We start from the raw sequence: 144179 nt of genomic DNA, 5'->3' as shown, positions 1-144179 counted from the left end.
TTCTCTATTTAAATTTTTTTGTTAATTCTTATTACATTTTTTATATTTAATTTTTTATGTTTATAATTAAATTTTTATATATTTTTTTTTTAAATTATAATTTTTTATTTTTTTATTTTTTATTTTATTTTTATATTTTTATTTTAAATTAAACATTTTTTAATTTCTCTATTTAATTTTTTTTATTTTTTTTATTTTGTTTTATAATTTCTCACTTTTATTTTAATCTCTATTTAATTCTGGGTTGTGACTTTATCCATCCATCCACATCCATCAATTCCTCCATCCATCCATCCATCTACCAAAAACGCACAGCTGCACCACAGCATTTGTTTTTTTTAGGTATAATTCTTTTTCCTCCAGTGTACCCTGACTGCAGAGCACCGTAGACAATGGCATTATTCATTTTGTTAATGAATATTCCATTTCCCCTAGACTACCTTGATGCCATAGTTTTTTTAAAGGATTATTCCATTTACCGATGCACGTCTCTCTGATTACCCCAGCTGTCTTCTTTAAAACAAATAGAGATAAAGCAAAGAGCTAGATCTGCATGTTGTTGCGATGTCTGATTAGGAATATAATTTTTTATGATGAGGTGGTGTGGTTTGACTTTACAATGTTTGATTAAATTGGCATTTTGTTTATTAAATAAGTAACCAACCGCACTAAGATTACACTTGTCTATACTATTTTAACCTGAAACAATGCCACATTTCACTAATTACATGTTTTTCTTGCTTGTTTGTTCTTAGGTGCACAAGAGAAGAGACCCCACATCACCCGCGGTACTGCCAATGAGAGGGCCTTTGTCCTCCTAACTCTTTTACTTGTGCATCTTAGTGCCAATGCCAAACTAGAGCTTAAGATGGCCCCAAAGAAAGTTGCTCCCAAAAAAGTGGCCAGTGAGAAGAAGCAGCTTTCCGCCAGTGGCGTGCCAACTTCATCCTTTTTCAGGAGACATTTGCCTGCCACACCAGCGTCTGGGGAGGAACCTGGGAACAGCACGCCTGCATCAACAGCACCACCCAACCTAAGCCCAAGACTATGTCTGTCAGTGAGGCAGCAACTGCAGTCATAGCGACACTGACAAGCAGTGATGGAGATTGGATTTGTCCCTTTCACAAAGTAGCACCCACTCATTTCAGGAAAGAGAGCAAAGTGGACAGCAGCCACAGCCAGCAATAGTAGATGTTCCCAAATTTGAATCAGATTAGGAGGTTGAGCTTTGTGTTGAGCAAGAATCTCCTCTTTCAGAATCAAGGGCTCCCAGATGTCCAGCAAGAAAAAGGAAGGGTACTACTCCACCATCTTCTCCAAGCACCACTTCTGATGACAATGATAGGGACATGGAGTGAATCCCAGCAGAGTCTGGAAGATGCCAGGAAAGGTAAAAGAAAAGCTCCAGAAAGCCTTAGAATCATGGATGGGGATGATGATGAGTATGACCAAGTCATTGTGGAATCTGGCACAGAGGACTCCGGCATTACTATCCAACGTGCTCTGAGGAATGTGGCACCGGCAGCACCACCAACTTCCATATTTGTAAGGCCCCAGCAGAGACTTACACCAACCCATACCTCAGTAGAAGTATGCTCTGCAGAGAGGCAATTGATACACCCACCTACCTCCAGTACTTCATCAGGCATTGGCAGTGTCCCAATAAGAAAGTACTCCTCCCCAGTTTGGAATTTTTTTAATGAGTAGCCAAAAGGAGGAGAACATTGCAATATGCTCCATTTGCCATGTGAGTGCTCGTCAAGGTAAGCCTGGTTCATATTATGGTACTGGAGGCCAAACAACCCATATGAAAGTACACCACGCAATCCAGTCGAAGGAGCACCTTAAAAAAATGGCTGAATGTGGTCGCAGTGATGATGGTGAGGAAAGCCAGGAAACATCAGCTGGAACTAGTCAAATCACGGTGGAAGGTGAGGAAGAAGAGGGTGACATCATCCTCACGGAAAGAAGCTCTGTCCCCAGCAGTGCACCAGAATCACGTGCCTCAGAGACCCTACAATGGCACAAGATGACTCAGAGTCAGATGGATACACCCCAGTATACGGTGACTGCACCACAATGCACATTGTGTCTACCACCACCTACATTTCAAAAGTTGCCTGCGTCAGTGGCCCCACAAATGAAGAATATCCAGACTACTATTAGGGGCAAGTTTAGGCAGGAGGGGCCCTAGGACCACAACCACCCAATAGCATGTTTGTATAATTAGAAGCTGGCAAAAATGTTAGCACTGGACCTCATCCCTTTTACTTTCGTGGAAGAAGTGGCATTCCCAGAGGGTGTGGCAGCCATCTGCCCAAAACAGAAGGTTTCAAGTCAGATCAATTTTGCCAGAGTTGCTGTTCCAGTGCTGAAACATGCTGTGCTGCAATCGGGTGGACAGGCTTTTCAGCAAATCTACCTGATGACAGACATGTGGACCAGTTGTCAAGCAACTGATTACATATTCATCACTGCACACTGGATCTCCTTTGTAGGGGTAAAACAAAAATTATCTACAGGTCTTGGTCCTGAAGAACTTTTTGAGAGTGCTCAGCAGCATGCAACAGTAGCCATGTGTGCTATGGAGAAATTGCACACAGCTTCAAACATATTGGAATTGTTGCCATGGACAATTGCAGTAAAATAGTCAAGGCCATGGCAGATGGTGGCTTTTTCAGGGTCCTTTGTTTGGCTCACTGCATGAATCTGGTTGTGCTAGACTTTCTTAAAAAAGAAGACATAGGGGGTCATTACAACATTGGCGGTAAAAGACGCTTACCGCCGTGCAGAATACTGCCAACACACCACCGCTGCTGCGGAATTCCGCCACGGTCATTATGACCCACAGCTCGGAATCTGCCAAAATCCAGCCACCAACACAAGTCCGCCACACCAAAGGTCAGTGATAAACTGGCGATAACAAAACCTCCACTGTCACGGCAACAGGAATACGCCCACACTATCACGACCCACGAATACACTCGGCGGTCTTTCAACCACGGTATTCCATTGGCCGTACACTCCGCCGCACTCAAAATACACACACATTTACAAAACACTACCACATTGGACAATTCCAAATACACACACCTGATACATATACACACACCACTCCCACACATCCAATACACTATAAAACACACACCCACATCACCCACAAACCCTTACGACCAGAATTGTGACAGAAAGCCAGAGAGAGACACCACCAGAAAGAACAATAGCATGCACAGGCACCCTACACCATCACTCACACAACATCAAAGCACCTCACACAACACACCTCTAAATATCACCCCACACATCACAACACACACCACCCCACACATCACCCACACCACCCCATGGCAAAGCAAAGACACCCCAGGTTCTCTGAGGAGGAACTCAGGGTCATGGTGGAGGAAATCATCTGGGTAGAGCCACAGCTATTCGGATCACAGGTGCAGCACACCACCATAGCTAGGAAGAGATTGGGCTATGGCGAAGAATCGTGGACAGGGTCAACGCAGTGGGACAGCACCCAAGAACACGGGATGACATCAGGAAGAGGTGGAATGACCTACGGGGGAAGGTGCGTTCCGTGGTCTCAAGACACCACCTTGCGGTTCAGAGGACTGGCGGCGGACCCCCACCTCCTCCCCCAGAATTCACTACATGGGAGGAGCAGATCTTGGCTATACTGCATCCTGGGGGCCTCGCAGGAGTAGCTGGAGGAATGGACTCTGGTTAGGCAAATCTTTACTACCTTATCCCCCCCACCCCACCTGCATGCGATCTCATACCCCTAACCTCACCCTCACCCCCATCACTCCAACTCCTCACATATGTCCCAATATCACAAACCACACATCCCAAACCCAAGCTCTGCATGTAACACCAAAGCAAGGACACCCATCACCAAAGCATGTCCACTGCACATACCCATACACCCCCCTAAACCATTATCACACAAGGTCCTACACAGGAATGCAAGCACTGGGGTACAGGGTTACCCACCCATTGTACACCATGGCACACACAGATGCAATAATCATGCCTCTACACCCCTGCCGAACCCCTACCCAACGTCACCGGACAGGAGGGTCCAGACATGTCCACTCTACCCACAGAAGAGGCCCACAGTGATGACAGCATCTCTGTCCAACTGGATCTAGATGACCAGCCCGGCCCATCTGGGACTTCGGGATAGTCGGTTCCCCTCACACTGGCACAGGCCACTCCAGAGCTTCCCCCCTCTGGAAACACCAGCACAGCACCCACCCAGTGGGCCCAATCCTCTGTCCCCAGGACACGTCAATCAGCAGTGTGTCCACCACTAAGGGAACCCAGGCTAACCCACCACCCCAACAACACCAGGGATCTGGGGGCAGTGGCAGTGGGTACACCGTTCAGGGGACAGGGGCCCAGGAACACAGGGGAACTGGGAGGGCTGCTGTGCGACAAGGGGAGGACAGGCCCAGGGAACCCACTCTCCACGAGGCCCTCTCCAACATCATGGGAGCCTACCACCATTCCCAGGAGATGATGGCAACGGTACTGACCAAGTTTCAGGAGACCCAGCGGCTGCAGGAGGAACAGTATTTGGGCTTCAGGGAGGAACTAAAATCCATCAATTCCACCCTGGACCCCAATGTAGGGGTGCTGAAGGAACTTGTCAACACCAGGAGGGACACTGTGGTACAACAAGGGGCCCCTGACACTAGCCTGGACGATGAACTGCCCACCACCTCCACCGGCGCTAGTGGACAGGAGGCACCGCCACAGGACCACGACACCAGCACCCCACCCACTGCAGATGGAGTACCATCCCGCAAGCGGTCCCTGAGATCCAGGACAAAGACAAAGAACAATGCCAAGACCCCCGCCAAGAAATGAGACCACCCTGATTTGTCATCCTTCTAATTTCACCATTTAACAACCCCCTCCACTATTTAGCACTTAAATAAACACCCTTAAATCACAAAACAATCTGGAGTCAGTCTGTGCTTTCACAATTGTGTATTTGCAATAACTGAGGGAAATAGCAATGTCCAGTGTATTTTCAACATACCTATGTCACACAGCTCTAGTCCATACGGAAACAAAGCAGATGTCACACAGTGGGACCCACATCTGTGAAATCGTAACTGGGGAGTGCAAAGCCACAGTCTGTCAAGTGGATAACAGTCTCCACTGGTTTTGGAGGGGGCTTTGTGCCCAGAGTGCTTCATCCTGCCAAGAATGACAACTCAGTGACCATACACTGGGTGAAAATGACAGACAGATGAGAGGCAGTAGAATTAAATCAGATGTAGGAGGCTGTGTTGTCTTCTTACCTGTGTCTCACTAGAAGTATTGGTGGATCACTGTGTTCCTGTTGTCTATGTCCTCTTCTTCTGCTTCCTCGTCTTCACTGTCCACAGGCTCCACAGCTGCCACAACACCTCCATCTGGACCCTCCTCCTGCAGAAAAGGCACCTGTCGTCACAAAGCCAAGTTGTGAAGCATACAGCAGGCCGCGATGATCTGGCACACCTTCTTTGGTGAGTAGAATAGGGAACCACCTGTCATATGGAGGCACCGGAACCTGGCCTTCAGGAGACCGAAGGTCCTCTCTATAACCCTCCTAGTTCGCCCATGGGCCTCATTGTAGCATTCCTCTGCCCTTGTCCTGGGATTCCTCACTGGGGTCAGTAGCCATGACAGGTTGGGGTAACCAGAGTCAGCTGCAAATGGCGAGGGACAACTGTTAGACACACACTAACTCATAGGGACATCCCCAGACCCAGACACCTATTCACACTGTATAGGGTCCATGTCCTGACCTAATAGCCACACACGGTGTCTCTGGAGTTGCCCCATCACATAAGGGATGCTGCTATTCCTCAGAATGTAAGGATCATGCCCTGAGCCAGGAAATTTGGCATTCACATGGGAGATGTACTGGTCGGCCAAACACATCATCTGCACATTCATCGAATGGTAACTCTTCCGGTTTCTGTACACCTGTTCACTCCTGCATGGGGGGATCAAGGCCACATGTGTCCCATCAATGGCACCTATGATGTTGGGGATATGTCCCAGGGCATAGAAGTCACCTTTCACTGTAGGCAAATCCTCCACCTGAGGGAAAACGATGTAGCTCCGCATGTGTTTCAGCAGGGCAGACAACACTCTGGACAACAGGTTGGAAAACATAGGCTGGGACATCCCTGATGCTATGGCCACTGTTGTTTGAAAAGACCCACTTGCTAGGAAATGGAGTACTGACAGCAGCTGCACTAGAGGGGGGATTCCTGTGGGACGGCGGATAGCTGACATCAGGTCTGGCTCCAACTGGGCACACAGTTCCAGGATTGTGGTACGATCAAGTCTGTAGGTGATGATCACATGTCGCTCCTCCATTGTCGACAGGTCGACCAGCGGTCTGTACACCGGAGGATGCCGCCATCTCCTCACCTGCCCCAGCGGACGTTGCCTATGGAGGAGAACAGCGAGCAGAGAGACAACCAACTCTGAGGTATGTAAACACAACTTAATCAGAAAATGTTTGCAAATCGACAGATGGCTGTATTAGGTTTAAGCAAGGCCTAGATATGTGTGACGCAGTCCAAAATAATGCCATGTGGGCCACTGAAATGGCGGCTGCCTGACCTGTACAGTGGGACAAGGGGATATGAGGTAACTGCGCTGGCGTTGTACACCGTCGCGGTAGGCGGTCGAAGACCGCGGCGCAATCCTGCATTGGTTAACATTGGACCCTATGGGTCACAGGAGCCAATGACGATGTATGCCGGCGGTGACGGTACGCACTGCCTCGGACGTGACCAAAAGTTTCTCTCCGTTCAATCACTTGATACCTGATCTTCGACAGGAGAGGACCTACACTGCAAGTGCTGCTGTGACCTCAGTCTGGAAGAGACAATGGCTCGTGTGTCTGGGGAAAGGGCCCCTGCCTTCAGCACGGAGGAGTTGGAGAAACTAGTGGATGGGGTCCTCCACCAGTACACGCTACTCTACGGTCCTCCAGACAAACAGGTGAGTACACTGTGAGCATGCTGTATGGGCAATGGCTGTTTTTAGTGGTGTGGATGAAAGATAGGGGGAAGAATGAGGCGTGCATGAAACGACGGTGAGTGCTTGTGCATCATGGCAAGGGTAGGGATGCGGGCCAATGACTGTGGCAGTGCGGACGGTTATATCTTCTCCTTTTCCCCTGTACTATTCCTGTAGGTCAGCACCCACCAGAAGAAGGATATTTGGCGTGCCATCACCAAGGAAGTCCGCACCCTGGGGGTCTACCACAGATGGAGCACCCACTGCCGGAAAAGATGGGAGGAAATTCGCCGCTGGAGCAAGAAGACGGCAGAGGCCCAGCTGGGGATGGCCTCCCAACGTGGGAGGGATGCCCGTCGCACCATGACCCCCCTGATGTTCTGGATCCTGTCAGTGGCATCCCCGGAGTTGGATGGGCGCTTGAGGGCATCACAGCAGCCACAAGGGGGTGAGCACACTCTCTTTCAGCTGATTCAGCACACATTGTAGGTATGTGGGTGGGGGAGGTGGGCTGTGGGTTCCCCTAGGCCAGTAGGCAAGGTCCCTTCTGAAGGCAGGCCCTGTGGCACCCCACCACACCTGTGTACAGAGCCAACTACACCTAGTCAGGCTCCTGTGACTTACATGTGTGCAGCAATCAGGCAGAGGCCTTGTACCCCATGTCCCTGTGATCAATTAGGGAACTCAAAGTGCATGGCGTAGTGCAGAGGGCTGCTGTGTCTGTAGTGTCCGCCAACGGTAGTGGTATTGAATGCACTCATCATGTCTTTCTTCTGTCTTCCCCCCCCCTTTTTGTGGTGTCCCTGTTCTTGAGTGCATTAGCATCATCAGGCGGAGGAGCAGTGGCACCGGAGCAGGAGGGAGCTGCATCCCACATGGCCCTGTAGGGCGACACAACGGATTCTGAATTCAACAGTGGGAAGGAGGGTGAGGGGAGCTCGACAGCGGGGACAGGAGCTGAGACCAGCGATACGGACTCCTCCTCTGATGGGAGCTCCCTTGCGGTGGTGGTCCCATCTGTGCCCCCGCATCTACAGGTACAGCTGCCACCCCCCCTACCAGCACCGCCCTCCCAGCAGCCCCTCAGCATTTGCCCCCGTGGCCGCTCACCCAGGAGGGTGGGCATCTCCTTTGCCCCAGGCACTTCAGCCCCTGCCCCTGTCACCCCTGCTGCCCTCAGTGAGGAAGCCATTGACCTCCTCAGGTCCCTCACTGATGGGCAGTCTGCCATTTTGAATGCCATCCAGGGTGTAGAGAGGCAGTTGCAACAAACCTATGCATACCTGGAGGGCATACATTCTGGCCAGGCAGCCCAACAGCGAGCTTTTCAGACTCTGGCCTCAGCACTGATGGCAGCCATTGTCCCTGTTTCTAGCCTCCCCCCTCCAACTTCCTCCACCCAGACCCAAACCCCTGTACCTCAGCCTATCCCAAGCACACCATCAGACCAGCATGCACACACGTCAACACACAAGGGAAGCTCAGGCAAACATAAGCACCACACATCCCACAAGCACTCACACAAGCATCATACACATGCAGACATACCAACATCCACTGCCTCCACTGTGTCCCCCTCCTCCTTGTCTCCCTACTCCCTCCCTGTCTCGTCTCCACTCACACCTGCATGCACTACATCGTCAGCCACTACCTCCATCACCAGCACACCCACCACCACACCCCACTCACGTGCACCCACCACCCTCACTATCATTTACACATCCCCTGTGTCCTCTCCCAGTGTGTCTGTGAGCCCACCTCCCAAGGTACACAAACGCAGCCACACACACACGCAACAGCCATCCACCTCACAACAGCCTCCAGCCCATTCACCTTCACCCAAAGTCAGCAAACGTACACCTCCTACAACCACTACCTCTTTCTCCACTCCCAAACCCCCACCATCTACCCACCCCAGTGTGCCCAAAAAACGTTTCCTGTCCAACCTTGACCTCTTTCCCTCACCTCCCCCACCCCTTCACTCTCCTAGGGCCCACCTCTCCAGGTCCCAACCCAGTGCCTCAGCCACAACATCTGCGGGAATAGTGGTGCCAGTAGTAACCGGCTTCTGGAGTGCGCCAGGCAGCAGGGCAGCCAGTGTGGCAAGGAGCCAGAGCACGGACAGTCCCCCACCTCAAAAGCAGAAAAAGTTGGCCAGTGCCCGGTGGGAGAGAGGAAAAAAATCTGCCACCAAAGCCACTCCCAGGGGTACAGTTGGGAGTGTGGAGACAGCTGCGCCAGCATCCAAGGTGGGGAAGGGGCACAGTAAAACCGGCAAGTCTGGGAAAACCTGCACGGCGGACAAGACCGCAACAAGCACCGCTGCCAAGGACACTGCCGCCATCAGCACTGCTGCCAAGGACACCGCCGCCACCTGCACCGCTGAACAGGACACCGCCGCCACCAGCACTGCGGCCAAGGACACCGCCGCCACCAGCACCGCTGAACAAGACACCGCCGTCACAAGCTCCGCTGAACAGGACACCGCCGCCACCAGCACCGCTGAACAGGACACCGCCGCAACAAGCACCGCAGGCCAGTGAGCGCCAAAGATTCCGAAGCTACTGAGGCTGCCACGAGCAGGATGAAGCACTCTGGGCACCAAGCCCCCTCCAGAACCAGTGGAGATTGACATCCACTATCTCAGTCCTTGGCAGGATGAAGCACTCTGGGCACAAAGCCCCCTCCAGAACCAGTGGAGGGATCCATCCACTACCTCAGTCCTTGGCAGGATGAAGCACTCTGGGCACAAAGCCCCCTCCAAAACCAGTGGAGACTGTTATCCACTTGAGAGACTGTGGCTTTGCACTCCCCAGGATAAATCAGTGGGCAACCCACCCACTGGAGAGACTTGAGAGACTGTGGCTTTGCACTCCCCAGGATAAAGTAGTGGGCAACCCACCCACTGGAGAGACTTGAGAGACTGTGGCTTTGCACTCCCCAAGATAAAGCAGTGGGCAAACCACCCACTGGAGAGACTTGAGAGACTGTGGCTTTGCACTCCCCAGGATACATCAATGGGCATGGAGCCCCCTCGTGGATCTGGCGTCGTGAACTCATCCGGCTGAGGTGCCCCCCTTCCCTTCCCCTTGAGGTGCCTGTTTTATTTCTATCTGATGCCCCAGCAGTGTTCTCTTCGTCTTGTTCGGGTATCCTGTGTGGGCCTCGACCATGCATTTTGGGCCCAGTGGTCCACGGACTCTGATGGTGGAATCCCTTGGACTTGTATTCTTGGTGTATATATTTGTTTATAGTGTGAATATCTTTATATATGTATATATTTTTGATTCATGTATTTGAATATATTGCAATCATTCGACGAATTTCCTTTTGTCCTTGCATTCTTCCTATGGGGTTTGGGGGGTGTAACTGTAATGTATCATGATGTATTAGTGTGTGTGTTGTCGTGGGTGACGGTGGGGGTGGGGGTGTTGCGTGTGTGTGTCACTCTCTTTTCCCTCCCCCCTCCCCTGTGTCGTATGTGCAGTACTCACCGTGTTCTTCGCCGTCGTCTTTGTTGTTCCTGGTAGAGAAGCAGGAAGATAAAGGCTGTCAGTATGTGGAGCTCGGGTTAGATGGCGTCCTGGTTCCTTGTGTGGTTTGTAGAGGTGAGCGTTTTCCCTTCCAAGACTTGTTTCCGCCGTGTTTTTGTTTGCGGTGAATCCGCCCAGGAAAAGGTGGTGGATTGGACTGTTGTAATTCTGTGGGTGGTACATTGTCCTCCGCCTGTCTGTTGGCGGTTACCGCCGCAGTGTTTGTACCGCCTTGGCGGTCGGAGTGTTAAAGTGGCTGTCTATGCTGGCGGTTTCCGCCATGGTCGTGATTCCAAAAAAAATTCCGCCGGCCTGTTGGCGGTTTTACCGCCGCTTTAACACCGACCGCCAGGGTTGTAATGACCACCATAGTCAGCAAAATACTGACCACTTGCAGGCGCATCTGTACTCATTTCAGCCATTCTTTTAAAGCCCAGAAACAGTTGTGGATTATACAGCATGGTAAGTGAGTACTGGTTAAAACCCTGATACAGAAGGTTCCAACACATAGGAGCTCAACCTATTATATATTGCAACATCTGTTTGAGCAGTACAAACAGATCAATGACTATGTAATTCAAAGAGGAGGGCATATAATTGAGAAAGCTATAACCAAGGATGTGGACAAATGGGTCCTAGCCAAATACCTCACACAAATGCTACGCCCTTTATTGTATCTGCTACAGGAGCGGCAAAAGAAGGTGTCTCAAAGGTTTGCATTTGGGGGTGTGAATGAAAACCTAGAAGCACATGCCTTGGTGGGGAGCCAAAACTGTTGCTTGACTTTTAATGCAAGACTGCAGAATGACATTATTACCTACAAGAGAGTACATCTTTGCCACTATAATTGATCCACACTACAAAAAAAGTCCTCCCACTTTCATTCCTTTTTCTGAAGGGGATGTTACACAAAACTAGAGAGGGATTGTTGAGAAAGCAGGAGAACTGGAAGAAGAATGGCTGGAACTTAGAGTCCTACTCCAAAGTTCTAGGGTGCCGCCTTTAACTTCCAGAGAGGGCAGTCTTGTTGTCTCACATCCGTCAACTTCACCAATAAGAAAACCTGCGACAACAGCAACAGACTAATGTGACCCAACCTTGGAGTGGTTTCAAGTGGCAGGTTTTAAGTCCAGTGCAGAGGCGATGGCAAAAGTGGTCGAGCAAGTGGCAGCACCAATGACCATTCAAAGGATATTCCAGGAGTATCTGGATGACTTGAAAGAGGTGTATGTGGCTCAAACCCCATTGGTGTATTTCAATGGGAAGATGCGCCAACGGCCAGAGCTCAGCAGGCTGGCAATAAAATGTCTGGATTGTCCTGTAGCCAGTGTGTCTGCTTAACGTCTGTTCAGTGCAGCTAGTGCAGTTGTTACAGTGAGAAGGACCAGTCTCATGCCTCAAAGTGTGGAGAGTTTAACCATGATCGAAATGAACCAGCATTTTATACCACCTGTTTACACCATTCCCGAAACACTACAGGAGGAGAAAGAGGAGGAATGGTCAGTGTAGGAAAGTACCCTCTTTTTAGCATGTTACCCCCAATTTCTGCCTGATGTCAGCATGTTTTTGACTGAGTCACTGGGATCCTGCTAGTCAGGACCTGAGTGCTTATGGTGTATGGCCTGCTTGTCAGTATGTTTCACTGTTTTCTAAATTGTCACTGGAGTCCTGCTAATCAGGACCCCAGTGCTCATGCTCTCTCTGTTTCTAAATTTGTCACTACATACTGGCAACCCCGTATTTCACTCCACATCGGCATACTAGACCCCCCTTATAAGTCCCTTGCATATGGTACCAAGTACCCAGGGCATTGGGGTTACAGGCGATCCCAATGGGCTGCAGCATTTCTTTTGTCACTCATAGGGAGCCCATGCAAAGGCTTCTACTGGACTGCCATTGCAGCCTGTGTGAAATAGTGCGTGTACTATTTCACAGCCATTTTCACTGCACCAGGTGACTTATAAGTCACCTATATGTCAGGTCTTCCAACCCTGAATGCTGGGTGCAAAGTACCTGTGTGTGAGGGTACCCCTGCACTAGCAGAGGTGCCCCCACGTTGTCCAGGCTCATTTTCCTGGACTTCGTGAGTGCGGGGACACCATTTTAAGTGTGCACTGGACATAGGTCAATACCTATGCACAGCTTCACAATGGTAACTCTGAATATGGCCAAGTGAGGTGTCTAACATCTGGGAATTGTGCCCCAATACAGATTCCAATATTGGTTACACAATCCCATGCACTCTGGGAGCTCCACAGTGGACCCCCAGTACTGCCATACACGCCTTCTGAGGTTTTCCAGGCAGCCCCAGTGGCTGCCACCTCAAAGACAGGCTTCTTACCTCCTGGGGCTTGAGCAGCTCAATCCCAGGACGTCAGAACAATGCAGTTCCTTCAGGAGAGGGGTGTTACACCCGCTCCCTTTGGAAATAGGCGTTACTGGCATGGCAGGGGCATCCTCCCAGAGCATCTAAAAAGTCTTTGAAGGCCACTATGGTGCACTCCTTGCATAATCCAGTCTACACAGGTTTAGGGACACCCAGTCCCTGCTCTGGCATGGAACTGGAAAAAGGAAAGAGGAGTGGCCACTCGTCTGTCCATCAGCACACCCGGGGTGGTGCCCAGAGCTCCTCCAGAGTGTACTGGGTTTTGCCATCTTGGATTCGAAGGCGGTGGGACACTCTGGGAGCATCTGACTGGCCAGGGCCAGCAGGTGACGTCAGGGACCCCTCCTGATAAATGCTTCCCTGGTTTGGTGACTAATCCCCCTCTCAGGGCTATTTAGGGTCTCTCATCTAGATGTTTCTTCAGAGTCGGATTGCAAGACTCCAGCAGGAATCCTCTGCATCCTTTACTTCATCTTCCGCCGACAGATCAGGCGCTGCCTGCTTCAGGAACTCTACAAAACTGCAACAAAGAAGCTAAGACTACTTCTGTACCATTTTATCTTCAGCTCCTGCCAGCAACTGCAACAGTTTCCAGGCCGTGCTTCCTCTGAGGACTGCCTGTCTTCAGCCTGCACCAGAAGAACCAAAGGAATCTCCCATGGTGTGACAGAGTCACTTTCCTGCTTCAGCAGGCACCTCTCCGCAGCGACAACCAGTGGCTTGGGTCACCTCTCCAGACAACAGGCCTGGATCCAGCAACGGAGGTGGTGGACTAAAGTGACTCCGACACTGCCAACGTCCAGCTGTCCAACTTTGGTTGAGGTAAGAGCTTGCCTTCCCACGCAAGACAGTACCCCAATGCACCGTGTGACTTGCAGTTTCCAAGGCTAGTGTGCGTCCTTCCATGAAGTTCTTCATGCACAGCACTACTTAGGCTCCCCACACTCCATCCTGTGATACACAGCTTCCTTAGTGGTTCCCCAGAGGTGTGGGAATCCTTTGTGTTGTGCTGCATGGGCCTCCATTCGCACCTTCTTTGTCCCAATGCTGTGGGACTCCTGTGTGTGCTGCCTGGTTTTCTGAGGGCTCTCTGAGTTGCTGGGAGCCCCCTCTTTCTCCCCTTCCTGGGTAGAGGCCACCAGGTCCCTCCTGGTCCCGGGCAGCACAATTTTCTGCCAACTGCTTTTTTTGCATGAGCCAAGGTGTGTTGGCAGAATCCAGTGACACAAACCAGACTGCATTCATCCATCCGGCGTGGGACATCTTCTACACCAACTAGGAACCCTCATCTGTCTTCTTTGGTACAATACTGACTTTGTTTTCTCTCCAGTGGTTCTTCATTTGCACCTTCATCCGTGTTAGCTAGGGCTCGTGTTCTCCCTGGGCTCTTCATCGGTTCTTGCACTTGGTCCCCTTCTTCCACAGGTCTTCAGGTCCAGGAATCCATTGTTGGTGTCTTGCAGTCTCTTCTGGTTCTTGCATTTCCTTCTATCACGACTTCTAGTGTGTTTTAGGAATCTTGCTGTGTTTTACTCCTGCTTTCCTGAGCTCTGGGATGGGGTATTTTACTTGCCTTTAGTTTTTTCTTACACTCCCAGAGCCCCTCCACACACTACACTGCCAATGTGGGAAAAAGACTTTCGCATTCCACTATTTTAGTATATGGTTTGTGTTCCCCTAGGCCTTTTGCAACCTATTGGTATTTTCACTATTTGCACTGTTTTCCTACTGTGTACTTACCTGTTTTTGGCTATTAGTGTATATATTGTGTAATTTACTTACCTTCTAAGGGAGTATAGTCGCCAAAATATTTTTGGCATTGTGTCACTAAAATAAAGTACCTTTATTTTTGTAACACTGAGTATTGTCTTTCATGTGTGTGAGTACTGTGTGACTACAGTTGTATTGCAAGAGCTTTGCATATCTCCTAGTTCAGCCTTGGCTGCTCTGCCTACAGCTACCTCTAGACAGCCTGGCTTCTAGACACTGACTACATTTAACTAATAAGGGATAATTGGACCTGGTATAAGGTGTAAGTACATTTGGTACCCACAACAAACCAGGCCAGCCTCCTACAGTCAGAATCAAGTGTGTTAGCTGACCAACTTCTGGTTCAACCACCAGAGATTGATCACAAACTCTACTTCCCAGACTGAGTATGCCAGTGCCACCATAGATTTCTCATTGAACATCTTTTTTTCTTTCTTTCTTTCCCAAGAAAACATGCTACTGAAAGATTATGTTTGTGTCTGATTCATGCTGCACAACCATTTTGTAGTCACATATAAACCAGGATTGGAGTTGAACCCAGGTGCAGTAAAGAATTCCCCACATATCCTTCAGTACATTGGAGACAATGTCTGCCTCAGTCGGATGCCATTGCCTATCCTATTTCTTTACATCACCTAGCAGGGTTGTCATAGAAGATCATTGATTAGAAGACTGCCAGTGCTAAATTTCAATTTGTTGATACCATCAAAGAGGAGATATTTTGGTTAACCACAGTGCTTGGATTGGAAGAGGTAACTACTAAGTAAGTATTGCACCAATGGGTCATAATATTTTATTGTGAATTTGTGAGTGATGACTGATGTATGAGGTGGCTGACCATAAGGGAAGGAGGGAGTTCAACAAATTTGTAAACTTGTTTCCAATGATTTGCAATAATTGTGGCCTGCTGGGTGATCAATTATTCCTGAAAGTGATTGGCCTTTCAAACTTATTGAAATATACGTGCAGGCTGCACTACTTTTTTCTGTTTCCTCAGAACAGATCAGCCATTTTAGTTACCAAATGCATATCTTGGCACAATACTCCAGTTCTGTTCTCTATTTGTTCTTCAACAGTAATCCACTTCAGAGGTCTACATTGTTCAGTTTGGGAATGGGTCGTAGTTACTCAGAATCTAGAGGAGGAGGATGAAAGGACTCAGGACAGACTACCTCAAAAGCTAGAAGAGAAAGTTATCAACTTGAAAGAGAAACCATGATGATGGCAAAGACTCTGAGATCTAGGACTCACTCAGCTCTGTGTCGGGCCTGCAAACCCGGATATGCCCCAGTAAAAAATTTCTGAGTTGATCATTTGCCTTTGCAGGGACCAATGCTTCTTTACAGAGACCAATGCCTGATTGCAGAGACCAATGCTTGTTAAGAGACCAATGTTTGTTTGGGAACATGTGTTGCACAAGACTCCAGCATCCCTATGACTTAGACTAGGTGTGGCTTCCTATGACTCAGAGTGAGTGTGACTAGATGCAGCAGGTATTTAAACCACACCTGGCCTGAGTGAATTTCTTGCTGTAAAGGTCACCGGCTGCAGAGAAGGAATCTCTGCTCCTCTGCTTTTGATCTGCACATTCAGTTCTGTACAGTATCTTAAAGGCCGCTTCTGGAAGAAGAAGAGACGAGGGAATTAACTCTTAAAAAGGCAGTAACATGCTGCACGCGATTTAAGAACATTTCTTGCTAAAACTTGATACTTGCTGACCTGAAACTTGATAAGCAAATGTTCCAAAATGTGATGCGCTTAAAAGGACACATCTTTGGTTTTTAAGGTCATTGAGATGTCTGCGGCTTGTCAATCTATAACGCTTATTGTAGTTGCTTGCATTATATCACAGAAAGGAGTTTCTATTGAACAATTATTATGAAAACAATATACTGTGAATATGTTTATTATAGCTGTCTTTAATGTGGCATTATTATTGTTGTTAGTGATACGATGTACTGTGAAAACGTTTATTATCACTGAGATCAAAGTGTCATTTGCATTATTTCAAATTGTTGCTGCTGATTCAGAACATTCTGTGCGCACTTAAACAAAGTTGAAGCGGATCTTTGCCATGCTGAAAATTATGCTGTGATATAACAATGATAAGCTGGGTGTTCATGAAGTTGAACGCTATTGATTAACCCTATGTTTTCATAGTAATACAACGTGAACCATAATCCCTGATATTATCCCTATGTTTTCAGTTTGATTTAAACAATGAATTGCATTCCTCGCAATATAGGCACAGTACAGTGATTAACCTGTGAATGGAGTTTGTTGTTATTATTATTGCCTATATAAATGTCTATGAGTCGAATGAGTCAGCATCTTGGGAAATCTCTTCAAGGTGAAACACACCAGATATCCACTGAACGTCTAGGCAGGCTTAATTGAGGAGATGAGGGACTAATCTGGGATCACAGTGGAAGAAGCTAAGACAGTATAGGAGGTTCAAGACTCTTATTTAATTATGTTTCTGAAAATTCCCAGAGAGAGGGAGAGCCACCAAAAGCAGGAAAGGATACCCAACAGGTATATCTAGCTTGCAGATCATAGTTTAACAGTAGAGTATACATGGGTTATGAGATATTACTTATTTGACTGATATGTAATTTATCATAGGAAAGACAGGCTCTTCAAGAACCATCACTAGGCGTCCGGATTCAGCTCAGCGACTCCAGTGTCCCTCTCTTTGTCTCATCCATCCCCTTTCTGCCGAGCAATTTGCAGTGCCAATCATGTGTATTTAAGTGGGAGGCACGCAACGTTTAGGTGGAATTGGGAACAAGCAGCTTGGTCATCTTTGTGTTTCTGTGGGATGAACAGGAGAGTGTTTGACACTCTGTGAACTGAAGAGAGGTGCATTCATTTGGAAGTGCTGCTGAGTATGTGTTTGCTGTATTGCTGGCTCAAAGGGAAAATGCTTCTTATGTTCTTGCTCTACCTCTGAGTCTTCTTGGTACACTCCTGACACCTCATGAAGCTTACCTTGCTTCCTGGTGTTGCCCTCTCCTTTACTCTATCATACAGCAACTGTTTCTTTTAATACACAGGCCTTCTCCTAGTCCTTTCCTGCATGAGCACAACTTGGGGAAAGCTCCAGACCGCAGCTTACCTACTGGACAGGTTTAGAGGGGCACCCAAGAGTGATGGACATTCCAAGAAGAAAGGAGATGAATCGCCAATTTGGCAACACAGTATCATTTTCCTCATATCATAATTTTTAGAACTGCATGAGATCTTCCATAATTTGTATTTTTCTAAACTAGAAGACATAACATTTAGGGTATACTATCTGTAGTCTCTCTGGGGCAGAAGGACTGTTTTCACTACATTTAACTGAAATGTGCATACTAAGCCCTTCGTTTCCTTCCACAACAGATTGAGGATGGTGTGCTGCTCAGCGCCCCAATGAATATTGTCATGGCTTCTTTTGTGCAGTGTTTGTCTTTGTCACACCTTTCACCGAATCCTCCTTACCATCTACTCATTGAGGCCCTAACCCTCTACTCCCTGGCTGTGTGCTTTATTGAGGTGTGACCTAATTTTACAGCATAAATGAATCACACACTTGCTCTATCGGATGTGGTGAAAGTGACATCAACTCACTGCATGACCTTCTAACCTTCTATCACCTGAGCAATATTCCACACTGGGCCTATCAACATCATTATTCATGCCTTGTGTGTGTGGTCCGTTAACGCTTAACCTGGTTCAACCACTCTTGAGTCTTTTAAGTTTCGTTTTATAGCTCCCTACCATTGCTCAGAAGAAATGTATAGTGCTAGCTTTTATTTTCATATTAGGTATTCTTTGTTGTGTGTCTAATGCTGTCATTGTGGTAGGCTGGTCTCAGTCTTCCTAAAGTTATGATATATGACCCACTAACTCTCCGTTTTCTTTCAATCTAGTTGAAAGTTGTGGGTAACCCTTTGATTGATCCTGCAGTTGGCATTCACATAGGTAGGAGTGGCACCTCCTGTATTCACTGTTAGTGTCCTTGCCTGCTACAACTACTGCCTACTACCTACTACTTCCTTAAGATGTCACCTTAGGAAAAACCCTGCAGTAAGAAGACCCTCTTGCTTCATCTATTCAGGTAAGAGAAGAACTATAGATTGAAGTTAACTTGTTTAGTTAGAAATTAACTCCTACTGAAAAAGATGCCTGTGTGTATTATTTTGTTTTAAGCAAAATAGGCAATGGCAGCCATCCCCTCCTATTCAATATATAGTTGCAGAGAACAATAGAGCAAGGGTATAAGTAAATAACATACACTTTTGTAGTAGATTAAAAACAGGCTATACTAAAACACGGCAGCACAAACTAAAACACCTTAATAAAGATTTGAGGTGCAAATGAAGAAAAAAAATCCCCATAGTTATTTACCAATGGAAAACCCTCCTTCTCCCCCCACAACAGGCCCACCCTTTATCCAAACAAATAATAACCCTGCCCCCAAAAAGTTCAACAAAAAGTCCAAAGTCCATCCTAACTTCCTCCAAACTCTCCACCCATAACAAGTCCTCCCACAAAAACAAAAAAAATAAAAAAGGGCCTAGAAGAGGGCACTGTCTATATGGGTCCTAAGTTGGTCCAGGCTCAGCTCAATCCTGGTGAGCCAGCACTCCATACAGTCCATCCTCCGCAAGATACAATTAAACAATGCACCGCTGGAGTCGGAGCGTGCAGCAGCAGGTGCAGACAAGGACCTTGACTTCTGGTGGCAGTGCCAGTGAAGTACTGGCTGGGAGGCTACGGGGTAGTGTGCTGCATTGCTGGATCCAGGGTCTGAGGCAGCTGTTTCAGCATCTTCTTCCACCAGGACCACCAACCACCAATATTCTGCCTGGATATTCCCCAGCCTCTGCCACAGCAGACCAGCCACTGCCTCCTGCCCAGTTGGTGGTGGTCATCCAGCAGGAGTAGCTATATCGAGAAAAAGAAGAATAAAAAAGACACATTGTAAACAATGCTCAGAACAACTACTTCTTCAAAAGTGGGTAGTGGGTGGCCCAGTAGCACTACATTGCTGGTCCCCTAGGGACATTGAAATTTGTTGTGATTATGATTATGAGAGTCACAAGGACATTATTTTATTTCTTTACCCACACATGCCTCCCATAAAAAGCACTGACTGGCCGGTTAGAAAATAATTAAGTCAGATTAACACACACCAGATGAAAAAAACAGTGATTTCATGTTTTTCTTTTAAAGGCTTTTCTAGTAACTAAACAAGCCCATTTAGTGGAAAAATAAAAATGAGTTACCTCTCATGTATGAGTAGGGCATTATGTAGAGCTTTTGCTATAGAAGAATAGAGGGATGTCACTGATCATTGATTCTTCCTGTGCCTAACCTTTGGCTTATTAAGTTACTGTATAGTGAAAGTCTAAAGAGAAAAATCTGAAGAGGTGTAAAAAAATATTTTATGGGAATACTGCACTGCACTTCTTTAGGCATGAGTGGCAAAATGCCATGGGCAGGGAGGGTGTTGATGAATGATGATGGGATACATATCTGCCTCATTTAACAAATACAGTGAGTCAAGGGATTAGAAGACAAAGTAAAATACCCCCCACTTTCAACCATTGCTTTGATAACCATAAATGATAAAATACAAAGTAAGCATTGCGATGAATGATCTTTGATTCTTTTCTCATTTCCCAACCCTACCCTAATGGACCAACTCAGTCTCCCTTTGTTGCAATGCATAAATGCATACTCGCATCAATGTGAAATTGCTTGGCACTACACGAGTGTAAAGAAATGGCTCCCTGTTGCAGTTACCCCCCACTTTTTTGCCTGATACTGATGCTGACTTGACTGAGAAGTGTGCTGGGACCCTGCTAACCAGGCCCCAGCACCAGTGTTCTTTCACCTAAAATGTACCATTGTTTCCACAATTGGCACACCCTGGCATCCAGATAAGTCCCTTGTAACTGGTACCTCTGGTACCAAGGGCCCTGATGCCAGGGAAGGTCTCTAAGGGCTGTAGCATGTATTATGCCACCCTAGAGACCCCTCACTCAGCACAGACACACTGCTTACAAGCCTGTGTGTGCTGGTGAGAACAAAATGAGTAAGTCGACATGGCACTCCCCTCAGGGTGCCATGCCAGCCTCTCACTGCCTATGCAGTATAGGTAAGACACCCCTCTAGCAGGCCTTACAGCCCTAAGGCAGGGTGCACTATACCATAGGTGAGGGTACCAGTGCATGAGCACTGTGCCCCTACAGTGTCTAAGCAAAACCTTAGACATTGTAAGTGCAGGGTAGCCATAAGAGTATATGGTCTGGGAGTCTGTTTTACACGAACTTCACAGCACCATAATGGCTACACTGAAAACTGGGAAGTTTGGTATCAAACTTCTCAGCACAATAAATGCACACTGATGCCAGTGTACATTTTATTGTAAAATACACCACAGAGGGCACCTTAGAGGTGCCCCCTGAAACTTAACCGACTGTCTGTGTAGGCTGACTAGTTCCAGCAGCCTGCCACACCAGAGACATGTTGCTGGCCCCATGGGGAGAGTGCCTTTGTCACTCTGAGGCCAGTAACAAAGCCTGCACTGGGTGGAGATGCTAACACCTCCCCCAGGCAGGAGCTGTGACACCTGGCGGTGAGCCTCAAAGGCTCATCCCTTTGTCACAGCCCAGCAGGGCACTCCAGCTTAGTGGAGTTGCCCGCCCCCTCCGGCCACGGCCCCCACTTTTGGCGGCAAGGCTGGAGGGAACAAAGAAAGCAGCAAGGAGGAGTCACTGGCCAGTCAGGACAGCCCCTAAGGTGTCCTGAGCTGAGGTGACTCTGACTTTTAGAAATCCTCCATCTTGCAGATGGAGGATTCCCCCAATAGGGTTAGGATTGTGACCCCCTCCCCTTGGGAGGAGGCACAAAGAGGGTGTACCCACCCTCAGGGCTAGTAGCCATTGGCTACTAACCCCCCAGACCTAAACACGCCCTTAAATTTAGTATTTAAGGGCTACCCTGAACCCTAGAAAATTAGATTCCTGCAACTACAAGAAGAAGGACTGCCTAGCTGAAAAACCCCTGCAGAGGAAGACCAGAAGACGACAACTGCCTTGGCTCCAGAAACTCACCGGCCTGTCTCCTGCCTTCCAAAGATCCTGCTCCAGCGACGCCTTCCAAAGGGACCAGCGACCTCGACATCCTCTGAGGACTGCCCCTGCTTCGAAAAGACAAGAAACTCCCGAGGACAGCGGACCTGCTCCAAGAAAAGCTGCAACTTTGTTTCCAGCAGCTTTAAAGAACCCTGCAAGCTCCCCGCAAGAAGCGTGAGACTTGCAACACTGCACCCGGCGACCCCGACTCGGCTGGTGGCGATCCAACACCTCCGGAGGGACCCCAGGACTACTCTAAGACTGTGAGTACAAAAACCTGTCCCCCCTGAGCCCCCACAGCGCCGCCTGCAGAGGGAATCCCGAGGCTTCCCCTGACCGCGACTCTTTGAATCCTAAGTCCCGACACCTGGGAGAGACCCTGCACCCGCAGCCCCCAGGACCGGAAGGACCGGACTTTCACTGGAGGAGTGACCCCCAGGAGTCCCTCTCCCTTGACCAAGTGGAGGTTTCCCCGAGGAACCCCCCCCTTGCCTGCCTGCAGCGCTGAAGAGATCCCTAGATCTCCCATTGACTTCCATTACAAACCCGACGCTTGTTTCTACACTGCACCCGGCCGCCCCCGCGCTGCTGAGGGTGAAATTTCTGTGTGGGCTTGTGTCCCCCCCGGTGCCCTACAAAACCCCCCTGGTCTGCCCTCCGAAGACGCGGGTACTTACCTGCAAGCAGACCGGAACCGGGGCACCCCCTTCTCTCCATTCTAGCCTATGTGTTTTGGGCACCACTTTGAACTCTGCACCTGACCGGCCCTGAGCTGCTGGTGTGGTGACTTTGGGGTTGCTCTGAACCTCCAACGGTGGGCTACCTTGGACCAAGAACTGAACCCTGTAAGTGTCTTACTTACCTGGTAAAACTAACAAATACTTACCTCCCCTAAGAACTGTGAAAATTGCACTGTGTCCACTTTTAAAACAGCTATTTGTGAATAACTTGAAAAGTATACATGCAATTTTTATGATTTAAAGTTCCTAAAGTACTTACCTGCAATACCTTTCAAATGAGCTATTACATGTAGAATTTGAACCTGTGGTTCTTAAAATAAACTAAGAAAAGATATTTTTCTATATAAAAACCTATTGGCTGGATTTGTCTCTGAGTGTGTGTACCTCATTTATTGTCTATGTGTATGTACAACAAATGCTTAACACTACTCCTTGGATAAGCCTACTGCTCGACCACACTACCACAAAATAGAGCATTAGTATTATCTATTTTTACCACTATTTTACCTCTAAGGGGAACCCTTGGACTCTGTGCATGCTATTCCTTACTTTGAAATAGCACATACAGAGCCAACTTCCTACATTGGTGGATCAGCGGTGGGATACAAGACTTTGCATTTGCTGGACTACTCAGCCAATACCAGATCACACGACAAATTCCAAAATTGTCATTAGAAATTGATTTTTGCAATTTGAAAAGTTTTCTAAATTCTTAAAAGACCTGCTAGGGCCTTGTGTTAGATCCCGTTTAGCATTTCTTTTAGAGTTTAAAAGTTTGTAAAAGTTTGAATTAGATTCTAGAACCAGTTGTAGATTCTTAAAAAGTATTCCAACTTTTAGAAGCAAAATGTCTAGCACAGATGTGACTGTGGTGGAACTCGACACCACACCTTACCTCCATCTTAAGATGAGGGAGCTAAGGTCACTCTGTAAAATAAAGAAAATAACAATGGGCCCCAAACCTACCAAAATACAGCTCCAGGAGCTTTTGGCAGAGTTTGAAAAGGCCAACCCCTCTGAGGGTGGCAACTCAGAGGAAGAGGATAGTGACTTGGAGGACAATTCCCCCCTACCAGTCCTATCTAGGGAGAACAGGGTCCCTCAAACCCTGACTCCAAAAATAATAGTCAGAGATGCTGGTTCCCTCACAGGAGAGACCAACACCTCTGAAATCACTGAGGATAACTCCAGTGAAGATGACCCCCTGTTAGCCAGGATGGTCAAAAGATTGGCTTTGGAAAAGCAGCTCCTAGCCATAGAAAGGAAAAGAAAAGAGATGGGCCTAGGTCCCATCGATGGTGGCAGCAACTTAAATAGGGTCAGAGATTCTCCTGACATCCTAAAAATCCCCAAAGGGATTGTAACAAAATATGAAGATGGTGATGACATCACCAAATGGTTCACAGCTTTTGAGAGGGCTTGTGTAACCAGAAAAGTAAACAGATCTCACTGGGGTGCTCTCCTTTGGGAAATGTTCACTGGAAAGTGTAGGGATAGACTCCTCACACTCTCTGGAAAAGATGCAGAATCTTATGACCTCATGAAGGGTACCCTGATTGAGGGCTTTGGATTCTCCACTGAGGAGTATAGAATTAGATTCAGGGGGGCTCAAAAATCCTCGAGCCAGACCTGGGTTGATTTTGTAGACTACTCAGTAAAAACACTAGATGGTTGGTTAACTGGAAATGAAGTGTGTGACTATGTTGGGCTTTATAATTTGTTTATGAAACAGTGGTGGCGCGGCGCGGGGAGCAGAAAACCAGGGGAGCCACTCGCATACACTAACCTAGTTGATGCCCCTTCCCTCAGACACTCAGGGAACCCATGCACGTAAAGCAAGGTCCACACTGGTCTCCAACGAATGCCTATATAAAATAAACAGTGAAGGATAAATCTAGGGAGGGTGCAGCCAGGAATGATATTACAAGACCAGAAGCGTTCCGTGAAGCGCATAGAGGGGTTGTGTGTATTTGTTTCAAGACTTAGATAATTAATCATCGTTTTGGTTTATCCTGTGGTTGCAAACTGAACAATTTGTATCATATTTCGAAATATAAAACCAATAAATATATTTAAAAAAAAAAAATAATTTGTTTATGAAAGAACACATTTTAAGTAACTGCTTCAATGAAAAGTTGCATCAGTATCTGGTAGACCTAGGTCCAATTTCTCCCCAAGAATTGGGAAAGAAGGCAGACCACTGGGTCAAGACTAGGGTAACCAAAACTTCCACTGGGGGTGACCAAAAGAAAGGGGTTACAAAAACTCCCCAGGAGAAAGTGGGTGACACTAGAAACAAAGAAAAAGAGTCCTCTGTAGGCCCCCAAAAACCAGAACAGGTGGGTGGGCCCCAAGACACAACCCAAAACAAAGGTGGGTACCAGGGCAAGAACTGGGATGCCACTAAGGCATGGTGCCACAACTGTAAACAGTCTGGGCACCACACCAAGGACACTTCTTGTCCCAAAAACAAACCCCAGAACAAAATTCCAGGGGTAACCAGTGTAGCCATGGGAGATGACTCATCAGATGAGGAGGTCTTCATAGCCTTCAACTGGAAAATGGGCCCAACAGGTGAGTTGGAGATTCCAGAGGGAAGTAGACACTTCCACCACCTACAGGTGAATGGAATCCCAGCCACTGCCCTGAGAGACACTTGTGCCAGTCACACTATTGTGCATGACAGGCTGGTGCTCTCAAACCAGTACATCCCAGGTGAGATGGCCAGAGTAAGAGTTAGCCCAGACAGGGTCACTAATAGGCCTGTGGCTCTTGTGCCCATAGAAGTGGGTGGAACTTTCAGCTGGAGAAGGGTGGTAGTCAGTACAGACCTCCCCCTTGATTGTCTCCTTGGAAATGACTACCCAGAGGTTAGTCAGAGCCTAAGAGAAGAACTGGTCCAGGGCCAGTCCTCTCCCAAGGATTCTGGAGTGCCTGCCTCTGCAGTAAATGCAAGTAGGCCCCAGAGGAAAAAGAAAAGGAAACAGAGTAGGAAAGGTGGACAACCTTTAGCCAAGGTTCCAGCAAGCCAAGGAGATTCTGCTCCAGTAGGGGAGAACTCCAAAAATGGCTCTGATAAAGTCCAACCTGACCCACAAGAAGTCCTGGCTAGTCAGGCAACTGTTAAGCCTGAGTGGGTGGCTCCTCAGCTAACAGAAGAAAGAGTGGAAGAAGGGTGTTTACTACAAGATGTGGTAACCCCCCACTCTAATACAGCAGACAGGCACCCTGAACCCAAAGAAGCCTGTAACTTAGCCCCTTCCCTTGTAGGTGAAGAGCTAAAGGTGTGGTTCTGGGCACTGACAGCTGTCAGTGGCCTCTGCTGGGTGTTAGCCTTTATGGCTGCACTATCCTTGGCATGGTGGTCTGACCCCATGCCAAATAACAATTTAGGCCCCCTGACCCTGTTGGTCATGGTGGGGTTACTCCAGCTCTGGGTAACCTCTTTGGGTAAGCTAGGGGTGACCCTGGCTAAGATAAGATTAGCAGAGGTGGATACCTCTGACCTCAAAATAGAGAGAATGGGTGAAGACATAAAAAGCACAGACAAGAGGCAGTTCAGACTAGGTCCTATCACTGTGGAAGTGGGTCAGTTCCCCAGAGGGAATGACCTGAACAGGAGGATGTAAGGCAGAGTAGGCCCTGCAACAAACCAGCCATTTCCTCTACTCTTCCTCGCCTGACAGACTAGGAAGACTCTTCCAGCGTTGGCTGAGTCTCCTGGCCTGTGGGCTGGGGGGGGCTTGTGTAAAGAAATGGCTCCCTGTTGCAGTTACCCCCCACTTTTTTGCCTGATACTGATGCTGACTTGACTGAGAAGTGTGCTGGGACCCTGCTAACCAGGCCCCAGCACCAGTGTTCTTTCACCTAAAATGTACCATTGTTTCCACAATTGGCACACCCTGGCATCCAGATAAGTCCCTTGTAACTGGTACCTCTGGTACCAAGGGCCCTGATGCCAGGGAAGGTCTCTAAGGGCTGTAGCATGTATTATGCCACCCTAGAGACCCCTCACTCAGCACAGACACACTGCTTACAAGCCTGTGTGTGCTGGTGAGAACAACATGAGTAAGTCGACATGGCACTCCCCTCAGGGTGCCATGCCAGCCTCTCACTGCCTATGCAGTATAGGTAAGACACCCCTCTAGCAGGCCTTACAGCCCTAAGGCAGGGTGCACTATACCATAGGTGAGGGTACCAGTGCATGAGCACTGTGCCCCTACAGTGTCTAAGCAAAACCTTAGACATTGTAAGTGCAGGGTAGCCATAAGAGTATATGGTCTGGGAGTCTGTTTTACACGAACTTCACAGCACCATGATGGCTACACTGAAAACTGGGAAGTTTGGTATCAAACTTCTCAGCACAATAAATGCACACTGATGCCAGTGTACATTTTATTGTAAAATACACCACAGAGGGCACCTTAGAGGTGCCCCCTGAAACTTAACCGACTGTCTGTGTAGGCTGACTAGTTCCAGCAGCCTGCCACACCAGAGACATGTTGCTGGCCCCATGGGGAGAGTGCCTTTGTCACTCTGAGGCCAGTAACAAAGCCTGCACTGGGTGGAGATGCTAACACCTCCCCCAGGCAGGAGCTGTGACACCTGGCGGTGAGCCTCAAAGGCTCATCCCTTTGTCACAGCCCAGCAGGGCACTCCAGCTTAGTGGAGTTGCCCGCCCCCTCCGGCCACGGCCCCCACTTTTGGCGGCAAGGCTGGAGGGAACAAAGAAAGCAGCAAGGAGGAGTCACTGGCCAGTCAGGACAGCCCCTAAGGTGTCCTGAGCTGAGGTGACTCTGACTTTTAGAAATCCTCCATCTTGCAGATGGAGGATTCCCCCAATAGGGTTAGGATTGTGACCCCCTCCCCTTGGGAGGAGGCACAAAGAGGGTGTACCCACCCTCAGGGCTAGTAGCCATTGGCTACTAACCCCCCAGACCTAAACACGCCCTTAAATTTAGTATTTAAGGGCTACCCTGAACCCTAGAAAATTAGATTCCTGCAACTACAAGAAGAAGGACTGCCTAGCTGAAAAACCCCTGCAGAGGAAGACCAGAAGACGACAACTGCCTTGGCTCCAGAAACTCACCGGCCTGTCTCCTGCCTTCCAAAGATCCTGCTCCAGCGACGCCTTCCAAAGGGACCAGCGACCTCGACATCCTCTGAGGACTGCCCCTGCTTCGAAAAGACAAGAAACTCCCGAGGACAGCGGACCTGCTCCAAGAAAAGCTGCAACTTTGTTTCCAGCAGCTTTAAAGAACCCTGCAAGCTCCCCGCAAGAAGCGTGAGACTTGCAACACTGCACCCGGCGACCCCGACTCGGCTGGTGGCGATCCAACACCTCCGGAGGGACCCCAGGACTACTCTAAGACTGTGAGTACAAAAACCTGTCCCCCCTGAGCCCCCACAGCGCCGCCTGCAGAGGGAATCCCGAGGCTTCCCCTGACCGCGACTCTTTGAATCCTAAGTCCCGACACCTGGGAGAGACCCTGCACCCGCAGCCCCCAGGACCGGAAGGACCGGACTTTCACTGGAGGAGTGACCCCCAGGAGTCCCTCTCCCTTGACCAAGTGGAGGTTTCCCCGAGGAACCCCCCCCTTGCCTGCCTGCAGCGCTGAAGAGATCCCTAGATCTCCCATTGACTTCCATTACAAACCCGACGCTTGTTTCTACACTGCACCCGGCCGCCCCCGCGCTGCTGAGGGTGAAATTTCTGTGTGGGCTTGTGTCCCCCCCGGTGCCCTACAAAACCCCCCTGGTCTGCCCTCCGAAGACGCGGGTACTTACCTGCAAGCAGACCGGAACCGGGGCACCCCCTTCTCTCCATTCTAGCCTATGTGTTTTGGGCACCACTTTGAACTCTGCACCTGACCGGCCCTGAGCTGCTGGTGTGGTGACTTTGGGGTTGCTCTGAACCCCCAACGGTGGGCTACCTTGGACCAAGAACTGAACCCTGTAAGTGTCTTACTTACCTGGTAAAACTAACAAATACTTACCTCCCCTAAGAACTGTGAAAATTGCACTGTGTCCACTTTTAAAACAGCTATTTGTGAATAACTTGAAAAGTATACATGCAATTTTTATGATTTAAAGTTCCTAAAGTACTTACCTGCAATACCTTTCAAATGAGCTATTACATGTAGAATTTGAACCTGTGGTTCTTAAAATAAACTAAGAAAAGATATTTTTCTATATAAAAACCTATTGGCTGGATTTGTCTCTGAGTGTGTGTACCTCATTTATTGTCTATGTGTATGTACAACAAATGCTTAACACTACTCCTTGGATAAGCCTACTGCTCGACCACACTACCACAAAATAGAGCATTAGTATTATCTATTTTTACCACTATTTTACCTCTAAGGGGAACCCTTGGACTCTGTGCATGCTATTCCTTACTTTGAAATAGCACATACAGAGCCAACTTCCTACAACGAGCAACACAGATAAAAGTCACAGTGAATGCTAACTCACTGATATCACTAATTCACTATGAAGACAGGAGGACAGAGGTGTCTACATTGCAATGGGTTCTTAAATAATCAGCTGACGCAAATGCCTATGAATACGATGATGTAACTCCGAGCATCTGCCTAGCTTTAACTGGATCACATACTTAATAATATTGTTAACATAAACTAATTGTAATTTACCTCTGAGTGCAAGCCGCATGCTATTTGTAAAAAAAGATAGCATTAAAGAACACAAACACAGCAATATAATACACACCAAGTCCCGGAATCTCGATACCTAGAAGGTCAAGCAGGTCGTGCTCATGGTTGAGTATATCCACCCAGCATTGTGTCAGCTGCTGGGTGATGTGCTGGATCTGGGTGTTGGCCCTGACACTCTGGCACACCCTAGTCGAGCACAGCTGAGGGATAACTGCTGCCAGGCCTGCCCCCTGCTGCCAGCATAGGGGGGAGGTATCACTGCACATAAAATACCAGTGCTGCCAACTCCTCCTCATAAAAGATTGCCTGGGGCTACACCCATTCGCACACAAGGTTGACAGCTGTTGGATGTCTTGGGAGCATGGCGCTGCCACGCCCTTGATCGCTGCCCTGATCAGCAATGGTGCTGGAATAAAAACTAAGAATTTAGGGTGAAGGAAGGAAGAAAGAAAATGGAAAAATAAAGAAAATACAGAAAGCCAAGAACAAACATAAAAAAAGTAAAAAAACGTAAAAATACAGGGGCAGAAAAAGAGACGCTAATAAAATATATAAAAATGAGGGGTAGATTAATTAGGAAGATAAATTGGTGGTGAAAAAACAGGCCCAGCACCACAAACAGAGTGAAAAACAACATGAGAGCACACATGCGAACCGCATGGTGCTGTTCGAGTGGGATTTTGAATGTGAGTATGTTCTTCACGTTGTGAGAATGGGCACGATGGAGAACTCTGCCGGCTCCCGGAACTCCATGCCATGTGGTGGAGTTTTTTTGCCATTTCACAGAGGTCTACGTAGCGCAACTCAGCGCACTCCACCCAGGCCTAAAATTCACACAATCTTTCTCAGCCATACGAGAATGAAGTCTGACATTTTCAGTAAAATGTACTTCCAGCAGGAGCAGGCTGTCAGTTGATTTCCTTGTTTTCTACTACAGCCTCCAAGAGTGTTCTAAAGAACAACTAGAGCGCTAAAAGTGTTACTTATGACAAAAGTGAGGCACACCTGAAGCTATCTTGAATGAGTCAAACTGGTAAAACTTGAAACATTTAATTTAGAAAGGAACAAAATGAGAGAGTGCATTTTGTCATAGAAATTATGATTAGTGCTGTAGGGGAAACAGCCTTTAAAACGAAGGCTGAATCCCCCATGCCATTAGCATGGATGCTTAACCACGCATGTGACATTACCACCATGCCATTAACACACATGCCTTTACAAAAAATATGCTTTTACCACGCATGACATTACAACAAATTTCATTGTAAAGAAATGAATGGTAAAGGTATATTCATTGTAGATTTTAAAGGTAAGTGTTCAGCATATCTATCTTTCTATCTATCTATCTATCTATCTATCTATCTATCTATCTATCTATCTATCTATCTATCTATCTATCTATCTATCCATCTATCTATCTATATATATATATATATATAAATATATATATATATATATATCTATATATATATATACATCAAAAGAAACCTGACTTATCGAGGCTCACACACGGCGGTCTTGATATGGGATCGGGAATCCCATTAATATTTAATAAATTTTCTTCACCCACTAGGACAAGAAGTCAAGACACAAGACTGACAGCTTCAAAATATATTGAAAGAAAATAGGTCTTCCTCCCAACGCGTTTCAGCCGTATCCTTGTTCACGGATGGGGGAATACTACATACAACATAAATAAATACACATACGTGGACATAAAGGAAGGACTCAAACCACCCTACAAATATATGTCCAAGTACAATAATGAGTGCCATCTTGTAACGGTTACATAGGCCATAATATCTCAGCAAGTATATATTGCAATTTAGCTAACTTTCAATATATATAGATGCCTGAAGTTATATATTCCATTACTCAATTGTCAACTACGTAACCATATGCACTGTACTTAATAATCCTATTGGATTTAATACTTCTATCAAAATTGAATGCAATAAAACCAATGAACTCCCCCAAGAAAAGAAAAACTTAGTGTCAAAAATTAATATTAAAACCAAATATTTTTACAAAATGTTTGCAAGAATATCAAAGAATTGTATCTTGACTTCTTGTCCTAGTGGGTGAAGAAAAAATACATATATATATATAGTCATCTTTAGAGTTTAGGGTGGGTATGGGTTTTTAGGTGGCAAGGGTAATTTTAGGGGATAGGGTGAATATGGGTTTTTGGGTGGCAAGGGTAATTTTGGGGCTTTGGGTAGGGGGTTTTGGGTGGCAAGGGCAATTTTATGGTTTTGGGTGGGTATGGGTTTTCGGGTGGCAAGAGTAATTTATGGTTTAGGGTAGAAATAGGTTTTTAGGTGACATCAGTAAGTTTAGGGTGGGTATGCGTTTTCGGGTAGCAAGGATAACTTTACGGTTCCGGGTGGGTATGGGTTTATTGGTGGCAAGGGTAATTTTAGGGTTTAGGGTTTGGTGTGGGTTTTTGAGTGGCAAGTGTCACGTGGGGGTTCAGGGTAGGTATGGGTTTTTGGGTGGCAAGAGTATTTTGTAAGGTTTAGAGTGGGTATGGGTTTTTGGGGGGCAAGTGTAACTTAGGGGTTTAGGGTAGGTATGGGTTTTTGAGAGGCAAGGGATATTTTAGGGTGAAGGGTTGGTATGGGTTTTGGTGGGTAAGGCCAAATTTACACTTTAGGGTGGGTATGGGTTTTTGTATGGCAAGGGTAATTTTATGGTTTAGTGTGGGTATGGGTTTTAAGGTAGCAAGGATAATTTTATAGATTAGGGTGGGTGTGGGTTTTCAGTGACCATGCACTGCTAATATCCCAGATATCACAGGACACATGGCATCTTTAAGAAAACCATTGATAATATTACTGTAACATTTGCAGTAAAATTATTGATGAGATAACTGTGCATGGTGGAGGCGCAAGTTATATTTAGCTTTAGGCATGAGTTATAGTTACTTGAAGTAACTCTAACTAAAATAGCTGAATTTCCATGGTTTTGTACATTGGAAATGTGAGACTAACTATAACATACCTGTAATCTCTGTTTTTTTAGGTGAATTTCTATGTTTTTTTTATTCTATTTCCTAACTACAACATCCCTATAACTTTTGTTTTTTTCATTGAATATATATGTATATATACATATAGGTGACTGTTGCTACTAGGTAGTTAAATGTAGGACCATGTTTACAACAAAAGCGTTTTTTGACTTGCATAAATCTTTGGTACCGTTTGACGAATCTTCGCAACGTTTTCCAGAAAAAGTGGCCCAGTGATTCTTGTTGCATGTAAAGTTTCGGGGTGATCCATCAAGCAGGATCCAAGAAAAAGGGAGGGGGGTAAAAAAACATTGTGTTTCCCATGTTAATTTCCAGATTTTCAGATACGACTGCAACCCGAACAGCTGGACAGAATTACATCAAATTTGTCAGAAAGCTAGCTTTTGGTACGCAGATCACACTTTAGCCTATTTGGTGGAAATCCGGTAGCTAGTTTTGGAGATATTAAAGGGAAAATAAATTTGTGAATCTAGGGCTCTGGATCCTTTGTGAACATATCGCGAAAATGTGTGAATTTTCACAAACTCATGCCCAAATAGAAGGATTGTAAATGGCTGGCCACAACCTGACTAGAAAGTTGTGGATGCCATTTTATGTTATAGGAGTGGGTCCCTGGGGCTGAAAATAGAAATGATAAGTGATAGTAGGAGTCAGGGTTGAGGTACCCTGATCCCAGGGGTGTGATATAGGGGTGTTTTAGGGTCAAATTATGGGTTTAAAATGTTTTTTCTTCACCATACGTGATATTAGAAAATATACTGAACTTTCCTTGTATATTCGAGGATGTTCAGGGATATTCAAGGATTTAAAAAAAACATTCACTGACTCATTTATAAATTAATTCATTCCCTTGTACAGGGACTCAGAGACTCAAGCGCCCACTCACACACCCACTCAGACACTCACACACCCACTTTGGTGAGCATGGACAAAGGCCGTGCATGGCACAGGGTTGGGTGGTTATAAGTACTTGACTGCAAGGCCTGGCCACAGGCAAGGCCCTGCAGCCAACACCCACAGCGGGGATTGGAATAACGTATAGTAAATACAATTACTTTACATGAACAACCCATAGAAATTCACTGCAAAAATCAAAGGTTAGAGGGTCATTATAGTTAGGTTCTGAATTTACTCGTACAAAACCACAGAAATTCAGCAGTTATAGTTAGAGTTATTTCAAGTAACTGTAACTTGCACACTAAGGTAACTTTAACTTGCACCTTCACCAGGCACAGCTAATTACTCCACATATTATATCATTGATGACATCTTCTATGGCACCTTTGATATTATCACTGCAACATTTGCAAAAAAATTATTGATAAGAAAACTGTGCATGGTGAGGGCCTCTCCTATCTTTTCTATTTGGCAGAGATATTCGCACATGTAAGTATACATTATAGTAATAAATGTGGGATGGACAGGTTGGAAAGGCTGGAAAATTGGGAATACTTAGACTTAAATGTATGCGTTTAGGCAGAAGTAAGGGGTTTTGAGAGAGCTAGGTAGGAGATTATGGATGGACAACAAAAACACACAAAAAGTATGTCCACTGTGTTCACAACTACCCTTCTAAAGTTATTACAGCCAAAAAGGTTGTAAAACTGTAGTAAATGTACCCCAGCTCAGCCTGTGAACAAGTACTACAATAGTGATGCTTTACATACTACAAAATGCTGTTCTCTAACCTACATGCTTTGTAACTCCTATCTTTTTGTGCAGGGATCTAAACCATGTGTGTGAAGATATTTGAACATACAGAGATACATTTGTGTAGTAAATATGGGAGAGCCTTGAGGAGTAGCTGGTAAAAGAGGAATACTTACTTCTAAATGGATGTCCATGGACAGTGGTCTGCTGCTTCTAGGCTAGGTCTGCGCTATAGAAATAATAGATAGATAGATAGATAGATAGATAGATAGATAGATAGATAGATAGATAGATAGATAGATAGATTGATAGGTAGGTAGATAGATAGATAGATAGATAGATAGATAGATAGATAGATAGATAGATAGATAGATAGATAGATAGATAGATAGATAGATAGATAGATAGATAGATAAAAAGATAGATAGATAGATAGATAGATTGATTTACATTAGCAAGGGATTGAGCAAGGAAAATGTCGATACAAGAGCCCACCCAAAAAACACAGGAAGCCCATTGCTGTTTAGAACCTACACTTCTAACATGACTTCAACAAAAAAGTCCCAAAATAGTAGTAAATGTGTTTCAGCTGAGCCTTGGCATAAGTCTAGCACCACATATAGCCTCTTACAGGTACTGCAACAGAATCTTACATAAAATAATAGAGGAAATGATGTTGATTAAATAAAATGAAACTGTTTTATAATTAAATATCAATACATGTTACATAAAAATAGTCTATTTACTCTAGGTATGATTTTTTAAATTAATTTTTTATTGTTTAAAAAAGTAATGAAATATATGTTAATAAATTAATTCTTTAATATATATTTAAGTACATGTGCTGTAAAATTGTATTTTATTTGTCCTAGGCGTTTCATAAATTCTGTTTCTGAATTTTCAGGGGGTGGAGATATGCAAACCATACGTCGTAATATAGGACTATACCACACATATTACATGTTAAGCATATTTTTTATTTTAGGGAAGCTAACATGATCTTAATCAGTTCTTTTCAAGTATGCAAGCGTTTACTGAAAAATATAATTGAAAGACTCGACAAGTGTGCGTGCCTGTCAGAAGTAAAAACACGAAAAATAATTATACATTTACGAATGTGGAATTTTAGGAAAAAAGTGTGTTTTGTGAAAAAACACATTTGGGACAGATTTACTAATTTTTCATACAATACAGTTGCCAGGTCTGCTGAGTTGTGTTGCCTAGAGACATAGCTACTAAACGTGGCCAGCTACTGCTATCATCCTCTGCACTGGCAAACCAAAAAGAGGCCTTGCATGACACAGCCTCACAGGTATGAGTGTGCGCAGTCTAGCATAGGTTTTGTATTGAAAGCATACCCGTTAGGCCTGGATGAAATGTAAATAATAATGGTGCAAATCATGTATTTTTGGACGTTTTGCCTTATGCTTGCTATGTAAAATACCAAAATTACACTGGCCCATCACTTTGCATAATTATGTGCCATTTGGGATAAGGATTTATTCTGAAATGTGCAATTTGCTTTAAATATTTAGGTGAATGCACAAGAACACCAGAACACAATTGGCTATGCTTGCTGTTATTTAATTTAAATGCATCCACTTGCCAAAAATTTACACTGGGATGCATTTTGCACCAAAACATAATGCAATACTGACAGATTTCCATTTTGTGTAATTATGCATATATTTGTTAAATTTTGCAGAAATTTCATGCAAATATGTCAAAGCAAATTAAGCAAATTTCACACACCCCTGATAACCCTCCAATACAAATTCCTTTGTCTAAACAAATATATAAGATTCCCACACACTGGATGAGTGCTGTGCACTCAGTACATGTGCAATGTGAGTTGTTTTCAGGAATTAAAACATTTCTCCATGTTAGCGTCTTCTTCACAGTGGCATCATTTTTGTAAAGTAAAGCATGTCTAGCGAGCTACCTAAATAACACTTCAGTAACACTCTTGATGCAAATTGACACAAAACTGCGCAAAGTGGTTTTTGCTCTGAGAAAAGGGCACTTTTCCAAACAAATGCATTTTGCACAGCAAAGTAACTCCGTGTGCCACTTTGTATTACTTCTTGCAGGGGTTTAGTAAGCAGGAGAGCCTTTTGAAGCTGTACTCCGCAAGGTGCAGTTAATAACGGGCAGTAACTGGAAATTTAATATTCTGATTTTCATTTCCTTTTTAGGATATTCGACAAGAATAACTCTCAGTGGTTTGACGCTCCCATTATCTAAACGCATTGTCATGCTTAGAGACCAATTAGCCACAGGATATAAAATCAGACTTAGACTAAGGACCTGATTATGAGTTTGACGGTCTTGGTACCGATGTTACTGCGACTTACGAATCCCCCACCACCAAATAGGTGGTCTGCCAGCTGAATTAAGACGTTGGTGGCCCCATTGATGAAAGCCCGCCAGTGTCCTGCTAACACCACCAGTCTGTCCCTCCTGCATCAATGGCGATCAAAGGCTACAGCGGAGGATGGCTGGAGTTCAACCCCTGTTCACATTATGATGTGGCTTACCGCCAAACCGACTCTGGCAGTAAGACCTCCATACTCGACCAGGTGGAAATAAGAGACATGAAGTAAGTGCTCACCTCATGTCCAGTTTCCACTCCTCTTACCATCACGGAGCTCCTCATCAAGGTCCTCCCTTTGCTGCAGACACTTGCCACAAAGAATATCCACACCATTGGAGTCAACTCCTGAGGTAAGCCACTCCTATATTTCTTCTTTGCTATAATGGTTGTGATCCTGTGATGTTGGACAATGTATATTTTCCATAGGGGAAATAAAGATGTGTGTATTTTCAGACTTGCTTCGTGTACATACATATGTACTTGCACTGTGGAACAATACCTACCAAAAGTAGGTTCCTAACACAACGGTCCACCCGCGCTGGAAGACCGCTGCCACGAGACCGCCAGCACAACAGAAATATCCTAATACGGCAGGCAGAAGACTGCCGGCTCAGCGATCTTCTTGGAACTGCAGCTGTGGCGGTTTGGCGGTGTGGCGGTGCAACCTTAAAACTCGTAATCAGGCCCTATGTATTGGATATGTGTATATTGGAGGATTAGGCATTTGCACTTTGCAGCAACATAGACATAGCCTTAATTGCAGTTCCACTTTAAATCTAACATGTCCGTAAAATGGACACATATGATATATAATGTTACCAGTGATAGCACAGATGTTGTCCAAGTTGATGTTATCTGTGTACGTAGATGCATGTAGATAAAAAGCTTGTGTAGTGACACACATTAACAATATCATTATAGCCATTAAATATTGCTGAAAGGCTTTAGTACCATTTTCAATATCTCACTTTTGTATAACCCTAAAAGGGTAGATAGATACATGTAGAGAAAAAGCTTGTGTAGTGACACACATTAACAATATTCTTATAGCCATTAAATATTGCTGAAAGGCTATAGTACCATTTTCAATATCTCACTTCTGTATAACCCTAAAAGGGTAGCTACATTGAGAAACAGGGATGTACTCCCACTTTCAGCAGATGTGTAAAAAGCAAAATATTTGGGGCTTTTCACACTTTTGTCTTAGCAATAGAGTGTGGTCCTAGAGATTTTCTTTGCACCTGCTCAGGAGAAGAAAATTCTCCTATTGGTGAATGCATTTTTTTTCATTTTACACTGTGCATGGCATTTATCTTTCTCCAAGTCCCATCTGAGGCAATGTTTTGTTATTCGCACTTACTGTAGGCTCTTGTACAAGATATACTGGCCTCCTGCTTGGAGAGAGAATGAGAAACTTGTTATCTAGGAGGGTGGGATGGTGCCATCCAAATGTCATTGGGGTAATTACAACCTCAAATTCACGTCAGAAGAACAGGAGCATCCCAGTGGCACCTGAAGGTTAATACAGCTGTATCTTCCTTGGTTTTCCACCATCCTCACAAACACTGGAAAAAGTGTAAATAAACTACTAGATGTAGGAGAATTAGAGCAACTTAAAACAAATGGGGTCCCGTAGTTGTGAAGAAAACGTGGGGAAGTAGGTTCAAAGGCACATTTTTGCTGGTCCATCGACCAGTCTGGAGAGAAGGCAAGGGGTGGCCTGCTTGCACACTCCACACACAGTGGGAAGAGAGTGAAGTGAAATAGTCTATATTTTTGGGAGGAGAGCCACACGTAATAACTAAATTTTAATTTCCATAGGGAAGGTTCGGATGAGATTGTGATATGTCAAGTTCCATAGGGAGAGTTGGGATGAGCTGTAGAATGCAATGGTATCAATTTTAGAATACACACAGGGAGCAATTTACTCAGAACGCTTTTACAAATTTGATGGAAACGTGTTCTGTGAGAATTTAGATAGTTTACCTGATGTAGTAGTTAATATCATATGTACAGCTTACCAATAGGTCTTCTATCTTCACGAGCTGCAAATGTAAGTAAAGTGAAGACGAGACAGCAATTTTTGCAGAACAGCAATGATAAGGTTCAAAAGTTTCAAATGGGTTTGTTTGCTAATACAAAAGAATCTGACTGTGAAGCTAATTGAAAACATAATCTCTGCAACCGTTATGTGGCAAGAGGTGGTTTGAAAACTACTTGTGGCCCAATTGTCACAGAAAGCAAACAGTACAGAAATGTGGAGCAAAAGGTAATACATCTCAATATCAGATATTATTAGGGCATAGTGAAGCATAAACTCATTGTAAGGCAGGGACAGCTAAATGGGTTTGCAGACCCCAAAGTGATAGTGCTCAGCAAACTGTAATATGCTTTAAAAATCATTTTGAAATCCAATTTTTCTGTGATCAACTTTGGCTTTCACCGGAAAGTTTCCTAAATATTGCTCGGGACAAAATCTTCTGCTATATTTTTTTTTCTCTCCTGCAAAGTATTTCTCCAGTACAAATTAGACTTGGCCTGCAGGACCAAGAATTGGTGCAAGAGGGGTTGTTCCTCAAATGTGTCTTGTTGCAGAGGCAGGCTCATCTGAACGCTCTAAGAGTCTTACTATGGCACGAAATTGTCTGAATAATCAAGCGAGACATCTCTCATGCACAAAGCCAAAACCAAGTTAAGATGGTGCAACCATGCATTGATGATCATTAATACGTACATGGGCCCAACTGCTCAGTCATACATGGGTGCCTTTCTAGGAAACCACCTAAAATAAAAGTGCTCCATGCAGGGTTTGGGTTTCTCCCTTCATATGATGCTACGCCAAATGCCACGAATCTTAAGAGTATAAGGGGTGCAGGCTGCGCCAAAACCTATTATGTATATTCCCAGCTCTACTACATTGGTGTACATTTTACCTCTGAAACCTCTTTGATGCCCATCATGTCAGGTCCTGTCACCAAGCAATTTTGTTCTGCCCGAAGGGGTCGACACCCCAAATTAAGTCTTGCTTTGCAAAATTCCTCTTAAAAGCAGATTCCTTGTTTAAACAGTCCTCAATCATCAAACATGTACCAATTCAGAATTACGCAAGATTACAACCCCTCGCTTAGCACTGATTTCCGTCTGTTCTCTTTTATGGGTCTCAGAACTTGTTTATTTTAAAAAGCACTGCATTTAGCATCTGCCCATGGACAACAAGGCTTCCAAAAGTAATTATACATTGGCCAACTCAAAGGTCTGATTTTGGGAACTGTACATCTCACACCTTGTTGGGCTCTAGCAGTTGATGTCCTCTCGCCCCCCAGTTGGGCAGTTAGCACTGTAACATTTTACATTTTCGTGGCTTTGCCAGGTCTCGCATTTTCTCCCTGAACTTCATTGACTAATGCTATACCCAATGTGTTGCTTAACACCTTTGCAAATGTCTTGTTATTTTATTTATTTTGCAATGGCTTTTATTAATTTTGCAAATACAATTACCACTATTACTAAAAAAAAATCTGGCATTTAAACGGGTTGGTACTCCCACTGTGCACATCAAAATGATTTACTTCAAAATTGCTTTTGATTTTTCACTTTAAGAAAGACAGTTATCTTAATTATCCAAAATGACACTAATCATTTGGTGGAAATAGCCAGAAAGCCATCCACTGTGGCCTTAGTGGGGTAAGAGTCTGAGCACAGGACATAACTGAAGGTTACACACTCCATTAATAGGCTACTGGGCACAGATGAAGGCCTGTCCTGCTTACGACAGGTGTCAGGGGACTGAGCATGGGGCATGGTCAAGTTCTTTTTAAATGATAGTCTATTGATGTTTAGGCTTAACTCAACTGGCAACATGGAGGTCACATGGCAGACACCACTTGAAAAGAAATGTGGTGAACTGCTGAAATTGATTTGATTGAAGGAAACAAATGCACAAGAGAGATGCATCCCAAACTCACAGAGATGGGTGCCAGAAATTCGTTGATGCATAGATTCATAAGCCTATAAGGGTCTGTGCAATGGGGCACCACCCTTTTCTGACTGCCACATGTCAGCATTCATGGAGAACAAAATGGATTCAGAGCTTCTCACTAGATTGAAGATAACCTAAAATGAGAGTAGAAGCTGATATTCTAGCCATATGCCTGAATTGGTTCTGTAAGCAAATTCTACAGAACCGTGCCTGGGTCTGGAGGATTAGATATAATTAGATATCGGGTGATGTTTACTAGAATCTTTGTGATCTAGGAATTAATCCCTAAAAGGTAGAGTGTCTACTGCAAATTTTATAGCAGGATACATGTCACAGTATGGCAAACCAGCTCTCGGGCTTGATGGAGAAGAGGATTGCCCTGATCCAGCTTAATCACAAACACTGATGTCAAAATGAAGATTGGGTGCTGCTGTGTGGCGGGCCCTGCAAGCAGGGCATGGTTGAGATGCAACTGTAAGAGTAGTAGGATCATAGAATCACAGAGAACACAGAAGGAAATTTTATGTCAAGACCGGAGGCTCCTATTATGCTTACTTTTCCTGCTTTAATATCAATAGCAGCAGCAGTCAAGAATATTAACCAATCCCAGATGGTTAGCAGAACAAGCTACCAATGGGAGATAAAGAGTTATAACAAACCAATCAGAATGCTATGCACATAAAGAAATACCCAACTTGACTGCAAGCAGCCCTCTTTTCTTGCTGCTCGCAGTCAAGATAAGTGTATCTTTATGGCTTTCTTCACATATCTAATTTCTATGGTTTAATTGTCTATTTTTAAAATGTGTTTCATCGTTACTTGGCACTTTTAAGTTCTATACTGCTTTGACTGTTCCTTTTTCCCTCAAAACCCCCCTTTTCTCTTGTACGGTCATCGCGACCGTTATCCTCAAGTTTACAGCGCAGTTCCGAGTATTCTGATAGTCTTTTCAGAACACTCCGGCGAGCCTCACCTCAACGGCCGCATTGTTTCTGTCACGCTTCATGGCTTCCCAAATACTTCATTTTAATCTGGTGCGAAGCTATTTTTAGCCTCTCCTTTCGCACCCGATGTTCTTCGTCTTTGGCTGCTCCCTGGGGGCGCGGCTTTCTTCTGCCTCTCGTGCCGGTTGGCAGGGAAGTTTTTCTTTGCATACCCTTTACTCCCTCCTATAGAATTAACCCTGTTTTCACCAGGGCAAATATTTGCTTAGTTTAAAATGGATTTTCCCCATTTTTTGAGAGAAATAAGGATGAAAATAATGATGAAAATGATATATTCTCTGAAAATTTGAATACATTTATGCAATCTTCTGTAGCAAAGGCTGTTTCTGCCTCCATGTCCCAAATTTCTAAACAGTTAGAAAATACTGTTTCATCCTGTCTAACTCAATCATAATTGGCCCTATCTGTGGGGGAAAGCAGAAAGTGCAAAGCCACGGAGGCTTCTAATGATAACCACAATAACGTTTCTGCGCTATTGGACAGTGAGTCTACCTCACACAAGTTGGAGGACGACGTTCCTCACAGGCCTCCTAATAAGGAGGGGAAAGGTTCTATGGGTACTAAGAGTAAAGCAAAATCAAAACATATACTCTCAACCCATAAAATTGTGATTAATAAAATAAAAGACACGGATGACGACATGGATGATTTAGACTCAGATAAAGACATGGATGATATCAGTAATTCTGTTTTTTGTATTGGTAATCCTGCCAAAAAGGTTAAATCAGCGTCAGGAGATCTTGACTCCTCTGCTCTTCTTGATGCTGATGCGATGCCTATGTTCGATCCCCTCTTAATTCATCATCCCAATTCCACTGAGTGGCTTCCATCGGAACATGTTGATAATTACATCTCTGCAAAACTACGCCTACCTCTTGATAAACAAGTGCGCCCTAAGCTTAAATCTGAATGCTCTAGACCTTCTCTACCTTTATACATTACTTCTACCCCTTCCATAGATACCTCCATGATAACATTTTTCTCCAAATTTGGAAATGACCCCACTAAAGGGGTTGATATTGCCTGGTCAGTCTGTCAAGACAAAGTTTTAGACATCGTGGGTCCTCTTGCCCGCATCTTTGACTTGGCAGAATCCGCACGAATAAACAAAGATTCAATTGATCCAAAAGAGCTTTCCCTTTGGATTCAACGAGTGTTCTGTCTACTGGGTAACGCAAACTCCGCGATGACTCACGAACAGCCAAAGGGACTTTTACTCAAACTGGACCCTAAGTTAGCTAATCTTGCTGTTATGGACCCAGGTCCCAAAGCTGACAGTCTGTTGTTTGGTGATTCCTTCATTAAGGAGTTAGGCAAATACTTTACTACCTTTGCGTCCCTTGATAAAGCACAACAATCGCTCAAAAAAGTCTTCAATGCTCGTGTTTTTGCCAGGGCCAGTAGAGGAAGGGATCGCTTTACCGGCCATTACGCCAGATTTCAAGGCTACAGAGGCTCCATCAATTCCCAACCACAAGAGTTCAGATCACAATTTTATCGTCAGTGAGCCAGAGGCTTTTGGGGCAGGAACCAACGTAATTCCAAGAACTATTCTCCCGCAGGTAAGCCCTTTTTCTGGCCATCTTTCCATAGGGGGTCGTCTAAAATTCTTTCTCCACTGGTGAAAGGAGCTCACGTCAGACCCTTGGGTACTCGACACAGTCAGAGGTTATTCAATAGAGTTTTACGAAACCCCTTATAAACCTTTTTTCCCTCCTCCTCTAAAATTCTCCACAGATATGGCAGATCTCATTTCTTCAGTAATCCAACCCCTTCTCCTCAAACAGGCTATTCAACCGGTTCCGCCTCATCAGGCGGGTTTCCTAAGTACCATCTTTCTGGTAATCAGGAAAAACTAAAAGATCAGACCAGTTATAAATCTCAAGCAATTCAACCAGTTCGTCGTTTATCGTCATTTCAAAATGGAGACGATTCTGCACCTCAGAGACTCTCTCCTTTTGAATGTTTGTTTAGTTTGCTAGATCTTCAAGACGCCTATCTAACGATACCCATTCATCACTCTCACAGAAAGTTTCTCCAATTTCAATGGCAACACCAGACCTATCAATTTTCTGACTTCCTTCCGGTCTTTCCTCAGCTCTTTGGTGTTTCACCAAGTTAATGAAACCAGTAGTAGCCCATCTCAGAGCAGAGGGTTTCCGGCTTATTATTTATCTAGACGATATACTTCTCATGCATCAAAATTCCATCACTCTCTGCTCTCAACTTTCTTAGACTGCTTCTCTTCTATCTGAACTAGGTTTCATCATCAACACAGATAAATCTGTCCTAACAACGTCCAAAACCATAGAATTTCTAGGATTTCGTATGAATTCCCCTCAAGGTACTCTTCAGCTCCCAGATTCAAAAATAAAATCGATCAAATTGAAAATAACCCAATCTTTACGGCAGACTTCTCCCTCCCTTCGGTCTCTTGCAAGTATTGTAGGTCTTCTTTCTGCCTCGATTCGAGCGATCTTCCCGGGTCCCCGCCATTATCGAGCTCTCCAAAGGTTAAAAATTCAACACCTATGCAAGAGTCTTGCTTATTCATATTCCATCCTCCTCTATCCAGAATCCAGTACAGAACTTCAGTGGTGGTTAGACCACCTGGAAGCCTGGAACAGAAGGACTATCTTTGCGTCAGCACCAGTTCTTGTCTTAGAATCAGATGCAAGGCTAACAGGTTGGGGTGCAAGATGTGGTCAAATATCGACTGGAGGCACATGGTCTCCTCAGGAGTATTCATTGCACATCAGTTGTTTAGAGATGCTTGCAGGCTCCTTTGCGATCAGAAGTTTTACCAGAAACAAAGTTCAATGTTCGCTCCTTCTCCGTATGGACAACCTTTCAGCCGTCAGAAACATAAATCATCTCGGGGGTACCAGATCCAAACCTTTAGCCGAATTGGCCAAAAGCTTCTGGGAATTCTGCCTCCATCGCAAAATCTCAGTTCAAGCAGAATACTTGCCAAGTTCTCTCAATTCAGTTGCAGACTGGTACTCTCGTCATCTCTTAGATTGCAGCAATTGGAAACTTCATTCTTCCATCTTCAATCTCATCTACCGCAAATGGGGTCCCTTCCAGATAGATCTCTTTGCGTCGCGTCTAAATACTCAACTTCCCCAATTCTTCAGTTGGACACCAGATCCCCAAGCTCTTGCAACCAATGCCTTTCTTCAAAACTGGTCAAATGCAATAATTTATGCCTTCCCTCCTTTCATCATGATCAACAGAGTGCTTGCACAAGTAAGTCGACAAAAAGCCACAATCATTTTAATAGTCCCATTTTGGCAGTCTCAAGTCTGGTTTCTTCCCCTCCTCAAACTATCTATAGACTTTCCGGTCCTTCTTCGCTCCTTCCCATCAATACTTCTCAATCCCCAGGGTCTTCCCCATGACCTGATCCTCAACCAATCCCTCTTTCTATCAGCCTGGAAGGTGTCATGGCTTCTTCCTCTTATCCAGGAATTTTGCTCGAAGCTTCAGCCTATATCAACAATTCCTGGGCCCCCAGTACATCTAAAGCTTACAAGTCCGCTTGGTCAATCTGGTCTAGCTGGTGTATGGGAAAATCTTGTAATCCCTTTTCAGCAGATTTAATCTTAATAGCCAATTTTCTCGCTTCTCAGGCCAGTTCTGGTAAATCTTACAGGACCATCAATTTGTATCGTTCAGCTATCTCTCTTCATCATCCTTGCATTAACGGTGAACCAGTTGGAGAACATCCTCTCATTTGCCGGTTATTAAAGGGAGTAAAATTTTCTAATCCGCCTCTACCCAAATATACTGTTTTATGGGATGTTAATCTTGTTTTACAAATGTTTTTATCCTGGTAAGATAATGAACTGTTGTCTCTCAAAATGCTCTCTGCTAAATTAACAATGTTATTGTGTTTAGTCTCTATTAAACTTTCTGATCTTAGAGCTCTAGATGTTTCTGCTCGACATTTCACCCCTACTGGTGTACTATTTAATGTTTCCAGACGTACAAAAACCAACATCTCCTCCGTGTTCTAACCTTTCTTTCCCAACCAACCTAAGTTATGTGTAGGTAACTGTCTAAAAGTTCATGAGCAAAAGACTATGGATCTCAGAACGTCTTCCACCACCCAAATCTTAATTTCCTTTAGAAAACCCTTTAAACCAGTTTCCTCACCTACCTTAGCTTGTTGGGTCAAATGGATTAGGACCCTTGCAGGAATTGGTATCTCTAAATTTGGAGCCCATTCTTCCCGAGGTGCTATGGCGTCTAAAGCCTTTTGGACTGGTTCCCGTTTGGAAGACATTCTGAGATCGGCAGATTGGTCAAATGATTCTACCTTTCATACTTTCTATTGCAAACCTGTTAATGATGCTTCTTCACTGGTGATTGATATGTTTTAACAAGCATAATAGGAGCCTCCGGTCTTGACATAAAATGTAGATTTTCCAAATAAATTATGATGGAAAGTCTTAATTTTATTAAAGGCACGGAGGCGGGTATTATCCCACCAGTCATCCACTATAATTTGTTTCTTCTTTCCCTCCCTCTAGTCTCTACAAACGCTTCAGCGACTACATCAGAATAGAATCCCATGCTCATCTTCCACCATGGGTCAGAGGTCTAATCCTCCTACGATAACTATGGACCACTACCATCTTTCTCTCCTCAAACCGGACTCTACTTTTGTTTTGGACTGGTTCCAGGAAGTGTTCTCTCTAATTTTAGCTGTTTGTATAATTGCTGGTATATTTCCATTATTTCAATCATACTAATGACTTTCTCACAGAAGAAAAGAGGGCTGCTTGCAGTCAAGTTGGGTATTTCTTGATGTGCATCGCATTCTGATTGCTTTGTTATAACTCTTTATCTCCCATTAGTAGCTTGTTCTGCTAACCATCTGGGATTGGTTAATATTCTTGACTGCTGCTGCTATTGATATTAAAGCAGGAAAAGTAAGAATAATACTCGCCTCTGTGTCTTTAATAACATTAAGACTTTCCATCATAACTTATTTGGAAATTCTACATTATGAGTCAAAATTCCTCTGCAGTGCATTTAGACATAGGTGGTAATTTCGAACATGGCGGGTTTTCCCACCGTGTTCGGGCTGGCGGTCTTTCCATCGACCGCCAGCCTCCTGGAAAACCTGCCAGCCGTATAATGGTTTCCCCGCCAGGCCGGCGGGCGGAGAAAGTGTCTCTGCCCGCCGGCCTGGCGGGGAACACGGCCGCAACATTGAGTGCGGCTCCATGAGGAGCCGCCGCCAATGTTGGTGTGCGGCAGATGCAGCAGCACCCATCGCGCATGTCACTGCCTGTAAATCGGGTAGTGACGTGCGTGACGGGTGCCTGCACGGGGGCCCCTGCACCCCCTCTGCCAGCCTTTTGCTGGAGGAATATCCCGCCAGGAAAAGGCTGGCGGCATTTGAAACATTATCTGCAGGGTAGGGCAGCTACCTTGGCAGATGGTGTTTCATCCCGCCGCCAGGCAGCCTGGTGGCAGGAGCATGGCGGTGGGTGACGGCTGCCGCTGGCGGGCGTCACTCTGTTTTTTTTATGGTGGTTCGGCCCGCCATGCCAGCTCACGGCTTCAGCCGCCACTGCCGGCATGGCGGGCCGAACCACCATGATCGTAATGAGGGCCATAGTGTCAGGAAGTGTGATTGTGGTGTCACAGTGAGCAAATATGTAAAATTTGATGTGACAACGAGAAGGTTACAGTACGATCAGTTCCACTGGAATTATGCAGCGCGGGAAGACTAAATTATGCAGCTGGAGGTAACTAAATTGTGTGGCAAGAAAAAGCACTTTCTGTGGCAGCATTATGCTGATTTTTTGCCATCTAAACACAGGTTAATACTGTCTTGGCAAACATTATGCCTTATTATTTCCAGTTTCATATCTGAATATAACCATCAGCAAATAAAAGGTGACTGGCCAGCCTTTACAAAGTGTCTGCCACTGTGAACCATTAATTTAAGGTTGAAATATTCTTTGTGGCAATCTACACACTGAGTAGGTTGTGCGAGTTCCAGGATGACAACCTGGGATTGACACACTACGTATTCAAACTTACACACTTTGCTGGGCAAACCCTCAACCCAACTTTTACAATCTTCAATAACATTGAAATCACAACAACCAAGCCGCTCTCTTGGACTGACCACATTATCTTCCAGTTCCTCATTAGCATACTCCACTCAACGAATCCAGTCCCGCAAACATGGACAAACAAAGCTGGAGCAGCATTCAGGACTTTACCTGGGCAGGCAACCTGTGCCTCAATTAGCCAACCTCCACCAATGACCTCAACAGGGACATCAAACTCCTAGCTGACTGGAACATAAAGTGCACCAACCCCCTAGCACCGCAGATACTTAACACACACAGTAAAATATGGAAGTAGGCCAGCTGGTAGACTAAGGAACTTTGCTCATTAAAACAACACTGTATATAACATGAAAGAATGTGGTTGAGAAACCACCTAGAAAACAACAAAATAACATATAGAACAGCCCTGAAAGACTATCACCAACAACTCAAAGAAACAAAAAAAGAATGCCCCAACCGATCCCATAGGTAATTGCTCCGACAGTGGAAAATAAATCTTTGAAATCGTCAAGGACTTCACCAACGGCCACCACCACCTGCATCACCCCATTGCAGGAACTATGTGACAGCCTCTCAGCAATTTCTTACCCCCAACTGAACGCCAAAATCTTCACCTTCATCCTACTCACAAACATCTAAGGAACTACCCTCATGGCCTAGGAAACTCTCGCCACAGTTGAAACACCAGTATCATGAGAACCATCTACACTCTGGTACATACAGACCCCTACCCCCACCACATCCACAACGTGGGAACCACCCCTATCAGCATAGTCCTCCTGAGCATCATGAACACTTCCACACATCAGAGATGTTATCAGGGACCTGGAAACAAGCAATGGTCAATGCTCTGCTAAAGAAACCCTTAGCCCATGCCACACACCTAACAAACTTCTGCCCAATCTCCCTTTTATTTTACCCAACCACAGAGAGGGAAGAAGCCATAAACAAGTGCTAGACTTGGCTCTTCCTGCAGGGTCATCCCCAAATGTTGTTGTCTTCACCCTCCTGTTTTCTGAACACATTTCTGTTGGGTTTTAGGACTCTACACACTTTACCACTGCTAATGAGTGCTAAAGTGCTTGTGCTTTGTCCTTTAAACATGGTAACGTTTGCTTGTACACAATTATGATATTGAGTTTACCTTTAAGTCCCTGTTAAAGTGGTACTACCTTTACCCAGGGCTTGTAAATTAAATGTTACTAGTGGGCCTGCAGCACTTATTGTGAATCTCACTGGCATGCAAACCCACAAACTCAAAACCACAACCTGAGCTTCCTCATACCTCTCCCACAAAGCTTTATAGGACATCCCCACACAACATCAGTGCCTCCTTATCGCTTCTCGAATTCTGCAGGAAGCTGATGTCCTGGCTCTTTGACTAACCTCATCAGGTGACAGCTGCCCTCCTTCTTCAAAGCACCTGGATCCCCTCACGGGTGATTAGCACGCTATACCAATATACATAACATAGCAGATGGTGGATTATGTAGCAAGTGTGGTAACCCCATAACTATGCAGAAAATTGAACAGTTGTTGAATTGCAAAAGTCCAGTGACCTTAATTATGATTACATCTACAAAAGAGAAACATTACTATGTCATTGTTAGGTGAGAGGAATAGTACTGGAATGAGGGTGGTAATTATGATGCAACTAAAAGCCCGTAAGAAGGGACAAAGTGATGTCAGGGCATTGTAAAGGGGCAATATTATGTCACTGCAAAATTTTTTACATTTTGACGTCATAATGGCATGAAGGTGTCATTGAGAGCAAGTAGGTCGCAGCAACACCTTCACTTCCGTAAGGGCTTAAAAAGGCTCAATTTTTGGAGCGGTTTGTATTTCATTTGCATTACATTTGTACTATAACGTTCCCCGTGTTTAGATTTCAGGAAGCGTGTCAGCATCACAAAAGTAGATTCGAAACATTCATCTGCACAGGCAAATCTCTACTGTAAATCTGCCCTTGGTGCTCTGTCTACAAAGGCTTCAAAAAGAAAGAAGTGAGGGCCAAACGTTGCCTAATTTGAGTGTTGTAAAATGGATCAGGGTGACATTGCAGAAGGTTATGATCACATGTCCACAATTTCGATGGTTTCCATACAGATTGTGTGTGGCCTCTGCATCCCATAAGCGACTCGAAGAGAATGAAAAGGGAGGGCAATTCGGTTGCCAGAGTTTGGTCACTGCAGCAGTGTGTCTGAAGGTTACATTTTATGATTATTATTACCGTCCAGATGGCTTTTTATGTCCTTAATAACTCTGTCCCTGAGTAAGCCATGAACCAAGGTTTGACAAACAGGGGGAAAAAATATCCGACAAGCAGAAGCTGTTTTGCACTGCAAACAGATTACGTTTGTCTCCACGGTGCTTGCTTTCGGTGTGGTCCTCAAGATATGTAGCATATACTAACTCCCCTGGATAGGACAATGGTGTAATGGCTGCAGCATCAACAGTGTTCCACCATCGGAAACAACGCCTTCCTCTGCCTTCTGGGTGAGGCAGGGAATCAAAGAGGAAGGCAGATAGTCATCTAACATTTTTGACAGGTGTCATCACCATCGTCCAAATCAGGCCCTTACTCTCAAAGATGAAATGTCTTGGGGACTAAGCGGCGCTAATTTACAATTAACAGGCACACACTTCACTGTGCAGTTTGTTGGAGTTGAAGTCACTTGATTTGTCCACTTGTGAATGGGGATTGTGATAATGCATGAATAGTGTGGACCCACAAATAAATTCACTATTAACCACTAGAGAGCTCGGGAAGTAGTGTTATGACGGTTACAAGTGGTCTTTTCCGTTTCTTTAACCTACGTGGTTTACCACAGTCTAGATGTCAGTAGTAAACTGGCTTCATTTCATCACAAAATGCCACCCACATCTGAATAAGTGGAGCATGTTAGCATTACAAGGTGCTGAGAATGTGCAATGCCTCATGTACCTAAGGAATCAGGCTTTGCAATTGCTAAACACCTTTCCACGAAGTATAAAATCATTTTGCTTAAGTTAGAAAAGTTTTAACGACTCTTTAAAAAGGGTTTGTAAACCTTTCCGAGCTGAAATAATAGGGTGCATGCAATAGTCATTTCTCTCTTCATTGTGAGCCTCAAACAAACCTATCAGTGATTTGTGGTTTGGGTGGTAACTGATTTGCCAAAGGGGAATCATGTTGGACGGGCTCGGGGGATTGGGGAAATGTGGGAGTAGGCTATCACTCATCTCCCCTGTCCCTGGTTTCGGAACTGGAAATTGCAGAGCATGGCTGCTTGTGGCATCCCTTTATTTGCTGCACTAAGATGGCATAGGAACAGAAATCTGCTATTTTAAAACAACTTTACCATCTTTACACTTCATGAAACTGGACAACGTCTTAAAAATTGCACATTTATGATACACGATTCTTTGCACACATTCATCTAGTTATATGTAACGTCTGAAGTTGTGTCTTGGCTAACTTCCTTTCTGATGTAATCAGTGAAATTAGAAATGTCGACTGCTGCAGCTTCCATCTCTAGCAATGCATTTCTCTCACACAATAGCTTTTGTTGAAAATCTGCACTATCACATTATGCAACTTGTCGTTCCTTTAAAGGGTTTATTAAAAACATGTACTTACATTTTCCTCAAATGAATGAGAAAAAAGGCAATCAATGATATTTCAGTGATGTTATTGGTGATTTCAATGTTCAAGTGATTAGTAATATCACCGGCAATGCTACTGATATTGTAATGTAAGTTGTCATATCTGCATATAACAACAATGCCTGTAGCACCGCACAGCCTCACAGCTTTTCCTGTTGGAGAATGGGATACGAGAGGGCTCCAGGTAATGGGTTTCGAGTCCAAAACTTCTGGCTCAGGCATGGGAGACTTTTTCTAACTTTTCTTCCTAGTTTCAGGCACACCAGGAAGAGGACAGCTCATATTTTTTAGATACTCAGCCGAGTTAGTATTTGTACTTATGGTGCACAAAGGAGGTGTTCTCTGGTGGAGGTGTCCATTGTATTTGGGTGGCTAGGTTGGTATGGGACATGAACCAAAAATAATCATCTCCTTTTGGGCAATCAGATTTCAGAGATGCAGGACTCCTGGTTCTGAGGTTCTTGAATCTTTGAACTACAGAAAGGTTTTTATTTTCTGGGGCAGCAAACTGAAGTGGAATATAGCAATAATTCATGGCTTCACTGATGTTACATATGTTGTGAATTGTAATCTGATACGTGATGATGCCAGATCTGCTGTCAGCACTGCATATTAAATAATGTCTGCTGCAATCATTAGTAAGACCTGTTGTCAAAGATATTAAATGAGGTTGGAAAACTACTGTACCATATGATTGTCATTTATGATGTCATATGTGACACCATGTGTGAAGTCATGAGCAGCGTTACCTCTTGTGATATCCTCCATAAGTAGTGAATTTCAGTACTTTGAGATTTAAGATCTTAAGCATAAGAACACTACAACTGCATTTATTGTGCCATTCCTGGGGCTTAACCATAATATACTTTAATACAAATATTTTTATTACTTTTTTATTTTTATTTTTGTAGTAATTATTTAAATGGTTTCCTGGAACATTGTCTGTACCCTCACTGCTCACTAAGCACAACCTGGCCGAAGAATGAGGGAGGTTTGTTGTGCTTTCCTACCGTGCCCAAGAGCAGCCTGGGAATTCATGCAACCCAACCACTCCCTTGTCCAAGGATGAAGATGAAATATTGGCCTCACCACGCCTGAACCAATGGCAGGAGGACTTCATAGCTACCTCACCCCAGCCTTACCCACAGCAGAGGGGGGTATTAGGGTGTAATAGTATTGTTGATCCTCAGCCTTACACAAGGGAAGGAGATAATTTAGGCCCAGTACATCCTCCATCCTATCCAGGAGGGGGGAGGGCATTTGCTGTTCCCTGCTTCCCAGAATGAGGAATGAGAAACAACAAGCAAGGGCCTTATTACATAAACGGCCTGATTACGGTCTCAAGACCGCCAGACTCACAATGGTGGTTGGACCGCCACAGCTTTGGCTGTCCGACCACCACACTATGACCCTGGCAGTCCGACCACCATGGGACTGCCGTCTCTGCCAGGATCTCTGATCCCAATGGGATGTCGGCGGTCTTGGTTGGGATCAGCCAGTGCAGTGCTGTAGTGAGCTCTGCCATGCTGATTACAACCTTGTTTTCCACCAGCCTTTTCATGGAAGACTGGCAGGGACCAAGCACAGGGGGTTACATGGGGGGGCCCTGAACTGCCACTGCCCAGCACCCTTGCTGTGCTGGGCATGGGCAGTGCAGACAGTGCACATTTCAAGGCTGCTGGTGCACCCTGCATGCGGCAGCATTGCTGACAGATCAATTATGAGCCAGGAACATTGCTGCTGCACCTTTCCGACTGGGCTGACGGGCGGGAACCTTGGTTGTCGCCCATCAGTCCAGTGGGAAATTTGTAATGGGCCCTTTGGAAAGACCGCCAGAGCCGAACCCCAGGAGCCCTGGAGTATTACAGAAGGACCAGCAATGCTTGTTTGCGTTATCCCAATGGGACATTCAATCATTAATGAGGGAATTACTTTGCCTCTGTGCCAGCCATATTATAGATGCAGGTGCACAATTGAGGAGACCATCAGGAGGCACTCTGGCTGTGTATCACAAAGAGGTGGAGCACAGTTAGTATCCCTACGACTATCAGAGGTGCCCTATGAGAGGTTATAAAGGGTGTTCCAAGGACAAGACTTTTGTAGACTCCCATTGTAGTAACACGACTGCTGGATTTTGGACAGCAACACCACCTGCTTCAGTATGAGGGACTGAGTCTGATCCCACACAGTGTGACAGCTGTCAGCCTAACCCTTCTTGCTAGCTAGCAGCACCTCACCACTACCAAAGGTAAGAGTGATTTGTGGCAGGGAGGAACAGATTGTACACCTTTCTCTCAGTTATACAAGTCTCTTACATACAAAGACAAACAGTTGCCGTATCTTGGTTGAATATGTATTTTATTGAAGGAACTGCGATCTATGTAAAAAAGCATGAATTGTGATTATGAGGATAATGAAACACAGTGTTATTACAGCAGTGACCAGGAAGGTGAAACACAATAAGAGTCTCACCATATTGTCACAATAGTGTCCCTAATACCCCTACCTACACTACTAGGATTCTACGTAAGAGCAAGTAGCAGTGGTAGCCCTAATCCTCCCTTCTGATCCAGGGAAGGAAGCCCAACCCCTATATTTGTATTCAAAGGTGAAGAAGAGGTCTGTTAGTCTGCTCGGAGTCCTCCCACGTAGATGAAGAGTAACCAAAGGGTTGCAACAGAAACTGCGACGACGTGCAGCATGAGATGGCAAGCTGGCGGGAATGTCCCCTCTACCCTGGTGTGGGCAGTGTGATGTTTTATAATAACATATCTGTTTTACTATGAACTCCCCTGATGTGACAACACGTATTTTTCTGTGTAGGGTAGACAATGTACTCTTTGGACCAGCAACACCCGGTAAATATTGTGTACAGCCTTGGGTTGAGCACAGGATGAGAATGTCATGCAAAGAAATGAATAACGAATTCTGTGTGGAAGGGCAACTGATAAAAGAATGAAAAATATCTCCACTAAAATGAAGCTTTGCTAAAATAATAAAAGGAGTAAACGTGAAATGTAACTAGGTGAGAGGGCACAGGCCTCAGGCCCAGGACTAAATATTATGCCAGTGTAAATGCTAAAATAACCTCACAACACCCTTCCCACAGAACGCATCTGAACCAAATTAAAAATGGTCTATTTAGAATTTCCAAAACTCAAACATCAGTTAAGGCCAAGTTTCAGGAAATCAACAATAATCCTGATATTTTTTTAAATCGCCAATATTATCAACTGTATTGACTCCAGGAAAGACTCCTCTTCGGCAGATAGTAAAGTAACCAAATCCTTGACAATGTAAGCAAGAGAGCACTCATGTTCCATTACTTCCGCCATTGCACCCGCAGAGGCGGCAATTTTCCTGTGCAATGCCAAATGTTGTAGCACCAAGAGCCACTTGATCCACAAAGGGAGGCTCTTAGGAACCTTTCTGTAGCAACTGAAATCTCAATGTGCATGTCTAGTAATGAACCCTCATCGAGAACAACAACAGACCAGCGTCCAAAGAAGGTATGCGTTGCATGGTAAGACACATTTCTGGTGCATGTTCAAATGGGCACCACAAACATCAAAAGAAGGGCTGCACGCAATTCAGAACTGGCCTGAATGACAAAGAACAGTTGTACTCCAGATCTTCCAGGTGCGGTGCTCCAAAATACTGCATCATACAGTCATGACACAGTTGGGCTGGTGGAAGCGCCATTAGTCCTCCTGGTTGAGATGGGGCAGTCATTGCTAATGAAAGTAGCAACAGCAAAATGCCACCAAAAAAAGCCAAAGTAACAGGCACTCTCTCAAAGGTTGGCTGAAGGTATTATGCAAAACATAGAGGAGAAGGTGTTGACAAAACCAGAACCAACAGCCTTTAAAAAGTGTACAATCCCATTGGTGTTAGACGTCATAAAAATGTGACCTATGAGTACACCAAAATGTCTTAGAAAGTTTGTATTTAAAAGGGGCTGTATCTCTGCGGATGACCTTTCCACTTGGAGAGCATAGGTCTCGTGGGCAGATGTAAGAGCCACATGTTTTTGAAACAAAAGCCTTTTGTCTGCTCAGCATGTCAAAATTTACATTTAAGGTAGCAATTTGATCTCTTGCGTGGGGAAACAGCAAATTTCTGCAAGATGTAACAATTTAGGAGACCAAAACTACACAAGCAATTTCAGTTCACATACTACTACAGCTGATTTTGTTCAGCATCACATTACTCCTATTAGAGGGCACCTGGAACACCGACAGGACCCCCTTCAGACAACAAGCTAAATTTGCAGCTGAAGCATTGCATACTTTGTGCAATGACAGCTGTTTACAAATCATTGAATGACTTACAGAAGTTTCACATTCACTTCCGCTAAGACCTCCTTCATGCCATTGAAACATTTGTACGTAAATGGTAGCTAGCACACATCATGGATATAACTATCTCTAAGCTTTTTTTCAAATCTGCCAACAGGAATGTGCTTCAACACGAGGTACATTGAAGTGTTGAAATGAGCAGAATAATAACTCAGTCTATTAACCAAACTGGAGATGGTATTTCCGCCACAGTGATAGGCAACTTTTTCAACTTTTCAGTGTTTAACAAAATGTATTTTGCTTCTTTCTTAGCCATTGTTTATTGCTGTCATGTCAGATTAAACGTCACAAACAATTCCCTGGAGCTGACCTGTTGCCAGGTCACTCAACCACTTTTGAGAACTTGTAAGGTCCAACTGCATAATGGACCTCAGCTGATGTAAAAATGACATGTCATTTTGAATGATGTTAATTGCAGATGAAACAATATTGGTTTGGGTGTAAATGCATGTGGAGAAAGTGTTCAAACTATTATCTACAAAGGCTAGATCTTTCTGTAAGGTCTCCTAGTCTATTTGTCTCAACTGGGTGGTGGCTTCTTTTTGTGAAAGTTTACATATTTTGTTATATATTGCATATAAGAAGTGCTTTGTGCGTGGTTTTCTAGGAACTCACAAGAAATCTTGTAAGTCTGTTTTTTTCTGACAAGAGACTAAGGTGTTCTTTTTCAACCATTGTTGACATAATTTGCCCACGCTATATGTGGTGATGATATCAGAGTGTTATGATGATATATAACGAGGATGAGGTTGGCTCGCTCTCAAACTCCTGTGGAGTTTACAAAACACGCATGACAACCATTTGTTCCACTGGCCACAATAACCACTGCTTAGTTAAATGTTCCATTGCGGACCCACCAGCTAAGCTGTTCTTCAGCGACATTTAAAATCTTTTTGCACTTGTCAAATTTATCTAGTGATGGAATACTGGGCACATTCAACTCCTTAATTTTTGCCTAGCGTAAACAACTTATTTGCTATACAGTTTCATTTAAGAATATAATTTGCAACAGAAAAAGGCATCGTCTATACAAAGCTTCCCATCCCTGTATTTGCCAATTTCTGGTTCCCGACACAGTCCTTAGGTCAATCGACTTCAACCAATATCCATAGCCTCTAGTAGCCGACTGGGAAACAAAGGGATCAGAATAGATTAATTAGGTAGCTGTTATCAAGACATTCTGAAATTCCATAGTAGGCAACTTAAAATAATAAGTCTCAGCATTTGTGACATCATGCCCAGAAAAATATGCAAACTTACTACATATGTTTTATAACTTCCCGCTGGTGGAGTTGGACAATGTTCCCATAGTGTGTAATTGCAGGCATTTCCTGAGGTGCTGGCTTTATGTATAAAATGGTGCCCGTATTGATGGTAACAGAACATTTCCCCATAATTTGCTGTTGTTTGGTAAACATCTTCACTTTGAAACACAGTATAATATTCAAACTCAGAACACACAGAATCAACAGTTTTTACATCCCAATCATTAGAACCCCCCCAGGTGTTATTATATAATTCATAAAGACTTTGAATATAAATTGTATTTGAATAATTTCTGTTGGTCTGAATATATCAAATGACACTTTTTCCCAAACAGTCTCATCAGGAATCAGTATAGCTGAAATACTCACTATGGACAAGTCTATGCAGACCTTATGTGAGGCTTAAATACCTCATCCACCAGTTCAACAATAGAGCGTTCAGGAAGATAATGACCATGTATCAGCAGAAAGAAAACAATGACAAAACCAATCCAAAGAAGGAAGGCAAGCACAGTTCACAGTACCCATAGATAATTCCATGGACGTATCTCATAATTAGTTTTAAGTCAATTGAACAGCTTACGTGCTCTTGATACAGCTGCAGTTGAAGATGCTGAAGAGTTTGAAAAAGAATAATTGATGTCGGCAAAATATCCAGAAGCAGTTTATTCAAATACTGGGGCCAGTGTTGAAGAAGGAGGACTGGCAGGTGTATCCCTTGGTGGTTCCTAGTAAACAATTCCATCCGGTTGTGTTGAATCTGAATAATATTGCTCAGAACTTTGTACATTTCCTGTCTTAGATGTAGAGACAGGTACTAATGGAAGTTCAGTTTCCACCCTCCCCAAGCTGGGGGAATTCTCATCACTGTGGTTACATTTTGGAGAGGCACATTCTGACTGATAGTGAGAACAGTTCAGGAACTGCTCAGGAGTCTTTGTGGTCTACTGTGTAGGACTGGCCACATGGTGTAACTTGACATTGTCAATTGAAACAAAGTGTGGCAGCGGTGGTAGAATGACAGGTCTGGTACTGTGTATTCCCAGGACTGGAACCAGTGCTCAATATGAAGGGCCAAATTCCTTCTTCACAGTAATCTTTTCATGCACTAGATACCCACATTTTAGATTCCAGCCGGTATACGTTGTTGGTGAATCCCTCATTACAAAGGTGGTGACACATGCAGATGAGTTTTCATCACAGAACTGTTGTAATTAGTGCAAGACAGTGACACATTCATTTATGTCAAAAGATGTGTCTGCCGCCACTGTGCCAGGGACATCAAGATCTGGGACATACATAGGTATAGGTGGAGAAGTGTGGCTCAATGGTTAGAGCGGCAGACCCTGAAGCAGAGATCTGGCTCAAGACCAGGGTTCAAGTCCCGCTTCGGCAGGTCTTGGGCTCAATTCCCCTTGACCAGATAATTCTCGCCTCGGTGCCTAATCTAATTCATGGGTCCCACTCTGCAACTCTGGGCAATAGCTTGCTTAATCTCCACAACGGCCCCAACAGCGCTTGGATGCCTGGCTTCACCCTGGGGGTGCTCAGGAGTGGGTGCCTCACAGGGAAAAGCCAGGAGGGGTTCCATAGCGGTATGAGTACAGCGCCTTGAGACCCTAACGGGTGAGTAGTGTGCTATACAAGTGCTAATTTACATAGGTATGTCAGACAGAGCCTCATATGAGATGTGCCCTCCTAAGAACCTTCTGGGCAGATTATTAAGTGCTCTCTGGACTCCATACAGGTGGTTAAGCCAACTATGACCTGAACTTAGTTCTCTACTGATAAGGATTGCTTTAAGTCTCAGATCTTCCACTCCACAACAGCATTTCCTTTGGGATGATATGGAGGCGAGAAATGTAGTTAGACCCCCATTATAGCCATGGTGTCCCTGAATGCCCTGGAGGCAAAGCAGGGCCCTGGTCTAATTTAAAGCTGCAACTGCATATGTCCCAATGAAAACATGCAAATCTTTAATAACAGTTTGAGCATCAGCTGATTGTTGTGGCCAAATCCATAGAAATCTGGAGCAAGAATCAACAGCGATAAGATGTATTTGTATGCACCATCACTGGTCCAGGTAGACACATTGTAGTGGTTTGTTGAAATTACAAGGAGTGTCTGCAGTGGGCATTTAACAGTGAACCCTCTTATTTGATGGCAGATGTCACAATAAATTACATACTGTTTGGTCTGATTCTATAGACCTGGCCACCCATAGCGATTTTGCAATAATGTAATTGTAGGCACCACCCCTCCATCGACAGAAGCAACCCCTTCATGCTCTGCTTTTATTAGATCTAATCTTTGGTCTCTGTTGGGGATCACATGATCACCCACCCCTGGTATTGATACAAATGCAACATTTTGGGCACTTAGATGGTAGGAACCTCATCTTGGAACGAGTAATTGCAGAAACAGAAGCCGTGGCTACTGCTGACTTGGCTGCTTCATCAGCCAAAGTGTTTCCTGCAACATGTATATCTACACGTTGATGGCTCATTGCATGCAATACATGGGTATTTGGTAGCGTCTCTTTTATATTTGTTACCTTCCCCCTCAGGAGCCTGTGTTTGATGATGTTCCCTTTAGAATACCTGAACCCATCCTGGCATCAGTAATGCAGATATTCATTGAATAACTGGACACATTAATACAAATCACACACAATCAGTGTTAGGAGGTCAGGTTCCATGTGTTCCAGTGCCAGGAATAGAGCCTTATGCTCTGATAATTGTGCAGTGCAGTCCCCTAAGGTCTGCATTTATGTGTTTTGGGGATGGAATTTGCCACCCCTCATGAATCTACTCACAGCTGCACAAGTGGCAGTGTGCTGTTGATGGGTAGCTAATGCTGGTTGTGCTGAACCATCAGTGTAAATAAAATCTGCATTACAAACTGCATTAATCGTCTATATACAGTGACCCATGGGCAATTTTGAACATGGCACCAGATAGGTTTTTGCTACCCTGAGGTTTTTACTCACTTTCTTCACTATGTTCCTGGCGACCCCCCACACTTGGGTTTATACACCCAACTCCCCTTGGGAAAATAACAAATATCTTCTGGTAGTGAGCAAGGGAGTGGGGCACAAAATTTCCAAACCATTGGGTGGCACTTGACACAGACTACCCCCGGCCATTAGCACACTGGAGTGCTACAAAATTCAACCCCTGCCTTGTTGGAGTTGCAAGACACTATGCACTCCAACTCTTGGGCCAAAGTGTAGAGGGAACTGAATGACCTCTACTTGGGCAAAAAGTGGGCAGTTATATTCATAGTTATACTTATGTTAGGAAACTATAACTCATGGCCTAAAGTTACTCAATGGCACGAGTTATCATTTCTTCAGATAAGTATAACTATAACTAAAACTGCTGAATTTTTATGGTTTGTATGGGTAAAGCGTCAACCTATCTGTGACATCCCTGTACCTTTTTTTCAGTGAATTTGTATGTTTCTCTTTAAGGTAAACAGTATATAATTACTGCACGTTAATACAACTACTGCACGTGTGGGACATGGTTTGGCCAATGGCTTGGCCACAGGCCAGGCTCCATGGTAAACCCCAACCCATGCACCCAACCCCATGTTGCACACAGCCTTTGTGCAGTTTAAACTTGGTTTAATATGTGGGGAAATACATTTTCCTAACTATAATTAAGCTTTAACCTTTGAAGTTTTCATTGAATTTCATTTTTTTTTTAATTTCAAATAAAAGTGTGCTTCAAATTGTACAGTCTAGTGTAGCAAGTGGAGAGTTGTTAAGAGGAGTATTGTACAGTACAGTGGAGGTCAATGCTATAAAGTCTATTGTGATAAACGAGAGTATTACAGATTTGGAATCCAGTGTAGGAGAGCAGAGTATAGTAGCATATCGTTCAGTGTAGTAAAGTGTTATATAGTCTAGTGGCATGATGCCTCATATAGTGAAGTCAAGTATCGCAGACTGAAGCAGCGAGTTGTACAGTGGAATGGCATGTCAAACATTAGAGTAGGGTGTTATAGACTGTCATAGAGTAGAGTGTTCTATAGTGGAGTTGGCTGATGTAGAATGCCATAGAGTGGAGTGTTGTAGAATATAGTGGAAGACAGTGTCGTAGAGTAGAGTGCCGTGTCATATAACAGAGTGGCATACCGTAGAGAGAAGTTGAGTTGCATGTCATTGAGTGTCATACAGTGTAGGGCAGTGGCAGCGAGTAAATAGGCAAAGAGTGGAGTAGAGTGTCATAGAGTGGCACAGAGTGTAGAACAGTGCTGTAGAGTGAAGGTGCATACAGTGGAGTAGAGTGTCGGACGGTGGAGTGGCATAGAGCATAGTACAGTACAGTGGCATAGAGTGGTATAAAGTGTAGTAGTGGAGTATAGTGGAATGAAGTACACTAGAGTGGGGTAGTGTAGAGTGGAGTAAAGTGACATAGAGTGGAGTGGCATGTTGTAGTCTATGGTGGCACAGAGTATAGTATAATGGAGGGGCATAGCACAGAGTAGAGTAAAGGGTCATAACTTTGAGTTCTGTGTTGTAAAGTGCAGTGTAGTGGGGTGTTGTACAGTATTGGAAAGTGATGTAGACTACAGTAGAGTAGAGTAGAGTGGAATACAGTCTAAATTAGTTTTGTAGCATGGAGTGGTGTATAGTACAGTACAGAGTTGTAGAGTGTGGTACAGTAGATCGGTATACGGAGTACAATGGTATTGAGTAGCATAGAGTAGAGTGGCTACAGTGGCATAGTGGAGTACAGTGGAGTACTGTGTCAGAGTAGAACAGAGTAAGTTGGGGTGCAGTGCCAAACAAAGAGTTGCATACAATGTTGTATAGTGGACTAGAGTATCAGAGATGAGTGGAGTGGAGCGTTGTACTATGGTATACAGTATAGTGCAGTGTTGTACAATGGAGTGAAGGGGGAAAGACAGGAGTAAAGTGTCGGAGAGTGGCATACGGTGTGGTAGAGTGTTGTAGAGTGGAGTTGAATAGAGTACAGTAGTGTATGAAAGAGTGGAGCTGGCTAGAGTAGATTGTTGTATTGTAGCGTAGAATGAGAAAAAGTATTTTGCAGTGAAGTAGAGTTGGGTGAGTGGTGTAACAGTGTGGAGTAAAGTACAATAAAGTGTGTAGAGTACAGTGGCATGGAATGGAGTGTACTAGTATAGAGAAGGTTGTGAACTGTTATACATTGGAGAGGGGTCTCATACAGTAGAGTGGAGTGTTGTGTCATATAGAGACGTATTGTATAGTGGAATAGCGTGTTGTACATTGGAGTGTATGAGCATAGAGTGTAGTATAGAGTTGGTCAGTGAAGTGTTTAGGATAGAGTGGAGTAATGTTGTAGAGTGCCATGAAGTGTACTAGAGGTTTACATAGTGGAGTTACATAGATTGGAGGAAAGTGTCATATCATGGAGTAGTGTAAAGTGAAGTGGCGTTCACAGTAGTGGCATAGAGTGGATGACTGTAGAGTAGACACACTAGAGTGGTGTAGAATGGAGTAACGTACAGTGGAGTGGCATTCAGTGGAATGGCGTAAAGGAGAAAAGCATATACTGGAGTAGTGTAAAGAAGAATACAGTGGAGTAGCATACACAAAAGACTTGTAGAGTGAAGTTGCCTACAGTGTAAAAGCGTAGAGTGGACTGGCATAAGGTGGAGTTTGACACAGTGTGATATAGTAGAGTGGAGTGGCATACAGTGGCATGGGGTAGAATGTAACAGCATAAAATGGAGTGGCGTATGTTCGAGTGGGGTCCAATCAAATAGCGTAGTGTGGAGTAGAGTGTAGTAGTGTACAGTGGAGTAGCATACAGTGGAATAGTATACAGTGGAGCAGCATAGAGTGGAATAGCGTAGAGTGAAGAGGCGTACCATGGAGTGGCGTAGAGTGGAGTAGGATACAGTAGATTTGCATAGAATGGGTTGAAATACATTGAAGTGGTATAGTGTAGAGTCAAGGAAACTTTTATAAACTTTTATGAGCTGGAGTGACATCTCATACAGTAGAGTGAAGTGATGTGTCATACAGTATTGGAAACTGTTGTAAAGTGGAGTAGATTGTCTTACAATGGAGTCTAAGGCCATAGAGTTGAGTGAAAATTTGTATAGTGGAATGTACATGGATAGAGTGGAGTAGAGTCTAGTAGAGTGCCATAGAGTCATGTAGAGTGGAGTTATAGAGTGAGAGGTGTAGAGTGGAGTACGTATAGTGAAGTGGCATGAAGTGAAATAGTGTAGAATGTAGTAGTGTAGACAGGAGTGACGTACAGTGGAGTGGAGTGTAATAGCATGTAGCATAGTAGCATACAGAGGAGTGGCATATAGTGTAAGAGCGTATAGTGTAGTAGTGTACAGTGGAGTGGTATACAGTGAAGTGGTTTAGGCTGGAGTGGTGTATTTTGGGGCGGGGTAGAGTGTAAAACATTCAGTGGAGAGGAGTACAGTGGAGTGGGGTAGAATGGAGTACCATACAGTAGCAGGGCAAAGATTGAAGTTGTGTACAGTGTAATAGTGTAGAATGGAGAAGAAAATAGCGGAATAGCATGGAGTGGAGTACAGAGGACTGGTATAAAGTAGAATAGTGTAGAGTGGAAGAGTGGAGTAGCATAGAGTAGGATAGCATAGAGTGGAGTGTCATACAGTGGAGTGGTGTAGACTGGAGTAGTGTACAGTGGAGTGAACTAGCATATACTGAAGTGGCGTTCAGTGATGAGGCATCCAATGGACTAGCATAGAATGGATTGGTATAGAGTGAGATGATATGCATTGGAGTGGCATTAAGTGAAGTGGTGTATAGTGGAGTGGCATACAGTAGAATAGTGTAGAGTGGAATGACATACTGTAGAGTGTTGTAGACTGGAACAGTGTATAGTGGAGTAGAATACAGTGCAGTGACATGCAGTGAAATGCTGTGGACTGGAGTGGTGTACACTTGAATAGGGTAGAATGCAATAGCATACATTGGAATTGCATACAGTGAAGTGGCATCCAATGGAACAGCATAGAATGGAGTGGGGAAGAGTAAAGTGGCATTCACTTGAGTGGCATACAGTGGAGTAGCATATAGTGGGATTGGGAAGAGTGGAATAGCGCATTATGGAGTAGAATATAGAGTGACATGGAGTGGCATACTCTGAAGAAGCATAGAGTGGAGATGCATGCAGTGTAATAGCATAGAGTAGACTAATGTGGAGTGAAGTTGTGTGCAGTGTAATAGTGTAGAGTGGAGTGTTGCACAGTGGAGTGGTGTAGAGTGTAACAGTGTATAGTGGAACAGTGTACAGCTGTACAGTGTACAGTGGCGTATAATGCAGTGGTGTAGATTGGAGTCACATGCAGTGACATGGGGTAGAATGAAATAGCATAAAATGGAGTGGCGTATGTTGGAGTGGGGTCCAATCGAATAGCATAGTCTTGAGTTCCATACCATAGAGTGTTGTAGAGTGGAGTAGTGTACAGTGGAGAGGCATACCGTGGAATAGCATAGTGTGGAGCGTCATGTAGTGGAATGGCATAAAGAAGAAACATATACTGGAGTAGGGTATAGCGGAGTGGCATACAGTAGAGTGGTATACACTAAAGACGCATATAGTGAAGTTGCATGCAGTGTAATAGCATAGAGTGGACTGGCGTAAAGTGGAGTTGTGTACAGTGTAATAGAGTAGAGAGGAGGGGCGTAGAGCGGAGTGTTGTACAATGGAGTGGCGTAGAGTTCAATAGTGTATAATGGAGTAACATATGGTGGAGTTGTGTATGATTAAGTGTTTTAGACTGGACTGGTACATAGTGACATGGGGTAGAGTGTAATAGCCTACAGTGGAGTGAGGCCCAATCCAATAGTGTACAATGAAGTGGCATAGAGTGGAGTGGCACACACTGGAGTGGCATAAAATCAAGCAGTATACATTGGAGTGACATATAGTGGAATAGAGTAGAGTTGACTGGCGTACAGTACAATGGCACAGAGCGGAATACCATATAGTGGGGTAGCATCCAGTGGACTGGTGTACAGTGGCGTGACATAGGCTGGAGTGTCATATAGTGGTGATGCATACAGTGTAATAGCATCAATTGGAGTGGTGTAGAGCGAAGTCTCACACAGCGGAGAGGCAAAGAGTGGAGTGGTGTAGAGTGGAACAGCGTTTAGGGGAGTGGCCACAGTGGTGTGTTATATGGATGTATGTAAAATTTAGCAGTAATGTAGACTATGGTGTGCAGAGTAAAGCGAAACAGTGAATTGTGCTGCCTTGCGTTTCTCCAGACTTACCAATCAACTCAGGGACATGCATGGTGGCATTGCGTTCCTTTGTAAATCTGACTTAAGTGTTGCATTGCCCATCCTTCACCTTGAGTGCCACAAGGCTACCAAGCTCCAACAACAAAACTAAGACTTAGTTATATTTTGAGCCATGGTATACTGTGATAACTTTGCAGTATACTGTGGTACCTCATGATGGCAAGCCAGTATATTATCGGGTAATGGCTGTTTTTGAAGAATGAAAAGCCAGACATATTATTTTTACTACACTTTGGCTGGGTTCAATGTTAGAGCCTTAGATATAGGTAAGTAGTAGGCCGCTACATATTATCAGTTTATTTAAGTAGTAATAGGTAGGGACATTTCTTTTTTTAAATATATATTTTAAATAAGTTTATGGCTATGTACTATGGTAGTTCCACAAAATGTGAAATTGCATGAAAGTATCACAATAACAGAAATCACTATTTAAATGCCTAATAACTTTAACAATAATTACCCTACTTAACTGCAGTACCCAAAAAGCATAATCTCTGCACCTTAATGTATAATCCTACCAAATTTTGTGTAAATCCATTCAGTTGTTTTGTGCTAAATCGGATACAATTGTCTATGGAAAATGCATTGGTGGAAAAACACATTTTAGGACACAATTTTATCTCTGCACTCCTTAGGGATTCACCATAAATATTTATATAATCTCAAAATGTGGAAAATGCTATAGGTCTGGAAAGTTTTGCAGTGATTCATCAAATGGGTGGAAAGTTATTGGGGAGCTAATATCTGAGGAATTTCTATGTTTGGGAATACTAATTATAACTACAAAGTGGCAATCAGATTTAATGTGATACCTTTCTTTTTATTTATTGTATTTGTCATGTAATTGCTTAGTGGTTTTCATATTCATGTGACCATAAATGTGTCTTTTAGTTGTCCATGTAGTAATTCCAAAACTTTACATATGCAGTCTAGTTTATTTTTTGGCCTTCTTTGCTTCTTTTAGTAGGATTGTGCTACATATGATTGCCAAAGTGGATGAAAGGCAAGTATTGCTATTGTTATATAAATGGGAATATAATTTTTTTCCTAGTCCTCTAAATAGTATTTTGTGTGGCTCACCGCTAGGGAAATTTTTCATTTTGTTGCTCGGGGTGCATAAGGAAGAATATTTTTGTGTGGCTTTTTGGGCCATTTTTATTTTGTGAGTCTGAGAACATGCAAAAAAATCTTATGTAGATTAGGATATATTCTATTCATTATGTTTTTGTTTATAAATTTCCTTTAACCACTTCTGGTTCTGTAACCATTATGTCCTCGCACATGTGCTCGGACGGAGCGCTAGTGCTCTCTCCGTGGGCTTCCCTCCCACCACCCCAAGGAAGGGATGGAAAGGGAAGCCCTTCCCCTTCCACCCCGACCACCCGTGACGTTTGATGACATCAGTGCGCGATCGCACGCTGACCTCATCAGAGGTCACCTCACCATGGCGCTGGAAGCTCAGCTTTTCTCTTCCGATCATGTGATGGGGGCCTGAGATGCTTCAAAGGGAAGGAAAGGAATTTCCTTCCCTTTGAAGTCTCTCAGAGGATTTTAGCAGCCAGATCGTGAAGCGATCTGGCTGCTGAAATGCCCACTAGACACTAGGGATTTCTTCAAATAAGGTTATTGGCATAAGGGGAGCAACCCCTTGGGCAAGGGTCGCTCCCCAGGGGGGCAATTCTTTTCAAGGCCTTGATCGGCCTATTTTTATCAGACCGATCTTCCCCTGGGCGGGTAGAAACCTCTAGGCACCAGGGATTTTTCTTTTGTTTTTTGTTTTTCAGAGGTGGGGAGTGACCCCATATGCAAGGGTTGCTCCCCTATGGGGCAAATTATATTTAGGCCATTTCTGCCCCCTTGGGGGCAGATTGGCCTATTATTATGAGGCCTATCAGCCCCCAAAGGGGGCAGAAACCACTAGACACCAGGGAGGTTTTTTTTTAAGATGGATTCACGCAAGGAGAGCGACCCCTTAGGCAAAGGTCTAGGCGCCAGGGAGAATTTTTTTTTCTTCCATTTTTTAGCGGTGGGGAGTGACCCCTTAGAAAAGGGTCGCAAATTGTATTTAGGCCATTTCTGCCCCCCTTGGAGGCAGATCGATTTTTATTAGACCAATCTGCCCGCAAGGGTGGCAGAAACCACTAGACACCAGGGATTTTTTTTTTTTATATAAACTTGCGCATAAGGGGAGCGGCCCCTTGGGCAAGGGCCGCTCACCAGGGAGGCAAAATATTTGTAGGCCTTTTCTGCCCCCCATGGGCAGATCGGCTTATAATAATTAGGCCGATAGCCCCTGGGGGGCAGAAACCCCTAGACACCAGGGATATATTTTTGTTTATGTTTACTTTTGTTTTTTCTATATGGGGCCTTAGGCAAGGGTCACTCCCCTGGGGGGCAAATTGTATTTAGACCATTTCTGCCCCCCTTTTTGTTAGGCCAATCTGCCCCCAATGGGGGCAGAGACCACTAGACACCAGGGATCTTTATTTTGTTGCATCAATTTCACGCAAGGGGAGCAACCCCTTAGGCAAGGGTCGTTCCCCTGGAGGGGGCAGATTTATTTTAGGCCATTTCTGCCCATTTTGGGGGCAGATCGGCCCATTTTCATTTTTGGGCAGATACCACAAGGCACCAGGGATTGGTGTGTGTGTTTTCTTTGGGGGGGAGTCCCTTGGGTAAGGGTCGCTCCCCAGGGGGGCACATTACTGTTGGCCATATCTGCCCCCCTTGGGGGTCAGATTGGCCTATTTTTGGAATACAAAATAAGAGGGTGGGGGTATGGCCATACCCCCACCCCAAAGAAATGGGGCCAAAGTTGTTCTGCCTACCAGTGGGCAGATGGGGCAATTACCCCTGATCCACACCCCGGGGGGCAGAAAGTCTACTAGATGCCAGGTAGTTAAAAAAATATATATATAGTGGGGTGGTGGCTACCAACCAGTATGGGACTGGTTATGCCCCCACCCCAACTGAAGGGGGTAACAGCCTTTCAATTCTCCCTCGCACCCTAAAACATCTTATCCCACGGCAAGCAAGAGGACATTTGATTATTTTGGGTTTTGGTTTTACATTTGGGCCGTGAGAGTTTGGCTAACTCTCAAAATTGTCCTACTTGGAATGGTGAGGGCTGCACTTTATGAACTTTGGGATGCTGCCATGTAAAAAAAATCCACAAGACCTAACACATCTGAAAACGAAACATCTGAGTGATTCCAGGGTGGCGTGTTTCACATGCACCCGCACCATTTTCTTACCCACAATGCCCTGCAAACCTCCAACTTTGCTGAAAATCACACATTTTTCCCACATTTTGTGATGGAACTTTCCAAAATCTGCAGGAATCCACAAAATTCCTTCCACCCAGCATTGTCTCATCTATACCGATAAAAATTCTGCTGCACTTGTCAGCCTAAAAATGTTTTTTTTCAAACTGCCCTTTTGGACCCGCTATTGTACCCCCTCAATTTTGACATGTTTTTGGCTCTTCCCTGTCACAAGCACTTGGCCACCTACACAAGTGAGGTATAATTTTTACTGGTAGACTGAGGGGAACGTTGGGTGGTATGAAATTTGTCCCGGTGAAGTGATCCCACACAGAAATGTGGGAAAAATTTGATTTATTTTAGCTAAATTTGAGGTTTGCTGAGGATTTTGGGTAAAAAAACATTAGGAGATCCACGCAAGACTCACCTTCCTAGACTCCCTCGGGTGTCTAGTTTTCAGAAATGTCTAGGTTTGGTAGGTTTCCCTAGATGGCTGCTGAGCCCAGGACCAAAAACGCAGGTGCCCACAAAAACAGGTAGTTTTGTATTTGATAATTGTGATGTGTCCAGATAGTGTTTTGGGGCATTTCCTTTCGCGGGCAGTTGGGCTACCCACAAAATTGAGGTACCATTTTTATCGGGAGACTTGGGGGAACACTGGGTGGAAATTTGTGGCTCCTCTCAGATTCCAGAACTTTCTGTCACCGAAATGTGAGAAAAATGTGTTTTTTTAGCCAAATTTTGAGGTTTGCAAAAGAGTCTGGGTAACAGGACGTGGTGAGAGCCCAACAAGCCACCCCATCTTGGATTCCCCTAGGTGTCTAGTTTAAAAAAATGTGCAGGTTTGCTAGGTTTCCCTAGGTGCCGGCTGAGCTAGAGGCCAAAATCTACAGCCTGGCACTTTTAAAAAAACATGTCAGATTTCAATGTAAAAATGTGATGTGTCCATGTTGTGTTTCCTGTCGGGAGCATTAGGCCTACCCACACAAGTGAGGTACCAATTTTATCATGAGACCTAGGGGAACACAGAATAGCAAAACAAGTGTTATTGCCCCTTGTCTTTCTCTACAGTTTTTTCCTTCCAAATGTAAGACAGTGTGTAAAAAAGACTTCTATTTGAGAAATGCCCTGTAATTCATATGCTATTATGGGCACCCCAGAATTCAGAGATGTACAAATAACCACTGCTTCTCAACACATTGTGCCCATTTTGGAAATACAAAGGCGTTCTTGATACCTATTTCTCACTTTTTCAGGGAGTGGATGTGTGAGTGACTGTGTGGGTCTGATACTGGGTAGGTGAGTAATTGCAAGGGTGTATGAGTGGATGTGTGAGTGGCTGTATCAGTGTGTAAACAGCTGATTTAGTACTGTATGGGTGAGTGAGTGGCTTTGTCAGTTGTGAGAGTGAGTGTATCTGTGTTAGTAGTTGTATGGGATGAGTATGTGGGTAGCTGCGTGTGTGTGGATGTACAAGAGTTTGTATGGGGGTATAAGTGGCTGTGAGTGGTTCTGTGGATGATGTCATCAGTGATGTCATTTGAGATGTCGTCAGTGATTTCGCTGACCATGTCATGAGTGATGTAATATGTGAGGTCTTAGGTATTGCATTATAGTGGTTCAAGTTATAGCTGAGGTAACTATAACTGCTGAATTTCTATGGTTTTGTACGTGTGAAATGGGAGCCTAACTATAATGACCCTGTAACCTTTGTTTTTTTAATTGAATGTCTGTTTTTAAAAATTCTACAGTATTTCCTAACTATAATCTCCCTGTAATCATTGTTTTTTTAGTGAAGTATTATGTTTTTTTTTTTTAAATAAAGTAATTTTAATTACTATACTTCAATCCAACCACCATTGCACAAGCCATTCGACTGCGTGCAGCAGGGGTTGGCCGCTGGGCTTGGCCTCTGGCCAAGCCCTGTCACCAACCCCTATAACCACCCAACCTATCACTGTGTACGGCCTTTGGCCATGTGCAGCAACGGTAGGCGGCAGGACCTGGCCTACGGCCAGGTGCTGAGACCAACCTCTATAACCATCCCACCCCACGCAGCACTCAGCCTTCAGCCATGAATAGTGGGCTTTGGCCGCAGGACCTGGCCCTGCAGCTAATCCCTATATGCACCCAACTCCGTACAGCAGATGGCCTTTGGCCTTTGCGCAGCAGGACTTGGATCCAGGGCCTGCGGCCAACCCCTTTAAACAACCCAACTCCACACTGCACATGGCCTTTGGCCAGGTACAGCAGTAATTGGCAGCAGGTCTGCATGCCACTCTCTCCTGACTGATTTTGGCCCTGGGGACCACAGCCTTTGGGGCCCAGCATAATTATTAACTTTTTGGGGGGTGCTCAGGCCCTCCTTCCCATGGCCAATCTTAGATCTGGGGCCCCACCCCCGGGGCCCAGCCTAATTATTACATTTGTTGGTGGGGCACATGGCGCCTCTCCCCAGTGCTGATCTTTGCCCCGGGGCCTGGCCTAATTATTCATTAATTTTTTTAGGGAGGGGGGGTTACACAGCCCCCCTTTCCAGGGCCGTTCTTGGTCCTGCGGACCCCATCCCTTGGGGCCCGGCCTAATTATTCATTTTTAGAGAATGGGGGATGCATGGCCACCCTCCCCAGAGCCAATCTTGGCCCCAGTTACCCCATCCCCTGTGGTCTGGCAATGTGTCCCCTAGTTCAGCAAGCTCCCCACCTCTGGGTGGGTGCCAGCATTGCTGAGAGCAATGTTTCCTCTGTTTCCCTGCCTTCATCTCCGTGGGTAGGGAAACAGAGGAAACCTCGGCTCGCAGTGACTGTTTGACAGCTCTCCCTCTCTGTGAGCACTAAGTCACAGCAAATAGCTAAGTACTAGGGTGGGTACCCAGGGGCATATCAAGAGCCAGCCATGGGGGGTGGTAGTCCCCAAGGCCATCAGTGACTCCCCCTCCAATATTAAATGACCCCAAGAAGGTGGTGGTCCCTGGGGCTCGTGGGTGCGCAAGGAAACCCCTATGTCTTTTAAAATGAGTCCCAGGTAGATGGCAGGCCCCGGGGCTGCGTGGGGGCAGCATGTCCCCAACATTTGATTTTTTTTAAGCCCCTGGGGTATGTGGTAGTCCCTAGGGCAGCAGGGGGAGGGCAGGCAGCCCCTTCATTATTTTGATTAAGTGCCACAGGGAGGTGGTGGTTACCGGGGCTGCAGGGGGGCTGAGTGCCCCCTGCAATATTTTGATTAAGTACCCCTTGGAGGTGATGGTCCATGGGGCTGGGGGGGGGCGGACGACCCTCCACATTCTTTACATTAAGTGCCTCCGGGTGGGATGGTGGTCCCCAGGGCAGCAAGGGAGGTGCAGCACAGCCTCACATCTGATTTCTTTGAAGCCCCAGGGAAATGGTGGTCCCCAGGGCTGCAGGGAGGCAGGCAACACCTCTCATTGTATTAAGAGCCACGGGGAGGTGGTGGTCCCAGGGCTGTGGGGGAGCTGGGTGTCCCACTGCATTCTTTACATTAAGTGCCCCAGGGAGATTGTGATCCCCAGGGCTGTGGGGGGATTGCATGGCCCACGCACATTATTTTCATTAAGTGCCCTGGGAAGGTGGTGTTCCCTGGAGCTGAAGGGGGGTTCACGCCCCCCAGAATTTGAGTTCTTTGAAACCCTAGAGAGGTGGCGGCCCCCAGGACTGCCTAATTCTTTACATTATTTGTCCCAGGGAAATAGTGGTCCCTGGGGCTCCCGGGGGCTTCAAGGCACCCCTGCACCCCTGCATTATTTTGATTGAGTGCCCCTGGAAAGTAGTGGTTCCCCGGGCTGCGGGGAAGTACGTGCCCCCCCTGCATTATTTTGATTAGGTGACCTGGTGAGCTGGTGGTGCTCGGGCTGCGGGGGACACACAGCCCCTCATATTATTTTAATTAGGTGCCCAGGGAGGTGGCAATTCTTGGGGCTACGGGAGGGATGCAGTCCTTTCATTATTTTAATTAGGTGCCCTTGGGAGGTGACGGTCCCCGGGTCTGCAGGAGGTCTCCCCCACATTACATACCATACAGCTCAAGTGAGATAGCAGTCCCCTACATAGAAAATGTAAATGCTCCCGCGACCTGGCCCCCCTGGTGGCTTGTAAAAAACAAGTGTGGTAGCTATTTTTTGTAAATGTTCCCGAATTTGTGATGTAGCCACAAAGTTGCAGGAGTAAATTTAAAAATATTTTTCTTTTTTTGCTCTGGTGGATCCCTCTGGGACCCTAGCACCAGAGCTGAGGAGGCAGGGCGACTCTAACCTGGCCCGCGTCTTTTTTGTTGTACTTTAGATGGCTGCCAACACTTCCTGATTTGAAGTACTGGCAGCCAATCAGAGCTCTGCATTTCCCTGCCCAAATTCGTAATTTTTCACGAAGTCATCGGGAAGGATCCCCGGCCCTAGGTATACAAATGTATTTTACCTTTAATAGCTCCATAATAACTGGACAGATTTACACTAAATAAGCTAAAGTGAAATATGCGTATTGAAAGCTAGCTTTCTGTCAAATGTGGTACAATTCCATCCATCGGTTCGAGCTGTAGTCATGTTCAAAAGTCCTATAGAAATTAACATGGGAAACGCATGTTTTTTTACACCCCCTTTTTCTCAGCCCCCTCTTGATGAATTACCCTGAAACTTGTCACCCACAACAAGAATAATCAACACACTTTTTTTGGAAATGTTTCATATATATATATATATATATATATATATATATATATATATAGAGAGAGAGAGAGAGAGAGAGAGACCCAATACCCGAGGGGGTTGGAGCACATGCTGGAGGAGCACGCCGGAGGAGATAATACGAATCCAAGTGAAAAAATGCACACTCACTCAGAAAGCAGTGGTTTAAGGATTTACTCCAAACACAGACGTGTTTCAGCCTTCACCACAGCCTCGATCAGTTAAAGGCTACCTATGTACACTGTGTATATAAAGATGTGAAAAGACAAAAGACAAAGAAAGGACAAATGCTTGTGAAGTTGAACACCACTATTCTGGGTGCCATGTTGGAGTGGCCAAAATACACGTAATGACAACAAGCTTCAAATTCCTGATAATGTATATAGGAATAGATTTTAAGTGTCTGTGGATGGCGGCACTCATACGCTAAATAAAATGCAATGAATAATGCTGAAAGCCCACATAACACTGGCTGATCAACCAAAAACACAATTAATATAAAGAGACAATCTCAAATACAAAAAGCCCTTGCCCATGAGTCAATGTTCTCAGCCCCCCAGTGGCCCTCATAATAAACATCTACCACTATACATCAGATAATGATGGAAATAATGTTGCTCAGCTGCGCAACCCCATCCAGAACTAGCTCAGGGAGAAAAATAAACAGAAAACATATAATAAATATACACATTGAAATGGAGACATGCACAATATTACTCGTAATGTTCTTTCAACCACCTTCATGTGTTACTACAAGAACAAACGATCCAACCCTACCAGGGTTGCTCAATGTATTTAACAGGCGGAAACCCTATTGCTAAATGTTGCAGAATGTGAAAATGTATGATCACATACAATGAAGCTCAATTAGGCAAGACCCCAAAAGTCCATAAATAATCATCCCCCTCAGTGGTGGGTGCCAAACATGTACACAGGGGAGGAAAAAACAACATAAAGGCCCTCAATACGACTCCGCCGCCTGTCAAACTCATACCACCATCAGGCCGTCTTTGCGGCCAGAACACCGCCAGCCTTATTAGGAGTTCACCGCAGGGCCAGCGGGTGGTGAACAGGGCCTTAACATTGACACCGGCCTGTAATTGAGCCAGCACCAATATGGCGGTTGGGCGGTGCAGCAGCATCCGTTGCACTTTCCACTGCCTATAATTCGGTCAGGGGAAAGCACAACGGGCTGTCCATGGGGGCCCCAGCACTTCCCGTGCAAAATGCATGGGCAGTGCAGGGGCCCCCATGGTGCCCTGGCACCTCCTTTCCGCCAGCCATGCAAAAGTTGGCAGAAAGGGGACTCATAATCCCCAGGGCAGCGCTGAGACTGCCTGACTGTTGACTGGTGGCAAACTTGAGGTGTCGGCAGTCCAACCGTCGTGCTTTTGACACATTTGTAATGTCGCGGTCAGACCACCACTCTGGCGCCGGTCTGACCGCGACCATGACCCTGGCGCTTTGGTGACTGCCAGGGTCAAAATGAGGCCCAAAGTCTCAAAAGTATACAGCAGACAACATCATACCTGTATATATTTATTTGTATTTTATATGTATTTATAGAGCACATTCCAGCCGTAGCACTGATGCGTTAAGTAAAGAGAGATGCAACTGAAAGCAGTGAGGGAGCAGGATGCCACAAGCAGCTTCACATGGGCAAGTTATAGGGCAAAGAGCCAAGTTTTAAGCTGTTTCCGGAAAGGCATGAAAGTATCCACTTTCCTGATACGAAGCAGGAGAGTATTCCACAGCTTAGCTGCTGCCACCAAAAAAAGCTCTGTCACCCCAATTTGTTTTCCTGCAGTACTGCGGCCAGGTAGAGACTGGTGGATCTTAAGTGGCTGCTAGGCGCATACCATCTTAAGGTGGAGCAAAGGTATTTAGAGCCCTGAGAATGTAATGCTTTATGAGTGATACAAAGAGCCTTAAAGAAAATACGCTTTCCAACAGCAGCCAATGCAGCCGCCTAAGACTCCTGCTGCCATCGGCCACTTGCAGGAGTTCCAGCACCAGGTGGTCTGTGATGATCAGTATAAGTTGCAGCTCCTGAAGAGAGCTTTGATTGATATTCAGCATTAAAGCATTTCAGTAATCAAGTTTAGATATGACCAAGGCAAGTATCACAGAAATCCTGAGATCCTTCTGAATGAGGGGTAGAATTTTCTGGAGGGTTTTAATCAATCAGAAACAGGTTTGTTATAGTATGGTTCAACTGTACGTCAAAGAATAAGGAACTGTCAAACACAATTTCTAAATTTCTCACCACTGGTGAAGGAGCAGGCAGGTCACTGCAAGATTGAGGCCAACATCACAAGCTCTATAATGAACTGTTAGCACCGAAGAACAAAATTTCAGTTTTCTGTCAATTCATTTTCAGCCAGTTCTGGCTCATCCACTTTTTGACCTCATTCATACAATTATGAAACCTATCTGCTACCTCCTCACAGTTCCTGTTTACCAGGATGATAAGCTGGGTATCATCAGCGTATGAGGAGACCTGAAAACCAATCGAACAGACCAACTTTGCCAGCGGGGCCACATACAGATTGAATCAGGTGAGACTGAGCGAAGATCCGCGGGGTAACCCACAAGGAAGTTGGAACGGGGCAGCTCTGAAGTCCCCACAGCTAACAATGGTGGATCTTTCACACAAAAATGACTGTAGAATGCCCAGAGCACCATCTCTTACCACAGCCTGATAAAGGCAAAGCATCATCAGTTGCGGTGAAATGGTATTGAAAGCAGCCGAAAGATCTAATAATACCAGAATGGCTTCCCCACCTTGATCCACCATCCGGCGGATAGCACCCGTGGTGGCAATGAGGGCAGATTTGGTACTGTGTGCTTTACAAAACCCGAGCTGGGATGGGTCCAAACAGCAATTTTCCTGAAGAAAGCAGGCCAATTTCGATAATAAGGTGCTTTTCTAGAATTTTAGCTGGCATGCGTAATAACGAGATAGGGCAACGTTTCTTAAGATCATTAGGGTCGCCTCCTGGTTTCTTTTTAAGAGGGACTACAATCACTTCTTTCCAGGAGGGCAGAAAAACCCCAGTACTCAGCACTGACTGGTAAGCCAATTCCAAAGCCTCGGAAACCAGGTCATGGGCCAGCCCTAACATTTTAGGGGGCAGGAATCGTCTGGGAACCTGAACCTGAAAGGGCCCACTGACTCAACCCAATAGGAAATAGCACCCAAATGGGTAGGGCTGTCCGGATGTCAAAAAGGAATACTGTATGTGGTAGATTGTAGAATGTTTGTATGGGTCTGATGTCACTTTGACATCAGATTAGAGTGTTAGGGGTGAGAGTTCTGTGTTGGATCTTTGTGGGAGAGCGGTTGGACAGGAGGAGAGCTGATATACAGAAGGTGTTTTCCTGCATTTGTGGATAGGATACTTTTAATAAAGAACCTACAAGTTATTTTCCGGGTTCCTCTCATCTTTACATTTGGCGACGAGGGTGACTACGTTGGAGTATCCTAACACAAGAACATTGAAGAGTCTACTGTATGGACATCACCAGGAATGGACATTCATAATTTGCTGTTTCCGCTACATTAAAAAACTGCCTTAACTGGAACTCTCCAGGTTCACTGGTGGGATCGTAAATTTTTCGTTTTTAAATTTTCTTTACTGCGCACGGTTACTCGCGTGCTCCTGCAGTTTAAAAGTAAACGCGCGAGTAACTGCGCGAGTCAAGTAGAACTGTGTTAAACATGGCGTGCTCATGTGCGCGTGTTGTCTTCTCTCCGGAGTATTCAGGATCGCGTGCCCCTGCGCGCATACTACCTAAAGGATCGCGCGCCCCTACGTGCGAATCCTTTCCTTTACACCGTAACTTTTCGTTTTTAAATTTTCTTTACTGCGCACGGTTACTCGCGTGCTCCTGCAGTTTAAAAGTAAACGCGCGAGTAACTGCGCGAGTCAAGTAGAACTGTGTTAAACATGGCGTGCTCATGTGCGCGTGTTGTCTTCTCTCTGGAGTATTCAGGATCGCGTGCCCCTGCGCGCATACTACCTAAAGGATCGCGCGCCCCTACGTGCGAATCCTTTCCTTTACACCGTAACTTTCTGCAGTTCTCTTACCGTGTTTCTGTGGATTTTCCTCCTGTTTCGCCTTCTTCTGAACCTCTCCTCGTCCGATGCCCAAGTCTCGAATGCTGTGAAAAAGAAAAAAAAAAAAAAGAAAATTTGTAAAACAAGCTGTGTAATGTAATGAAAACGACCTTAAAGTCTTCTGGATGCATAATGACATGGAGAAACTACTAAAGTGTTTTTTTTTCTTCTTTTACTACACATCCTGAACATATTGCAGTTTCCCTCTTTACAGTCATTGAAGCTATATTATTATATTTTTTTTTCAAAAATACAGAAGATTTTTAGAACACACACGGTATGCAGAATATTTCACCTCCACTGTTTTTCCTTACTGTACCAGGGGAACCATCTATCAAGTGGTCCAAATGGAAAAAGACGTTTCTTCATTATTCTAGAGTATGTGGAACCAATTTGTCCAATGAAAGGAAAACGGCTTTACTTATGCACTGTTTAGGTTGTGAAGGACAGGAAATATTTGAGACTTTACCAGATCCAGGAGATGAAGGTACTGATTTAAATGAATTTGAAATATTTTTAAAGAAGTTAGACCTACATTTCCTGCCCAAAGTTAGCACCATATTGGAGCGGTACCATTTTGGCATGAGAGACCAAAAACCAGGAGAAACTATTGAAGAGTATATCACAGCTTTAAGAAAACTAGCTTCTACGTGTAAATTTGGAAGCACAATCGATGAGCGAATCAGAGACCAGTTTATGCTGAGATGTTTGAGTGATAAAGCGAGACAGGAATTGTGGAGTAAGGATGACCCACCTTTGCATGAAGTTATCATGCTAGCTAAAAGCGTGGAACACACTTTAGCATGTGTTGAAGAATTAGAAAGAGGGAGAAACTTATCGATAAATAAGATTACTGCAAGGAAAGAAAATGTAAAAAAAGAAAGTGATTGTGACAAGGCAGATGATAAAGCCACTCAAGATCTATGGTCCAAATTCAAGGAAGCAAGGTGTTTTCGTTGTGGCAACAATGGGCATTATGCTTCCTATAGAAAATGTCCTGCCATAAATGTGACCTGTAGACTGTGTAACAAAAAGGGACATTTATCTAAGTGTTGTAAATCAACTAAAAGTCAAATGTCAGTGAAGGTGGTTGAGGATTGTGTACTTTCTGTCTTTTCTGATGCTCAAAAGAAAAAATACCCAAAGGATAAAGTTACCATTTTAGGAGTGAACAGTGAAGTCTTATTTGACTCAGGAGCGTGGTTAACTTTAGTATCAAGTGAGTTCTTTGACGAACATTTTAGCGAAAAAGTTGTTTTAAAGGAGCCGGATGTCATTCCGGGTGCCTACGGTGGTCAGAGTATAGATCTGAGAGGATATTTCGAATCGGAAATCACATTTAAAACAAACACTGTTTGGAAAAATCTATGTCCCTGTAAAAGGAGATAGTGTATTGAGCTGGCTGCACCAAAGGGATCTAAATATTATTCTAGATCCCAATTCTTCCACACCAGTTATGATTAAAGAAGAGTTCATTGCAAGATGTCAAAAAGTTTGTGCATTTTCTATTGAGAGTGGGAATACACAAGAGTCACAATACACAAGAAAGTACGGGGTTCTCTTAACGAGGGCGTCGCGGATATCAGCGTAGCCCTGGGTTGTATGTGTTCCTATTTGGAAGGGTAATGTCAGTGAAATGTCAGTAGGTAACTGCAGAGTGCATGCGCGGGGAGGAACAGCGGGGGGAGAAAATTCCTTTTACGGACTAGGTGGTCTCACACACTATATAGTGTCATGCTTCATCATTTGACCACCTAGACCCACCCAGGTAGGACAGTGCCACCTGGGCGGACTCAACCTCACTGTTAAAGGAACAGGAGGGAGTGCGTAAAATAAACTTGTTTCTGGAAAGATCGGGATCCAGCTAATCTACTGAAAAAATTAAAAACACCTAAGCAGACACCTATGAGGAGTAACAAATTTAATAGTGGTGTCTGACTGGTGTAGTTAAAACGGGGGTTGGGACACCTCTGTGAGGACAAGGACTCACAGGGTCACCTAACTAATAGCCAACATGTTTCTGCCCTCAGAAGTGAGCCAATGAAGGTCTCGGGGCATTCGTCAGGGCTTAGGATCCCTACGTCTCACCTTGGAGGAAATTACTCTATGTGAAAGTCAAAGAGTGTGAAATAAAAGGTCTACCTTACCCAAGGAATTACCTTGAGGCGGCCTATGGGGAATAAACAAACAATTAGAACACTAGTGGCACACGGCACTGCAAAACCAACCAACTACACACGTGTCAAAGGGATGCATTCATGCATGTAACACATATGTTCATAATAGGCAAAATACATGCGTGGAGTGACCAAGTGGGTATATCTATCTATACAAGTGGACAGTCCTACCACAGCAGGGAATTACAATTCTTACCCTTTCATAGAGGCTGCTAGCCTCTGGTATCCTGGAGGGGGAGTGTCCCCTTATAGTCAAACACTAAGGGGAGACATAGAAAGAGACGGACACAAAGATAAAGTGAGGAAGGGGAGGGAACAGGAGTAACCAGGATAGATACAGGGGAGCACTAGGGGGGTGGTTTCCACTAGGAACCCACTATCATTGCTAAAATAAAGAGATACTGCTTAATAGAAAAAGTAGTAACACGGAGTGGCTATAGATAATAGTCATAAAAACAGGTAGAAAGTAAAATTAAAATTAATGGAGGGAAGGCTTATCTGTGCTGCCTGTGACCCGTGTAGCCACTCACTACATCAAAGGGGGCGCTCGCCGTGCGCCTATATCGTCCTCTCCTTGGACCGCTTGCGACAAGTGGCTGAGGGAGAACGGTCTATTTATGGCTGTAAGAAGTTCCAGGTGCGCCCTGTTTGCGCGGTAATTAGAGTTCAATTCAAGTAAATCACCGCCGCAGGCCTTTTTATTGCGTTTCTGGCCTCGATATGGTCGCCGTTATGGCGGGCGCCCCAGCTGAGCCGGGGCACCGACATGAATGCGAGTGAGTGCTCGGGTGGGACCCAGGCCGGAAGGTTCCGGCCTGAGCGCCATAACCGGAAGCCTCGCGCTCCCGGTGGCCGCTGGGAAACGTAGTTCCCAGCGGTCCCGTGGCCCAGTGGAAAGTAAAATAAAGAATAAAAAGAAGAAAGAAGAAGGAGCCAGGAACGGAAGGGGGGGGGAAAGGAGGGGGTTTTGGTTAGACAAACAGGGTGAAAGAGAAGAGCAGAGGAACAGAGGGGTCAAAGGAAAGGAAACCGAGAAGGGGAAGGAGAAGAAGGTGAAACCAGCAGGTGGAGGAGCAAGAGGTCGGGGTCAGGAAGAGGGGGGGGCACATGGGGGAAAGGCAGGGAAGCAGGGGCAGAGGCGGAAGGATTGGAGGACTCATAGATTAGTAGAAGAACTCATTTATTGAGTGTGAACCAGGGGATCTCGTCATTAAGACCATCGGTGTCCGTGTGTAATCTCCAGACCCAACGTTGTTCGGTCTGGAGCAGTCTCTGTGTCATATTAGAGGTCGATGGAGGTAATTGCTCTATGACCGTCCAGTTTATGTCATCTGCAGAATGTTTTTTCAAAAGGAAGTGGTTAGTCAATTTAGTAGCCTCTCGTTTACAACGGATCGTACTCCTATGTTCACAGATTCTTGTGGCGACCTTTTTGAGGTCATTCCCACGTATTTGAGGTTACAGGGGCATCTGATCAAATAGATCACGTTTTTGCTGTTACTGTTGGTTAGGGATTTTTGTGCCCATGGGGTCTTAAGGTCTAGGTCTATTGTTGTTGATTTTTGAGTAAAACAACAGACACTACAGTTGCCACATGGGTAGTGTCCTCTTGGTGGTGGAAGACCCCATAGTGTGGTTTGTGTAGTGAGGGAATTGATTTTTTCTTTGGGTCTTGTGTGGACAACCATGTCCCGTATGTTTGCGGCTCTCTTAAAAGCATGTAGTGGCTGCTGAAAAGGGAAACCCCCAGATGTAAGGATTTTCCACTCCTCTTTAATGATTTTCTGAATCTTATTGGAGAGTGGGTTAAAAGTAGTTACACACACTATTTGTTCAGTGTCCGATGTCCTAGTGCGTGGTTGCAATAGTTGGTCCCTGTTATTATTGCACGCTCTTTTGTATGCTCTCTTCACCAGATGTGTAGGATAGTCCTTGGTTTGTAGCTTAATAGCCAATTTATCAGCGTGTTTACGGTAGTCTGTGAGGGTGGAGCAATTCCGTCACAGACGTAAAAATTGACCTACAGGGAGATTCTCCCTCAGGGACCTTGGGTGGAAGCTCTGAAATTGGAGCAGGTTGTTCCGGTCTGTGGGTTTATAATAAACCTCTGTGGCCAGTGCCCCATTGTTTTCATAGATTAATAAATCAAGAAATGCTAGTTGGTTGTCACCTATGGTCATGGTGAAGTTCAGGAAAGGGTTCACTGCATTCAACCAATTTGCAAAAATCATAGCCTCTTCTCTAGTTCCTGTCCAGACCAGTAGAATATCATCTATATATTGTTTCCAGAGTTTAATCTGCTGGAGGAACGGGTTGTCATCATGATTGACCACCTGTCTCTCAAAGTGATCAACATAAAGGCATGCCAGGCTAGGTGCGAAAGTGCTGCCCATAGATGTTCCTTGTATTTGCAAGAAAAAGTTATCCTCGAACTTAAAATAGTTCCTTGTGAGAGCCAAATGTGCCAGGTCCAGTATGAAGTCAGGGGGCGTACGTGACTCTCCTATATTGGCTTCCAAGAGGTCGCTGATGACCTGCAGAGTGGCCTCCTGGGGAATGTTGGTGTACAGGGATTCCACATCCAGGGTGATCAACAATTCTCTAGTTGTGTCAAAGGACACAGAGTCTAATAAGACTAACACATCCGTGGTATCTTTTAGGTAAGTTGGAATTCTTTTAACCAGTGGCTGAAGGAAGAAATCCACGAATTGAGAGAGGGGTTCTAAAACCGATCCGATACCGGATACTATAGGTCTACCTGGAGGGGGGATTTTCCCTTTATGCATTTTAGGAAGAACATAAAAATAGGGAATCCTAGGGTTAGCCTGTACCAGGAAGTCTGCATCATGTTGAGTAATCCAGTCATTCTCCATGCCTTTCATCATGAGAAAAGAAATCTCGTCTTGAATATCAGGTGTGGGGTCTCGAGATAAGCGTTTGTAATGATGGGTATTACCCAGTAGACGTTCGCACTCATCTCTATACATTTTTAGTGGAGAAATTACCGTTGCTCCCCCTTTGTCTGCTGGTTTAATGATTATCGTAGGGTCAGATGTTAGACCTTTCAGAGCTGAGAGCTCAGCCATACTCATGTTATGGTATGTTTTGTTGGTGGTCCCGGTAAGTGCGTTGACCTTTAAGGATACTGATTTCTCGAAAGCCAGGACCTCGGGGGGCATAAGTCCAGTGGTTGGGCAGAAAGTGGACTTGGGGCGTAGACCAGTGTTTTGTTCAGGAGCCTCGAAATGTTTACCCAAGAAGAAAGTTTTCAAGCAAATTTTACGGAACAAACCCGCTAGTTCTGTTCGGGTTTTAAATAAGTCAATTTTGGGCGTGGGCACAAAATGTAAGCCCTTGTTCAGTGCCTTAGTTTCAAGTTCACTAAGAACACGGTTGCTCAGATTGATAATGTTATCTGTTTGATTATCCATCAGGCTAGTTATAGTGTTTTGCTTGTCCCTGGGAGGGGTTCCCTTTGTGCAGTATTCTCTGGGGCGTCCTCTCTTGGCCTCCAGTGTACCTCTTTCCTTTTTCCCTTTCCCCTCCCGTTGACTCTGTCTAAAAAAGGCTGCGGTGGCTCAGGAAATGACCATTGTTTAGGGTGCTGGAAAAAGGGCGCCTGGTATTGAGGTGGGAGTCCATATTGGGAAGGCCAACCCCATTGTTGGTTATGGTATGGGGGGCATGGGGGTAGCATTGGTGGATGATTCCACCTTCCCCGGCGTTGCCCACGTCGTCCATGGCGTTGCCGCGTATTATCTGATGATGTACTGTCATTATCTGAGCTGGTATTCCCGCCAGATGAAGTGTCGGATATGTTGTTAGTTTTTGCTACATAATCGGATTTGGTGTAATGTACATTTTCTCGTGGGAGAACCGATCGAGATCTTTTTGGAATTTAGAGATCTTTCGCTGAGTGAGATATTCTTTATGCTCGTTCAAATTTTTGTTTACCTCCTCTAGTTTCTTTTTGAAGGAGAGAATGCTCAACCCTGATTTTAGGTTATTCTCACTCGTTTTGATCTGAATTAGAAGTGCCTCGGATAACCTTCTCGCTGTTTTTATGATAAGGATGAGCCAATCTCTGGTACACTTCCATGCTATCAAAGACCAATCTTTCTAAATTCTAGATCTTCAAGGAATATGCGTGGGGCATTGGTGACCAACAGCCCATTGGGTGCTCTATTGCTTCGGAGGTATTCAGTTAGAACGGCTCCGTGGAGAATAGTTTTGACATGAGATCATTTTTGTTCTACTAGTGTGTCCCAGTCGCCCAACTGGGACAAACTCTTGGAGAGGGTTGTATCACCAAGAAGTGAGGGGGCCGATAAAATGGCTGTCAGATCCTCATCAATGAAGGAGAGTCCTTCCGCCATATTGGGGAAGGAAGAACACTGGTGTGAGGAAGTAGAGGGGGGGAAAAAAGGAGACAAACAACCTTAGTGTTGGCGTGTGGGCCTGGAAAAAGGAGCCAAAAATTGCTCACTAGAACGGACTCTCGCAGCTAGCAGCTGCTCAACTATCATTACACATGGAGAGAGGAGGAGGGAGAAGGAGGGACAAATGTGGAGGAACACACCGTACTTAGCTCCCTATAACTCACAATACACAAGAAAGTACGGGGTTCTCTTAACGAGGGCGTCGCGGATATCAGCGTAGCCCTGGGTTGTATGTGTTCCTATTTGGAAGGGTAATGTCAGTGAAATGTCAGTAGGTAACTGCAGAGTGCATGCGCGGGGAGGAACAGCGGGGGGAGAAAATTCCTTTTACGGACTAGATGGTCTCACACACTATATAGTGTCATGCTTCATCATTTGACCACCTAGACCCACCCAGGTAGGACAGTGCCACCTGGGCAGACTCAACCTCACTGTTAAAGGAACAGGAGGGAGTGCGTAAATAAACTTGTTTCTGGAAAGATCGGGATCCAGCTAATCTACTGAAAAAATAAAAAACACCTAAGCAGACACCTGTGAGGAGTAACAAATTTAATAGTGGTGTCTGACTGGTGTAGTTAAAATGGGGGTTGGGACACCTCTGTGAGGACAAGGACTCACAGGGTCACCTAACTAATAGCCAACATGTTTCTGCCCTCAGAAGTGAGCCAATGAAGGTCTCGGGGCATTCGTCAGGGCCTAGGATCCCTACGTCTCACGTTGGAGGAAATTACTCTATGTGAAAGTCAAAGAGTGTGAAATAAAAGGTCTACCTTACCCAAGGAATTACCTTGAGGCGGCCTATGGGGGATAAACAAACAATTAGAACACTAGTGGCACACGGCACTGCAAAACCAACCAACTACACACGTGTCAAAGGGATGCATTAATGCACGTAACACATATGTTCATAATAGGCAAAATACATGCGTGGAGTGACCAAGTGGGTATATCTATCTATACAAGTGGACAGTCCTACCACAGCAGGGAATTACAATTCTTACCCTTTCATAGAGGCTGCTAGCCTCTGGTATCCAGGAGGGGGAGTGTCCCCTTATAGTCAAACACTAAGGGGAGACATAGAAAGAGACGGACACAAAGACAAAGTGAGGAAGGGGAGGGAACAGGAGTAACCAGGATAGATACAGGGGAGCACTAGGGGGGTGGTTCCCACTAGGAACCCACTATCATTGCTAAAATAAAGAGATACTGCTTAATAGAAAAAGTAGTAACACGGAGTGGCTATAGATAATAGTCATAAAAACGGGTAGAAAGTAAAATTAAAATTAATGGAGGGAAGGCTTATCTGTGCTGCCTGTGACCCGTGTAGCCACTCACTACATCAAAGGGGGCGCTCGCCGTGCGCCTATATCGTCCTCTCCTTGGACCGCTTGCGACAAGTGGCTGAGGGAGAACGGTCTATTTATGGCTGTAAGAAGTTCCAGGTGCGCCCTGTTAGCGCGGTAATTAGAGTTCAATTCAAGTAAATCACCGCCGCGGGCCTTTTTATTGCGTTTCTGGCCTCGATATGGTCGCCGTTATGGCGGGCGCCCCAGCTGAGCCGGGGCGCCGGCAAGAATGCGAGTGAGTGCTCGGGTGGGGCCCAGGCCGGAATACACAAGAGTCACCAGGATTTGTCAAAGAGTTCAGTGAAGTGTTTAGTGACAATTTGGGTTGCTTGAAAAAATAAGTTCATCATATAAAGATTAAAGAAGGTTCTGTACCAGTTGTGGCAAAAGTACGTCAAATTCCCATCTCGATGAAGGATGATGTTGAAAGAGAAATACGGAGATTGTGTAATGAAGATATAATTGAACCAGTGGAAGCATCTGAGTGGGTTTCTCCCATTGTTGTGGCACGGAAACAAACAGGAGAAATCAGGTTGTGTGTGGATTTAAGGAATTTAAATAGGTGCGTTGTCAGTGATCAATTTCCTCTGCCGAACATTACTGAGATGGTCACATTATTACATGGGTCAAAGTTTTACAGCAAGTTGGATCTAACGTCGGCCTACCATCAGGTCATGCTAGATCATGACTCTAGAGACTACACAACTTTTATCACGCCGTTTGGGACCTTCAGATATAAGAGGATGCCGTTTGGTTTGGTGTCTGCAGTGGCAGTGTTTCAACGCATCATGTACAATTTATTTGATTCAGAGCCCGGGGTAAAGTGCTTCCAAGATTACATTCTAATACATGGACGAATGGAGGCAGAACATGAGATGAGAGTCAGAAGGGTTCTTACTATTTTGAGGGAGCATGGTTTAACCCTAAAGCTTAAGAAATGTTCTTTCTGCAGAACTGAAGTTGAATATCTGGGTCACAAAATAACGTCCAAGGGAGTGTGTTCAAAGGAAAGTCTAGTAACGAACATTGTAAATCTACGCAGTCCGGAGAAGAAAGAGGAACTGTTGTCATTTCTTGGAATGGTAGAATTCCATGCCAAGTTTTTACCGAATTTGGCTTCAAAGACGGTGCACATGCGGAAGTTACTTAAGAAGGGTTGTGAATTTGTCTGGAATGAAGAGTGTAAGTAAGAATTTGAGTGTATAAAAAGGGAATTGTCAGGTGCTGAAAGTTTGAAGTCGTTTGATCCGGTAAAACAAAGTGTCATTATGACGGATGCAAGTATGAAAGGTTTAGGTGCAGTCTTGTAGCAAGAAACAGATGAGAGGGTTCTCAGACCTATAGTTTATTGTTCTAGAACTTTGCGGGGGCAGAAATCAACTATTCTACGATTGAGAAAGAAGCCTTGAGTGTATTTTGGGCTGTTCACAAGTTAAGACATTTTCTATGGGGAAAGGAATTTTTGGTCTTCACTGATCATAAACTTTTGGTGGAAGTGTTCATGAGTAAAGGTCTTGATACTATTTCCAGTAGAATCAGTAGGTGGGTTGTTGGTCTACAGGATTTTGCATTTAAAATATTTTATGTTCCAGGATCTGATAACAGGATGGCTGACTGTTAATCTAGACTTAGTACAGAGACGGAAGTGTGTATGGAAGATAGTCTGGAAAGTGAAATAAGTTTGTGTATTATAACGGAAGGAATTGTAAGTCTAGAACAATGGGTGAGTGCGGTTGTAGAGGATGATGTTTTGCAACGGGTATGCAAAAAAGTCAATGAGGGATGGAGTAATGCCAAATGTGAGAAGGAACTAGAAGGATTTGGAAATGTGAAAGAGGAGCTATCTGTAGATGGTGGTGTACTGTTGCGAGGTTCCAGATTGGTAGTTCCTGCTAGATTGAGGGAGAAGATAATGGATTTAGGACATGAAGGGCACCAGGGAATGAGCAAAACCAAAGCCAGAATTCGTCTCAATTACTGGTGGCCAGGCATGGATCTCATGATTAAAAGGAAAATTTGAGATTGTCCAGAATGTTGCAATAGTGACAAAGTCTATAGAACCAGAGTACCACCTATGGGAGTTAGAGAATTGTCACACAAACCATGGGAGGTCGTGGCTCTTGACGTGGTGGGACCCATTCATGTGAGGGGAGGATGTAACTATATGTTGATGTTAGTCGATCAATTTTCTAGATGGCCTAAAGTATGCATTAGCTGTAGTATGGAAACGAAAAAAATACTTGATTTTCTGAGCGAGATTTTCAATCGTGAAGGTTATCCTAATGCTATTGTGACGGATAATGGTCCACAGTTTGTGTCAAGAGAAATTTAATTTTTTCTTAAAGAAAGAGGAATTAGACATGATAAATGTTCCCTATATCATCCTGAAGGAAATGGAATAGTCGAGAGATTTAACAAATGTGTAAAGGAGTGTATACAATTGGAGGTTGCGGCAAACAGGAATTGGAAGGAGGGTCTTAAAAGTTTTCTGCGTGCGTATAGGTTCTCTCCACACACTAAAACTGGTAAAGTTCCTTTTGAATTGTTTAGAGGACGGAAAGCCAATACTTTGTTAGCACCAGGTTGGGTAAGTTGGGAGAAGAATGACTGTGTGTTGTGGGATGACATGAGAGAGAAGGATGAGCATGAAAGGAAATGTGTGCAGAGGAGAAAGGAATATTATGATGATAAGAAGAACACATGTGAAATTAATGTGAAGGTGGGGGACAAAGTTTTAATTGAGAAACCAACATTGTGCAAAAGTGGAAGTAAATTTATGGGTCCGTTTGAAGTCATAAAATTGTTTAGAAATGCTGTGAAGATCAGAGATGGAAGAGTATGGAATCTCAATAGGGTGGTGGTTTCAAAGAAAAATTCATGTATCTAAATGTTCGCATTCACTCTTTTGTAATGTTTGTTCTGTATGTTCTAAGTTTTTCTTTGGTGTAATATTTTGTCATTCTAAGGGGGAAGGTGTGTGGTAGATTGCAGAATGTTTGTATGGGTCTGATGTCACTTTGACATCAGATTAGAGTGTTAGGGGTGAGAGTTCTGTGTTGGATCTTTGTGGGAGAGCGGTTGGACAGGAGGAGAGCTGATATACAGAAGGTGTTTTCCTGCATTTGTGGATAGGATACTTTTAATAAAGAACCTACAAGTTGTTTTCCGGGTTCCTCTCATCTTTACACTGTATGATATTAATCTTCCATTTCCAAGTAACTCTCTCCCTGGGTGTCCACCCAATCCCAGCCAGACAGACTGTGAAAAATAAAAATAGAGCCCTATCTGAAGAAGGTGTAAAGCCATGTGTGCTTGAAGAAAGGTTAGAGGAACTTCTACTTGCCATGCCCAGTTGTTCTTCATTATTTTTACTGCTATTGTTTTGTTGATATTTTTATTGATGTTATAAAAGTTGTCAAGAGTGCTATAATATCTGGGGTAATTAGTAGTGCATGGAGTGGGCACGAGTTATAATTACCTTAAGACAAGAGTTATAGTTACTTGAAATAACGATATAACTGCTGAATATCTATGGTTTTGTACTGGTAAATTCAGAACCTATAACATGCCTGAACCTTTGTTTTTTTAAGTGAATTTCTATGTTTTTTAAAAATAAATTCTATTTCCTAACTATAATGTCCCTGTAATCTATGTTTTTCCAATAAATTTCTATTTTTCTTTTAGTTTCAAGAAATTTGAATTAGTATATGTTAATTCAATCACCTGTAGCCAACACCCTATAATCACCCAACCCCATGCCACACATGGTGGAAGGCAGTGCACAGTAGGGGTTGGCCGAAGGAAGCCCTGCTAGGAGGCCCTGTGTCCAACCCCCATAACCACCCAACCCTGTACCGCGCACAGACTGCAGGGTCTGTCTCTCTGGGTGTGAGAATAGGTGTGAGACGGTGTTTCTACATGTGAGAGTGCATGTGAGAGTGTCTGTTTGGGTGTTAGAGTGGGTGTGTGAGGGTCTGAGTGGGTCTGTGAGTGGATGAGTGAAAGTCTGATTGGGTTTGTGAATGGGTGCATCAGTGTCTGAGTGGGTCTGTAAGAGGGTGAGTCAGTGACTGAGTGGGTCTGTGAGTGGGTGCGTGGGGGTCTGAGTGGGTATGTGAGTTGGTGTGTGATTGTAAGAATTGTTCTGTGTGTGGGTACGTTCCCGTCAGGAAGGAGCAGGCCCATCACAGTGTGTGCCCTTGGATTCCGATGTCATGTAGGTGTTGGATGAGGATGGGGTGGGAGACCATGTCAAATGCTACATAGAGGTCAGGAGTGTGAAGGCCACCAATTTTCTTCTGTCCAGAGTCATGCAGATGTAATCCGTGACAGTGATGAGCGCAGTTGTTAGTGCTGTGGTTGGTTATGAAATCAGACTGAGTGGTGTTGAGGAGAGGGTGGTTGTAGAGGTATTTGGTGAGGTGTCTGGTGACTGTTTTCTCTAAGACCTTTTCTGGGAATGGTAACAGGGAGATTGGTTTGTAGTTAGTAAGCAATGACATGTCTGCCAATGGTTTTTTCACCAGTGGGATGATAATTACATGTTTCTAAGCATCTGGGAAGATCATGGATGAGATGGTGGCATTCAGAATAGGTGTGAAATAGGTTGTGGCCCTCTGACATAAGGGTGGTGTGGCCAAGGGTCCAATTGAGCCCCAGATTGGATGAATTTCATGGTGGTGGCACTTTTTTCTGGGTTGATGGCAGGTCATGTGGTTAACATTGGTTCTTTGGATAGGATAGTGAGGTGTTTGCGCAAGGTCTGTTGGGTCTGATTAAGCGCTGAAGTTGCTATGGTGGTGATTTTGAATTGATAAAGATTGTTTGTCAGGCCCTGTGAGGGAGTGATCGAGTTGGAGGTGGCTAATAGTAAGGTGAAATTCTTCACAATGGAAAAATGTAATTGCTTCTCTTGGTGTTAGCTTTGATGCAGTCCCCCAGAGCAGACGATTTTATGCTCCATGTAATTTTGTGGAAGCATCTCAGGATAGATTTGAACATGCTCCTGTCTGCTTTTTCCTGGCTCAGTCTCCATTTACTCTCCAGTTGTTCGCTTAGCATTTCATCAGTCTGAGTTTCTCAATGTACAAACTGGCCTGGGGTCTACATTGTGTGCATTGTTGTGTTTGAGAGGGGCCAGGGAATCGGTGCAGGAGGTGAGCAAGTTGTTGAAATTCTTGATGGTTCTGGGGAAGCTGTTGCTGTGTTTGGGGCGGGGGTGGTGAGAGGGGTGTTCCAGCCCTTGTCAGTTATACTCTTTTAGTTTCAGTGGGCTGGTCTGTCAGTGGTGTGTATGCACTGGACTGGGACAGGGATGCTGAACTTGATGAGGCCGTGTTCTGTCCAGAGAACTAGTGTGGGCTCGTTGACTAGGGTGTTGCTGCAGTTTGTGATACTAGGGTCCAGGATGTGTCAGGTGATGTGAGTAGGTCCCTTTACTCATTGAGTGAGGCCCAGGCTTACAAGATCTTAACTGAGTGCTTGTGAGTTGGAGTTAGCATGACCTTCCAAGTGGAAGTTCGGGTCTCTGGGCAGGATGTCATTGCTAGCATTTGCGGCGAGTGGTGCAACAAAATCCACAATGGTGTCAGTGGAGTGGATGCATGGTCCCAGTGGTCTGTAGATGAGTGTGCAGCTTAGGGTGAAGTTGGCTTTAACTTGGAGCTTAAACAACATGTGATCCATGTTAGAGGATGACACGTCAGTGGATGTGATGCAGCTGATGGTGTTGTGGATGATGCCAGTTCCGCCTCATAGCTTGTGAAGTCTATCTTTCCTGGCAATGTTGTACGTGGTTGGATAGCTGTGGCACTACAGCCATATGAACACTAATTAGATCACACCAAAATAAACTGACAAAACATTGAGCGCAAAAACAATAAAATGACAGTTAAAAGTAAGTAGCCAATATAAATGCTATTTCAAATAAAGTCCGACTATGAAAAACACATAAAAATGGTAATTAATTTGCATCAAAAAAGCCAAGACTTAAAGAAAGTGACACTCTACTACACAGAAAACTGTTATTGTCTTGCATGAGATATACTTACAGTCAACAGAGAACAAGCATAGAAAATGCACACTGGAAATGTACAAAGTATAATTTGAATGCATGCTACAGGTGGCCTATGAAGAGAAACAATGTAGTTCTGATCATTAGACAAGTGGGCTCTATCGTGCTTCACCGCAGCTCCCCTTTTGGCTGAGAGAGACTATGCTCAAACTAAAGTACCCACCAAATGTGACAGAAAAAAAAATCACCCACCAAATGTGACAGAAATAAGATATAAAAATATTTTACAAGACCTTTAGGAAGCAAGCACTAGTTCCAAAGACCGTACAGGGACTATTTTGAAAAGTGTCATACCAAGAATTCCTAACTCTATTAGAGAGCAACTTTGAGGTATCCCAAATATTAAAAAGACTTATAGTATGAACTGGAAAATCTACAACTAAAACCCCTGCTGCTTCTGCAAAATGGTAGGACATAAATAACCCCAAACACCGTAACTATAACATACAGTAATTAATCCTTCCTTATGTATGATAACACTGATAGCGATAGATGAATAATAATTTTTGCAAAAGACAATAGCCTGCTAAGATTGACACAAAGTAGGACGTGGACAATAGACGGCACATTTAAATCATGGCATCCACCATTCACACAAACTAACATCATGCATGGTGAGTACCACAACTCTAACATATCTTTATTGTATGCATGTCTGCCTAACAAATAAAGTGCTATATATTATGAATTACTAACTTGAAAAAATCCAAAACTTACAATTACTATCCCCCAAAAATTATAATTGACTTCGAACAAGCAATAATTTGTTTCGTTTTAAATCATACCTCCATACAGTTATAGAGGGTGGTTACTATCATTTCAACCAGAGTATATACAGTTACTAGAAATCAAGTAGGAGTGTATATCTGGTCCACATAAATGTCAGTGTATAGGGACTCAATCTGCCTATGCCACCAGGAAATGTTGACACAGTTCCTAGCTAGCTCACACTGCCCCATCTGAACCCACAAACACAACAGGGTACCAGAGGGTATTTGCAACCACGAACATGACTACTCAGATTTCCAAAGAGATCATGGAAAAAGATCTACACTTTCATTGTCACATTGTGTACCCAAGATGAGACAAAAGAAAGATGAGGAAATGTTTTTTTAAACATTTATTGCAACAATCTTGCATAAAAGACATGAGCTGGGATTACTAGGCAAACAGGACAAACAAGACAAAGCATTGTAAGTAGCATTACGAAAATTATGAAAAAGATAAACAACTCATATAAGATAATGTTATTGTGTTCCTACACGATTTAAGGCATAGTGTGAGTACCCTCTGCCAGATTAATTGGGATAGCATAACCCACCATAACCTGGGTGAGATGTACTGGGAAGCCAGGAAGCCTCTCTAGTGTAGTACAGGCTGCTGTCCTGTGCAGTATAAAGGTAAGAGTCAGCATCAGAGTCAGCAAGACTGCATTTGAGCCACTGTGTACCATGTTCCAGAATAATCCTAGAAGAAGTGCTCCTCTGCTTAATGTGCACCGATGCAGGTTTCTATAATACAAGCACTGTCCGTGTCACACTGTGTCAGAGGTGCGGACCGATGTGATGATATGTTTGCAAATGAAGAGGGCAATCATAATACTTAGGGCAGCATGTTCTGTGTGCTTAGCGTAGTGTACAGACTGGATGGCAGCAACACTTATAAGAAACATGATAAAAGTACAGTGATTTTTCAGCACATTATCACATGAGTAGAAGGTCATGTAAAAGGTCACCATCAGAAAGGAAAGGCTAAGTTAAAATGTGCCTTCTACAATGGAGGTACTGAGTGGGCCCTATCGTGCGTCACCACAACCCCCCTCTTGGCTGTGAGAGACTATGCTCAAACTAAAGTAAAACATAAAAACCAGCCGAAAGTGTGTATATAAAATAAACATATGCACTTTAATAATAAAAGCAAAACAAAGCAATATATACAAATATACCAATTAAAAAGCCCATAAAAACAAATCAAAAGCAATTTGCTTAAAAACAAGGTGCCGAATCAAAAGTCTAGGAGGCACCCGGCATATATCCATGTTCATTAAATGGGATTCAGGAAGGAACCAGTAACCACAGAAGGCAGATCCACTGTGGCCTGAGAAGCAAATTTGAATGAACAAACATGGTCAAATTCAGGCAAGTCAGCAGATGCTGAAGGTGAGACTGCCGATGGTGTTACCGCAATGTTAGAGCCAGATTCCAGAAATTCAGAAGCCAAAGCATTCATGTCAGCTGTAATTGATGGCTCATATTACACATACTGCAGCAATGGCACCCTCATGAGAGAGCACTGAAGGTGGGTCCTCAATGATCTCACATGCAATGAACCAGTTGCGTAGCCAGACACAAGTCCAGTGCACAATTGAGAGGGCGCAGCAGACAACAGAACACACACTGCACATATTGTAACTACACAGGTATCTACATGACAAAAGCAGTTCAGCTTCAATTACTGGAGCACAGACACTCCAGAGTACTGTATGATGGTTGCACAGCACAGCAGGACGTGGGGCAGCTTCATCACTATATGGCCTCGAGGTGGAACATTGAGAAGCATCAAAAATAGAACCAAAATAGAAATGGCTAGGAATAATACAGCCAGTATGACTCCAAAAACACTTGAAACAAAAGAGTGCAGAAAGAACGGTATCACCCTAAAAACAGTCTGGAATGCCCTCAGCCAGACCCAATCACTTTTAAAAAGTGCACAACTCCTGTGGAATTTGAAGCATTAAATATGTGGTGAACTAGTTCACCAAAATGCTGCAGCAAGTTAGTGTGTTACATCGATTGGACTTCAGCAGAAGATCAAAAGTCCCTCGGGTAAATGTTAAAGGAATGCCCTTCTGAAACAATAAGGCTTTCACCTTGCTCAGTTTCACACTAAAAATATGGATGGAAGGTCATACGGTCTTTTCCTTAAACATATGTGTAGGTGGAAATAACATGTTGTTACAGCAGGTCATGACACTGGAGACCATCACCACATATGAGACACCTGGTTTATGTTATTCCATGACAAAGTTGGTTGTCTGTCTAGGTGAATCAAGGAAACTGGTCCGCCTTTCAGATGACATGACAGGTTGGTCATAGATGCATTGCATGGGCTATGCAGCATTACCTCTTTATAAAGTTATGAATGGCCATAGTTTCACATTTGTTTCAACTAAGGAAGACTTTGGTTTCCCCACTCACACACATGAAACCCAAAGATATTATACTGGACTCGTGAACAAAACTATCCCCTGTACCTTCCTATCTGCCAACTTTATAATGTTTCAAACAGGATGTAAACTGAAATGTAGAGGTTGGCAGTGATATAAAGCCTTGGATTAACCTCACAGCAGAAAGTGTTTCAGCTGCAGGGTAATTATTTTAAAAGCTCAATGTTTACCGTGGTATAAGTTGCATCATTTTTCACCACCAGTCTCCGTATGCATGTTAAATTATATGTCAAAAACAACTTTGTTGTGTTCAGATACTTCCACAGTACACATTTTGATTTTAAAACCTGCATTGTCTCAATTGCATAATCAGTCTCAATTGGCTCTTTCCCTGTTGTAATAAAGACATATCATTCTGTATGATATCAAATGCAGATGACATAATATTAATCAACAAATAAAGTTGACGGCATAATCATACCATTGTCCACAACAGCCAATGCTTTTTCTAAATTTTCTCTGTCAGTCTGTCTTAACTGTTCATCAGCATCTTGATGGGAACATTTTTAATTCTCATTATATATGGCATATAGGAAGCATTTTTACGTGGTGATTAGAAGCTAACAAGAAATCTTGTAAATCCATGCCATCAGAAAGGAGAGATGGGTATTCCTTAACCTCAGTTAACATGAAATGCTGCAACCAATGCTGGCACAATTTTCCTAAGCTATAACTACCCCTGAATGTTGTAACTACAAGTACCGGGTGTCTGATCTGCTAGCTTTAAAACCCAAAGTGGAGTTAAGAAAATTTACATGACAACCATTAGTGTCAACTGGACACACTAACCACCCACATGGACCTGAAATTGAAGACCTGTGCTACCATTCTGTATCATGTCATTTAATTGCATTGCTCTTCTGTCAAGTTTGTTAAATGTCGCGGATTGTCAAAATAGGCGATGGAGGGAATGCTAGATGTATGCATTTCTTCAATTTTAGCAAGAACCTTGCAAGTTGTTTGCTGCACTGTTTTATTCAGGAAAACCATTTGTCTAGGTATAAGATAGGCTCCAAAAACAAAGCATCAATGCCCTGTACTTGCCAACAGCTTGTTCCCCAAATCAATTTCAAATCAATATTATCTTTCCAATATTTATAACACTATAGGGTCAGTTGGTATATAAATGAGGCTGAATAAATCACTTTAGATTGGGTCTAAGGGTTTGTTTCCCTGAAAAATATGTAAACCTTCTTATATGTGCTTTTGAACTATCCACCGATGGTGTTGGGCAATGTTGCCATTATTCTTAACCAAAAACTGTATGTGGAGAATTAATTATGTGCAAATAGTGATGAGCCTAATGATGATAACAAAACATTACACCATAGTAGAAATGCACTGTAGCTTTCCAATTCAGAGAGCATACTTCTCACAGTGTTCACATCCCTTAATTGGAGATAACAACAGGAACAATGATGTTGTCTACAGATATCTTGCAGACATATGATATCAGTAAAGCTTCTATAGGACCAAAAATATCAGACAGGACCTCCCACACAATTCCACCAGAAATGGGAAATACAGACACTTTCACTAGGGACAGGTCTCTTTGCGCCTTATGCAAGGAAGAATGAGGCTCTAACACATTCAGCCACCAGTTCTGGAGCACTGGGTTCTGGAAGGTAATGTCCATTCAAAATCAAGCAGAAAACTGTAGAAAATCCAATCCAAATGAAGAGGAAAAAAAAGTAAATTACAATTCAAATATAGGACCATGAAGGAATCAGGTAAGTCTTTTTTAGCCAAAGAAGAAAACCACGCACTCTTTGAAGAGCAGAGTGTAAAAAACAGGAACTAGTGGAAATTCAGCATCTGTAGACCCCAGCAGGGGAGAAGCAATATTGTATTACTTAATTCTTGTATCGGGATCTTATGCAGGGTAATAATAGGAGGCAGGTAACTATCATGGAGCCCTCATGGTCCACTGTGTAGGATCAACCACTTTGTGTAAATTGACTAAGTCAATCAAAACAAAGCATTTGTTTTTTCAACCAGTATGGGGAGGCAAAAATCACAGTTCTAGTACCTTGGAAGCGTAGGACTGACTCCGGTGCTCAGTATGATGGGACAAATTTCACCTTATCAGTCATCTTCTCTCAGATCAGATCCTCAACTTTTAGAATCCAGATAGAGTATGGTGGTTGCTCCTTCATTTCATAAGTAGTAGAAGGTTTGGTAGTTTCATTTGAGTGCTCATCTCAGAAGCCTTGCAATTCCTGTAAGATAGCAAAACATTAATTGATGTCAAAAGGCATGTTTGAAGCCACTGTGCCAGGATTATTGAGATCTAGAATGTAAACCTGGATGCCAAAGAGGACCTTGTAGGGGGTCCGGCCTCCCAAAGATTTTCAATGCCTATTATTTAAAGCTCTCTAGACTCCTTACGAGTGATGGATCCAGCTGCCACCTGAACCTAATACTCTAGCTGTTAAGGACTGCTTTAAGTCATGGTTCTTCCTTTCTACTATCATATTTCCCTCAGGATGACAGGGAGGGGAATAATGTACAGGAACACCAAGGGTTCCCATGGAAAATGCAGGTCCCTGGTCTGAGTGGAATGCAGCAACAGCATATGCCCCTACAAACACTTGCAAATCTTTAAAAACAGTTGGAGCACCAGCTGATCACTCTGACCACACACATAGAAATTTAGAAGATGAATCTACAGCTAGAAGAATGAATTTAAACACACCATCAGAATATAGAGGTCCACGATGATCTGAAAATACATATTGGAGGGATTTATTTGACACTAAAAAGGGTGTCTGTGGGGGGCGTGTAGTGGTGGAACTTTGATTTGCTGACAAATGTCACAACTGAGGACATGCTGTTTTTTCTGCTTGTACAGACAATGCCACCAATAGCATTTTTTAACTGTAGCTATCACACCACCCTGTGCAGACACCACTCCCTCATGTGGTGCAACAATTAATTCTAGCCTGTGGTCCTGGCTGGGCACCACTTGATCACCCACTCCAAGAATGAGGGCAAAGAAAATAGTTTAGGCACCCAACGGGTAGGAATATTTTTCTGGACATTTTTTAGGTAAGAGAACAACTCTGCATGAAGAAGTTACAGCAGCCACGATGTCATCATCTATTCTCATTTGATAATGAGTAATCACAGTTCCTACAGCAGTCTGGATTGCTGCTATTGCGGCTTCATCAGCCAGTGAATTCCATGCAAGGTATTCAAATACGTTGGTCACTCAGTTTTTGAATGACATGAACCTGTGGAAAGCAATCTTTGAGCTGCGTTACCTTTCCCCTAACTAGTTTATGCATGATAGTATTCCATTTGCAGTCTCTGAATCCATTCAGGCACCAATAATGTAGGTTTTCGTTGTAAGACTGGACATAGTAATATTTTTTCAGTGGTTGCAAAACACAATTCAGCATTGGAATATAAGTGTGATTTATATGAAATAGGCACTGTGTCTCCTTCAATGAAGGTGACATATGTATAAGCAGTGGATCCTGCAATGGCTCATATCAATAGACACAAGTATATAAGTTTCTAGATACAAGTATGTCAGATTGCAATGATCTGAGTATTTATGTATGTTCGATTGTCCATTGTGTACTGGAAAAATCTGGGCATATTAAATCGTACAACGTTTTAATCTGCTGTGCATAATCTTGTATGCATATTCTACTAAAGTTCAAAATCCTAAAAATGACTAGATTTTTTAAGGTGTTTGGTGGTTGTAAAAGAGCACATTTTTCTAAATAGTGTGGAGCAAGACGTTTGCCTTCATTAGACAGCTTGTATCCCAAAAACAGAACACTAAGAAAAACGTTTTTTGATTTTTAGAAATTTAAATTGTAGTCATATTTGGCAAATACCAATACTGTGCGATCTACTCTTGCTAAGTGTGTGTTCAAATTAAAGTCCATCAGATAGATGTCATCAACATAAGACAATGCTTCTGAGTCAATTTCATGTAAATCTGATGTAACTCGGACACCAAACAATCCAGGATTGTTCTTATACCCTTGAGGAAGTTGACAAAACCCACTCTGTGACCCTAGGGCTGAGAACACCATAAAAGTTCTTATTTCAGGCATTATGTTTTGACAGAAATAACCAATGGAAAAATCCAATGCTGTTTTGTATTTTTTATGGATTATATTGTTCATTTAAGCCGTACTATGTGAATTTTGTATTGCAAAAGTGTGTGTATGACTGTTTAAATTTCTGTAGTCTAAGATTATACGATAGGAATGATCTGATTTTATTACAGGAAAAAGATAATTTTTCATAGGAGACACACAGGGTTCAATTACTCTGTGGTATTCAAGTTCTGAGAGGATTTCCCTGACGGGAGCTTTTGCGTCGTGGTTGATAGGGTATTGCTGTTGCACTTGTGGACTACAGGACATAGATATCATATGGGAGAGGAAACCCTTATCCCAACCTACATGATTGCGATGTAATAGCAGGGCTTGTACAAGAGTGCAATCTTCGGCATTCGTTTGCTTCACTGCACCAGGATCACACACAGAGAATGAGGGTAGTATTACAACTTCTCCTCGGGGAACTTCCCAAACAAACTCAGGTAGCCAATCCACCTCACCCAGGAAAATGTCATAAATATATGTTCATTTTCCCCAGAAAAACACTTTAATAGTGTGTGATATATCACCCTCAATTTGTATGTCCAGTTCATAAAGTCTGCTGGGAAGGCTCACTCATCAGTCTGGTGTTTCAACTTGGAATAATTTACTAGTTGCTCTCAAAACCAGAAACTCTTGAAGATTCCGGTGAACTATTGTAACCTCTGCTGTGGCGTGAGCAGTGTTAATGCCCACGCCTTGTTCTGAAGAAGTGTTCTCAGTATCTGCAGTATATTTAACAGAAATACCTGACACTTTCTTCTTTTTGAACTGGGTTTTTGTTGTGGAAGTTTCTCTATCTTTTTTTATGATGAGGTCAGATGAGCGTTGTGAGTCAATTTTTGGTTTCACATACTCTTCATGTCTGCATTTGGGTCGTCCTCCTCTGTCAAATCTTTTTTTGGTGAGCCCTGAAAGAAACAACAAGGATGGGTAACAGCATACTGATACCTATCAGGCTGCTTAAGTGTGTCATGGTTACGTAAATTAAAACGCTTTTCAGTGGACTCCAGTTGCGGAGATCAACTCCGTGTTTTTGTTTTACCTTTATTTTTTTTATTTGTATCAGTGTTTCCTAGAGAAATCAGGTGCCTGTATGGAATTCTTTTGCTCAGATTTGCGTTTTAAGATGAGTCTAATTAGGCCTGGCTCCCAAACTATCTCTATTTATAGATGAATAGGTGTCCGCAGTAATATTAGGTAATTCACGCTCCTGGTCTGCTACAGGAACTTGTGCAAGGTGTTGGCTTACTGCCAGCACTACTGCCTCACCTTTTACGTTACTTAATGTATTTGATGACACTGTGGCAAACTTATCAATTAATTTCATCCACAAGTCCAGGTCAGGGGCTGGCCCGTATTCATTTTGAATCTGTTTTAGCACCTCAGGCAAAACAGCTATTGATGGTGTACCATGTGCTATGATATATACAGCAGCAAAGACGGGGTCCCAGGTGAGACAATCTTCAATGGGGGGAACCATACCAAGTAGTAGGCACATAGTGAGAATCCTATGTTTATCTTGGGGCCCTTATGAGGAAACACTGATTCAAGCTGACTTGATTTTTTGGCAATCCAGAACAGACTCTGTGCCTATCTGGTGGGAACCTTGTCCATAATTGCGTTAATAGTGACAGGACTAATTGCAAGCATGGATAACTGTGGCTGAACAGCTTGAAAAGTCTGCACTGAGACAGTTGCTATTGTCTGCATAACAAACTGTGTAAAACATATAAGTATATATATAGTCAAACTAGTAGTTCACCAGCATTTTATGGTCCCTATTGTGGGTATGGTCTTTAGCCAGCTAGGACAGGCCCAGTCGCCCCCATCATTGCTGAGGGAACCCAGTTTTGTGTTTTGTAGTACATGTGGAAGGGCATCTAGGAGTCAATTGTAGTGTTCCTGATATATTAATGCTATTGCTAATTGTTGATAAGGTCTGGGTTGATTAGGTGCTGCCACTTCAGTGCCTGGATGAAATGTTTGTGTATTTGCATCTATTGTAGGAAAGTCGACCCACGAGTAAAAAACTTCACATTTATATACTTTGTGGGGCTCTATCCAGGAAGGTAACTTCTCCACCTGTGAGAGGGAGTCCCTGTTGTGCTTAACTTGTTGTGACAGCATGTCTGCAATTGACCAGAATGTTAATTGAGTTCACTATTTTAAAGGATGGAATTCAGGGAGGGAACATTACAGTGGAGTGATACTTTTAAAGGTTCAAGCTTGAACAACTTTCAGATCGAGATAGAGATTTCCTATTAATCTGAGAAGAATTAATTCTTAACACCACGGACCACCTTATAAAGGTGAAAAGGTACAGGTTGGGCACATGTAACAACTACCCAGGAGACCCATATTAAAAACCTGACCTAGAACGTTTGTGGCACCATGTTATATGGTTCCTATGAATCAAGCAGAACTGTGTATCTGGTCAATATAAACATCAGTGTATAGGGACTCAGTCCGCCTATATGATCAGAAATGTAGACACGTTTACTAGCTAACTCACAGCGGCCCATATGACCCCCTAAGCACACTAGAGTACCAGATGGTATTTGCAACCCCAAACATGACTACTAAGATTCCCAAGGAAATCATGGAAATAGATTTACACTTTTATTGTCCCACTACGTACCCAAAATGAGACAAAAGAAAAAAGCGAAAATGTTTCAAACATTTATTGCAATTGTTATTATATTGGTACACTCCTATCTGTTACTACCTACACTATGAAAAACATAGTGGGAGTACCCTCTGCCAGTTCAACTGGAACAGCCTAGCCCCCCCATACTTGGCTAAGATGTACTGGGAAGCCGGTCTGATGTAATGCAAGCTATTGTCTTGTGCAGGATACAGGTCAGAGTCAGCATCAGAGTCAGCAAGGCTGCATGTCGGCCACTGTGTACAGCAATACATGATAATCCTAGTAGTAGTGCTCCTCTGCTGAAATATCGGCAAGGCAGTTTTTATAATACAAGCACCATTTGTTTCACACTTTCAGAGATGCTGCCCAATGTAATGTATCTGTAAGTGAAGAGCTGTCTCCAAGGACATCCATACTAATTAGTGCATCGCGTTCTGTGTGCCTAGACTTTGATGGAGTGTACACACTGGATGGCAGCAATGATTACAGGAAACATGCTGCATGTAAAGTGATTTCTCCGTACACTATCTCATCAGGTCAAAGGTCACCATCAGAAAAGAAATGCCAAGTTAAAATGTGCATTGTAAAAGGTAGGTACTAAGCGTGCTCCTTCGTGCTTCACCACACTACAATTGCCTCAAATAATCTACCTACTACTAAACACACTAACACAAACTTGGGGCCTGATTACGAGTTTGGCCGTCCCATTACCACCATGTTGGCAGTGCAGTCTGACCACCAACGGTCTTGCGGAGTTGACCGCTGTATTATGAGTATGGCGGTTGTGGAAGGAAAACCCCCAGTGGTCTGTCACGGTCACCCAGAAGCACAAACAGGCTTTCATAGCCTCTGTTTCTGCCGAAGTCATTATGAGGTTGCACACCGCCAATGTGACTGTGGTGGTCCAACTACTAGGGAGAAGCTGTCAGAAATGAACAGTATAAAGGGAGACACTCCCCTGCAGACAGCTTCACATGTTCGGAGCCGCCATGGAGCCCTTTACAGATGTCATGCTGCTGCTCATGCTTGCCGAAAGACAACAAAATCAATGCCGCTGTGGATGACAGCGACCATAAGTACACACACTTACCTGTTTCATTACCCTTAAAACAGCTTGCAGCACCGGCAAACACGTCATTGGGGGGATGCCATGGGCAGCAGGTACGTCTCAAACCACACACACTCACTGACATACAGCAACACAGACACCTACACACTCACAATACGCACACTTTGGCGAGCACACTCACTCTGCAACACTACACAAATTCACACAGCCACACAGCTCAGGCACAGGGCCATCGAAAGCTACACAATATAGTCACACTCAGCAACAAAAAGACACCTACAGCACATATAGAAATACAAATCATACACTCACACTCATCACTGACCAGGGACTGTCCACACATTCAACACATATATCTATTGATGTTGCATGGAATACAAACAACACCACCATGAAACATCCCTGCAATGGACACAAACATCACACACATCACACCACAATGAAAGCACAATGGAATGCACAATAGGCAGAGAGACAAAATGACAAAGTGCACCATACCAACAATACCTGCACAGTTAGGATGTGACCATCAGGAGCATGCATGGAAGGAGGGTGCATTGCGACATGTCAGGTTGAACAGGCCCCTCAAAAAACATTCACACAGGAAAAGGCCATATATGGATCTCAGGGACAAACAATACCAAAACCGATTGTCAAGCTCAGCTACACAATGGGGAAGGCCAAGTCAACAAAGCACATGCAACTCCAACGCCACGGGACAGACCTCTACATGAACAAGGGTCACACAGCTAAATGGACACATGCACACCCAAATGTTAAGCAACCTAGCACAACTTAACACACTCCATGTCCGCAATCACAAAACTCAAGAGTACACAAACCACATACACAATAGCCATATGAGGGGGACAAGTCCAACACCATACATGCCCACATTGGACAACCAAAGTCACTCAGGAACAACATCAACATAGGAAAGGACTTGCAGGACAAAGGTATTCCCAACAAAATAAACTCTCTGACTTTAATGCCAGCAGCAAATAGGACAAAACAACTTCCAAAGGCCATTGGCCAGTCTAATAAATGTCCAAATCATGGCCCAGTGTTGTGCCTTTATGTCAAAACACCCTTTCCTCGGGATCTGCACATCGCTGAACAAGGGGCCCACCTCCCGGCAACCCCAGCTCAGAATGCTGTTATAGCGCTGAGTTTTGGAGGTGCCAGGTAAGGGGAAGGGGAAGGGAAATTAGGAAGGAGAACAGCTGGGAAGGAGTTCTGAAATACAAGAATGTTAAGACAATTCACATTTAACCACATTAGAATAATAACTGCCACAATTCAAGACAAAGGCCCTCATTACAGCCCTGGTGGTAAATCCTGCTTTCCGCCATGCTGAAGACCGCCAACATACCGTTGCGGCAGTGGAATTCCGCTACGACCCACATCTCGGAATCCGCCACAATACAGACACCCACACAAGTCCACCACACCAAAGGTCAGTGATAAACTGGCGATACCAAAACCCACACCGTCACACCAACAAGAATGCGCCCATACTATCACGACCCACGAATCAACGTGGTGGTCTTTCAACCGCGGTAATCCATTGGCAGTACACACCGCCATGCTCAAAATACACACACATTTACAAAACACAACCACATTGGACAATTCGAAATACACACACGTGATACACATACACACACCACACACACACACTCACAACACTATAAAACACACAACCACATTACCCACAAACCCTTACAACCAAAATTGTGAAGAAGGCCAGAGAGAGAGATTAGCAAACACAACACCAGCATCCACAGACACACAACACCATCACTTATACAACATCCACGCACCTCAAACAACACACACCAACACACATCGCAACAGACAGCACCTCACACATCACCCACAGCACATCATGGCACCTCAAAGACACCCCAGGTTTTCTGAGGAGGAGCTCAGGGTCATGGTGGAGGAAATCATCCGGGTAGAGTCACAGCTATTCGGATCACAGGTGCAGCACATCTCCAGTGCGAGGAAGATGGTGCTATGGCAGAGAATCGTCGAAAGGGTCAACGCAGTGGGACAGCATCCAAGAACACAGGATGACATCAGGAAGAGGTGGAACGACCTATGGGGGAAGGTGCTTTCCGTGGTATCCAGACACCAGATTGCTGTACAGAGGACTGGCGGTGGACCCCTACCTCCCCCCCACAACTAACAACATGGGAGGTGCAAGTCTTGGCAATACTGCATCCTGAAGGCCTCGCAGGAGTAGCAGGAGGACTGGACTCTGGTAAGTCATATCTTAACTACTTTATCCCACCACCCCACCTGCATGCCATCACATACCCCCACCCTTGCCCTCACTCCCATCACACCATCATCTCACATATGTCCCACTATCACAAACCACTCATCTCAATACCAAGGCCCTGCATGCAACACCTATGCATGGACCACCGTCACCAAAGCATGTCCAGTACAGATACCCACACAGACCCCAAACCAACTATCACAAAAGGACAAACGCAATGATGCAAGCACAGGAGTAGAGGGTACCTCACCCAATGCACAAGATGGCACACACAGATACTAAAACTATGCATTTACACCCCAACAGGACCCATACCCAAGGTCACCGGACAGGAGGTGCCAGACATATCCAGCCCCCTGCAAAAGAGGCCCACAGTGATGACAGCAGCTCTGCACGCCTGGATCAAGATGACCAGCCCGGCCCATCAGGGACCTCGGGACAGTCGGTTCCCCTGACACAGTCCCAAACCACCACGGAACCTCCCCCCTCAGGAAACACCACCACAGCACCCACCCAGCGGGCCCATCCCTCTGTCCCCAGGACACGCCAATCAGCAGTGTGTCCACCACTACAGGGAACCCAGGCCAACCCACCAACCCAAGAAAATCAGGGACCTGGGGGTTAATGGCAGTGGACACACGGTTCAGAGGCACAGGATAACAGGGAAGCTGGGAGGACTGCTGTGCGACAGGGGGAGGACAGGCCCAGGGAACTGACACTCCACGAGGCACTCTCCAACATCAATGGATCTAACCACCATTCCCAGGAGACCATGGGCACGGTACTGACCAAGTTTCAGGAGACCCAGAGGCTGCAGGAGGAACACTACCTGGGGATCAGGGAGGACCTGAAGTCCATTAACACCACCCTGGTCACCATTGCAGGGGTGCTGACAGACCTTATCAACACCATGAGGGACACAGTGGCACACCAACGGGCCCCTGACACTAGCCTGGATGATGAACAGCCCTCCACCTCTGCCACCGCTAGTGGACAGGAGGCACTGCCACAGGACCAACAGGCCACCAGCACCCCACCCCCTGCAGAAAGAGAACCACCCTGCAAATGGTTCCTGAGATCCAGGAACAAGACAGAGAACATTGCCAAGACCCCCGCCAGGAAATAAGACCCTACTGAATGTCACCCTTCTGTCCCACTTTGTCACCCTGTCCACCTTAAACTGCCATAGCTCCACTTCCTATGCCCCATTGGACAATGCACCTGTGAGACCAAGAGACTGGACTCTGCCATAGACATTCCTCCACCATCACCCCAGCCCATTTCACACCCCCCTCCACTTATTTGCACAGAAATAAACACCCTTGAATCACCAAAAAATCGGGAGTCATTCTGTGCTTGGAAAATCTCTGGAATATAACAATGTCAATGCATTTGTTCACATACCAATGTTACACAGCTGTAGGCCAGGAGTAAACATACCAGAGGGCGCAAATGGGGACCCAGATCTGTGAAATGGAAAGCCAAAGTGCCAAGTGAGGGTCCATACACAGAGGTAAAAAGGCAGACTTATGCTAGGTCCTACAATAGTATGAGATGTGGGAAGCAGTTCCATCTTCTTACCTGTGTCTCACTGGAAGTATTTCATGATGATGTTGTTTTGGTTGTCTACATCTTCTTCTTCTGCCTCCTCTTCTTCACTGTCCAAAGGCTCCACAGCTGCCACAAGACCAGCATCAGGCCCATCCTCCTGCAGAAAAGGCACCTGGTGTCACAAAGCCAGGTTGTGCAACATACAGCAGACAACGATTATCTGGAACACCTTCTTCGGTGAGTAGTATAGGGATCCACCTGTCAGATGGAGGCACCGGAATCTGGCCTTCAGGAGGCTGAAGGTGTTCTCGATTATCCTCCTAGATCGCCCATGTGCCTCATTGTAGCGTTCCTCTGCCCTTGCCCTGGGATTCCTCACTGGGGTCTGTAGCCATGATAGGTTGGGGTAACCAGAGTCACCTGCAATTATCGAGGGACAACTGTTAGACATCCTTGAAACATTAGGGAATCTCCCATACCCAGACAACAAATGAAACTGTGTGGGGACTTTATGCTCACCTATTAGCCACACATAGTGCCTCTGGAGTTGCCCCATCACATAAGGGATGCTGCTATTCCTCAACATGTAAGCATCATGCACTGAGCCAGGATACTTGGCATTCACAATGGAGATGTACTGGTCTGCCAAACACACCATCTGCACATTTATTGAATGGTAGCTTTTGCAGTTTCTGTACACCTGTTCTTTCTTACGGGGGGGAGAAATGCCACATGTGTACCATCAATGGCACCAATGATGTTGGGGATATGTCCCAGGGCATGGAAGTCACCTTTCACTATGGGCAAATCCTCCACTTGAGGGAAAACGATGTAGCTGCGCATGTCTTTCAGCAGGGCAGACAACACTCTGGACAACACGTTAGAGAACATTGGTGGGATATCCCTGATGCCATGGCTACTGTTGTTTGAAAAAAAACACTGGCCAGGAAATGGAGTACAGACAGGACCTGCACTAGAGGGGGTGTTCCTGTGGGATGGCGGATAGCTGACATCAGGTCAGGCTCCAACTGGGCACACAGTTCCTGGATTGTTGCACGATCAAGTCTGTAAGTGATAATGATGTGTCTGTCTTCCATTGTCGATAGGTCCTCCAGGGGTCTGTACACCGGAGGATGCCACCATCTCATCACCTGCCCCAGCGGACGTGCCCTATGGAGGAGAACGGTGAGCAGAGGGTCATACAACACTTAGGTATCACAATGCTGTTTTGCAAAAATGTTACATTTTCTCTATGTGCCTTTGTCTGGTCGTATCCCTGGCCTAAATAGGTGTGACCCAGTTATTTGGCCTGCCATGTGGCCCCATGAAATGGCGTCTGCCTGACCTGTAAGGTGGGACAAGGGGAAATTAGGTAACTGCGCTGGCATTGTACACCGTCGCGGTAGGCGGTCGAAGCCCACGGCGCAATTCAGCATTGGTTATCATTGGGCCCTATGGGTTCCAGGAGCCAATGACGATGTACGCCGGCAGTGACGGTACGGACCTCCGCGGACGTGGCCGCCATTTTCTAACTGTTCCCTCTCTTGATACCTGACCTTCAACAGGAGAGGACCTACACTGCAAGTGCTGCTGTGACCTGTGCCTGGAAGCGACAATGGCTACAGTGTCTGGTGAAAGGGCCCCTGCCCTCACTTCGGAGGAGTTGGAGAAACTAGTGGATGGGGTCCTCCCCCAGTACACGCAACTGTACGGACCTCCAGACAAACAGGTGAGTACACTGTGAGTATGGTGGATGGCACATGATTGTATGGAGTGTCGTGGATGGAAAAGTGAGGGGGGTACAGGCCAGCATGTGAGGATAGTGTGTGTATGTCTGGGCCAGGGTGGGAGGTTTTTAGGCAATGTGTGAGAAGAACTGTACGGGAGAGTAACATCCATTATAACTTCACTTTTCCTCTAGGTCAGCGCCCACCAGAAGAAGGATGTTTGGCGTGCCATCGCCAAGGGAGTGTGGACCCTGGGGGTCTACCATAGACAGAGCACCCACTGCCGGAAAAGATGGGAGGACCTGCACCGCTGGAGCAAGAAGACGGTGGAGGCCCAGCTGGGGATGGCCTCCCAACGTGGAAGGGGTGCCCGTCGCACCATGACCCCCCTGATGTACTGGATCCTGGTGGTGGCATATCCGGAGTTGGATGGGTGCTTGAGGGCATCACAGCAGCCACAAGGGGGTGAGTACACTGTCATTCAGCTGACTCAGCGCGCTTGACGAGGTATCTGGGTGGGGGTGGTGGTCTGTGGGTTCCCCTAGGCCAGGGCAGACGCGCAAAGGTAGATCCATTGTTTTGCAGCCTCATTCCCACTCCAACCCCAAAGGTGGTATTTGTCCTCTACACCTAATCAGGATCCCATGGGTTCCAGCTGTGCATGAAATGGGTCTAGACAGAGTCCTCCTTGGGCATGTGCTTTTCCCCTGCACTGATAGTGCATGGCTTAGTTCATAGGGCTGCTCCCTGTGTGTTGTGTCCACCAATGGTAGTGGTGTTGCATGCACTGACCATGTGTCTCTTCTGTCTCCCCCCCCCTTTTTGTTTTGTCACCCTGTTCTTGCGTGCAAAAGCATCATCTGGTGGAGGAGCAGTGGCACCTGAGCAGGAGGGAGATGCATCCCACATGGCCCTGGAGGGTGAAGTAACAGAGTCTGAAGGCACCAGTGGGACAGAGAAAGAGGGGAGCTCCACGACGGGGACAGGAGCCTACACCAGCGACAGCGACTCCTCCTCTGATGGGAGCTTCCTTGCGGTCCCCTCAGCATGTTTCCCGTGCCCGCCCACCCAGGAGGGTGGTCATCTCCTCTGCCCCAGGCACCTCAGCCCCTGCCACAGTCAGCCCTGCTGCCCTCAGTGAGGAGGCTACTGACCTCTTGAGATCCCTCACTGTTGGGCAATTTACCATTTTGAATGCCATCCAGAGTGTTGAGAGGCATTTGCAGCAAACAAATGCATACCTGGAGGGCATTCATTCTGGCCAGGCGGCCCAACAGAGAGCATTTCAGGCTCTGGCCCCAGCACTGATGGCAGCCATTGCCTGTGTGTTCAGCCTCCCCCCCAACTTCCTCCACCCAGACCCAATCCCCTGTACCTCAGCCTATCCCAAGCACACCATCAGACCAGCATGCACACACATCAACACACAAAAGTGGCTCAGGCAAACATAAGCACAACACATCCCTCAGGCACTCACACAAGCGCCATCCCCATGCAGACACACCAACATCCACTGCCTCCACTGTGTCCCCCTCCTCCACGCCCTTCTCCTCCCTCCCTGTCTCGTCTCCACTCACCCCTGCATGCACTACATACTCAGCCACTACCTCCATCACCAGCCCGCCCATCACCACACACCGCTCATGTGCACTCACCACCCCCACTACGATTGACACATCCCCTATGTCCTCTACCAGTGTGTCTGTGAGCCCTCCTCCCAAACTACACAAACGCAGGTACACTCCCACCCAACAGCCATCCACCTTGCAACAGCCTCCTGCCCATGCACCTTCACCCAAATTCAGCAAACGTACACCTCCAACAACCACTACCTCTTCCTCCACTCCCAAACCTCCTCCATCTTCCTGTCCCAGTGTGTCAAAGAAACTTTTCCTGCCTAACATTGACCTCTTCCCTACACCTCCCCCACCCGTCCTTCCCCTAGGGCCAGGCTGTCCAGGTCCCAGCCCAGCACCTCAGCCACCAAATCCTCAAGCACAGTGGTCCCAGCAACTACGGTCTCATTGTAGGCGCCACCCATCAGGGCTGTCAGTGTGCCACCTAGCGAGGCCAAGGAGCAGGCCATTCCGCCACCTGCCAAGGTGAAGAAGGTAACCACATGCCGGAGGGAGAAGCCGCACCTACCACCAAGAAAGGGCTCCTCCAAACCAAAAGGGGACAGTGGCAAGACACCAGCAGCAACATCAAAGGTGGGGAAGGGACACAAGCCGAAGATCAGGTCAGGACAGGGCACAGTGGCTCCGGCTGAGGGACCAGAGTCACCCCTTCTGTCAACCAGAACATCAACCTGTACGGTGGACACCGCCACCTGCACCACCAACAGCACTGCCACCTGCACATCTGCTGCCTCAGCAACAGTCTCCAGCATCATCCCCAGTGGGCAGCCGTCCGAGGCTGCAGGAGACGTCCTGCTGTGTCCCTCAACAGGTGCAGACACATGCACCACCACCAGCACCTCAGCCACAGACACCGCCGCAACCACCGCCACCAGCCCCACGACGTGCTCAGACAGTGCCACCACAGCTGACTTGGCAATCATCCCCAGTGGGCAGCCGTCCGAGGCTGCAGGAGACGTCCTGGACCCTGCCCAGCGTCCATGAGGCATGACTCCCAGCACTGTTTGTACCTGCAGGTGGCAGACGAAGTCGCAGCAGGGTGGAGTGTGTTTCTGCCTCCATGGCGTATCATGCTACCTGTTCACAGGCAATCCCGTGGCACACAAACCCAGGTGAGGGAATGGGACCTGCCACACTGCATGTGAATCACTCTGGGCACAAAGCCCCCTCCAGAACCAGTGGAGATTCACATCCACTACCTCAGTCCTTGGCAGGATGAAGCACTCTGGGCACAAAGCCCCCTCCAGAACTAGTGGAGAGGTACATCCACTACCTCAGTGCTTGGCAGCATGAAGCACTCTGGGCACAAAGCCCGCTCCAGAACCAGTGGAGATTCACATACACTACCTCAGTCCTTGGCAAGATGAAGCACTCTGGGCACGAAGCCCCCTCCAGAACCAGTGGAGACTGACATCCACTTTAGAGACTGTGGCTTTGCACTCCCCAGGATACAGCAGTGGGCAAGCCACCCACTGGAAAGACTTGAGAGACTGGCTTTGCACTCCCCAGGACCAATCAGTGGGCATGGAGCCCCCTCGTGGAGCAGTGGCGTCGTCCGTTCATCCGGCTGAGGTGCCCCTCCTCCCCCTGAGGTGCCTGTTTATTTTCCATCTGATGCCCCTGCAGTGTTCTCTCCGTTTCGAGTCAGGTAACTTGTGTGGGCTTCACCCATGCATTTTGGAACACTGATCCACGAACAATGATTTGATTAATATCCGGACTTGTGTAGATGGTGTACATATTTGTATATAAGGATTTTAGAAATTGCCAGATCTGATTTTTATTGATTACACTTGTTACAATAGTTTCCTTTTGTCCCTGCGTTCTTCCATGGGGGAGGGGGTGTATATGTAATGTTGCTGCATGTATTTGTGTGTATGGTGTTGTGGGTGAGGGTGGGGGTGGGGGTGTTGCGTGTTGCATGTTGCATGTGTGTGTCCCAACCCTGTGTTGTAGGTGCAGTACTCACTGTGGTCGTCAACAGCGTCTTTCCTGCTCCTGATACAAGAGGAGGAAGACCAGCATGGGCAAGACCTGTAGTTCGGGCTAGATGGCGTCCTGGTTCCTCGTTGGGTGTCGAGAGGTGAGTGGTTTCCGTTCCAAGTCCTTCTTCCGCCGTGTTTTTGATAGCGTTGGTACCGCCCCGGAAAAGGTGGCGGATAGGCCTCTTGTAATACAGTGTGCGGAACCTTGTGTTCCGCCTGTCTGTTGGCGGTTACCGCTGTGGTGTTTGTTTCTACCACCGTGGCGGTCAGAGTGTTAAAGTGGCTGTCTATGTTGGCGGTTTCCGCCATGGTCGTGATTCCATTTATTTTTCCGCCGGCCTGTTAGCTGTATTACCGCTGCTTTAACACCGACCGCCAGGGATGTAATGAGGGCCAAAATGTCTTAATATCTGCGGAGACTAAACCTTATAAGAGACATGAGATTCCAAGGTTTCAATGGTGCAGATCAATTTGAGCAAACTCGATATCAAACCACCCAAAAGGCAAATATTCGGTATCACCCAAAAATACGTCTATTGAGACTCTTAAATAAAGAGAGCCAACACAAGATGTCATAAATCTATACATATGTCTCGCTCATGTGTTTTGCATGCTTACTTATATCATTAAACATTTCTCAAAGTCAATTTGTTAAACGCGCGTTTACTTATATCATTAAACAGCACGCTGTCTCTTTCCTGTAATGTTGAATTTTTGTAGTTATGCGCAACAATGTTTCAAAAGGGGAATAGAAAAGATCTCCTATACAATGTTCAATGATTTTGTAGAATTAGGCTTTACCTTTTAAATATGTTACAATATCAAAACTGTCAACTGTATCCATTACTTCGTCGAAGTTCCCGATAGCAGACAAAGTGTGGATACAATTGTATCCGAGTATAAATGCTAGTCTCTGAATTCACGAGGAAAGACTCCGTCTTTTAACCTTACCGCTGCACGTACGACCTACCCATAAATATTTGTATCACGGAGAGTTCAAGATCCTTCAGCTGCTCCTCGGTCGAAGTCCTCAAAATAGTGAGCATGTGTGACAGGGTGCAGCTGGTATTTATAGGCCTGCCACACCCCAAGATGGCCGCCGTCCAAGAGACACTGGAATTTGTAGATTCCTCATGAAACTGCATTAGAACTCAGTATATGACAATGAAAATGACAGCGTAACCACCATCGACCTGACCCTGCAGCCACATGAGCTCTGCCACAAGGACGATGCAGAGAACTTACCTTAGCATATGAGGGAACAATTGAGGGAGGCACCAAAACGGTACTGCAAATACGCGAAGAAGTACTGGTGGAAGCAATGGTGGGGGGGGCCCTGAACTGCGTGATCCCTCCCACCTGACACCTTACTTGACTCCTGACTGCCATGTAACCTCCACAATGAGGGGCGTCAAGGAGGCAGACAGGCACCTCAGGGATTATCTGGGGGTGGAGGGATCAGATTTGGGAGGGGGGTTTGTGTTTTGGAGGGCTTCTTTTTGGGAGGGGTAGGCTTCTTCTTGTGGGGGGGCAGGGGATGCCTTGGAGGTGGAAGGGATGGATGAGGACCTTTTGGGTGTGGTGGGGGGAGAACAGGGCTAACGTCTAGTTCACAAAGGGAATGTTTTTTGGATGCACAGGGACGGTCATCAGAAGGGGGGAGGTTGAGGGAATGGTTGTCTGACATGTAGTTGTGGATGTCTTGGGTGCGTGCTTATGGGAGGTATGCTTGTGTGTGGTGGGTGTCTGTTAGGTGGGTGAGTGAGGGCATTTATGTGTCTTGGGCTTAGAGGGATTGAGGTGCAGGGGGATGCCTATTGGCTGTTGGGTTGGTGACTGTGTGGTGAATCCATTTTAGTTCTTATTGGGACTCAGGAGCTTAGCTTAGCCTTTTGGCTTGCAGGCCTGTGACTCCGTCAATTAGTGACTTTTAACCTATTTAACTTGCTCTGGCTTATTTCATTTATTTTATTATTTTTTCTAAGATCGCTGCCTTTGTTTATATTTTATGAAGATCTTTTGATTTGCATTATCAATGCCACTCTGAGAATGCGTTATTATCAGCATCAGTGATGTAGGTGTGATAGAAACATAATGTACATTTGTTGGAGATTGTTTATATAATTGCTGCCTCAAGTATGCCAATTGTTTAGGAACATACCTGCATCAGGCTCCCTACATGATCAAACAAAACCAAACAAAAAGTGTTGTTGGTCCTAAACTACGACAACTGCAGGTATGATGGCCATAGGTCTGTCTGTAGTTGTGGTGTCTGTGGGTGTGGTGTTTGGGGTGGCTATGCCTTTGACTGTTGTGGTGGTGTCTGTAGGTAGGCTTGATGTCGTGTGTGTGATGCTGGGTGTGGTGACTGTTGTTGTGTCTGCAGGTAGATGTGATTTGTGTGCGTACTGGTGTGCGTACTGGTGGTGTGTCTTGTAGTGCTTATGTTTGTGTGCACTACCTTTGTCTGTTGAGGTGGATGTCTGAGGATCTGTTTGTGTGCTTTGGGTAGGTAGGGGGAGGGGTGATTTGGATTGGGAAGCGTGAGGTGGAGGGGGGACGGAAGGTGGGGGGTGACTGGCTGCTGTCAGTGTGGAGGACAGAGCTTGAAAAGATCTCTGTAGTGCAGCCATCACACCATGAATCCCTTCCAGGAAGTCATTGATCTGTTGGAGGTGGTTTGCCAATCCCTGGATAACATTCACAATGATGGATTGACCCACAGAGCTACTTCTCAGGAGGTCAATAGCCTCCTCACTGAGGGCAGCAGGGCAAACAGGGGCTGGGGCGGAGGTGCTTGTGGCAAAGGAAATGCCCACCTTCTTGTGTGAGGGGGCACGACCAACTGGGTGGTGAGAAACAGGGAGGGCAGTGATAGAATGGGGGGTGGAGGGCAAGGATGATACTGGTGGTCCCGGATGGGTCTACCACAACTAGAGAGTGGCCACTGAAGGAGTAATCTGATGATGATGAAGAATGTTTGGCTTCCCTGTGGCACTCCCCTAGCCCTCAAGGCCACTGGGTACCTCTGTGTCAGTGGTATCTTGACTCAAGGTCCAGTGGCCAAATGCTTCCCCACTTGTCTGTTCCCCGTCTCCTTCGCTTGCCGGTGCTGATCCTGCAAAAATAAAGACCAGCATCAGGCCATCCTCCTGCAGAAAAGGCACCTGGCGTCACAAAGCCAGGTTGTGCAACATACATCAGACAACGATTATCTGGAACACCTTCTTCGGTGAGTAGTATAGGGATCCACCTGTCAGATGGATGCACCGGAATCTGGCCTTCAGGAGGCTGAAGGTGTTCTCGATTATCCTCCTAGATCGCCCATGTGCCTCATTGTAGCGTTCCTCTGCCCTTGTCCTGGGATTCCTCACTGGGGTCTGTAGCCATGATAGGTTGGGGTAACCAGAGTCACCTGCAATTATCGAGGGACAACTGTTAGACATCCTTGAAACATTAGGGAATCTCCCATACCCAGACAACAAATGAAACTGTGTGGGGACTTTATGCTCACCTATTAGCCACACACGGTGCCTCTGGAGTTGCCCCATCACATAAGGGATGCTGCTATTCCTCAACATGTAAGCATCGTGCACTGAGCCAGGATACTTGGCATTCACAATGGAGATGTACTGGTCTGCCAAACACACCATCTGCACATTTATTGAATGGTAGCTTTTGCGGTTTCTGTACACCTGTTCTTTCTTACGGGGGGGGGGAAATGCCACATGTGTACCATCAATGGCACCAATGATGTTGGGGATATGTCCCAGGGCATGGAAGTCACCTTTCACTATGGGCAAATCCTCCACTTGAGGGAAAACGATGTAGCTGCGCATGTCTTTCAGCAGGGCAGACAACACTCTGGACAACACGTTAGAGAACATTGGTGGGATATCCCTGATGCCATGGCTACTGTTGTTTGAAAAAAACCACTGGCCAGGAAATGGAGTACAGACAGGACCTGCACTAGAGGGGGTGTTCCTGTGGGATGGCGGATAGCTGACATCAGGTCAGGCTCCAACTGGGCACACAGTTCCTGGATTGTTGCACGATCAAGTCTGTAAGTGATAATGATGTGTCTGTCTTCCATTGTCGATAGGTCCTCCAGGGGTCTGTACACCGGAGGATGCCACCATCTCATCACCTGCCCCAGCGGACGTGCCCTATGGAGGAGAACGGTGAGCAGAGGGTCATACAACACTTAGGTATCACAATGCTGTTTTGCAAAAATGTTACATTTTCTCTATGTGCCTTTGTCTGGTCGTATTCCTGGCCTAAATAGGTGTGACCCAGTTATTTGGCCTGCCATGTGGCCCCATGAAATGGCGTCTGCCTGACCTGTAAGGTGGGACAAGGGGAAATTAGGTAACTGCGCTGGCATTGTACACCGTCGCGGTAGGCGGTCGAAGCCCACGGCGCAATTCAGCATTGGTTATCATTGGGCCCTATGGGTTCCAGGAGCCAATGACGATGTACGCCGGCAGTGACGGTACGGACCTCCACGGACGTGGCCGCCATTTTCTAACTGTTCCCTCTCTTGATACCTGACCTTCAACAGGAGAGGACCTACACTGCAAGTGCTGCTGTGACCTGTGTCTGGAAGCGACAATGGCTACAGTGTCTGGTGAAAGGGCCCCTGCCCTCACTTCGGAGGAGTTGGAGAAACTAGTGGATGGGGTCCTCCCCCAGTACACGCAACTGTACGGACCTCCAGACAAACAGGTGAGTACACTGTGAGTATGGTGGATGGCACATGATTGTATGGAGTGTCGTGGATGGAAAAGTGAGGGGGGTACAGGCCAGCATGTGAGGATAGTGTGTGTATGTCTGGGCCAGGGTGGGAGGTTTTTAGGCAATGTGTGAGAAGAACTGTACGGGAGAGTAACATCCATTATAACTTCACTTTTCCTCTAGGTCAGCACCCACCAGAAGAAGGATGTTTGGCGTGCCATCGCCAAGGGAGTGCGGACCCTGGGGGTCTACCATAGACGGAGCACCCACTGCCGGAAAAGATGGGAGGACCTGCACCGCTGGAGCAAGAAGACGGTGGAGGCCCAGCTGGGGATGGCCTCCCAACGTGGAAGGGGTGCCAGTCGCACCATGACCCCCCTGATGTACTGGATCCTGGTGGTGGCATATCCGGAGTTGGATGGGTGCTTGAGGGCATCACAGCAGCCACAAGGGGGTGAGTACACTGTAATTCAGCTGACTCTGCGCGCTTGACGAGGTATCTGGGTGTGGGTGGTGGTCTGTGGGTTCCCCTAGGCCAGGGCAGACGCGCAAAGGTAGATCCATTGTTTTGCAGCCTCATTCCCACTCCAACCCCAAAGGTGGTATTTGTCCTCTACACCTAATCAGGATCCCATGGGTTCCAGCTGTGCATGAAATGGGTCTAGACTGAGTCCTCCTTGGGCATGTGCTTTTCCCCTGCACTGTTAGTGCATGGCTTAGTTCATAGGGCTGCTCCCTGTGTGTTGTGCCCACCAATGGTAGTGGTGTTGCATGCACTGACCATGTGTCTCTTCTGTCTCCCCCCCCCTTTTTGTTTTGTCACCCTGTTCTTGCGTGCAAAAGCATCATCTGGTGGAGGAGCAGTGGCACCTGAGCAGGAGGGAGCTGCATCCCACATGGCCCTGGAGGGTGAAGTAACGGAGTCTGAAGGCACCAGTGGGATAGAGAAAGAGGGGAGCTCCACGACGGGGACAGGAGCCTACAGCAGCGACAGCGACTCCTCCTCTGATGGGAGCTTCCTTGCGGTCCCCTCAGCATGTTTCCCGTGCCCGCCCACCCAGGAGGGTGGTCATCTCCTCTGCCCCAGGCACCTCAGCCCCTGCCCCAGTCAGCCCTGCTGCCCTCAGTGAGGAGGCTACTGACCTCTTGAGATCCCTCACTGTTGGGCAATTTACCATTTTGAATGCCATCCAGAGTGTTGAGAGGCATTTGCAGCAAACAAATGCATACCTGGAGGGCATTCATTCTGGCCAGGCGGCCCAACAGAGAGCATTTCAGGCTCTGGCCTCAGCACTGATGGCAGCCATTGCCTGTGTGTTCAGCCTCCCCCCAACTTCCTCCACCCAGACCCAATCCCCTGTACCTCAGCCTATCCCAAGCACACCATCAGACCAGCATGCACACACATCAACACACAAAAGTGGCTCAGGCAAACATAAGCACAACACATCCCTCAGGCACTCACACAAGCGCCATCCCCATGCAGACACACCAACATCCACTGCCTCCACTGTGTCCCCCTCCTCCACGCCCTTCTCCTCCCTCCCTGTCTCGTCTCCACTCACCCCTGCATGCACTACATACTCAGCCACTACCTCCATCACCAGCCCGCCCATCACCACACACCGCTCATGTGCACTCACCACCCCCACTACGATTGACACATCCCCTATGTCCTCTCCCAGTGTGTCTGTGAGCCCTCCTCCCAAACTACACAAACGCAGGTACACTCCCACCCAACAGCCATCCACCTCGCAACAGCCTCCTGCCCATGCACCTTCACCCAAATTCAGCAAACGTACACCTCCAACAACCACTACCTCTTCCTCCACTCCCAAACCTCCTCCATCTTCCTGTCCCAGTGTGTCAAAGAAACTTTTCCTGCCTAACATTGACCTCTTCCCTACACCTCCCCCACCCGTCCTTCCCCTAGGGCCAGGCTGTCCAGGTCCCAGCCCAGCACCTCAGCCACCAAATCCTCAAGCACAGTGGTCCCAGCAACTACGGCCTCATTGTAGGCGCCACCCATCAGGGCTGTCAGTGTGCCACCTAGCGAGGCCAAGGAGCAGGCCATTCCGCCAGCTGCCAAGGTGAAGAAGGTAACCACATGCCGGAGGGAGAAGCCGCACCTACCACCAAGCAAGGGCTCCTCCAAACCAAAAGGGGACAGTGGCAAGACACCAGCAGCAACATCAAAGGTGGGGAAGGGACACAAGCCGAAGATCAGGTCAGGACAGGGCACAGTGGCTCCGGCTGAGGGACCAGAGCCACCCCTTCTGTCAACCAGAACATCAACCTGTACGGTGGACACCGCCACCTGCACCACCAACAGCACTGCCACCTGCACATCTGCTGCCTCAGCAACAGTCTCCAGCATCATCCCCAGTGGGCAGCCGTCCGAGGCTGTAGGAGACGTCCTGCTGTGTCCCTCAACAGGTGCAGACACATGCACCACCGCCAGCACCTCTGCCACAGACACCGCCGCAACCACCGCCACCAGCCCCACGACGTGCTCAGACAGTGCCACCACAGCTGACTTGGCAATCATCCCCAGTGGGCAGCCGTCCGAGGCTGCAGGAGACGTCCTGGACCCTGCCCAGCGTCCATGAGGCATGACTCCCAGCACTGTTTGTACCTGCAGGTGGCAGGCGAAGTCGCAGCAGGGTGGAGTGTGTTTCTGCCTTCATGGCGTATCATGCTACCTGTTCACAGGCAATCCCGTGGCACACAAACCCAGGTGAGGGAATGGGACCTGCCACACTGCATGTGAAGCACTCTGGGCACAAAGCCCCCTCCAGAACCAGTGGAGATTCACATCCACTACCTCAGTCCTTGGCAGGATGAAGCACTCTGGGCACAAAGCCCCCTCCAGAACAAGTGGAGAGGTACATCCACTACCTCAGTGCTTGGCAGCATGAAGCACTCTGGGCACAAAGCCCGCTCCAGAACCAGTGGAGATTCACATACACTACCTCAGTCCTTGGCAAGATGAAGCACTCTGGGCACGAAGCCCCCTCCAGAACCAGTGGAGACTGACATCCACTTTAGAGACTGTGGCTTTGCACTCCCCAGGATACAGCAGTGGGCAAGCCACCCACTGGAAAGACTTGAGAGACTGGCTTTGCACTCCCCAGGACCAATCAGTGGGCATGGAGCCCCCTCGTGGAGCAGTGGCGTCGTCCGTTCATCCGGCTGAGGTGCCCCTCCTCCCCCTGAGGTGCCTGTTTATTTTCCATCTGATGCCCCTGCAGTGTTCTCTCCGTTTCGAGTCAGGTAACTTGTGTGGGCTTCACCCATGCATTTTGGAACACTGATCCACGAACAATGATTTGATTAATATCCGGACTTGTGTAGATGGTGTACATATTTGTATATAAGGATTTTTGAAATTGCCAGATCTGATTTTTATTGATTACACTTGTTACAATCGTTTCCTTTTGTCCCTGCGTTCTTCCATGGGGGAGGGGGTGTATATGTAATGTTGCTGCATGTATTTGTGTGTATGGTGTTGTGGGTGAGGGTGGGGGTGGGGGTGTTGCATGTTGCATGTTGCATGTGTGTGTCCCCACCCTGTGTTGTAGGTGCAGTACTCACTGTGGTCGTCAACAGCATCTTTCCTGCTCCTGATACAAGAGGAGGAAGACCAGCATGGGCAAGACCTGTAGTTCGGGCTAGATGCGTCCTGGTTCCTCGTTGGGTGTCGAGAGGTGAGTGGTTTCCGTTCCAAGTCCTGCTTCCGCCGTGTTTTTGATAGCGTTGGTACCTCCCCGAAAAGGTGGCGGATAGGCCTCTTGTAATACAGTGTGCGGAACCTTGTGTTCCGCCTGTCTGTTGGCGGTTACCGCTGTGGTGTTTGTTTCTACCACTGTGGCGGTCAGAGTGTTAAAGTGGCTGTCTATGTTGGCGGTTTCCGCCATGGTCGTGATTCCATTTATTTTTCCGCCGGCCTGTTAGCTGTATTACCGCTGCTTTAACACCGACCGCCAGCGTTGTAATGAGGGCCAAAATGTCTTAATATCTGCGGAGACTAAACCTTATAAGAGACATGAGATTCCAAGGTTTCAATGGTGCAGATCAATTTGATCAAACTCGATATCAAACCACCCAAAAGGCAAATGACTGAAGACTTGGAATGCGCCAACAAAGATTCATTCGGTATCACCCAAAAATACGTCTATTGAGACTCTTAAATAAAGAGAGCCAACACAAGATGTCATAAATCTATACATATGTCTCACTCATGTGTTTTGCACGCTTACTTATATCATTAAACAGTTCTCAAAGTCAATTTGTTAAACGCGCGTTTACTTATATCATTAAACAGCACGCTGTCTCTTTCCTGTAATGTTGAATTTTTGTAGTTATGCGCAACAATGTTTCAAAAGGGGAATAGAAAAGATCTCCTATACAATGTTCAATGATTTTGTAGAATTAGGCTTTGCCTTTTAAATATGTTACAATATCAAAACTGTCAACTGTATCCATTACTTCGTCGAAGTTCCAGATAGCAGACAAAGTGTGGATACAATTGTATCCGAGTATAAATGCTAGTCTCTGAATTCATGAGGAAAGACTCCGTCTTTTAACCTTACCGCTGCACGTACGACCTACTCATAAATATTTGTATCACAGAGAGTTCAAGATCCTTCAGCTGCTCCTCGGTCGAAGTCCTCAAAATAGTGAGCATGTGTGACAGGGTGCAGCTGGTTTTTATAGGCCTGCCACACCCCAAGATGGCCGCCGTCCAAGAGACACTGGAATTTGTAGATTCCTCATGAAACTGCATTAGAACTCAGTATATGACAATGATAATGACAGCGTAACCACCATCGACCTGACCCTGCAGCCACATGAGCTCTGCCACAAGGACGATGCAGAGAACTTACCTTAGCACATGAGGGAACAATTGAGGGAGGCACCAAAACGGTACTGCAAATACGCGAAGAAGTACTGGTGGAAGCAATGGTGGGGGGGGGCCCTGAACTGCGCGATCCCTCCCACCTGACACCTTACTTGACTCCTGACTGCCATGTAACCTCCACAATGAGGGGCGTCAAGGAGGCAGACAGGCACCTCAGGGATTATCTGGGGGTGGAGGGATCAGATTTGGGAGGGGGGTTTGTGTTTTGGAGGGCTTCTTTTTGGGAGGGGTAGGCTTCTTCTTGTGGGGGGGGCAGGGGATGCCTTGGAGGTGGAAGGGATGGATGAGGACCTTTTGGGTGTGGTGGGAGGAGAACAGGGCTAACGTCTAGTTCACAAAGGGAATGTTTTTGGGATGCACAGGGACGGTCATCAGAAGGGGGGAGGTTGAGGGAATGGTTGTCTGACATGTAGTTGTGGATGTCTTGGGTGCGTGCTTATGGGAGGTATGCTTGTGTGTGGTGGGTGTCTGTTAGGTGGGTGAGTGAGGGCATTTATGTGTCTTGGGCTTAGAGGGATTGAGGTGCAGGGGGATGCCTATTGGCTGTTGGGTTGGTGACTGTGTGGTGAATCCATTTTAGTTCTTATTGGGACTCAGGAGCTTAGCTTAGCCTTTTGGCTTGCAGGCCTGTGACTCCGTCAATTAGTGACTTTTAACCTATTTAACTTGCTCTGGCTTATTTCATTTATTTTATTATTTTTTCTAAGATGGCTGCCTTTGTTTATATTTTATGAAGATCTTTTGATTTGCATTATCAGTGCCACTCTGAGAATGCGTTATTATCAGCATCAGTGATGTAGGTGTGATAGAAACATAATGTACATTTGTTGGAGATTGTTTATATAATTGCTGCCTCAAGTATGCCAATTGTTTAGGAACATACCTGCATCAGGCTCCCTACATGATCAAACAAAACCAAACAAAAAGTGTTGTTGGTCCTAAACTACGACAACTGCAGGTATGATGGCCATAGGTCTGTCTGTAGTTGTGGTGTCTGTGGGTGTGGTGTTTGGGGTGGCTATGCCTTTGACTGTTGTGGTGGTGTCTGTAGGTAGGCTTGATGTCGTGTGTGTGATGCTGGGTGTGGTGACTGTTGTTGTGTCTGCAGGTAGATGTGATTTGTGTGCATACTGGTGTGCGTACTGGTGGTGTGTCTTGTAGTGCTTATGTTTGTGTGCACTACCTTTGTCTGTTGAGGTGGATGTCTGAGGATCTGTTTGTGTGCTTTGGGTAGGTAGGGGGAGGGGGGATTTGGATTGGGAAGCGTGAGGTGGAGGGGGGACGGAAGGTGGGGGGTGACTGGCTGCTGTCAGTGTGGAGGACAGAGCTTGAAAAGATCTATGTAGTGCAGCCATCACACCATGAATCCCTTCCAGGAAGTCATTGATCTGTTGGAGGTGGTTTGCCAATCCCTGGATAACATTCACAATGATGGATTGACCCACAGAGCTACTTCTCAGGAGGTCAATAGCCTCCTCACTGAGGGCAGCAGGGCAAACAGGGGCTGGGGCGGAGGTGCTTGTGGCAAAGGAAATGCCCACCTTCTTGTGTGAGGGGGCACGACCAACTGGGTGGTGAGAAACAGGGAGGGCAGTGATAGAATGCGGGGTGGAGGGCAAGGATGGTACTGGTGGTCCCGGATGGGTCTACCACAACTAGAGAGTGGCCACTGAAGGAGTAATCTGATGATGATGAAGAATGTTTGGCTCCCCTGTGGCACTCCCCTAGCCCTCAAGGCCACTGGGTACCTCTGTGTCAGTGGTATCTTGACTCAAGGTCCAGTGGCCAAATGCTTCCCCACTTGTCTGTTCCCCGTCTCCTTCGCTTGCCGGTGCTGATCCTGCAAAAATAAAGAGCAATAGGGTCACAATATGTATCTCATAACACTTTAACCACAACTCTGAGTGACAAAGAATACCATCAGGTCAAGTAAGCCTCAGCAAAAAATTACACCTAATTGGCACGTATATGTGGCATAACATATGCTTGCATGCCATCAGAATTTCTCAAAGTTACCCACAAGAAAATCACTGTGTCAGACTACTACAATTACATGGATGAAGTCTGGCAAACCCCACAACCATACTACAACTAGGTGACCTCTCCATCTGCAATGCTGTGACACATGAAGCAGATTCCAGTTAACTTGTAGCCAACAAGTATCCTATTGTAAAGTACACACCCAATTTCCTAACACAATTCTGTGCACACATCCATTTTGCACTTTCACAATGTACTAACAATTTGGGATGAAGCCAATGACACCCAGCTGAGTCTGATACAAAAGTGCAATACCTTAGAGTATTTTTAATGGACACATGTCACCAATATACAGATCTACAAGTGACACCTGTCACAATAGAGTCAAGGAGGTACTATCAGTATCACACAGAGAGGCCTTACATACGTCAATTAAAGGAACACGATTGACGTCAGGATCAATATGTCAGGGAGTAATGTCTCAAGGATACACTCTACAAAGAATCAGTAGCCACTGGGATAGTTACCGCTAATGTCTGACACCCATGACAATGTCAACATCTAGGTGTGTCAGTAGTACACTGCTGTCCCTTGAATGTTGTAGAGACACAGAACTCACAGTCACAAATAGAAGGATTCCAACCTGTTGTCCAATGAGAAGGAACAGCAATACCCACATCTTGGACATTCCAAACATGGTAGCTCTCTGTGGCTTAATACATGAACCCAAACACATGTGATGTCAACATCAATGGAAGACACTCCATGATGCATGACAACAGTCAGCGAACAATCATCAATCATTACACATGGTAATCTCTTCAACATGATGCCACATCAAGGGCATAAACACAGATTGGTCCCACAGTCCTGGGCCACCTGTCATATCCCTCATTGCTACGGCAGTTCTACATGCCAAATTATATACTATGATGCATGAAGGTATCTGTCAGACAATACACAATGACAACACACGCCTGTCTGTGACACAATATGAGATGTACCACCATTGTAAATGTATCATTTGCCTAACATTTTTCCTAGCACATGTATGTGAGGGGATAGAGACATCATAACATCAACATGGGTAGGACAGGCCTGAAGTTTCATATAATGAACGTTCCCTAAAGGGAAAAAGACACATGATGACATTTAGGCACAATGAATTCTGGCAACAGTTATGGGACATGAATCATGTCAATTGAAGATCCCCACTTACAAAAGGGAAGTGGTTTTCTACATCTGCACTAAATACCCAGGTAAGCCATGCCACATATATGATGGGCTCCAACACAGTACAGACTGCAGTGAGGCACCAGCACTCACAATATCCAGAGAATAACTTGCTTTTGGGTGTCAGATGTCTACAAAACAAATGCCAGACACACAGCAGAGGGCAGTGAACCATATGACAATTACCTTTTGTCTGTGACGCTCAGGGGGATTCCCAGGGCAGCGGAAAACCGGCGGGAGACCGCCGGTTTTCCTGTTCTGACCGCGGCCAAACCGCCGCGGTCAGAATGCCCAAGAGAGCACCGCCAGCCTGTTGGCGGTGCTCCCGCGGTCCCCGGCCCTGGCGGTATTTACCGCCAGGGTCGGAATGACCCCCTTTGTCTCTTTGTTCCTTTCAAATAATTAAATTGACTTTGGAGCAATACTGATGACTGATGAAAATCTTTGCTTAATAATCAAACCCTATCCTTATAAAGGATCCGGAGAAGAACAATCTTATTTATCTAGTGGGTACCTCACCACCATTTGACTTATGTTTTGTTGTTGGGGGACTAGGGTCCATTGTCCTCTGGTGAAGTCCCAAGGCAACTATAAGGCATTTATCAGGGAGTCTTGTGGTTTTCTGGACCCTCTTTTCCTTGTTTTTTCAGTAGCCATTGATGATACACCTGTTGCCTTGGTTCCACTACATGCCACTCAGAACAGGAAGAACTTCCATTACATCAATGTCAAAGTTGTTTGTTTGAAGGACCTCTACATTTCACAGGTCTGTGCCCATTATCTGTGTTCAGTCCATGATGCCTTCATCATGCGAAACAGCGCAATTCCACAGCTGATGTCATGTCTGTACCCAGGGAAGACCAGGCTGGTTCGTAAGTCACATATGTCAAGTGTTTGTATCAAATGTGTACTGCAGAAGAAACAATGAGAGGGACTAATTGTTGAACATATGTCCCATTCCATTACAGGGGACTCTGCATACCCAAATCGTCCAATGGTTGTTGACATCGGTGAGGAACCCAACTACACCAGGGGAATTCTGCTTCAACGATGCCCATGGAAGTACACCTTGTGTCATGGAGTGGGCTTTTGGCCTTCGGAAAGCCAGACTTAGGAGCATAGACAAGACTGGTGAAGCCCTACTCTACTCACCCAAAATAGTATGTATGATCATTGTGGCCTGCTGCATGCTCCACAACATTGCCCTGAGGAGGAACATCCCATATATACCAGATGAAGGGGGCTAGCAGTGCCACCGGGTGAGAATGACAGTGATGACGAAGGTGGAGAATTGCGGGCAGATCTCACCATTCAATACTTTACTTGAGTTTAAGTGTGTGGTAATATGTGATTCCAGGGACTGTATGGCAAACTGTAGTTGACAGGATGGGTTGAGTAGGGCATGTTTTTCATAAAGGACAGAGGATCTCACGCCATGCAGTGTACAGCCAAGGTGTGATTGCAAATTCCGACTGAAAATAAGCTAAGACTATCATTATCTTCTTTGTTTTGTGTCCGTCTCATGGAAATGTGGATGGATCTACTGATGTCTAATATGAGGCTATGGTCATACGCATGTATTTTTCCTGCCTAAACGTCTTGCATTGTGTTTCATTCAGGTCTCTTCACCATACCATTCTCATGTAGGCATTTCAGAGTTGTGACATAGACATGTAGCTGTTGCTGTCTTGACATATGAAGTGGACATCGATTGATCCAGGTAATGTTGGTCACAGATTTGGGGTGTATAAGTCCTTTGTCAAAAGCAGCTAGGACAGTGGGTGAGTGGAATTCCGAAGTGTACAATACACTTGTTTTTTTGTGTGGTGTGTTGATCCTATTGCCTCACATGTGTGATCATATAGCCTTGATACATGCTGTCATCCAGTGCAATCCATGCATTCTCCCTTCGCATTATGTTGATAATTATCCTGTATGACCTGTATGCAGCTGTTGAAGTGTTTCCTGATCTGCCTGTGCCACAACACTGACATAGGTTTTTTATCATACCACCAGATGCTTGTTCATTGTAATAGGATGGACCTATGATTAGGGACTATTGTACTGCCCTCTGTCTGTGTCATAGTGTATGTCAAGTTGGTAGACCTGGTTTTGGTATGTGATAAGGCTCAAGCTGGTGTCAACAACCACTAATCTGTTAGTCTATTCTACGGTACAAGGTCTGACATAGCCCTTTCTTCTGTGGTCTGGGGGACAGTGCGTTGAGATATCTAGCTTAACGCAACATAGTTCTGCCATTCTTGTCTATGACAGTCTAGTCATTTTGACAGCCTATGTGCTGTACACTTCAATAAAATGTTTGGTGTGACTATTCACTTGTGTCATTGTGTTAGTAGAAACCCTCTGTATGCCACTGCCTGTGATATATCCCTCCTTCGATTACCATCTGATGTATTCATCATTTGCATCATATAGATTTAACATTCAAATTCTCACGATGATGACAAATTACTAGTAGGCATTGTTTTAGTGTTAGGTGTGTTTATTTACATGTGCATACAAAATAAAGGTAGAACTCTAAAAAAAAAAAATGAACAGTGAAGGAATCAGTAATGGTGGATGTAATCATTATAATAGACGCCACAAGATTTGTAGTCCAATGTCCTCCTAGCATGGAAAAAAGAAAGTTTCTGGAGATCAGTCAACAGAGTGAATCAGTGGCACATATATGAGTTTCATCAGGAAGGGGTCACTTCCTGGCAATGACTTGTGTCTTGTCATCCACACCATCTAGATGCTTGGGTATACATCCCCGCTTGTGAGGCAATTTTTCAGCAACAGCGGCAGGGATGTCTGAGGCAGGTCCTTCCCCTGGCAGGGCCTCCCTTCCAGTGGCTGCCACAGATGTAGAAAGGCTTGGAATAGACTGGCCAATGGAAGTGGTCTAGTGTTGTTGATGATCCCTGCTCAGGGTGGTGTTGATGTTTCTCAGCACCCCTGTTAGTGAGGCCATGTTGGTATTGTGGGCCTCCCACTGTTCAAGAATTTCCAGATGGAAGTCCCTCTGTAGTTCCTTGATCTCCCTGAGTTCAGCAAGTACCTGACCCATGGAACCTTGGGGTTGTTAGTATGCTTCCAATGGTGTCCTGTCCAGAATCATCCCCAGCAGCAACATGCCACTGGCCCACACCATCCCTCTCATGCATCCTACCACCATGGGCCTGCATCCTTGGCGCAGCTTGCCCCCTACTACTGGTTTCAGGACGATCATTGTCAGAGGTGTCTTGCTGTGACTCAGGATCCTGGACTGGGGGGCACAAGATTGTTGTCACTGTCCTTGGGGCACAGGTTTGGGGGTGACTGGTTGCCTGAGATGTTGACGCAACCATGCTGGGAGGAGTCAATGTGGTCACGGTGAGCCTGACAGGTGTCATCTGACCAGGTTGCCCGGATGGGCCAGAACCCTCCTTAACGTCCAGGTGTTCTGTCCTTACTAACGGCTTCATCCATGGGGGCAGTGGCAGTGTATTGAGTGGTCTCTGTGTTCCAAGTGGCAGGTAGACCTGTGGATGTGAGAGATGGAATGTTACAGGTTGTGCTGTGACATCTACCTCCAATAGTTAATAGCAACATTTGACTAAGGCCATGTACACATTGAATTTGCTGACTTGCCTTATGTGGCAGGCACACGTGCTATCAATTGTGTCAACCTGACAATCAAGTAATATGCCAATTACATTTCAGTCAACTAGCTTCAGGATGTCTGAGTTTATTAGCACTTGGAGGAATTGCCATAGACTTATACCTTGCCAGCAGTGCAGTGAAAACAGTGGCTGGGCATGATGTGGCTTAGGTAAGCCTAAGACCTAGTTGACTGACATGCAGACAGATCCAGAACCCTGTTGTATATGTGATAGTTGTCATCATGTGGTAAGTGCTTCGGGAGTATGACTGCTGCAAATACCGTTCAGATGATGCATTTTGGTGCTTTTGATATGTCTTTGTTATTTTGTAGCACACAATTTGAGCTGACCTTCATGTCCACATTTTTGGCATCTTGGCATAGCTGCTCAAGCTGAATCTAGGTGGTTAGCCACATCACAGAGTGTACCATGATCTGTATCTTGGTCCCTCCCAGGTAAGTAAACTTCATCTGTGAGTCCACAGGCAGGTGCACATTGTAAAATGGACTCTGGCCTGGTTCTTGGAGTTACAAGGATAGGCCCCCTTTGAATACATAGCCATGTTACTTCATGATATACACACAATATATATGGGTAATCCTATCAGGTTAACATATTTCCATTGCAAGTTCACGTACAGGGATACTTGAACGGATGCATAGTGAGCTGATGTTTGGCATTGGGTATACAGTGCCTCCTGGACTTAACATTGCTATCAGTGCCTGTCCTACACACAGATTATACAGATGTCATCCTCTCAGGTGAGTACAGTTTAATAGTTGAGTAGAAGGAGAAGGGTCACAGTGGCAGAGGACAGTGTTGTAGCTGAGTAGAGTGAGAGTAGCAAGGCCTCCTGGCCTAGGCATTGCTGTCAGTGCCTGCCCTACACGCAGGCTATGCAGGTGCCATCTTCTCAGGTGAGTACAGTTTAATCGTTGAGAAGAGGGAGAAGGGTCATAGTGGCAGAGGACAGTGATGTGGATTAGTAAAGTGAGAGCACCAGGGCTTCCTGGCCTTAGCACTGCTATTAGTTCCTGTCCTAAACATAGATTATACAGATGTATTCCTCTCAGGTGAGTACACTCCAATGTGGAGTTTGTACTAAATGTTAAATTGAGTAGGCTACACTCTGGTTTTAGTAATGTTGGAACAGTGCCTCCTGGAATTTGTAGTGCTAGCAATCCCTGTACTACAGCCACTATACAGAGATGTACTTTCCTCAGGTGAGTCTAGTTCACATGGTGGAGGCCAGACAGGGGTCTGTGGACAAGGCTGGACACTGGACTGTTGAGTGGGGTAACAGTGAGGGTGGCAAAAGGTGAGCATGCATGCCAATACATTTTGGTGACATTTTTATTGTTGTGACTTACCCGACTCCACTCCCCCAGGTATTCCTGTCATGCCCTCTGAATGCAGATGGCCAAGACCTTCTCCTTCCATGATGTCAGTTGTAAGGGAGGAGGTAGGGCCTACTCCCAGTCTTCTGGAGCTGCAGCTAGTGCGTGGAAGCCATGGAACGGGCCTTCCCCTTGTCATCCCTTGTGCTCGGGTGGGGCCTACAGAATTCGCTCTGTTGACTATCATTTGCCACATTTCCATTTTCCGTGTGATAGTGGTATAGTGGTATGCTGGGCTTGGGCTCCAAATAGATGTGGCTCTACTCTAATGATTTTTCTGGGGTGACATGGTATTGAAAAGAAAAAATCCATGATAAAGATAGGTGATGGGAATTGAGAAGGTGATGGACAGTAAATGGAGTGGAAGAGTGCAAATGGGTGTGATGTGGGTATGTTGAGGGTGTGGGATATTTGCTCAGTGAGAGATGGAGGGTTGCCAATTAAATTGCTAATTTTCTTTTTTTTTGTGCTGTGGATGTCATATTTTGCATGGGAGTTACAAAGGATTCTGGTGTGTGAAGGGGTGTGTTTTATAGTGTGGTTTGTAGGTGTGTCAGGTTGGTAAATGTGTGTCAGCTGTGTTGTTTTTAAAATCATCCAATGTGGTGCTCTGTATTACCATGGTGGCTGTGAACTGCCGTGGTTCGAACCAACATTGGAGGATTGCCACGGTATTACCGCAACTGCAATTTCGAACCTGTAATAGGTTCAGTGGTTGGTTGATGGCTGTCAGTGCTGGTGGTCAGGTCGCCTATTTCCTGCCCTTCAGCATTCTGGCGGTGTTGTTTATTGGCTGGGTTGTGGCAGTCCTGGATGTGTAATTCATAATACAGTCTTTTGGCGGCTGCCAATATGGGGGTCTGACTGCCAAAGTCGTAATGAGGCACTTGGTCTCTTAGTGGATTATTTTGAGGATACTTGGGTTGGTTGACTGCACCGTTCTGGTCACAGATGTCAACCCAAGTATCCAATAACATCAGCATCATGGCACAAGACACCAAAACAAACATTGCAGTTGAAGGGTGACAAAACGCCTTCCAAAGCACACTAGGCTGAAGCCATCCTACACTGTATTAGTTCCTAGACACATAAAAAAAGAACAAAGTTATTCAAACTGAGAATAGAGCAATCCATCACCCAACTAAAAACAGCTATAAAACAAATAAAGATTTTGCACCTATTAATAATAAATAAAATATAACAAACTCAATTGTAGTTGAAGTCCGTGATCTGGAAGCAATTCACAAAAATAATAAGCACTAAAATAGAGGAAAGAAATCACCAAAAAAGCAAAAATGCGATAGAAATAAACATATCCACGGGGAAAAGTCTCAATCCTCAGAACCCGTCAAAATCCTTAAGAAGTTTAAATTAAAAAACTGCTCCGTGAAAACCAAAAAACCAAAGGCAAATAAAATGAATGTTGGTTAAAATATAACTAATTTGATTTCTTTAAAAAAAAAAAGAAAAAGAAAAAAAATATAAATGATGCTCAAATCCAATGAAAAACCTGGAAAAATGTAATGCTCAACCAATCAAAAGAAATAACCCCATAAACATTGCATATAATACATTATTTACTATAAATTCATCTATAAATAATACAAAAGTATAACATTCCATAAAATCATATGTGGCATACTAAGATGTACCACACTACACATCTCAAACTCAGACCTCCACCTAACCCTTAACCTCTAAACCACAACAAAACACTAACCTACATAAGCAGTACTAACTCTACACACATCTTCCCCAAACAGCAATTAATAGGGATGGGTGGAATGTTAAATTCCACCCAGGATTTGGCAGAATTTTGATCACTCCGTGTTACTCTTAAATACAGAGTTCTGGCCAAATTCTGCCAATCGGTGTGTTTCGGAATTTTTCACCCACAAGGCTCCAGAAAATGCATGCAAGATATGGGGTCCCCTACCATGATTTCCTAGGGTAGGCGGTCACAGTCGCTGGTGCTGTTTGAGTACATTTACTGCTGCTTAACTAGATTTTCTACTTGAAGGGCAGCAAAATCAGCTTGAACGGCCACATACTCTTGCACAATGCATGGTGCCGTTCACATTGACTTTTCAGTGCTGCTTGCGCTACTGGTGCTAAATTGCAGCATGATCTGCATAATATTCACCCATTGCAGACACTTTGCAGAATCTCACAGATGTTTTATGTAAGTCTACTGAATTTCACAGACTGAAACTCCGCAAGTTCCGCCCACCCTTGGCAAAAACCCAAACCTAAAAGTACTCTTACCTGATCTGCAGAGCAGCGGCAGAGAAGCGCGACCTCTAGGAGCCTCAACCAACCGAAAAAAGAGGTTCAATATGTGACCGCTAAATGTAAATAAGAAAAAGATTATCTATCTATAGGAAATAGCAGAAATATAAAGTAAACTTTAAAAAACATTTATTATCTGTTGGTCACATTGTTATAAAAATGTGGAAAGATTTATTAATAATTGTGTAAAATTTTGTACACTTAAAAAAAAAAATGTAAGAAAAGATAACTAAAAAATCTATATTTTTTATTCTCTGCTACGTATTAATATATGCACAAAGTATGGCTATGTTTCTAAAAAAAAATGCAAAAATGTTTATGTAAAAAAAATATTTTTAAATAAACATTGTTTAAAAACTGTGAAACTAGTATGATATAATGAAAAGAAAAGTGAGAATGTAAATTGTTTTGTTAAAAAATATAACTATTTGTATCAAGCATTTAAAAACTAATGCAATGTTTATTTATTACTATGTATGTTACAACATTGTATAAAACATGATCAAAACTAGAAAATATGTTAAAACTACGCAAACAGTGAAAATATGTCTGGAATGTTTCTAACTTTGTTAAAGTAAAGCTAATGTTCAAAGCAAAATGCTTAAAAATATTTGTAATAACACCACACTATGACATTTACGGGGAAACCATTAGACTTTAAACAGGGTTTACTCACTAAGCTACAGTTGGAAAGGTGTTGGACATGAAGGGGTTCCATTTATTATTCACACTCCACTCTAAGATACATTATGGAAGGTGGTGAATTGTATAAGGGGTACATTTCCTGTCACCAATCCAGTCTAATGTACTTTGGGGAAATGATAAACATAAAAGAGGTTAATTGTACAATTGCCATGCCAATCTAAAGTACAATGGGGAAAGTGTGGACTCTAAATTGGTTAAATTTACAATTCACACTCTAATGTAATCTATAGCGTGGAAGTGGTTCGGTTTTATTAAGGGTAGATATACTATTCCTACACTGGGGAAGGCGTTGGACTTTAAAAGCAGTGGATTTACTGTTCCCTTTGCATTCTGAATACAATTGGGGAAATCATTGGACATTGAAAGTTTGACATATACTACTCAACTTCAACTAGGCTACATTGGGCAAAGCATTTGACATTAAGGTGATAAACTCAACCATTCTCATATCAATCTAAGCTACACTGGAGAAGGTGCTGATCTTTATTAGAAGTACATATAGTATTCTACTCCAATCTAAGGTACAAAGGGGAAAGGATTATACATTGAAGGGATTTATTGAAAATTCCAACTCAAATGCAAGGTACATTATAAAAGGCTTTTCTATTAAAGGAATTACATTTACTAACCTCAGTCCAATCTCAACTACAGTGGCAGAACTTTAAAGGCGATACGTTAATTGTGATTAGTTTAAATAAAACATAGTATAAAGCAATTTCCTAAATACAGTAAAAACATTTTTAAATCTATTTAACACCTACCAGCAAGAGCAGACCGGTAATAGTAAATCAATCCAAACAGAAAACGGTAAAGATCGCACACTCAGGACTTCAGGAAGTAAAGCAAAAAAAGCTTTTTTGCTTTACTTCCTGAAGTCCTGAGTGTGCGATCTTTACCATTTTCTGTTTGGATTGATATATATATATATATATATATATACACAAAAATATATATATACATTTTTTTAATACATGCAAATTAATAAAAACATGCAGAAATACATGAACAAAATGCTAAATTCAATTTAAAATGTTAGAGGAGTTTTTAATGTACAAATCGGGTTTATTTAAATATTACACTAAAATCCATCATTTATATTTTTACAGTACTTGTTATAACTACCTTATATATTGATTTTTAATATAAATACATCAGCATTATACCTAAACAAAATGACGATATACAAATTTATTTTTTCCATTTATTCTTAAAGATTGGAACAATGTTTACAAAAATGACATAAAATAAGAAAAATAGGTACACTTTAGTTTTTCCAAAAACAATACACATCCATATACCACTGGAAGTGTGGGGTCAGGGGAGAGGGTGCGACTGGATTAGTGCATTCTCAGCTAATAATGCCTATTAGGTATAGATAAGTTCTAGAAGGAGGTGTGTGTGGAAAGTAACTATGAGGATGGTTGTGTCTTACAAGAGGGAGTTCCCTTTACAGACTTGGTGGTCTCACACACATTATAGTGTCATGCTTCATCATTTGACCACCTAGCCCCACCCAGGTAAGATAATACTACCTGGGCGGACTCAACCTCGTTGTTAAAGGAACAGTAGAGCGAGTGCTGAAATAAATCTTACTGGATAATTAACAGGGATCCAGATGAGGTTGGGAATAAAAATACCATACGTGTCACCAATCCCGGCTGCGTACTTTTAATAAAGGTGTACGCAGGTAAGGTTAAAAGGGAATGGGCCCTGCTAATTACTTTCCATATTATATCACTCATGACATTTTTATACCATCATTGATAACATGACTGCAACATCTAAAATGACATCATTAATGACAAATCTCTGCACAACTAGGGCATGCGTTACAGTTACTTTAGTACTTGAGTTTTATATGTGGATATATGTTGAGAAGGCTTTGCCTGACCCTGCTTCACCATCCTACTTGTCTTCCTTAACTCTCTGACCAGACCTGGCCCTTTCTGGGCTCTCATCTTGGCTGCTCTGCTACTTATCTGAAGCAATGCTACTCATCCTGAAGAACAGGCTCACTCTGTCAACTCTTTCACCTGCTTTCTTTACATGGCCTCATTTTTACCACTTTGTCTTTTCCTCTCTTTACCAATCATTTTGCTGCTCCTTCACCCTCACTCCCTTTTGCTTTTGGCCTCTCATTTGTTACTTTTTTCCTTTCCTTGATCATTTTTGCTGTTTTTCCTCTCCTTTTTCTCCTGCTCTTCTCACTGTGCTCATTGTTTTACTCTTTGTCTGTCTCTTACTTTTGGCCTCTCTTTTTCCTTTGCCCACTTCAGCTAATTTTCTCACTTATTTTTGTCATGCTTTTGACACTTTTATCTTTTTTTGCCACTTTGCTGTTTTTGACTTTTTTCACATCTGCCTCTTTTTTCCAGCTTGATGCCAACCCATGCTGTGCTCTCATCTGCTACATCCGGTCACCGCCTCCTGTGTTTCTCTCGCAACACACCAGGGTCAAGCTCAACCTCACACACCACCATGAGGATCTCCACCCCCCCCTGTACCATCCTATTGACAGCAGCAGAGTTGACCAGCCATGGAGAAGTTGTTTCTGAACCCTGCCTGTCCATCTTGCCTCTACAGTGGCCTTCTGGTCACTCTCAGCTCTTTTTGGCCCTGCATTTCTGCTGCTCAAACTGAGGCCGATACTGGCTCAGTCCACTCTTTCACTCACTTTCTTGCACACTTTTTTGATGCAAAAGTGGTGCAAACGTACAAAATATAATGGTAATTTGTAAGTTTGCGCCGCTTTTGTGTAAAAAAAATGATGCAAATGCAGCACAAAAAAGTATAAATATAGGCCTTAGAGCCTTGTCTTTGCCACTGTTTCTTTTCTTTACTTTGCCACACTTGCATCTTTTTTCACACCTCTTTCATTCTGTTTATCTCACAGTTTTAGCCTCTCTTTTGACACTTTTTCCTTTCTTTGAACATTTGTTTTGCTTCTTTTCCCCTGTTTTTCCCACTTTTTCCTCTCTTTGCCAGGTTGCTGCTTTTGACTCTTTTTCACCATCTCCTTCTGTTTTTCCCACCTTTGTGCTTCCCCATGACATGCTCTCAGCTGATCCTTCCTTCCTTCCACAGCTTTCCGTGTCTCTTTACTGCACCCAGCACTGCACACCAACCCAGGATCTTATCCCCTCCTGCCGCTTCTTAATGGGTGCTGCATCCCATCTGCGTCCGACCTGTGCCAGAACTCCTAGTGCACTTCCATCCCAACATAGCCCAAGATGTTACATCGTCACAACTAGGTCTGGGCGAAATGTTTTACTCCGCTGGTGGAGTTGTAGGAATTTGGTAATTCACCTTTACTCTTGTAAGGCAGAATTAGTAGCAAATTCTGCCACTCTGCCAGTGGAATTAATCTGCAGTGCTTGGTTTTTAAACAGGGCTGGAAGAGTGAGCAGTTCTTCTATATTTAAAAATCACAGCAGATTAAAGTTTAAACTGCAGTGAGTTTTAAACATAGAGGGACAATTCCATCTTCTGGCCCTGCTTAAAAAACACTGACTGCACTGCAATGTATACCCCTTTGTGCCCTCATATACTCTGCAGTTATTACTGCATAGTATGCAAGGGTGCTGAGATATATGTACTGCAGTGTCTTTGGTATTTGGCAGCTCTATTTCTTAGTACAAAATGCATCCTTGCATCTAAGAGTGCATTTTATGCTAAAAATAATAACACCAAATGCCCACTCTGCTCCGTTGTGGAGTTCCGCATAAGCTCACTGAATTTTAATGCAATTCCACATAATTCTGCTGAACCAAATTCTGCCAATTCTGCCCAATCCTAGCCAGAACACCCCCAAGCCCTGAATTACTTGTGTTACTATCTGACTGTTCCAGCTGACACTAAAGATGTATTTTCGTCCCTATCTCCACTGCTCCTGCGACTCAGCCCGTACTCTCCCACCTCACATTGCCAACTTCCATACTCGTACACCCATGTCCAGCAATACAGAAACAAACTATACCCACCCACCCAGCACTGACCTGAATCCTACTGAATACCTGTTTGCTCAGCAAACACTCTGTTGAAATATGGGCCTGGCTCAAATTGACCTCAGCTCGGGACATCTTGACAGTCATTTCCCAAGGTTACAAGACGACAAGACAGGACAGACTAGCAAACGTGAATGAGAAATCACAATCATCTACAAGGAATACATCTACTGCTCCCTCATTATAGTCAACTCCTGAGACAAACTGAAACACTTGCATTCAAGCTTAGCTTCTCTAACAATACCACCTACAGGGGAAACCCTACTCTACCAGCCACCAGGGCAAATAGCTACTATCACAGACTCCTTCACAAACATGATTGCCTCCTTTGTACTCCACTCCAGCTGATTAATCGTACTCGGCAACCCCAGTGTCCACCTGGAGGAGTTGAATGGCACAAGCTTCATCAACCACCTGGTAATGTTTATCAGGTTGGCAATAGCACACATATTCTCCAGCACTCTTTCACATACTGGATAGATTGTGCTACCCACATACTTTAATCCACATGGGCATTGTAAAATATAAATCACAAAATTGGCGCCACAAGGAATGAATTGAGACATTTCTCTTTCTTTAGTAGGGCAAGGTTCTTCAAAATGTTTGTGGCTCATCACATTGGCACATGCCGTACACTTGCCAAACATATGAAAACCCACAAGGTTCAAACTGAGCTTGTCATTGTCTTTGGTTGTAGTGGTAATATCACTATGTACCAAAATATGTCTGAGTGTTCTGCTTCTATGATAAGTGATAGCTGGCTTACTACCAACTATTTTACATATCATAGCATCACACTTCAGCAAATTGCAATTTCTAGTGAAGATTCTACTTACTGAAGCTGATGGATTGTTAAAAGTAGTGATCAACCTCAGGGAACCATCCTTAGCAGATTTAGCCTTACTGTTAGGGGCGAACAAAATTTTATCTCTGCACTTAGCACTTACATGTTGTGCAGATTTCTTCAGTGCCCAATCGGGGTAGCCACATTGTTGAAACTTCTCTACCATTATATTCTGTTCTGTTAAAATATCTTCCTCATTGCTGCAATTATCTTTGGCCAACTCACTATAAGAAATGTTCCACTTCAAATGACTCAGATGGTTGCTCAGAGCATTGAGTAAACTGTACCCAGATGTAGGTGTGCAGTTTAGACACAAATCTGTTGCCTGAAACTTCCACTTTAATATCCAATTTTACTTTCTCTTCCCATGTTGCATGTAAGTTTCAAATTGAGGTTGTCTACATTAAGCAATTCACAAACTGCATAGCAACCTCTTCACTGCCCTGCCAGATTATGAATAGGTTGTCAATAAATCTAACCCATAACACTACCTTTGCCATTTCTTCTGCAAAGTTAGGAGAAGAGGATACCTGCTCCTCCCAACAGCTCTTCAATAAGTTGAAGTAGCTGGGGGCTAAGCAAGTGCCCATTGCTGTACCTTAAATGTGTCTGTGCAAACTTCCATTTGAAAGAAAGCTATTGTTATTCAAACAAAACATTATTGTATTCAATAGCATTTGAATATGGGCATAGTAATTAATCAGCCTTGGAAATGTTCACATGCTGTAACCCCTTCTTTGTGCTGTATACTGGTGTAAAGTGACTTCACATCCAATGACATCACTAAAACATTGTTCTCCCAGTTAGTACCTTAAATCCTCTTCAAACAATCCTTGGTATTCTCAATGTGGGAGGGTAACATTGGGGGGGTAGATACAAAACTGGCAATCAGGGTGGTCATTCTTCAAGTATTGGTACTCTTCAAGCTCAATCAAGCCCTACTCCTTCCACATTGCAAGAAGATCCCAAAATTTTACAATTCCACTTTTATGCCCAACATGGTTGATAACTTCTTAACAACTCCTGTCATCCAGTTGCCTCTGGGCTTCTGCTATGTATATTTCTATGGGTATGATGACTAAGGAATCTTTATTTGCGATTTCTAATTTAGAAAGTCGCAATCTGCGACTCTCTAAACAGGGTTTCAATTTTAAGGAATCGCTATTTTAGCGATTCCTTAAAATTGCGTTCAGAATGTATTTCATACATTCTGAAATGGCATTTTGCATTTGCAAACGGGCATTCGCACCGTTTGCGAATGCAAAATAGCTTGATACATCTGGCCCTAAGTTCTGTTTAAGTTAGTTGCCTGTCAGGTAGAATAAATATAGTGTTGTTTACCGTGTTCATTGTCTCCCTTGTGGACCCAATTTGTGCATTCCCAAGGGAGTCACTCTTGCATTTCCTTCTTTTCCTTTGGTGGTTCTTCTTTTGCCTCTTATGCCTCCACTTCGAACTGTTGTTCCCCTTTTCCTCTTGTGGGCTGTTGATTTATTACTCACCCCCCTTCCCAGGAGATAAGATGGCTCTTAAAAAGTAGCACTTCTACTTTCTCCTTCTGAGGTACTTGCTTCCTCTGTTTCTGATGTATCAGTGTCCTCCACTTTGACTCTGCTAGCATTTATTGTTTCCTTAGAGACCTCTTATCCTGATTGATCACATTTCCTTTGAGACTGCCATAGGTGTTGTCAAACTTTTTATTGAAAGTCAGAATGTGACTAGTAGCATAATTGTGAAAATCCTCTGCCTGTTTCTTTGTTTCTGTATTTTTATCTCAGTCTCCAATTGCTACACCCTTATCTCCATATCACTTTTCAATTTGGTCATCAGGTCTTGTTCTTTCTGCACTGCTAACCAGGCATTAATCAATTTCATTTCTTTATGCGCCTTATCATGGTCTGACCATGCATATTTGCTCAGAATTATTAACATAGTTTTGGATCATTCCATTAGGTTTTGAATCCACTCTGCTACCATCCTGGGGTCAGGATCCTCCTAAGAAGGTATTATGAAAATGCTTAGGTCTTGGGGTATCTTGTCAGCATTCAGATAATTCTGTAGCGATGCGGCCTCCCACCATTTACTCAGTTCCATCTTGGACAGCTTTTTAAGCTTTCACAGTTGGTCATACAATGTAGAACCTGGTTCCATCCCTTCTGTTATGGTAGAGTTCTTATTAATGGCTGCTAGAAACAAGACTTTGGTGGTCATTGCATTCTGGGTGTCCCACTCCGATGCCATGTTAGTGAGCTGGTTTTGGAAAAATATTCTAATTCACTCTGAGAATCTCACATTAAGTACAGAAATACACCAGCCCACCTATTGTGATATAGGTTCCCTCTGCCCCAATAGCAGACAAATCGCTGGAAAGCAGGAACGATAGGATAACAGTTCTTAAGTCAGCATGCGCTGGAGACTTACCACAGTGCAGCCTGTCCACAAGTCTCAGGTCCTCTGACCTGATTCTGCATGCCGAACCACACCATGGCTCTCAGATGCCACGTGTGTTGCCCAGTGCAACTGTTGTTTTCCTTCTGACACAGGTGATATTTCATCTGTCATAACACTCTGCTGTTTGCAGGCACAATAACATATCTCACTATGGTCATTAGTTTAATCAATGGCGGGGATATTAGTTAGCCTCTGAGTGCCAATACCTCAGTGCCATCAGTAGCCAATATCATGGGGCAAGCATTAGCAGTAAAAAAATCCCATTTGTCGAAAGTCTGCTTTACTGCTTTGTCCTGTGAAGGTGTTGCATGGTGCCGGGAGTGGTACCCGGCCAAATCTACAATTAAAGCTCCTCACGCTGACAATAAAATGTAGACAAGCACACTCAGGACTTGAAGAACATTTTAATTTATTGAAAAGAATTCTACCAGCTCATGCAATGTGATTCAGCCTGTTGGCCTTGTTCACACATACACGTTCTTTTGGTCATCATATTGGAAGGTTTTCACCACTATATGAATCTCATCAAAACATAGGTGTAATATTTGTATCAAAAATTCTGAACGATTTCAAAAGAATGAAGACATGTTCATATATGTTGCAACTACTTATGTACACTATGCAGTTAGAAAAATTAATTACAGAATATTCCTGTGCCATAGCAGTCATGCTAACAAAGCAGTGAAAGCCCTCATTATGGAAGCAAATTAAATACACACTCAATGAACAGCGCCCTACAAGGTAAAAATATATCAGATTCCAACAAGTACAGCCCAAGTAGGCAAACATAGTTTGTGACAGTCTCTTCCAACAAAAAAAGTGATCAGAAAATAGGTAAAAATAATATTAAACCTCAAGTGTCCATCATGAACTCATAGGCCATCTGTACAACCCTGGCAGTGGGTGATAAAGCGGCGGTAATACCGCCAACAGGCCATCGTTAAAAAAAATATAATTATGACCACGGCAGAAACCGCCGACACAGACAGCCACTTTAACACTCTGACTGCCACGCCGGTAGCAACAAGCACCGCAGTGGTAACCGCCAACAGGCAGGCGGAAGACAAAGTACCGCCCACAGTATTACGAGACACCAATCTGCCACCTTTTCTGGGGCAGTACCAACACCATCAAAAGCATGGCAGAAACAGTACACAGAATGGAAACGACTCACCTCTGGACACCCAGGGAACAACCACAACGCCATGGAGCCCGAACTACAGGTGTTACCCATGCTGGTCTACCTCCTCCTACACCAGGAATACCAACGCCGACGAAGACGACCACGGTGAGTTCCGCCCCTAGCACACAGAGAAGGGAGGAGGAAAAAGAGAGTAACACACACACGCAACACGCAATACCCCCACCCCCACCCCCAACACCATACACACAAACAGATGCAGTAACATTACATATCCACCCCGTACCCCTAAGGAATAATGCAAGGACAAAAGGAAGTGATTGAAGTGAATTCTTAAATTATATATAGTATTTACAGATATACAAATGGAGGGACACTGCCCAGTCAATAATGTCCGTGGGCCACAGGGCCATATCACTTAGGCCAAGGCCCCACTTGTTTTCTGCCTCAATACCGAGAGAACACTGCTGGGGCATCAGGTTGAAAATACACAGGCACCTCAGGGGGACGGGGAATGGGAGGGGCACCTCAGCGGGAAGATGGTATAACACCACTGGTCCTGGAGGGGGCTACATGCCCTGTGCGATGTGCTGGGGAGTGCAAAGCCACAGTCTCTCAAGTGGGTGGTTTGCCCACTGCTTGGTCCTGGGGAGTTCAAGGCCACAGTCTCTCTAGTGGGTGGTTTGCCCACTACTTGGACCTGGGAAGTGCAAGGCCACAGTCTCTCTAGTGGGTGGTTTGCCCACTGCTTGCTCCTGGGGAGTGCAAGGCCACAGTCTCTCAAGTGGGTGGTTTGCCCACGGCTTACTCCTGGGGAGTGCAAGACCACAGTCTTTCTAGTGGGTGGTTTGCCCACTGCTTGCTCCTGGGGAGTGCAAGGCCACAGTCTCTCTAGTGGGTGGTTTGCCCATCGCTTGGTCCTGGGGAGTGCAAAGCCACAGTCTCTCTAGTGGATATCTTCTTCCACTGGTTCTGGAGGGGGCCTTGTGCTGAGTGTGCTTCATCCTGGCAAGGAGGGGGTGAGTGGATGCCTTCTTCCACTGGTTCTGGAGGGGGCATTGTGCCCAGTGTGCTTCATCCTGAAAAGGAGGGGGTGAGTGGAAGCCTTCTTCCACTAGTTCTGGAGGGGGCCTTGTGCCCAGTGTGCTTCATCCGGGCCAGGAGGGGGTGAGTGGATGCCTTCTTCCACTAGTTCTGGAGGGGGCCTTGTGCCCTGTGTGCTTCATCCTGGCAAGGATGGGGTGAGTGGATGCCTTCTTCCACTGGTTCTGGAGGGGGCCTTGTGCCAAGTGCGTTTCATCCTGGCAAGGAGAGGGTGAGTGGATGGCTTCTTCCAGTGGTTCTGGAGGGGCCTTTTGCACAGTGTGCTTCAACCTGGCAAGGTAGGGGGTGAGTGGATGCCTTCTTCCACTGGTTCTGGAGGGGGCCTTGTGGCAGTGTGCTTCATCCTGGAAAGGAGGGGGTGAGTGGATGCCTTCTTCCACTGGTTCTGGAGGGGTATCTGTGCCCAGTGATGCAGATCTTGTGGAGTGCAAGGTCACAGTCTCTCACCTGGGCATCAGACCGACGAGATATGCAGTGGGCAGGATGCATGACACTCCATGGAGGCTAGACTATATTCCATCCGCAGGCAGCGATGGCTGCACAGTGACAGCAGTGACAGTGCTGGTGGCAGTGCTGTCAGTGTTAGGGGGAGGCTCCAGCCCTTCCCCTGCAGCCTCAGACAGCTGACAACTGGGGCTGCTGCTACTGCCAGTGATGCTGGTGGCGTTGCTGGTGGTGGTGCTGTCAGTGGTGGGGAGGCTCCAGCCATTCCTCTGCAGCCTCGGACGGCTGCCCACTGGGGCTGCTGCTGCAGCCAGTGATGCTGGTGGTGGTGCTGATGGCAGTGCTGGTGGCGGTGCTGTCAGTGGTGGGGGGAGGCTCCAGCCCTTCCCCTACAGCCTCGGATGGCTGAAGTGCCATGGTTGGTTTTGTGGGCTAAGATTCTGCTCCAGCACCAGGCCTACTATCCTTCCTACCTGCAGTGGCCGGCCCATAGTCCTTGGCCTTGGCAGCTGGTGGTCCCTTCTTGCCCTTGGCAGCTGCTGGTGCCTCCTTGTCCTTGGCAGCTGCTGGTGCCTCCTTGCCCTTGGCAGCTGGTGGTCCCTTCTTGCCCTTGGCAGCTGCTGGTGCCTCCTTGCCCGTTGCAGCTGATGGTGCCTCCTTGCCCTTGGCAGCTGGTGCAGGCACACTGGCAGTGCTGACAGGTGTCTCCTTGGAGCCTCTCACACCAGCAGTAGCTGCCGAAACTACAGTGGCAATGGACTGGGTGGCTGAGGTGCTGGCTTGGGTTCTGCCCACCCTGGCCTGAAGTGAAGGACGGGGGGAGGGGCAGGGAAGAGGTCAGGGGTGGAGAGGAAAAGCTTCTTAGGGACACTGGAGAGGAAGAGGGTGAAGGTTTGGAAGTGGAAGAAGAGGGTGTGGTGGTTTGGAGAGGTCTGCTGTGTTTGGGTGCAGGTGCATGGGCTGGATGCTTTTGTAAGGTAGATGGCTGTTGGGTGTCTGAGTGCTTGCATTTGGGTACTTTGGGAGGAGGGGGCACAAACACAGTGGGAGAGGACACAGGGGACGTGTTCATGGATGTGGGGGTGGTGACTACCAGTGAGGGGTGTGTACTGATAGGCGTGATGGTGATGGAGGTAGTGGATGAGGATGTAGTGCATGCAGGTGTGAGTGGAGACGCTACTGGAAGGGAGGTGGATGACGAGGAGGAGGGAAACACAGTGGCGGCAGTGGATGTTGGCATGTCTGCATCTGGATGGTGTTTGTGTGAGTGCCTGTGTGATGATGTGTGGTGCTTGTGTTTGCCTGAGCCACTCCTGTGTGTTGTCTTGGGTGCATGCTGGTCTGATGGTGCGCTTGGGATAGGTTGGGGTTGAGGGGAATGGGACTGGGTAGAGGAAGTTGGAGTGGGGAGGCTAGAGACAGGAACAATGGCTGCCATCAGGGAGGAGGCCAGAGCCTGGAATGATCTCTTTTGGGACGCCACACCAGAGTGAATACCCTCCAGGAATGCATTTGTTTGTTTCAAATGCCATGCCAGCCCCTGGATGCCATTCACTATGGTTCACTGCCCAACAGAGATGGATCGCAGGAGGTCAATAGACTCCTCACTCAGGGCAGCAGGGCTCACTGTGGCAGGGCTTGAGGTCCCTGGGGTGAAGAAGATGCCCACTCTCCTGGTTGAGCAGGCACGGGAAACACGCTGAGGGGATGCTGAGACGGCGATGCTAGTATGGGGTGGCAACTGTACCTGTAGTTGGGGTGGGCACAGATGTGTCCACCACCACCAGGGAGATTCCATTGGAGGAGGTATCACTGTCAGAACTGTCCCCTCCAGTCTCTCCCGTGGTGCTTCCCTCGCCCTCCGTCCCGCTGGTGCCCTCACTGTCAGTGGATTCGGCCTCATGGGCCATGTCGAATGCAGCTCCCTTCGTTGCTGGTGCCTCTGCTCCTACACGAGATGATGCTAATGT

This window comes from Pleurodeles waltl, chromosome 3_1 (genome assembly GCF_031143425.1).
Source record: "Pleurodeles waltl isolate 20211129_DDA chromosome 3_1, aPleWal1.hap1.20221129, whole genome shotgun sequence".
NCBI classification, from domain to species: Eukaryota; Metazoa; Chordata; class Amphibia; order Caudata; family Salamandridae; genus Pleurodeles; species Pleurodeles waltl.
The sequence above is the reverse complement of the archived record's forward strand: the minus strand, read 5'-3'. Positions refer to the sequence as shown.